The 144179-nt window shown below is 37.2% G+C and overlaps 1 long non-coding RNA gene across 1 annotated transcript; it reads right to left on the reverse strand.

The window, feature by feature from the left end:
• Nucleotides 1-12670: 12670 nt before the first annotated feature.
• Nucleotides 12671-97595, reverse strand: LOC105477315 (uncharacterized). The gene is made up of 5 exons (XR_984609.2): nt 97444-97595; nt 74050-74153; nt 48079-48286; nt 35800-35879; nt 12671-12764 (listed from the first exon to the last, which is right to left on the reverse strand). It is a non-coding gene; the product is annotated as an uncharacterized lncRNA (long non-coding RNA).
• Between the last annotated feature and the right edge of the window lie 46584 nt (nt 97596-144179).

The following is a 144179-nucleotide window of genomic DNA, read 5'->3' on the forward strand; positions in this document are numbered from 1 at the left end:
AGACAACCACTGGCCAGCAGGGGAAAGAAATCATATTCCATGGAGTAAGAATATAGAGAAGCAGTAATATGATAAAAGCCTTTTATAACAAGCATTTATGAGTTTCAGCATTTAATCCAATAACAAAAAAGTTAATGAACAGCAAACACAATGTTTCTCATTTATAAAAATTTGGTTCTTTTTTTGTCTACTTTTTTGGAAAATAAGAAATTTTATTTTTGTTTTTTACTGTGTAATGTCTATTTCATGTTAAGATGTGTTGAACTTTTCAGTGATCATAAAATTTGGATAATATGTTCGTGTAGTCTCTCCACTGCTCCTCAGCCTTTTCCAATCAAAGTATGCTAGAAGCAGGGAATAAATACAGTGATCTCTGGAAGCTTTCAGATACCCAGTAACAAGTTCTTTTCATGGTCAACAACAGTTACAAGTGTCATTACCAGACACAGAAATGTGATCTTACTGTAAGTGCAGAGGAGGAGCAAGGGTGGCAGCCACTTCTGAGTTAGCCTCAATTTCCATCTTAATGTGTGGTTATCACGGTTATGTAGGAAGTACCCAAAACATCATTTCCACCATGACATTGCCAGCAGCGGCTTGTTTATTGTGAAACCGATAAAACTTACCGTTCTGGGCCTCTCACTTGCACAATCTTACAGCCCTAATGGGCCTTATAAATGTTTTTTTTTATGATTATTACAAAATTGAAAAGTGTAAGATATTGTCTCTGCAATTGGTTAATTCTACTGACACTTTCCACTCCAGCTTTTCTTCTGTCACACTTACCTTTATGTTGGGTGGTGTTGGAAGAGCCACAAGCATTTTTGGAAATAGGCTAAGGAAGATTTGAAGACACTTTTAGTTTGTTCTGGTGAGATTTATTTATGGTCTGGCAGTCATTTCCATGCATAGTTTAGTTAATGGTAGCAAGGTTCTATATGGTAGCAAATGGCAAAGCTAGGATTCACATCTGGCTTTGCCTACTGTATAACGTTCTTTATATTATATGAGCCTGCTCTTCTTCGCTCTCTGACTCCAATATTTTTTTTTCTTTTTTGTCTCTCCTCTCTTACCTGCACCCTGTATCTTATCCAAATGGGACTCCTCACCTTTGCTGGAATATAGCGTTGTTCATTTTCTTCCTTTGGTCAATTATAGTTTACTGGTTCTTATATTGTTTTTATTTGACACAAAACATTGACATTGACAATGTCATAAAACTCATGTGTCACTACAACAAGGACAGCAATGACACATTAGTTAAAGAATATCATAAATTTGAATAGTATTTACAATTAATCACACACTCATACACACCCTTCAAATCTTACAGCTCATATGTAAAAAAAAGATGAGAGAGGTTTCCTCAAATTTGATAGCAATTCTTAAAATTTACATGACATTTCCAATAACAAGTTATGAAACTGAAGGAAAATTTTTCCTCAATAAGAATCACAAATTTTTATTGACCCTTCTAGAAGAAAGATTAAATTATCTTTCTATCTTTTGTATGGATGTAATTAAAAAATTGTCATCATATAAAAAGGCAGTATGAATTATTATTTTTCCTGATGTTGTAATGTTTGTGGCCATGTGTCAACTTCATACAATTTATAATTTGTTGTAATTTTGTATTCTAAATAAATATTCACTCTTGTGAAAATAATATTTTATATATTGTGTAAAATAATGTGCCCCCCCCTTTTTTTAAGAGGACACCCTAAGTAATATAATTCTCAGGCCCCACAAAACTCAGAACTACCCCTGATTGCCAATAAAGTATTTTACTAAAAAAAATGTGGTGTCAAGTTAAATGTGTGCCACTGAGGGTTTGTTCTCTTATTTCACAAGCCCAAAATATCAATTACATGCTTAGTTAATAAAAATTAGTATCTAGTAGAAAATTCTTCTGTGTTACCTATTGTTATTTCTAAAGCCATGTATCCATATCCACTTGCCATGTTTTCTCTCTTAAGCAAAAATACTATGCTGAATGTGCAGCCAGTAGATGAGGTGTACAGTTACTGCAGATGCACAGACATCATAGACATTTCAGGTAAAAGGTGGCAACCTGAGAAGTTGCAATCCACTTAAGTCATGATTAATACCCACATTTTAAAATGAGTAGTTCTCTAAACAAAAATTATATACATGCCATGAAAATATACTTCCATTCTTACTGAAACTGCCTTTGCAAAATTATAACTGAGGAGATAATGACAGTGAAAAAAATCAGACCTAACCAACTCTATATTGCTTCGAACTTTTAAGCTGTTCATTCTTGGGCATAGGCCAAACTAACTTCGGGAAGGAATCCAGTTCATGATTTGACTCTGAAGCAAAATTGATAACAGCCCTTTCCCAAAAAGACCCCTTCTTACCTGGTGGCCAGTCTGCCTTTGCAGGACTAACCAATTAGCTACAAGGTTAGAAATTACAGTTTAGGGGTTATGCAGCCTCCGGCTCCAATCTGAACCTCCCACATTGCTCCGGGGGATAACATCACTATTGTAAAACCTAGGATCAGTGCTTGAGATATTTTGCAGACCCTGCACTGGGTGGATCAGCTGACACCACCCAGACGGTTAATCTAGCTCAACCCGTTCTGCCATTTCACCACCCAGGAATGGAAGACAGCAAGAAAACCTCACTTCCACCCCCTGTGATTCCATCTCCAACCTAACCAATTAGCACTCCCCGCTTCCCAAGCCCCTACCCGCCAAATTATCTTTAAAAACTCTGATCCCCGAATGCTCGGGGAGACTGACTTGAGTAATAATAAAACCCTGGTCTCCTGCACAGCCGGCTCTGCGTGAATTACTCTTTCTCCGTTGCAGTTCCCCGTCTTGATAAATCGGTTCTGTCTAGGCAGAGGGCAAGGTGAACCCGTTGGGCGATTATATTACTACCCTCCCTAGACAACTGACTGAATCTTTGGATGGCTGTATTACTAATAGCGAACATTATAAGAAAAAGGAAAAATTCTTACTTAAAGAAACAAGAAAAGAATAGGACTAGGAAACAAATGAAAGTAAAGATGAATAATTAAATATTATATACATGGGAAAACAATCTTTAAAAAAGTAGGCTTTTATATAAATATATGTTGATATACATTTATTACAAACTTATTGATATAAAAGATGTTCAGCAAAGCATTTAGAAATAATAGTAAAATATATGACATCACCTAAAATTTTAAATAACCTTAATTGGTTAAATTAACTTAATTGGTTTAATTAAATTAAAATTCTCACAGAATGAGTGTTTTCTTTGATTTTTACCTAACTCTTGTTTCTGTAGCCAAATGTATGGCTGCAACTGATGAGCAAGTATAGTTTGGATATAAGCGAAGTTGTCATTTATGTATGAAATGAGGAAAGCATTTGTTAGAACTTTGGTTATTTGCCAATTATATAATAATTTGAAGACAAAGATTCATGGCCATCTTAAAAAAAATAGCCAATTAAACACTGAACTCCAGCAGATTCTGTGTTTGAGAATACTGTTCTTGATTATTAAAGGAAAATGTAAATTTGGGAAGTAAATGGATTTTATTTACTAGGAGCATGAAAATATACTACAAACCTTTTCCCCCTAGTTTCTATTCTCAACTTTATTTTCTGCATCGTGGAGGCCTTCCCAGTAGGTCAAATATGATACATCTCTAAATCAGGTTCTTGTGCCTCATCTTGAGCATTAAAAACAAGATTAGATTTAGAAAATAAAAATTTTAAGAACAAGTATCCAGGAAGGAAGAAAAGAAGGTATTGAGGGAGAACGGGAAGGAAGAAGGAAGGAAAAAGAAAAAGATGCCAAGTGTTAGATAAGAATTCTGCCACAAGAACAGACTGCTTTAAAAAAATAGTCAAGAATTGGTGACTATTTCAAAACTCTTAGGTAAACTCGGGAGTTGGAGTTGGTATCTATGACCTCAGTTCAGCGGGTCAGTTCTTACGCGTAGGAGCAGAGCTGATGTCCAGATGGACGCACCTAATTCGGTTGACAAGTTCAATCAGAGGTCCCAGGCAGTTGGCCTTATGCTTCATGTGGCCTTACAAATGCCTCACTCATAGTTGACACCTGTCAGGCAGGCCAAACTTATTTAAAACTTTTTTTAGACATGAGACATTCTCAAAGATGGGAACTAACTACTCATTTTAGCTGTCTTGATTAGACACTAATTAACCATTTTGGTTGGCAACCTTCAACTCAATTCTGCTGAACAGAGGGCTCTGAAGTAAACATTTTGTTAAAACATGTCAACAAGATAAGCCATGTCAGCACTGACATATGCTCTATTCTATTTTTCTCTCTCTCCAGGTTTTTTGTTTTTGGCTTTGTGGAGACACCAACTTGCTACTCTTGGTTCGGTGTCCTAAATGGCAACCTAGGATCTCAGTAACATTAATGCAACTTCAAAAAATAACTCACTCCTCCAAAATCTTTTAGACTTTCAGAAGATGGTTAAATATGACTTCTCTCTGTGTTGTGTAGTTGGTATATGATGTTGTCTATATGTTTAAGAATGTGTTTCAGCATCAAGGAATATTTTAAAAGAATAAAAATTATAGTAGTTACAGTGTTTCAGCTGAAAAATCATGAGTACTGAAGAATTAAAACTTATGACCCAAGGTGACCCACAAAATCAGCATGGCAGAGTAAGAACTAGAATCTGAATTGAGCTTACACCTAGCTTTGTTTTCAGAGTCTGAGGAGTCATCACATGGGATATATAATCTGTATTCCTTTAGGGAGCACATTATATGGCCAAGTTTTCACCCTAGACTTTCCAGTGATATTTTTAAAAGTCATTTTCACTTTCTCCTGGCTTTACAAAAAATCTTTATTATTATTCCAATTATTAAAAGTTGAGGTTGAGTGCAGTGGCTTATGCCTATGATCCTAGCACTTTGGGAGGCACGGCATGTGGATTGCCTGAGCTCAGGAGTTTGAGACCAGCCTGGGCAACATTGTGAAACTGTGTCTCTACTAAAAATACAATCAGCCCAGCGTAGTGGTGCATGCCTGTAATCCCAGCTACTCAGGAGGCTGAGGCAAGAGAATCACTTGAACCTGGGAGGCGGAGGTTGCAGTGAGCCAAGATCGTGCCACTGCACTCCAGCCTGGGTGACAGAGTGAGACTCTGTCTCAAAAGAATAAAATAAACAAATAAAAGTTGAGCACTTTATGTTTGTAATTTTGTGCATGAGATTTGGAAGTGCTAAATCAATGACCAGCAGTTTATTTCTCTAATGTTTAAAGACAGTAAGTGCCTAAACATTTTGCGGCCCTTGCATCTATTGGATTGTTTCCAAAAAAAAAAGACAAGGAAAAGAAAATGTAACCTGCTAAATCAACATGTGTCTGGAGGCCAGATGAGAGCTGTTATGAGATGCTGTCTGATGAAGCAGTTTAAGAGAATAGAGCAAAAGTTAGAAGGAGCCAGGATGCAACTTTCTCATAGTCCAAGCAGCCCGGAATGGAAGACTCCTTGTTAGCAAACCAGGCAACAGGAAATGCCAAATCATGCGGCTGATCAAGTCAATCCAAATATGACACCAAGTAAGAAGAGAACAACCCATTTGGTCTGTTAGAGGTTGGAAAAGACATGCTCCATATGGCTTGGGTGGTAGGAATGGAGTCACTGAATTTGTAGAAGAAAGACATATGTGAAAGGCTCTCCTATTCTTAGAACTACCAAAACTTATATTACACATCTAAATTTCATTTCTAGGTAGTCAGAGACTGTGGAACCGTGGAATCTCTGGATCTGGGTTCAGAACTGGAGAGTAATAATATCAAGGGAGCCTAACTGAGAATAAATGAAAGATTTTGAGTTTCTCATTTTTCCCCTTAACCCCTCTCTAGCCCTTCTTCATTCCTCTTCTTTTTTTTTTTTTTGATTCTAGTGCAAAGAAGAAACAAATCAAAGTGATAGATTGTTCAAACGACCTATCAATAATAAGGTAGTATGCTGTAAAAAGGTCTGCAGGTTACAAGCCAAAGGACTATAGAATATGAAACCAAAGGAAGAAATAAAGCTCAAATTCAAAAGTGGTTGGATGATGGAATCTGAAGCACACTGGGTAGTGGCCCCAGCTTTTATTTCATCCTATTTGACTATGGGTCCAGTCTTGCCTTAGTAGCTTAAGGCTAACATTCTTGAGCTGACTAGATAAGTGACTCCTTTATTAGCAAGGTACCTTTCCCATTTTTGCATTACAGACCTCTTGAGAATACCATGAACGCTTCTGATCCCCAGTTCACCACAATACATATATTCATTTATACACAAAATTGGGCATACATTCTCTGTAAAGTTCAAAGACCACTGCTTATAAAGCACTATAAACAATATTAGTGCAAAACAATTTTTAAAGCAAACATGAAATCAGGAAATAAGCAACTACAATGCAGTTGAAACAAGAGTCTCAAACTATTCATATCATAAAGAAAAAGCCATCAAGTAGTACCCTAGTTGCCCTCCTGGCTGCTGGAGAAAAGTGTTAGGCATAATTTGCATTTGTGAGCCTCTTGGCCCTCAAATAGATGGTTTGAATTGTATACCTATAATTTCCCACAACGTCTGATGATATAAAGATCAGAAAATTAATGAGAAGAAGGGCTTGTTGCTGTTTGATGATTAGAACCAACACAGTTCACTGTCAGCTAGCATAGGACAACTTTGTCCCTGCAGAGGAGCCCTAGTAACAGACAAAAATACAGTGCCAAATTAGGGGGCTAAATTCCAGACTGGAGAGTGCATGGCTCCTTCCAGAACTTCCTTTTGCCTTATTGGACATAGATAAAGGAAAGAAAGGAAAACTTCTGTCCCCTAGTTACTCTGTGGGGAAGCCTGAGATTCCCTTTACCTGAGAAGGAAAGTCAGTTGGCCAGATCACTCCCCTCTGGACAGAGTCCTCATGGCCTCACCCAACTTTTCCACTTACAGTCTTATTTTGGTTTATTTTGGAACACAAGACCAACAGTATTTTTGACCAATGATAAAATACAAGTGGGCAGTTTGGTTTTAAAATGTCAGTTCGCATGAAGATTTTACAGTTGTCCTTATAAGTGAAGTAGAATTTTCCCTCAAATGACATAGGAGTTTTAAAGTGGGCAGGAGAAATTGAAAAAGCATGCATGAGAGCTCTCATCATTCCTTGTCTTCTATTTTAGGACAAATATCAGAATAGATAATTCATATGAGCAGGTGAAGTTACTCGTAGGCTTGGCAAAGCATCTGTAATTTTGGTAGAAGTTTTTTTTTTTTTTTTTTTTCTCCTGAGAGAGTAATGCTTCCTTTAATACAGAAAAAAATAAAACATAATTTCTTCCTTCAATACAGAAAAAAAACTCTAGCTGAGCCAGAATCCTTCCCTAGTACCTCCTCGATAATGAACCACTTTGAAAGTCTGATATATTTTCTATTTGGGTGTCAGGCTTTTTTAGCTCAAAATTTGAATATAAGAGCAATTGTGCTAGGTCACACCCAGATGTAATCCAACTCTTATCCAGTAAAAATGGAAATTCCCTAGGTGTGCTAATAATTACAATATTTGAGGTAAATTAGCAGGAATTCTTGCATATATAGTACTAATTATCTTTTACTAGCAAATATCTTGACTGGTTTTCAAGTTTTATAATTGTATTTTCTATAGACATAGCACTATATTTTTTTCAAAGTGTTTTAGCACACATAATTCTCAGGGTAAGCTTATAAGCAGCCAAGGCACTTATTATCCTATTTTTCTGGTGAGTACATGGAAACCCAAGGAAGAGATATGACTTCACTTACTCAAGATTATTTAGAGACATGACAGCGACATTAGTTCTCCTGACTTACTGTTCAAGTGCAAAGCACACTTGCTCTCTCTCTCCTTCTTACTGTATTATGGCTGTACAGTTCTCCCGGACTTCAGACACAGAACCGAGAGAGTATTTGGTTTCTTCTCTCCACGCAGTGGCTTCTCTTTTTATACTTCAAAGCTCAGGAGAGATTTTTCCTAATTTCAAGCTGCATTTTCTGTTTTTCATGTGAACAAAAAATAGTTCTACTAGTTTTGACTGCTTGTACTGTAGGAAAATTCATTCTATTTGTGGAGCACAGCACATATTCTTAACACAGAACATATTAATGCCTTTGATTTCACTGACTGTCATACAATTACCAAAGTTCTAAGACAGAAATCAGAATTTACTGTTTATCTTTTTTTTTAATAAACAAGGGAGCATTTTGACCACTACCATCTTTCTCTTGAACTATTGCTTCTGAACTACCTGGCATCTCTCTTTTTTTCTATAGTTTATACTTCAACAAGGTGAAGACTTTTAATAATCTTTTAAAAACTTAATTCAACTTATCTCATTTCCCTACCCAAAACCATCTAATGACTTCATTATACTTCAGGGACATCTGACTTTGTAACAAGACCCTGGAGATCCTAAATGATCAGGTTCCTATATTGATTAACCATTGCCACAATAATGTTGCATTAAAAAAAGAAAACACAAACTCAAGGACTATAATCATTTATTCTCACAAATCTGTGAATTGGCTAAGTGGATTTGCTTTAGCCAGCCATTCTGGGGGCAGGACTGCTCAGGCTACGGCAGTTAGGAAGACTTTCTCTCCATGCTTCTCTCCTCCTCCTCCTGGGAATGGTGGACTAGCTGTGGTAGAGTGAAATTGTGCCACCCCTCTTAAAGCCCCCAGTCAGAACTGGCATCCTGTTGTCTCCGCCATCTACTTGGGATCAAGTGGATGATCCCAAAGTCAAGGAGCAAGAGATACATTTCATGATTGATGAAATAGTGACAGTGAAAAATTCAACTTCATCTTCTAATACTTATTCTACTTCAGTCTCCTCTACCCAGATGGATTTTCATTGCTGTTCAAGTATACAAGGCTTATCTCAACTCCAGAACACTCACCCTTAACTATTTACTCTTCCTAGGATTAGTTTCTCCCAGATATTCTGTGGTTCATTCTCTCACTGCATCTAGATACCTCCTATTGCCAGTCCTTCTGGGAGTTCTTCCCCAATTGGCTTATCTATCTGATGAAATAGTTCCCACAGGTACCACTCAAATACACAACCCATCATTCTTCATCCTGTTTTCCTGCTTTAATTTTCTTAGGGGAGTTATTCAAAGCATTTCCAAAAAAAAATTGTGTTATTGTCATGTGTCTCTGCCACACCCTTGAGGGATATATTTTGTCTTTATTATTCACCAGTATACCCCCACTGCCAAGGATGGTGCCTGGTACATAGAATCAGTTGAATGAGTAAATGGGAACCATTACTATTACAGTCAGAAATAGGCCACTCAAATGCAAGCTTATTCATCACAAGGTCTAGTCATCAAGCCTAGGGATAAGAAGTTCCCTTATAAGTGTGTCTCTCCAAGAAGATGCAGATGCCTCACAGGCCCTATGAAGAATTCTGTATCCCACGGAGCCTTATTATATATTTGGCCATAGCATGATCATAGCATTTCTAATTAAGAAACCACAAATGAGGATGCCACAGAGCAACATCAGAACATTCTGCTAAACAGACACCACATGCAGAAAAGCTGCCTCAGTCCTGCCAATAAAGGAGACCCATCATCTGGCTGCTAATTCTTCAGGCAGGCTAGCACTATCTTATATTTCCTCTTCACTGACAGAATCAAGAAAAAGAAATGAGATGTGAATTTTACCTGGACTCAGTAAAGGCCCCAAACAGCACACTTTGGGGCATGATGCCAGCTCAAGTGAGGCATTCTTGGACTCCAAGAAGCTATATGGGCCTTCAGCGTCTCCAGCTCACACTAATGGGCCTCGCAAGACCGTGTTTGGCTTAAAAGAAGCCATTAATGAACTTCATATTGAACCTGCACAGATTTAGTTTAAAAATGTTTCCTTAAAATTTTACAGGGAGCTTAGTTCTTGTGACATTTTCAGAAATGGGAGCCAGGCTTTTGTTTGAAAACATAGTGAGATGCCTGCAGTAATAACAATCATGGCCATAGCAATGAAGCAATTGGAAGGTAAAAGATATGAAACTACAGGCTCCACTAGGTTAATTTGGACATTTCTTTATAAAATTTAAGGACTGCTAAAACACAATTATGATCAACTCTCTTGGAATGTGCTGCGTATTCTCAGTGGGATTTTTTATTATTGTTATTTCTTGGTGATGGAAAGGAGAGGGAAGGCAGAATGATGCTGAAACTTTCCATCACTGTTTTCACCTTCTGATTCAGCACAGCTTTTTAAAAACTCAGTTCCAACGACAAAATAAAATACCCATGTCAGCATATTCTTCAAGGAAAAATAAGGTCCTGCTCTGTCTTCATGTTCACACTTGCATGTGGGAAAGATCCAGTAGAACACGTATGTGCCAAAGTCTTCATAGAAAAAAATGGTCCTTTCCTCCCTTTCCTTCCTCTAAACTTTTCTGAAACATACAACAGGAGAAACAGATATGGAATACAGTAATGAAAATATACCTTTGACATCAAACATTCTGAATTTTAGGTTTTCAACAGAACTTGAACTTTAAGGCTGCAGATATAATAGGATTTCCAGGTTTCAATAAGGTGGAGGAGGTGGTAGAGGCAGTGGGGGTTAGTACTGAAAAAGAGAGAATACCAGAAACTCATGAAAATTCTTGGACATTGAAACACTCTCATAAAATAATGTTGTGCTGAGTTACATGTAAATGAGCCAGAAACATGCAGATTAAATATCCATTAAAGACACTGGGATTTAAAAATCAAGAGAGGAAATGTTCTGAACTTTAGGAAATATTTTGGATAAAATGTTTTGGAAAAAATACTTTGGAGATTTGTTTACTAAATCTAATACCTGGCCATAGTGTTCTTGCTGTGTTATCAGAAAGGCAAAAAGTGAACTCTATTTTCCAGATTGTGGGTGGCCTGCAAAAAAAGTCAAAAGAGAAACACTAGCGTGGCCTAGAAATGACCTAAAGAATCCAAGAAATTGTCTCTTTATATCCAGAAAATAAAGCCGTTGAGATAAGTGGCTCATTCATATTTGTATTCCAGCATTTAGCACCTGCATGAAAAGAATGAATAAAATATTGAACAAATTAGTGAGCAAATGAATAAATCAGTGAATGAAGACTGAAGGAGACATTACTCAAAATAATTCTGTATAAAGCATGCATTCTGCTTCACAATTTTACATTATAATGTTCAGCTAGTAACATCTCTGAGTATGTGCAGAATTTTCATGCATAAAAGGAATGAAAAGCTTACCTTATCATTAGAGTTGAGATTTAGACCATGTGCAGTGAAAAAGACCTCAGACCAAGAACTCATTTCTTTTTTAAATTTTTTTAATTGACGGATAAAATTGTATGTGTTTACCGTGCATAAAATATTGCTTCGAAGCAGGCATATATTGTGGAATGATGAACTAGCTCATTAACTTATGTATCGCCTCACATAGTTATCATTTTTGTGATGAAAACACTTTACATCCACTCTGTCAGCATTTTTCAGGAATATAATATATTGTTTACTATAGTTACCATGTTGTACAATAGCTCTCTTAAACTTATTTCTCCTATCTAACTGAAATTTTGTATCCTTTGACCAACATCTCCCCAACACCAACCCCTCAAACATTTCAGTCCCTAGTAACCATCATTCTACTCTCTATTTCTATAAAATCAACTTTTTTAGACTCCACGCATGAGTGAGATCATGTGGTATTTGTCTTTCTGGGCCCCTTCCTTTGTTAGTCAAGGCCAAGTTTAATTATCAGCACCTTGATTTACTTATCTATACAGCAGAGCTACAAGAGATGAACTGCCACACAATGTATTAATTCTTCCTACATTTTAAAAATTATCATCATTACTACCACATGAGGTTTAAACTTTAAGGCTCTTGATTATTTGTTCCTACCACTCTTCAACATTTAACCTTTAGTACTAGCCAGTCAGCCTCATTAATAGTCCATACAATTGCTGTATTAGGGTAAAAACACTCAGAAAGATCAGTGAAATAGACTTGTCCACAAACTCTCTTCCTCCCACAAGTTCAAAATGTTTCTGTCATCCAGAGCTCACTCTAAGTACTCTGAACTCCCACAGCACTCTACACCTGGGGCATATGTCAGTGCTATGTCTTACTACTCGTTACTCATTATCATTTGCACTGGTCTTTTGTCATTTGCTAAAATCTAAGTTTATTCAGGGCAGGTCTTTGCCTCTTATAGTTGTCTTGTGCCCCCCCACAGCACGCAAGCACAAAGTAGGTGCTTGATGAATGCTTGATGATTTAGACACAAGCAGTTAAACCAAGAATGACCAAAAGATCAGAAAGGGGCTATCAGTGGATTACAGATTTCACAAAACTTTGGAAAACAAAAAGCTGATAGAAGAGTGGTAAATGATGCAGCACCTCAGAGGAGACCTTAGCTTAGAGCCATTGAAGAAAGACTTTGGAAAAAAAAGGAAGCAGCGTATCCTGCAGAACCCCAGATGGGAAGCTCATGTTGAGGCAATGGGCTGAAAGCATGGGATTAGTTGCAAGTCTGCATATAATCATCTCAAACCCATGTCCACAACATCATACCCCACTTCCGATGGAATGGTAATCAGAAATCTCATTCTTAGACGTGAAAATGAAGGTATTTTTATTCTAGAGAAAATGAGGAAGGCTAGAGGAACAAATGCTTGGTGTTCTTACATTCTGTGAGTCCTGTGGTTCTCTGTGTGATCACTAATAGGTAGGAATGCCAACTGAAAATAAAATCAAACACAGAGGTCACAGTCAGCTGTTAATGGACAATTAAACTGTCAATTAACATGTTTTAAAAAATAATATCACAATATGAAAGGCAAAATAAACAAACAAAAAAAATCCCCACAAGAGCAACTGAGGAGATAGGAGAATAATAATAGCAATAACAAGTAATAATATCTTCCAATTTATATCACCCAACAAATTAAATTTTATTAATCATGCTGCCATGAAAAATAAGCAATTGGAGAAAAGAAAGAGTTCTTGGAAATTAAATGTGTGAATGCCTAAAATATGCCAAAAAAATGAGAAAATAAATAAAGTTAAGGACATTTTTCAAAAAAGACAATTCTAGGAGGTCTAACATCTGACTGAATAGGAGTTACAGGAAAAAAAAGTCTAACCAAAGCAAAACAAAAATTTGCTGGAGGAGTTAAAGAACCATAAAGCTCCCCATTGAAAGGGCAAACTGAATCTCTAGCAAAATAATTTTCAAAAATACTGACAGAGAATCACGTTATGGAATTTTAGAATTCCAAAGTAAAATGAAGACTCTAAAAGCTCCCAGAGAGTAAAAGGAAGCAACTGGAAGGAAACAAGTTTCTGAATAGCTTCAGACTTCTCATCCACACAGTGGATGCTCGAAGGCAATGTAAAACTTCTACAAATTTCCTTGAAAAAAAATTATAGCTTGCTCTTTCCATCTAGAGCTTATGGTTCTTTAAGTACTATGTCTATATTTATTACTATATCTATCCATTTATCTATATATCTAGATGTACCCTTTTCTTTAAATAGCATCCTGCTCCCAATTCTCTTGGTTTCTTTCCTGGAACATCTATTAGTTAAATGTTAGATATCCTAGGTTTGTCTCTTTAATTTTGTTCTTATATTTTAGAGCTCTTTACCTATTTCTATATCCTAACAAACCATCAGTCATAAGTGTAGATTGAATAAAGATATTTTTAAATATGTGTAGTTGCATATGCTGCTTGCCTTCTGTGTTCCCTCTGGTACTTAAGGATGTGGTAATCCGTATACCCAGGAGTACACCAAGAAGGAAAAGACCTATGACCCAGGCCTTTTTGTTTTTTTTACAGCAAAATGTCTCTGATAAAACTCTGTTGGGAAATGTAATCATTTTATAAGAAAATCCTCTAATAAAAGGTAAAATAGCAACTGAGGGAGACAAAAGTTTTAACAGAAAAGAAATGGATCTAAGGTCACTACTTGGCACTGAGAAATCATGTATTTCTTCTTAATAATGCAAATAGTGTTCATTTTTTTACCTAAAATTAAAGCATGTGATTATTTTGTAAAGATTAGCAAGAAGCTTGAAGGTGGTCTAAGAGGGTAAATCCTCAATATCCTATCAGGAAGCAGAGAATGCAATATGTGTAGGTATATTATTTAGCAACATGAAGGGAACAAACAGAAAATAGTTGCTTGTACAGAATCTGCAGTAGGAATGGAAAGTAGTAAAAAAAAAAAAACAGTGATTTCCCTCATTTTAAGCCTTTTGTGCTCTATCTTACTTTTTAACATGTATATGTATCTGTTAATAAATATTTTAAATATATTTAAATAAACAGATTCAAAGCATGAGATGACAGATGTGTCGCAATTATAACCACCTTCAACTTGGTGATCAAACTAAATGAAGGCTAAGACATTCAACACTGAGAGAGAGCCTACTTCTTAGTCTTACTTGCCATACCTATAATTTTTCTTAGAGCAATTTACAACCAAAGAAGACAAAGGTACAGAGAGTTCATGTTTACTTTGAGAAAGCATTGGCCTTTCAACTCAATCTTCTGCCTAGAGTGGTATTCCAGAATAGCGCAAATGAAAGAAAACCAGTAACTAAAAATATTTTTAAATGTGATTATATATATATATATGAATATTATTCAGCTTTAAAAAAGAAGAAAATTCTTTCATTTGCAACAACATGAATGTACCTAGAAGACATCATGTTACGCGAAATAAGTCAGGTACAGAAAGATAAATACCTGATGATCTCATTTATTTATGCAATCCTAAAAAATCGAACTCATAAAAGCAGAGAGCAGAATGGTGGTTACCAGCAGCTGGGGGGTTGAAGGAGAATGAGAAGATGTTGTCAAAGGGTAAAAAGTTTCAGTAAGACTGGAGGAATTAATTATGGAGATCTATTGTATAACATGGTGACTATAGTTAATAACAATGTACTATGTACTTGAAAATGCTAAGAGAGTAGATTATAAATGTCCTCACTGCAAAAAAAAAAAATGTGAAGTGATGGGTATGTGAATTAACTTGATTTAATCATTCCACAATGTATACATATATCAAAATATTGCGTTGAACTCCATAATATTATACAGAAAAAAAAAAATAAGAAGAAGAACTCTTCAGAGTCACATTGCCAGTGTAACATTTCTAATTGCTACTAGTAAAATTTCCCTTTTGTATGAATCAGGAAATTGCTTGAATATGGGAGGGTCAAGGCTTGGTCTCTTTGAGGCTTGTGACCGTGGTGTGATGACTTCTAGGAGCTCAGAAAAAACCTGTATTGAATTGAGTTGAATGTGAGTAAGGTCCTGGCAATGTTTTATTTTAGAATATAAAGCAAGCAGTAGCAAGAATAGCAGAAAAATATCTCTTATTTTAAAATCTGCCTATTTTCCCTTCATTTCATCTTATTTCTTTGTGCCCTAAATATTCTTCACTTGACAGTCACATATCTATTGTAAATTTTAAACTCCTGTTCCTTAGAAAGAAGCAGAAGCATATTATTGGATTTTTGTATTTAATTTTGAAAATGTATTTTTTCTAAGGCAACAAATTTTAAAATTTTACCTTAAGAAATTCTCCATGTGTAGTTTCTATTAACTATGTATGTCCACAATGCAAAATTTAGTGAGTCAAATCTCAAAACGTGCTCATGAACATTGCCTAATATACTGCTTCCTTTTGTGATGGAGAACTCATTAAAGAATGTATTTAAATACCTCTAAAACATTTTATTTTACATGTAGTCCAAATTCATTATTAAAAGTTAAAAAATAATAAAAATACCAAAAAAGTTTTATGTAATCTTATTATCTATTCTACATAATATTCTTATTATCTATGATATTTATAACAATTATATTAATAAATTTATATTGATTCTAACATTCTGAGATTATTTATAATCATATTACATTAATAATATTATGTTTGGCTGCCAGATATTTTTCTGTGTAAAAAGTACGTAAAATGGCTGGGTGCAGTGGCTCACGCCTGTAATCCCAGCACTTTGGGAGGCTGAGGTGGGTGGATCACCTGAGGTCAGGAGTTTAAGCCTGGCCGACATGCTGAAAACTCATCTCTACTAAAAATACAAAAAATTAGCTGGGCATGGTGGTGGGCACCTGTAATCCCAGCTAGTTGGGAGGCTGAGGCAGGAGAATCTTGAACCCAGGGAGCAGAAGTTGCAGTGAGCCAAGATCATGCCACTGCACTCCAGCCTGGGCAACAAGAGCGAAACTTTGTCTCAAAAATAAAAAAATAAAATAAAACATATATAGATGGATCTGAATAAAATATATAAATAAATTATGCTTTTCACACCAACAGAAGCATATATTTCTGCAACCGTTTTCGTGTGCCAATGTATCATTAACACAATTCATTTTCTTGTCAATCAGTATAGATCTGCATCATTTTATCAGCAGCTGCATGGATTCTGATGTGTGGATATACATTATTCAGCCAATATCTTGATGTTGGACATATATATTTCCTACAATTTGTGACTAATACAAACTTATATAAACAAAAAATAAGCCACATACATATGCATACATATTTGAGCACATATATTCTTATTTCCTTAGAGTACATTGCCTATAAGTGAAATTGTTGGGTCAAAGGATCTGTACAATTCGAAGTCTTTTGATGCACATGCATCCGATTTTCCTGGGAAAACTGGTGCTAGTTTACATCCCAACCGCAATTAGGGAAATGCCTTTTCATTTACATATTTTACAATATCAGATATTATTATTATTTTTGTCACTGCCGCTCTGTTTGGTAAAAAATATTTAACTTGCATTTCTTCGCTTATTACTGAATTTCAACTTCTTTTTTCCTAGTGTTTATATTGTTTCTTTTGTGAATTGCCTGTTCATCCTCATTGTGTACTATTATTAGGGCGTGAAAAACTGTTAAGAAAGTTCCAACTTTTCTGTTATAAATAACATTTTATTTTCCAATAAATCTAGATTTTGAACTAGGTTTTGGCAAGTTATGAACATTCACATGCGGAAGACTCACTATTGTTTTGCATTTACAAGGCTTGCCAATGACAAACTGTTTTTTAGTCTCATGACAAACTGTTTCTTAGTCGTGTAATAGTACAAAACTATGCTGAAATGTTATATTTTGTTTGCCATAGAAACAAGGACAGAGAGACATATCTATTAAAGATTAGGATGATGAATTACATTTCTTTTCTTATGATAATGATGTTTTTAAGGGCTTATAATTTTAAAATAGATCATCTCAATGACCCTTAAAAGCTTTTTTTTCCAATATATTTATTCAAACATTTAACCACATTTCCCCAATTATCAGTGTTCACTTGTTTTAAATTCTTCTCAAATAGCAACATTTGCTGCACTTTGGTGTCAAATGTTGATACGCACATAGTGGTTTTTAATGTTTATTCTTCCTAAGGATAATGTTTTCCTCTCCTATTCTTTTATCCTTCTTTTCTCTCTTCTACCCTTCCCTTCTGTCATTGTATTTCTTCACTAGTTTACTTAAACGATATTGGACTACCATGATCACAGGAAAAGCACATTGACTTAAAAAAATACAAGATAGCCTTGCAGTGGATTGAAGGGTGGCTCCCCCCAAAAGATGTGTTCATGTCAACTCCCTGGAACTTTAAATGTCACCTTATTTGGGGGAGAAAAAAAAAAAAGTCTTTCCAGATGTAATTAAATTGACGATCTTGAGGTAAGCTAATCTTCCCGGATTATCTGGGCTCCAAATACAATGAGAAATGCCCTTATAAAAGACACAGAGAAGAACTGCACACGGACGGAGAGCAAAAAGCAGTGTGACCACAGAGGCAGAGACTGGAGTGATGCAGCCAAGAAATACCAAGGAATGCTGGCAGCCACCGCAAGCTGAAAAACATAAAGAACAGAATCTCCTCGAAAGCCTCTGGAGGAATTGTGGCCCTTGAGCTCAGACTTCTGACCTCCAAAACAACCATGAGAAAATAAATTTCTGTTGTTTTAAGTCATCCAATTTGCAGTAATTTGTTACAGCAGCCACAGGAAATTAATACAAGCACTAATATTGAAAATCTCACCCATTAAAATGGAATCTTCCTAATTCTGGAAACGTAATGAGGATTACTTTAATTAATTTGATTATTTCTCTCTGGGCGATGTGTGGTATCAATGCAGTGGTAAAAGAATACATGCTGGAGTATAAAACTACCTTAATTCAAGCTCCAACTCCAGCTCTTACTACCTGACTTACTTAGGACAATTGTATTAGCTTTTCTGAGACTCGGCTTCATCATCTAAAAAAAGGTGAAAATCATGGTACCTACTCATAAGGGTTGTTGTAAAGATTAAATGCGTTAATATATTTAGATTGCTTAGATCTTTCTAATAACCTGGCACATAGACATAACTGTTTGCTGTAATAAGCATTTTTACATTTATAAATAATTCCATATATACTGTATGGATTTTCTAGGGTCGTTGTAACAAAGTACCTCAAATGGAGTGGCTTAAAAACAGAAATGTATTGTGTCACAGTTCTGGAATGTAAAAATTTGAAATCAAGAAGTCAGCAATTTTGTTGCCATCGAGGGCTGTGAGGGCAAGATCTGTTCTAGGCTTCTCTCATTGGCTTATACATGGCCATCTTCTGTGTCTCTTCATTTCATCTTCCCTCTTCATGTGTCCATCTCTGTCTCTACATTTTCCCTTTTTGTAAAGACAACAGTTGCATTAGAACCCACCCTAGAGACTTCATTTTAACTTGATTACCTAGTAGAGGTCCTATCTCCAAATGAGGTCACATTCTGTGATACTGGGGACTGTGATTTCAATATGTCATTTTTGGGGCAATAAAATTCAATTGATAGCATAACTCCAGAATTCCACTCCAGTATATATCCCCCTCTTTGGCTTCCCTTTCCTTATATCCTTACCAAATGGATAATATTTAGAAATAAGGAAGCTTGAACTGAAAAAGTACTACATATGTGAGTGGGAGAAAGGTGAGGCAATCGTATGAAGGAGTTGGTAAATTGTGGGTTAATAAAAATGGAGTTTGCTATTCACCTTATTTGTATATGTTTACTTTTTCTTTAAAAAGTAGAATTCAAAGAGAAGCCTCCTATAATTATTTTTCTCTTTAGAATTTCTTCAAGAAATTTTTTGAAAATGTTTAGTATTACCCACAAGAAGCAGTTTTAGAAACATAGCTTTTTAAGTAAAACATTTTATAAGCAATAACAAGCAAAGTCTATATTTGATTTTTTTGTTTCTACCTTAGCACAAAAGGTTACATTTTAGACCAATAAAAATAAATTTCCAACTTCCATATATAATTCGTCAGGCATATAAAGAGAGATCTCTGGGAAAGACAGATACGGTAAAATGATGCTCTTCTGTAAAACCCAGGTTGAAAAGTACTCTTGCTCATTCCAAGAGAAGTTGGAAAATTATTCAAAGAAACATGTAGCAAAAAATAATTCACTTCTATTAAGAGGTAAATTATATACTTTAATAAGTGTTCAACGAGTACATTTTTGTCCTTTAACCTCACTCAACACCTTGACTCCCATGTATATAGCTAATATTTACAAAAGCTGTTGAGACAAAGAAATGTTTTAATCTCTATTAAGGCACTTCCCTCTATGAACAAATGTCTTACAGTAATTCCAGTTGAAACAGCCAAAACTCCACACCTTATGACGAAACATCAATAAGTACATTTTTAACAAATATTTATTTTTAAATTGTCTTTGAGCTCCTACTATGTGCAAGACCCCACATTATTAAAAGGGCACAAAGTTTTTCTTTTTCCAACACATGAATAAAAAGTTTGTTTTTTAAATGTTTGGTAGAGTATCCACCCTCAATGATCTATTCAGCAAGTTAGCATAGTACAGTAATTGGCATTCTTATTGACTGATCAAAAAAGCACAGGTGAAAAATTAAAATAATCTAAGGCTCATGAGACTGGGGCAGAAGACAGCTGCTTACCTAAAATTGTCATTCTCCGGAGACCTTATGTAGGACGTCTACACGGTGGAGTCCCTCTCACTAACAATCTTTCCTATTGAAAGCTATACTCAGTGGCCAGCACTATGAAAATTATTTGTTTAATTATAATGTGTTATAAAATCTCCAGGGTTTATTAAAATTCATGACTTATACAAGAAGCATTTACCACCAGGAACCAATAGGGGCTCGATGAAAATAGGCACTACTAAAATAAATTTACAATTTTTTTGGCATTGGTCATTATATTTGTAGATCAGGGAACTCAAAAATGTAATGCATCTCAATTTAAAAAAACATGTTGAACAAATGCCTTAATATGGGGGAAATTAAAAAATATGTATTGGATAATAGTATAGTTGGTTGAACTAGCTAAACAACTACGTATAGAAAGACAGTCAATTAGAGGAATGAGATTAGCTCTGATGTGGAAAAGGAGAAGTCTTTGATGACAGTCTACTGGATTCTCCACTAAACTTTGTTCTTGTTAAAATCAATGTCTTTTTTTGGGGAGGGTGGAAACGGAGTCTTGCTCTGTCACCCAGGCTGGAGTGCAGTGGTGCAATCTCAGCTCACTGCAACCTCCACCTCCTGGGTTCAAGCAATTCTCCTTCCTCAACCTCCCAAGTAGCTGGGACTACAGGCACATATCACCACGCCTGGATAATTTTTTGTATTTTAGTAGAGATGGGGTTTCGCCATGTTGCCCAGGCTGGTCTCGATCTCCTGAGCTCAGGCAATCTGCCCGCGTTGGCCTCCCAAAGTGTTAGGATTACAGGCCTGAGCCACCAAGCCCAGCCAAAAATCAGTGTCACTGACATTATAGGTAATGTGTAACTGAAATCTGAAGACAGTCAATAGTTTGAAAACATAGCCAATAACCTGGAAAACAGGATAAAGACTCAAATATTGGAGATTTATACCTAAATACGCTAAATAAGAGTAAAATATGTGTAGTTCCCTTTAAATTGTAAAGGCTATGACCAAGATTGTTATTTTTGCATGAACAAATAAATGAATGCCATATTAGACGGCATCAGAGTACCGGGTATCTTCAGAGATTTGTATTCATCTGGAATAGGTGTAGAGGATGAGTTTTTTCAGTGGTATATGGACTTGACACTATATCCTAAAAAACAGCTGAAGGGAGTTCTACCCTGGAGAAGTAAAGATAGTACCAATCTGCTTTATAAAGTTAAAGATTTTAAATAGATTGGGCAATTGACTTTTTCTTTGTGGACCCTGAGAAGAGAATTACAAGTAGACTTCAACTCGATATCAAGAAGATCTTTCTATGTGTCAAATCTATAATCTACATGGCAGTAGTATCTATCTGTGTCTTGTTCATCTCCGTATGCCCAGTGCCTAAAAAATGCCTGGCACATGAAAGTGCTCAGTAAATATTTATTGAGTGAGAATTTAGTAAGTTCCATATCTGTAGGATCTAAAGCATAGATTAGAAAATCCCCTAGCAGGACATTTGTGCATTCAGTTGATAAGGGATAGAGCAACTGTTATCCTATTTTTATTTTTTGTTTTCTTTTTAGCAGCTGACTCTTTTTTTATAAGAATTTTACATAAAAACTGGGTCTAGACCCAGTTCAACAAAGTTTCTCTGATTTTATCTGTTTTATATCTTGGGTTTTTATGTAAAGAAATTTTATCTGTTTTATATCTTGCATTTAACATCAGAATGTTACACAAACTTTTGTTGCTGAATTCCTTCATAAGTAAAATGAAATAACATTAGCTTATGGTTGATATTCCTTTTGAATCTAAAAACCTATAATGCAAATAAATATTTAAAATACAGTGTATGTGAGATGTCATATTAGAAGTAAAAATGTGGAAAGTGACAGATGGTCACTGAGTGCCTACGATATACCAGACTTCATATTAGGCTCTCTTTGTTTGATAATTTTAAGGTTTCAATTGAAGAAAGAATTACTTCTGATTAAGCTAAAAAGATGATCTCATGGAGGAGATGGAATTTGAGTTAAATCTAAAATGGTTTCAATAAGTAAAAAATGAAAGAGCATTATAGGCAATAAGCTTAATTTCTTTGTTTTTTTAAATAGAACTATAATAAAGTAACTTCGTGACGAAATTCCAAAAATCTACAAAGGCATTACATTTTAATCATTTAGAACAATTCTAAGTATCAAGAAAAAAACTAATATTGAAAACAAACCCCCCATCATTTGCAGTGGGAAAAATCAACAGCATGTACCTCCTGATGTAATTCACCAAGAAAAACATAACATCACTTTTGCACTTCCTGTCAGAAGCACACAACCTGAGTCTAATCATGAGAAAATATTGACAAACTCAAATTCTGGGCTATTTAAAAACATAAGGAATTTGCATTATTTCAAAGTGTCAATGTTGTGAAACACAAAGCGTTAGAAGCAGTTCCAGATTAAAAGAGACTAAAGAAGAGGTGGAGCAAGGTGGCCAAATAGAACCTTCCAGTGATCATCCCCTCTGCCTCTTCAGGAACACCAAAATGAACAACTGTCCACCCAAAAGAGCACCTTCATAGGAGACAAAAATCAGGACAGTGATCACAGTACCTGATTTTAACATCATAGCAAGGAAAAAGGCTCTGAAGAGGATGGGAAAGACAGTCTTGAATTGTTGACACCACCCCTCTCATATGCCCTGGCAGTGGCCATCAGGCACAGAGAGGATTCTGTGTGCTTGGAGGAGGGAGAGCACAGTGATTGTGGGACTTTGTGTTGGAACTCAGTTGTAGTCTTGTCACAACAGAAAGCAACACAGGGCAGAATTCAGCCAGCACCTGTGGAGGGAGCATTTAAACCAGTCCTAGCCAGAGGTGACTGTCCATCTCAATAGGAGCCAAAAATCAGGTGAGTGATCACAGTACCTGGTTTTAACATCATAGCAAGGAAAAAGGCTCTGAAGAGGATGAACTCTGATGAGTTCTGGCTAGCCTCAACACTGTGGGCTAAAGGGCTCTGGAGTCCCAAATAAATTGAAAGGCAGTCTAGACCACGAGGACTGCAAAACTGGGCAAATCCTGGTGCTGCGCTGGGTTTGGAACCAGTGGACTTGGGGTACATAAAACCTAGTGAGACATCAATTGGGGTGGCCAAGGGAGTGATTGCCTCACCCCTCCCTCAACTCCAGGCAATGCAGCTCACAACTTCAGGAGAAACTCCTTCTACATGAAGAAAAGAGAGGGAAATGTAAAAAGGACATTGTCTTGCAACTTGGATACCAGCTTGGCCGCAGTAAAATAAAGTACCAAACACAGTCCTGAAGTCCCCATTCCAGGCCCTAGCTCTCAGATAACATTTCTAGACACACCCTAGGCCAGAAGGGAACCCGCTGCCTGGAATGAAAGAACCCTGTCCTGGCAGGATTCACCAGTCGCTCACTAAAGAGCCCTTGGGCTTTGAATAAACATCAGTGGTAGCCAGGCAGTACTCATCATGGACCTTTGGCGAGACCCAATACTGTGCTGGCTTCAGATGTGACCCAGCACATTCCCAGCTGTGGTGGCCATGGGGAGAGATTCCTTCTGCTTGAGTAAAGAAGAGTAAAGAGTACAGGGAACTTTTGTCTTGCTAGTTGAGTAAAGAAGAGTAAAGAGTACAGGGGACTTTGTCTTGTTAGTTAAGCACAAGCTCCAGTCACAGTAAAATAAAGCACTCGTACATTCCTAAATTTCCTGACTCCAGGCCCTAGTTCTCAGACAGTGCTTTTAAACCCACCCCGGGCCAGAAGGGAACTCACTTCTCTGAAGGGAAAGACACAAGCCTGGTTGAATTCACCACTTGCTGAATAAAGAGCTCTTGGGCCATCAGTGGTAACCCGGCAATAGTCACCACAGACCTTGGGCAAAACCCAGTACTATGCTTGCCGCAGGTCTGACCCAGACACCTGGGACCAATCCTGGAGTAACAGAGATATGTGACCTTTCAGAGAATTCAAAACATCTGTTTTAAGGAAGTACAATGAAATTCAAGATAATGCAGAGAAGGAATTCAGAATCTTAACAGATAACTTTAACAAAGAAGTTAAAATAATTTTAAGAAACCAAGCAGAAATTCTGAGGCTGAAAAATTCAGTTGACATACTGAAGAATGCATCAGTCTTTTAACAGCAGAATTGATCAGGCAAAAGAAAGGGTTAGCGAGCTTCCAACAGACTATTTGAAAATACACAGTCAGAGGAGATGAAAGAAAAAAGAATAAAAAACAATGACACACAGCTACAAGACCTAGAAAAGAGCCTCAAAAGGTCAAATCTAAGAGTTATTGGCAATAAAGAGAAATTAGAGAGAGATATCAGGATAGACAATTTATTAAAAGGGATAATGGCAGAGCGCATCCCAAACTTACAACAAAAATATTAATATTCAAGTACAAGAAGGTTATAGAACACTAAACCAGCAGATTTAATCCAAGTAAGACTACCTCAAGACGTAATAATCAAACTTCCAAAGGTCAAGGATGAAGAAAGGATCCTAAAGGTAACAAAATAAAAGAAATAAATAACATACAAAGGAGTTCCAATATGTCTGGAGGCGGCTTTCTCAGTGGAAACATTACATGCTAGGAAAGAGTGGCAAGATATATTTAAAGTGATTAAGGAAAAAAAAAATGTTATCCTAGAACAGTGTATTCAGTGAAAATATCATTCAAACATGAAATGTTTCTCAGACAGACAAAAGCTAAGGGGATATCATCAATACCAGATCTGTCCTACTAAAGGGATTTCTTCAATCTGAAAGAAAAAGACATTAACAAGCAATAGGAAACGATGTGAAGATAAAAAACTCACTGATAAATAAGTACCACTAATAAGTATACAGAAAAGCACAGAGTATTATAACACCGTAATTGTGGAGTGTGAACTACTCATATCTTCAGTAGAAAAACTAGAAGATAAACCAATCAAAAATAATAACTATAACAACTTTTCAACACATAGACATTATATACATATGAGATAAAAATATAAAAAAAATTAAAAGTTAACAAGCAGGGGCAGGGGTGGAATGAAGTTAAGGTGTAGAGTTGTTGTTACTTTTTTCTTTGCTTATTTGTTAATTGTTTCTAAAATTAACACCAGTTAGTGTTAAGTTGTCATCAGTTTAAAGTAATGGGTTATTAGATGTTATTTGCAAGCCCCATGGTAACCTCAAATCAAAAAACCTACAACAGATACACAAAAAGTAAAGAGTAAGAAATTAAAACATAGCACCAGGGAAAATTACTTTCACAAAAAGGAAACCAGGAAGGTAAGAAGAAAGGAAAACAAGTCCACAAAACAAAAAGGAACCAAATAACAAAATGTTAATAGTAAGCCCTTATCAATAATAACACTGAATGTAAATGGACTAATTGCTCCAATCTAAAAACATAAAGAATGGTAAAAGATATTCCATGCAAATGGAAAGTAAATATAAGCAGGAGTCGCTATCCTTATATCACACAAAATAGGTTGCAAGACAAAGACCATAAAAAGAGACAAAGTCATTATAGAATGATAAAGGGGTCATCAGGACAATATGACAATTATAAATATATATGTGGCCGAGCGCAGTGGCTCACGCCTGTAACCCCAGCATTGGAAGGCTGAGGTGGGTGGATAACCTGAGGTCAGGAGTCTGAGACCAGCCTAGCCAACATGGCAAAACCCCATCTCTACCAAAAAAAAAAAAAGAAAAAGACAAAAATTAGCTGGGCATGGTGGCAGTTGCCTGTAATCCCAGCTACTCAAGAGGTTGACGCAGGAGAATCGCTTGAATCCAGGGGGTGGAGGTTGCAGTGAGCCAAGATCGTGCCACAGCACTCTAGCCTGGGCGGCATAAGACTCCGTCTCAAAAACTAAAACTAAAATAAATAAATATGCATCCAGCACTGGAGCACTCAGATATATAAAACAAACACTATTAGAACTAAAAAAAAATGGATAGATTCTAATATGAATATAACTTGAGACTTCAACACCCCACTTTCCACATTGAACAAATATTCCAGACAAAAAAATCGACAAAGAAACATTGAACTCAATTTGCACTATAGACAAAATGGATTTAATAGATTTTTACAGAACATTTCATCCAATGGCTACAGAATACATTTTTTTTCTTCACCACATGAAACAGTCTCAAGTATAGATCCTACGTTAGGCCACAAAAAAAGTCCAAAAATTAAAAAATACATATACCATATCAAGTATCTTCTCTGATCACAACGGAATAAAACTAGAAATCAATAAAAAGAGAAACATTGAAAATCATAAAAACACATGGAAATTAAACAGCATACACCTAAATAATCAGTGGGTCAACTGAGAAATTAAGAAGGAAATTGAAAACTTTCTTGAAACAAATGAAAATGGAAACATATGATACCAAAACTTCAGTGCAGAAAAAGCAGTACTATGATAAAAGGTTACAGCAATAAGTGCCTACATCAAATAAGTCAAAAAACTTCAAATAAACGACCTAGCAATGAATCTTAAAGAACTAAAAAAGCAAGTGCAAATCAAACTGAAGATTAGTAAAAGAAATGATCAGAGCAGAAATAAATGACACTGAAATGAAGAAAACAATACAAAAGATCTATGAAAAAACGTGGGTTTTTTTTTTTTTTGAAAAGATAAAGTCAACAATGCTGTAGCCAGACTAACTTAGAAAAAGAATACCTAAATTAAAAAAAAAAACAAAAAACAAAAAAAAACTTAGAGATGAAAAAGGAGACGTTATAACAGATACTGCAGAAATTCAAAGGATTATTAGAGACTACCATGAGCGACTACCATGAGCAACTACATGCCAACAAATTGGAAAACCTAGAAGAAATGGAGAAATTCCTATATGCATACAATCTACAAAGATTGAACCATGAAGAAATCTAAAACCTGAACAGGCAAATAAGAAGTATGAGATTGAAGCCATAATAAAATGTCTCCAAGCACGGAAAGCCTGGGACCCAATACCTTTCCTGCTGAATTTTACCAAACATTTAAAGAAGAATGAATATCATTCCTGCTCAAACTATTAAAGAAAATACAAGAGAAGAGAGTATTTCCAAACTCATTCTACAAACCCAATATTACCCGGATACCACAACTAGACAAAGGCACATCAAAAAAGAAAGGTACAGGACGGGCGCGGTGGCTCAAGCCTGTAATCCCAGCACTTTGGGAGGCCGAGACGGGTGGATCATGAGGTCAGGAGATCGAGACCATCCTGGCTAACACAGTGAAACCCCATCTCTACTAAAAAATACAAAAAACTAGCCGGGCGAGGTGGCGGGCACCTGTAGTCCCAGCTACTTGGGAGGCTGAGGCAGGAGAATGGCGCAAACCCGGGAGGCGGAGCTTGCAGTGAGCTGAGATCCGGCCACTGCACTCCAGCCTGGGCAACAGTGCGAGACTCCATCTCAAAAAAAAAAAAAAAGAAGAAAGGTACAGGCTAATATTCCTTATGAATATTGATGTAAAAATCCTCAAGAAAACAGTAACAAACTGAATTCAACAACATATTAAAAAGATCATTCATCATGACCAAGTGAAATTTATCCCAGGGATACAAGCATGATTCAATGTATGTAAACTAATCAAAGTCACACATTGTATTTACAGAATTAAGGACAAAAATCATATGATTATTTCAATTGATGCTGTAAAACCACTTGATAAATTCCAACATTCCTTTATAATAAAAACTATTAAAAATGGCTATAGAAGGAATACACCTCAAAGAAAAGCCGCATATGTCAAACCCACAGCTAGTGTCATACTAAATGGGGAAAAAACTGAAAGCATTTCTTCTAAAATGTGGAACAAGACAAGGATGCCCACTTTTAATGCTGTTATTCAACCTAATGGTGGAAGTACTAACTAGAGCAATCAGACAAGAGAAAGAAATAAAGGGCATTCAATTTAAAAAGAAAGAAGTCACATTATCTTTGTTTGCAGATGATATAATTTTATATTTGAACAAAACTAAACTACACACACACACACAAAACTATTAGAACTGATAAGCAAATTCACTTAATTGCAGGATACAAAACCAGCATACAAAAATCAGTAGCATTTCTATATGTCAGCAGTAAATACCTGAAAATGAAGTCAAGAAAGAAATCCCATTTACAATAGCTGTAAGTAAAATACCTAAGAATTTACTTCACCAGGGAAGTGAAATATCTCTGCAATGAAAACCGTAAAACATTTACCCAAGAAATTGAAGAGGAGAAAGCCAAGATGGCAAGCCATGAAGAGCTTTTCCCACCAACAGAGACCAGACCATTGAGTAGATTGGCACACTCACTCAGAATATCTTCAGAAACAAGGCCTTGAGAGTGGACAGAGGGAGGACACAGATCCCAGGCTAAAAGGGGAGGAAGCTGGGAACCCTGCACAGAGCTGCCAAGGACCAAGACTTGCTCCTGACCCCAAGCAGCTCCTAGGGAAGTAGTGAGTGAAATAGACATGGCCCACTCTAACCATGGACCTTTGGGATCCTAGCTGTGGGAAACCCCATGACTCCCACAAACATTTGAGCTGGCAAGAACTTCCCAGAGGGTTGGCAGAGACAGAATTCCAATCTGTACAGAGCCCACAGTGTTTGGCACAGGAACAGCTGCAATGAAGCATGGTCATGGGCACCCAGCCCCAGAGCCCTGTGTAGCTGCTGGACCTGGACAGAGCTGTGCTGTCTTGCCCATGAAACTGGACCAGTCTGATTTGAGTAACCCTCTGTCTACCTACCTCTCCCAGGATCCCTGTCTGGCCATATCCACTTACAGCACAGCCTCAGCTGCCCAGCCAAAGTGCTTGCCAGTGGCCATCACCCCAGTTCTCTCAGTGGCAGACCATGCTTACCTGTTGTAGAACTTCTGCAGACAGAATTCTGCCAGTGTTCAGTACCATTATAAGAAAAAATTAAACCGAACTTCTGGAAATGAAAAATTCACTACAGGAATTTCAGAATGCAACTGGAAGCAGTAAACAGAAGAGATCACACTAAGGAAAGAATCTCAGAGCTTGAAAACTACTCCTTTGGATAAATACAAGTAGACAAACATAAAGAAAAAGGAATTTTTTAAATGAACAAAACTTCTGAGACATATGAGATTATGTAAAGAGACCAAATTTATGACTAATAGGTTTTTAAAAACTTTATGACCACATTTATGACTATTCCTGAATGTGATAGAGAGAAAGCAAGCAACTTGGAAAACATATTTAAGGTTATTGTCCACTAAAATTTCCCCAGCCTCGCTAGAGACAATGACATGCAAATTCAGGAAATTCTAAAACTCATATGAGATGCTATATAAGACAACGATCCCCAAGACACAGTCATCAGATTCTCCAAAGTCAATGGAAAGAAAAAGATTTTAAAGGCAATCAAAGAGAAGAGGCAGGTCACATACAAAGGGAACCCTTTTGGGCTAACTGTTGGCCTTTCAGCAGAAACCTTACAAACCAGAAGAGAGTGGGGACCTACATTTAGCATGCTTAAAAAATTATTTATAGACCTCTTGGGTGTCAAAGGTGTAACTTCCTATAAGAAAATTTGGAAGAAAATGCTATGCTAGAAACAGAACTGAATTATTCTGCATAATGAAGCAAACAAATTTTAGTTTCCTCAAACAAACTGAGGATAGGACTCAAGAATAAATAGAAGAAATGTAAGTAAGCAATAGGGAAGGAAAAAATCAAGAAGTTGTAAATTTGAGCTTAAGGTAATAGCCAGCAGTAAATCTCTTGAAAGGAGACACAGTCAATACAATTTTGGTATGGCAATGTTTAATATTAAACTTCGAGTTATTTTTAAATACCATGTGGGACTGTAATTGTCCTCATTACCCCAAATAGTTAATAAAAATTGACTATATACGACAATCTTTTGTTTGAAATACTTGAATTAAAATAATACTGGGGATAATAGCCTATGTATAACAAAGCAGTCTGAGAATTGGGCAGCAACTACAGGAAAATAAATCCAGAGATGGAGAAGTCAATAAAATTGTAAATTTACAGAAAAAGGTGATCAAAACAGTAAAATCTGTAAAATCTTTGGGTTGTTGGGTGGAGAAGAATCCTGAGTTTCTCACAATATCCCTGTATAGATAGGAAATTCAACCATTCATTTTAAATAAAAGGGCAAGATAAACCAAGAGGGAGGAACTGGAGGACATAAGATTGCACATTTTGTTTACATATGAATAAATATATATTAAACAATATGATCATTAAAATTTTTTCTTCTAAAATCACTTGTTAATATGACCCCATAATGGAATTTTTAAGAATTCATCTGCAGTCGCCAGCCTCCAAGATTGCCCCCAATGATTCTCATGTCCTCAAGTTCATGTCCATCGTTGACTGGACCCCTCCCATATTGAATAAGGTGTAACCAATATGTTACTGAAAAAATTACGGAGCGTGACTTTTAAGGTTAGCCTATGTCATAAAAGACTGGAGCATCTGCCTTGCTTTCTGTGTGGTTACTTGCCCTGTGTAAGCCACACTTCGTGTTTTGAGGACACTTAAATAGCCATGGAGAATCCAGTAGGTAAGGGATTAAGGCCTTCCTTCTGTCAGTGAAAGTGAGCCACATTGGAAGCAGATCCTCCAGCCCAATTCAAGCCTTCAGATGACTGCAGCTCTAGCTGACATCTTGACTGTAATTCTCAAGACACCTTGAACCAGAACCGCCTACCCAGCTAAGCTCCTCCCAAATTTCTGACCCACAAAAACAAACAAACAAACAAACAAAAACATGCGATAAATGTTCATGACTATTTTAATACATTAAACGTTGGGGTAATTTGTGCAGAAAAAGATAACTCACATACTCTTCTGAAGTAGTAATCAGAGAAGTTCTCAATAGTCATATGCAAGTATATTCCACACAGCATCATTTATAGTAGCAAAAATTACAACCACCTAAGTATCCAAATAGGAAGTATCTTAAAAATAAATATTTATAGAAATATTATAATTAAAGTTAAAATTTACTGGATCATTTCTGTCTTTGGGGAATAGTGCTAGAAGAAAACATTTTAGCCATTAAAAATAATATTTGTGAAGAACATTTAACTAAACAGAAATATGGTCATAATATAATAATGAGTGAAATAAAGCAACAAGCTGTGACATATATACAGTATATATGTTTTATAAATATATATTTATCCATCCACAAAATATATTTATAATTACACATGTTTATATATTTATAAAATAGAGATTTAAAACACATGTGCATATGCAAAATAAACACACTGGTAACCAATATAACAAACATTGACAGTAATTATCCTGGTTGGTGTAAGGGTGATATTTAGTATTTAAATTATATTCTTTTATTTTTCTATAATTTTCTGAAATTCCAAAAAAGGGTGTTACTTTTATCCTCTCAGTTATTAAAATAGTAACTTCAAATGTGCTAGAGTACAAATGTGTAAACAAAAAGTGGAATGAGATTGTGTCCACTCATAGAATCGGGTTTCTGAAAAAATCTACTTCAACACTCTCATTTTGCAGATGAGAGAATTGTGACACAATTAGGGTTGAGTGATTCCCCTGAAATTCATCTAGATTGATAATGACAGAACCTGAAGGAAAACTGGTTTCCTGGTTCTTGTTTTAATATTCCCTTTATCATTCTATATTACTGCCAGGAAAACAATGACAAAGGTACCATATTCCTCAAAAAGGAATAGGGTAAACGTAAAAAAAATCTGCCACAATAAAAATAATGGCTGATCAATTCCATCGACTTATGCTGCCATGTAGAGCATTACACTTGTAGCCAAATACAACATAGATACTTATAATTTCTTTGAAAGGGTATAAATGGAGAAGGAAAGAGCCTCTCATATGAAGGAAAAAAACGCAACAGCTGACAGTTTTCTTACAGCAGAGGCTTAATAGGTTAGTAATTTGGAATTTATTTGTGTTTGGGGGGAAATGGAGAGTTTGGAAAAAGTCTTATAAAAACCATAAAAACTATCTCCAAACATTTAGGTGATTCTACATCTGTATGTACTCCTGCTCGAGTAAAGTTATCCAGGAACAAGCACACAACAACAAACAAAAAGTAAACAGAAGAAATCCACATTTACTTCCATGTATTTGTCATCTCTTGTATAACAATATGTTTAATTATCAGAAATAACAGAATTTCTGCCTGAAAACTTTTCAGAGCACTGATATATCATAAAACTTCCATGTAATTAAAGAGTTTCCATGGAGATTGTCAATCTTTGCACTATGATTAAGTATGGGATACATGGTACTTTTAAGGAAATACAAAGCAACATGTAATAACCTGAGAAACCTCAAACGGACCCATTTGATCATCAGAAAGAAGGAAAACTGTTGCTCGGCTACTTAATTCTAAACATCAAACAAGATTATGGCATTGCATCGATGTTGAGCAAAACAAAATGAATCTACTGGTAAGAAGGGTATTTCCTCACCCAGGAGCCATAAATGAGGAGACTATTGATTCAAATGATGATTGAGATGATTCCAGAGACTGTTGAATGAAGTTTATGAGCATTCCTTTTTCCAAAGGGAAAAGAGAAACTTGGTTGGCATATCACCTGCTTGGAAAGCGCCTGGTTAGAAAAAGAAACTGAGAAAATTCTCTTACCATTAGGCAAGGATTTCACGGGTGGCATGACGCCCCTGGATCTCACCATTTCTAGCCCCCAAATTAATCCAGAAAAGGGAAATGACTTTATAGGTCTGAGCACATGCCCATCTAGCAAATAAAATGGGCCCTCTTTCTGGTGAATCTGTGTGTGTGTGCAGTTTTTGTGGATAGGTAGGTGTATTTACATTATTAAAAGTCATTAAAAAACGTATTTGACTTCTATTAACATTTTTCTACAAGTGCAAATATATATGTGTTTAAAGAAATAAACATTTTCAAAGTATGTTTACACTGCCTGACATTCTCTGATCAGTTGCGGAATTAAACAACTGCACATTTGCCTCACAGGTCTAAAATACCTCACAAGTGGGTGGAAGAGCCCTTGACTAGGAAAAAGAGGGCCTCAGATACCTGAGGCTGTCCTTTTAAACATGCAAAAGACTCAGTTGTGCCTGTAAGAACCAGCGATAAGGCCCAGCCTGCCCTGCTCTGGAGCTTCCACTAGGACTCTCCTAGTTTGACAGAGTGTCCAGCATTAACCACAATCTGAGCTGGTTTCTGAGCCCCTACTTGGCTGAGCTCAGTCAGAACAGACAGCCTCCAAATTATTCTGATTCATCTTGGCCCAACAAAGACTTGAAATATATAAGGTTTAGAAATCTCCTTTTAATGTCTTCTTGGAGAAGATTTTTACCTGTATAAAATGGTTGAGGTGTGGTCTTGCTCTGAGATAGAAGTGAAATCTCCCATATCATCAACCTTTAAGGTTTGGAACATTGCCAAGTCAGTTTTCTCTTTGAATGGTTCTAATTGTTTCATTCATGTTTTCTGAACTGTGGGAAATAAATTTGCCACCCAGTTTCGAAAATGCTGTTTGGAGATTGTTTGTTTTTTGTTGTTTTTTAATTTTTATTTATTTATTTATTTTTGAGATGGAGTCTCGCTTTTGTTGCCCAGGCTGGAGAGCAATGGCACAATCTTGGCCCACCGCAACCTCCACCTCCCGGGTTCAAGGGATTCTCCTGCCTCAGCCTCCTGAGTAGCTGGGATTACAGGCGCCTGCCACAAAGCCCAGCTAATTTTTTATATTTTTAATAGAGATGGGGTTTTACTATGTTGGCCAGGCTGGTCTTGAACTCCTGACCTCAGGTGGTCCACCTCCCTTGGCCTTCCAAAGTGCTTTGATTTCGGGCATGAGCTACCACACCTGGCCCAGGATTGTCTTTTTCATTTACCATTACCTAGCCTCAGTATGTAAATACTTTTTATGTAAACCTACATTATCTCTTCCTCTGTCAATCATTTCTCTGGGATTTGACACTGAATCGCCATCACTTCAATGCTGAGTTTAAACTAGTTTCCATTGTTTTCATTATCTTACATCAGATTACTATGAGTTGCCTAATTTAATTTCCTGAACTTCTACTTGCTTAGGAAAGAATATCTAATATTACTTGTCCCTTTCCATTTTATTTGGAGAATGATGATACCAGTTCTTCCAAACTTCTAAGATCTTCAGGAGAGTCAAATAAGAATATGTATAATTAATTAGATTGTAAAACTATAAATCATTATGGAAAGCTGAGATGTTATATTGTCAGCCCGGCATAATGGCTCACACCTGACATCCTAGCATTATGAGAGGCCAAAGCAGGAGGACCCAAAAGTTCAAGACCAGCCTGGGTAACACAGTGAGACCCTGTCTCTACAAAGAACAGACCAAATTATCTGGGCATGGGGATGCACACCTGTAGTTCTAGCAACTCAGGAGGCTGAGGCTGGAGGATCACTTGAGCCCAGGAGGTCAAGGCTGCAGTGATCCATGATTGCACAACACTATAGCCTCGGCGACCAAGTGAGACACTGCCTCAAAAAAAAAAAAAAGCTGAGATATTATTCTATTCTCTATATTCTGTCTGTACTGGCTAGGAAAAGTCAGCTTCCCATGTGGTCGGAACTCCGTTCCTTTTCTTCTCACTGTTTCCACTAATTGGAATTTCCTCCTTTTCTAAATGTTCTGATTATCTTCCAGGCATCCTGGCTCCACAAAGCCTTCCTTGTTCCAACACTTAATACTTACATGGCTTTGCCAACTGACTTGCGCAAGAAATATTTTCTGAGGGTATCTTAGAATAGGTATGTGGTTTAGAGAGAGAAACTGACTTGCACGGGATAAGACAGTAAATAGCAGAACCACAGCAGAACTCACCTCTTCTGTCTTAGAGACCAGCCACCATCTGTTGCCCTATCCTGCTTCTCCAGGGTTACACCAAAGAATTCAAAGAATATTGCCAACCTCAACACAGGCCTACTCTGTTTGTTAGTTTATATGTAAAATGTGTTTAGAGTTTTCTATTAGAATTTTTGAGGGGATACTACAATATTTTCCACCAATGAAAAAAAAGCCTCAGACATGAGAGTCTATGAATAGGAAGCAAGCATTTTTTGTATTTTAATAATCTACACTAAATATTAAAATGTTATTGTAATTCTGCTTACAATTTTAAACTTTTTATATATTTAATATCTTTTCTGATTATAAAATTAATGTCTTCCTTCTTCACACGATTTCATGCTTGCATTTTAGATTATTATGATGAATAATTTATATACTACCTGATACTTCCATGAATGGGAATACTTGTTTCACCACATGCTTAACAGAAGGAAACACTACCATTTTCATCAATTCTTTACCTATTTTATTTTCATCTTTCTCACCCCCACTTCTGTATAAAGAAACAGTTCTTATATTTTTTAGATCAATTGCCCAATGCTCTATCTGGATAAGATAATTTCATTTGGAGAATTAACTTTTTATCCAGTTCAGAAAAGCTTTATTCTATTTTATTTTTTTTAATTTACTTGAAGTTCTGGGATACATATGCTGAAGGTTCAGGTTTGTTACATGGGTATACATGTGCCATGGCAGTTTGCTGCACCTCTCAACCTGTCATCTCGGTTTTAAGCCCCAGTGTATTAGGTATTTGTCCCAATGCTCTCCCTCCCCTTTCCCCAGACACACAACAGGCCCCAGTGTGTGATATTTCCCTCCCTGTGTCCAGGTGTTCTCATTGTTCAACTTGTACTTACGAGTGAGAACATGCAGTGTTTAGTTTTCTGTTCCTGTGTTAGTTTGCTGAGAATGATGTTTTCCAGCTTCATCCGTGAACCTGCAAATGACATAAACTCATTCTTTTTTATGTCTGCATAGTATTCCATGGTGTATATGTGCCATATCTTCTTTATCCAGTCTATCACTGATGGGCATTTGGGTTGGTTGCAAGTCTTTGCTATTGTGAATAGTGCTGCAGTAAACATACGTGTGTATGTGTCTTTATAGTAGAATGGTTTATAATCCTTTGGGTATATACCCAGTAATGGGATGTCTGGATCAAATGGTATTTCTGGTTCTAGATCCTCGAGGGATCACCACACTGTCTTCCACAATGGTTGAACTAATTTACACTCCCATCAACAGTGTAAAAGCATTCCTATTTCTCCACATCCTCTCCAACATCCGTTGTTTCCTGACTTTTTAATGATCGCCATTCTAACTGGTGTGAGATGGTATCTCATTGTGGCTTGGATTTGCATTTTTCTAATGACCAGTGATGATGAGATTTTTTTCATATGTTTGTTGGCTGCATAAATGTCTTCTTTTGAGAAGTGTTTGTTCAGATCCTTTGCCCACTTTTTGGTGGGGTTGTTTTTTTCTTGCAAATTTGTGGACCTTTGTCAGACGGGTAGATTGCAAAATTTTTCTGCCATTCTGTAGGTTGCCTGTTAACTCTGATGGTAGTTTCTTTTGCTGTGCAGAAGCTCTTTAGTTTAATTTGATCCCATTTACCAATTTTGGCTTTTGTTGCCATTGCTTTTGGAGCTTTAGTCATGACATCTTTCTCCATGCCTATGTCTGGGAGTGGTATTGTCTAGGTTTTCTTCTAGGGTTTTTATGGTTTTAGGTTTTAGGTTTAAGTTTTTAATCCATCTTGAGTTCATTTTTGTATAAGCTGTAAGGAAGGGGTCCAGTTTCTGTTTTCTGCATATGGCTAGCCAGTTTTCCCAGCACCATTTATTAAATAGGGAATCCTTTCCCCATTGCTTCTTTTTGTCAGGTTTGTTGAAAAAAACCTGTCTGTTCTGTTGCATTGGTCTATATATCTGTTTTGGTACCAGTATCATGCTGTTTTGGTTACTGTAGCCTTGTAGTATAGGAATATATCTCTAAATAATAAGAGCTATTTATGACAAACCCATAGCCAATATCATACTGAATGGGCAAAAGCTGGAAGCATTCCCTTTGAAAACCGGCACAAGACAAGGATGCCTCTCTCACCACTCTTATTCAACATAGTGTTGGAAGTTCTGGCTCGGCAATCAGACAAGAGAAAGAAATAAAGAGTATTCAAATAGGAAAAGAGGAAGTCAAATTGTCTCTGTTTGCAGATGACATGATTGTATGTTTAGAAAACCCCCATCATCTCAGCCCAAAATCTCCTTAAGCTGATAAGCAACTTCAGCAAAGTCTCAGTATACAAAATCAATGTGCAAAAATCATAAGCATTCCTATACACTGACAACAGAGAAGCAGAGAACCAAATCATGAGTGAACTCCCATTCACAATTGCTACAAAGAAAATAAAATACCTAGGAATACAACTTACAAGGGACATGAAGGACCTCTTCAAGGAGAACTACAAACCACTGCTGGAGGAAATAAGAGAGGACACAAACAAATGGAAGAACATATCATGCTCATGGATAGGAAGAATCAATATCATGAAAATGGTCATGCTGCCCATAATAATTTGTAGATTAAATGCTATTCCCATCAAGCACCATTGACTTTCTTCATAGAACTAAAAAACTACTTTAAATTTCATATGGAACCAAGAAAGAGCTCGTAAAACCAAGACAATCAATCCTAAGCAAAAAAAAAAAAAAAAAAAAAAGCTGGAGGCATCATGCTACCTGACTTCAACCTTCAACTATACTATTCTATTTTATTTTTATGTTTTTTAATGTTCCATTTGTTCTGCTTTTTTCCCTTTAAACACCTGTCATCTGTTAGTTGGACCTTCATTCATTCTCTTTCAGATCTAAGTATTGTCAGGTCTTTGTATTTAGCACAGTGTAATGGTAAACAGACATGCTTTGGTGTCTGACAAATTTGAGTTTCGGTTCTGCTCTGTCCCTGACTGGCTGTTTGCCTGGGCATGCTTGGTGATCTTGCCAAGTCTGTTTCTTCCTTTGTAATGTGTTTAGTGTTCAGTAAGGACTTATTAACCATAGCCATTGTTGCTCTGTTTTCTCAGCATTCTGCAAAGGTACTTCAAGTTAGTTCTCTATCTCAGTGATTCTGTTTTCTGCAATGTGAACGTGGTTCTTTAGATGTTCTTTTGATATTTTAATTCCATGATTATTTAGTGGATTCACTGGTTTCTTACCCCTCTTAATCTACTTCCCAACTTACTGATTTTCAAGGAATATTTTGCATTCAAAAAGACAGTGTTTTCTTGATTTTTTTAATTGAAAACACAAAACAGAAAGTTCTGCAAGTTTCTTCTCTTCACTGTGGCAAATCTTTTCAAAAGTGTGTTTTTTCTCAACTCTGTGAAGGCACTGTAGGTGTTTTACATGGCAGAATATTTTCTTGTGTCCTCTGTTGTTTGTTTCTCATCCGTTGATGAAAACTTGGGCAGGTCTTATTACTTTTCAGCTGACTCTTAGAGAATAGACAGTGATGCAGTCACTTTAAATAAAAAACATAGCCTTAACTCAGAAATTAAAAATGTTCTGCCAGGAAGTTAATCAGAACTAGGTTTCTAATACACTTCATGTTAGAAACTTGCAGTAGAAAAGGAGAGAAATGATGGTTTCTCTACTCTTCTGTACTCAATCTCCATCTTGCCTAGCTTGCTAACCATTCCTGGAAACTTTCAGAGTAAAATAGGGAAAAGAAGTTTTAAGAAATAAATAAAGGTTTTTTTGAACAGATATTCTGATATGCTGTCTTCAGGCTCCCTAGGACTGGCAGATATGTAAAGCTCTTTTTTTAGTGGAGATTTGGCAGCTTCCATCACTCAGGTTCCCTCTCCTGCAGTTCTCTTGACCTGGGTAGATGTATGTCTATTTTGGGTGATCCCTTGAAATGCATTCTTCAGCCCCTAGGAATTCAGGGCTCACCTGGAACTTCTCACAACTAGGGACCTACTCTTTGCCAGGTAGCCCCATTGGACAGGACCTAAGATGATATCATACTTGCTATCTTTTCTGTCTGACATACATCTGCTCCACAGCAGAGTCTACTCATTTCTTTGTACTGACAAAGAGGACACAGAGAAATTCTGGGAGGGTGGGTCTCTGGCAGGAATCCCACCCTCAAGCTGAAAAGTCTAATAACATGGCCCAAATCAAGCACTGACATCCCTGTTTTTGTGCTCGAATGCTTTCTTTTCCAAAACCACCCATGGCCACCCCACCCCTCATCCTGCGCCCATAAAAACCCCAGGCTCAGCTGGCAGAGAAGAAGAGAAAATGAGAAGCAACTGGACGTTGGAGACTATGGTGACACAAGCTTTCCCCTTGCACCTGTCTTCTGCCTCCGAACCAAAACTTAGTGCTTTCCCTGTGGCTCTGCATGGCATGGCATGCTCCTCTCTCTCAGGAAATATAATAAAAATCTTCTTCAACAGCACTGTCCTCTCTGTATCATCACTCAGTAATACCTCGAAAAATTAAATCCTGGGTACAATTTCAATATAATTGTAGTGTCACATATGGAGATCTGTTCATAGTCACTTTGATGTCTGACATGTATCACTTTTTTCTGGGTTGAAACTTCAATTTTATCTTCTTATTAATTCACACTTGAGATTTTGATAGAATGTGGAGTAAGTCTAAAGTTCTACATATGCCCCCAAACTATCCCAATGTGTGTTTATTCATTCAGAAGCCATTCAATTGACATTATTCATGTCAGTCAGTATAGTGGATGATGGCCATATGAAAATTCCTGCCACATGAAAGTTTAATGTCTGCTCAAACCAGATGCAGCTGATCACATAGAATCAGTGCCCTGGAGTATATCATCACTTTAATCTAGAGTCAGGAACCTGCCATATGACTGTCAACCCTATATTTGTTAGTTAACCAGCAAAAGAACACGTATTCAATTGGTATCTAAAGTTGTAAGGAAACCAAAGCCATCATTAGTGTCCTGGACTTGTGGCATTTTCATGGAGGTATTTACAAAAACACCACCTCAAAGGGATATTAACCAAGACCCAGCACAACAGTCTGAAATCAAGCTGTCATCTCACAGGGGGAGCTAGGAAAGAGGGGGAACTAAGGTGACATTTAAAGCACAGGCAGATCAGAGATGGCTAATGAGAAAGAGATTTGCAGGAGGTGATGGAGAGCTAGAAGGATGTTCTGAGTGGAAATGTAGGTGAACATAGCTAACTGGCCTAACAGTTTTGTTTCTCTGAGAGTTCAGTGATTCATGAATGTTCAATCTCCCTCTTCATATAAGTGAAGCCTAAAAGTTGATTTGAGTCTAGATAGCAAGCTTCCCAGGTAGTTGGTGAAGATTTGCAAGGACAGAGCCCATTGCCAGCAATGGGGGTAAGTGAAGCCAAATGAAATTATTAAATTCGACATAAAATTTAAAGGGAATCCAAGTCAGAACAAAGGTTTATAATCCAAAATCTTATCTTACATAGACCTATTGTGACCAAATAGGTCTATATAAGAGAAGAGAAGTCATGATAAAAAGCCAAATGGTGCAGGGAGTTGACCAAGATAGCTGAATAGAAGCAGCTGTGGTCTACAGCACTCACAGAAAGGAATAAAAGGTGTGGGTGAATACAGCACCTTCAACTGAAATATCTAGATTCTCACATTGGGACTGATTAGGCCAACAACTTGACCCATGGAGTATTAAGAAAAGCAGAGGGAGACAATGGCCCATCTGGTAGCAACATGGAGCCAAGGGAACCCTCACCCCCAGCCAAGGGAAGCAGTGAGTGACCCCATCCAGGAAACCGTGCTTGTCCCATGGATCTTTGAAACTCATGGATGAGGAGATCCCCTTGTAAACACATGCCACTGGTGCCTTAGGTGTGACACACAAAGCTGTGTGGAGTCTTGGCAGAGCAGCTGCTCAGGCACACACAGAGACCCAGGAGCTTCACATACCCTGGCTCTGGGATTCCCAACAAACGTATCTGCAACTCAGACAAGGTGAGAGGTCTGCACATACTCCTAGGAAGGGGGCTGAATCCAGGTAGCCAAGCGGCATCATTCTATGGGCCCCACTTCCATGGCATCTCACAAGGTAAGACCCACTGGTCTGGAATTCCAACCAGTCAACGGCAACAGAGTAGAGTCTGCCTGAGATGGGATGGAACTCCTAGGGGGAGGTTTGGCCACCATCTCTGCCATCCAGTCAACTCAGCTGTTCCAGCCTGCTGGCTCTGAAGAGTCCAAATGATCCAGATGAAGAAGGGTCCCCCCCAATACAAGACAGTTGTTTTGTCAGATCATGACCAGACTGCTTCTTGAAATGGGAACACAATCCATTCCTCCTTACTGGGCAGGACCTCCTTGCTGGAGTTTCAGTCACCCCAGTGAGTTTTCTACAGATGGAGCTCTGATCTCTCCCTGGTATGGATACCCTAGGAGTAGGGGCAGGTTGTCATCTCTGCTGTTTGGTTGGCTCAGCTGTTACAGTTTGACAGCTTTGGAGAGTCCAAAGAGTTCAGACAAAAAAAGCATTACCCCAGTATAGCACAGCTGCTTTGCCAGACTGTGGCCAGGTTTCTTTAAGCAGGACCTCAGTCCACTTCTTACAGGTAAGATCTCCCAGCTGGAGCCTTGAGCTACCTCTGCCCGTGTTCTACGTCCAACAGAGTTCTAATTTCCCCCTGGGATGGAGAGCTGGGGGCAGGGGGCGGGGGCAGGGGCAAAAATTGGGCAGGCCAACACCTTGGCTGTTTGGGTTTCTCAGTTAGTCTAGCCTGTGAGCCCTGGAGAGCCAGCACAGCACACCTGCTCTACCAAAAAGCAGCCAAACTGCTTATTTAAGTGGGACACTGATCCTGTTCCTCCTGAGGGGTGAGACCTCCCAATAAGGATCTTCAGCCACCTCCTACAGGTGTGTTTGGGCTGGCAAGAGGTCAATACCCCCCTGAGACAGAGGTTCTAGAGGAAGGAGCAGGCTACCATTTTTGCTGTTTCACAGGCTTCACTGGTGATACCTCCAGGTATGGGAAAAACTGAGACAACTAGGATCTGGAGTGGACCTGCAGAAAACCACAATGGCTCTACAGAGGAATGCTCTGACTATTAAAAGAAAAACAAACAAAGAGAAAACAACAACAACAACAAAAGAGACCCCACAAAAACCTCATTTGAAAGTCAGCAGCCTTAAAGGTCAAAGGTAGATAAGCCCAAACAATGAGAAAGAATCAACACAAAAACACTGACAACTCAAAAAGGCACAGTTTCCCTTCTCTTCCTAGTGGCCATAACACCTCTCCAGCAAGGGCTCAGAGCTGGGCTGAGGCTGAGATAGCTGAAATGACAGCAGAAGGCTTCAAAAGATGCATAATTACAAACTTAACTGAGCTGAAGGAGCATGTTGTAACTCAATGCAAAGAAACTAAGAATCGTGATAAAACAATACAGGAGCTGACAGCCAAAATGGCCAGTTAAGAGAGGAACATAACTGACCTGAGCTGAGAAACACACTACAGAAACTTGACAATGCAATCACAAGTATTAATCGCAGAATAGACCAAGCAGAGGAAAGAATCTCAGAGCTTGAAAACTATCTTTCTGAAATCAGACAGTCAGATAAGAATAGAGAAAAAAGAATGAAATGGAATGAAGAAAACCTCTAAGAAATATGGGATTATGTAAAGAGATCAAACCTATGATGGACTGGGGTACCTGAAAGAGATGAGGAGAACAGAGCCAAGTTGAAAAACATACTTTAAGACCTCATCCAGAAGAACTTCCCCAACCTAGCAAGACATGCCAACATTCAAATTCAGGAAATGCAGAGAACCCCAGTAAGATACTCCATAAGAAGATCAACCCCATGACACATAATCATCAGATTTCCCAAGGTCAAAATGAATGAAAATGTGTTAAGGGCAGCCAGAGAGAAAATCCAGATCACCTACAAAGGGAAGCCCACCAAACTAATGGCAGACCTCTCAGCAGAAACCCTACAAGCCAGAAGACACTGGAGGCCAATATTCAACATTCTTAAAGAAAAGAATTTCTAAACTGGATTTCATATCCAGCCAAATTAAGCTTCATAAGTGAAGGAGAAATAAGATCTTTTTCAGAAAAGTAAGTGCTGAGGGAATTCATCACCACCAGACCTGCCTTGTAACAGCTCCTGAAGGAAGCATTAAATATGGAAGGAAAAACTGTTACCAGCCACTATAAAAACACACTGAAGTACACAGACCAGTGATACTATGAAGCAACCACATAAACAAGTCTGCAAAATAACCAGCTAGCATAATGGTGACAGGATTAAATTCACACATAACAATACTGACCTTAAATATAAATGGGCTAAATAGCCCAATTAAAAGACATAGAATGGCAAGCTGGATAAAGAACCAAGACCCATCAGTATGCTATCTTCAAGAGACTCAACTCACATGCAAAGACACACATAGACTCAAAATAAGGGATGGAGGAGAATTTACCAAGCAGAAGAAAAAAAGAAAAAAACATGGGTTGAAGCTCTAGTTTCTGACAAAACGGCCTTTAAACCAACAGAGATGAAAAAAGATAAAGACATGCATTACGGTAAAAGATTCAATTCAACAAGAAGAACTAATTATTTTAAATATATATGCACCCAATACAGGAGCACCCAGATTTATAAAGCAAGTTCTTAGAGAATTTGAAGAGACTTAGACTTCGACACAATAATAATGGGAGACTGTAACACCCCACTGACAGTATTAGACAGATCATTGAGACAGAAAATTAACAAAGATATTGAGTAGAACTGAGCTCTGGATCAAATGGGGACCTGAAAGATATACACAAAACTCTCCATCCCAAAAAAAACAGAATATACATTCTTCTCATCACCCAACAGCACTTACTCTACAATTGATCACATAATCAGAAGTAAAACACTCCTCAGTAAATGCAAAAGAACTGAAATAATACGAAACAGTCTCTCAGACCACAGGACAATTCAACAATCTGCTCCTGAATGACTCTTGGGTAAATAATGAAATTAAGACAAAAATCAAGAAGTTCTTTGGAACTAATGAGAACAAGGATACAATGTACCAGAATCTTTTGAATGCAGCTAAAGCAGTTTTAAGAGGGAAACCTATAGCACTAAATGCCCACATCAAAAAGCTAGAAAGATCTCTGATCAACAACTTGTATCACAACTAAAAGAACTAGAGAACCAAGAGCAAACAAACCCCAAAGGTAGCAGAAGACAAGAAATAACCAAGATTAGAGTGGAACTGAAAGAGAGAGAGACACAAAAAAAACCTTCAAAAAATTAACGAACCCAGGAGCTGCTTTTTTGGGGAAAATTAATAAAAATAGATAGCTAAATTAATAAATGAAGAAAAGAGAGAAGAATCAAATAAACACAATCAGAAATGATAAGTGGAATATCACCACTGACCTCACAGAAATACAAACAACCACCAGAGAATACTATGAACACCTCTGTGCACATATAGAAAATCTAGAAGAAATGAATATATGCCTGGAAACAACACCCTCCTAAGACTGAACCAGGAGTAAATTGAATCCCTGAATAAACCAATAATGAGTTCTGAAATTGAGAATTGAGGCAGTAACAAATAGCCTACCAACCAAAAAAAAAAAAAAAAAAAAAAAAGCCCAGGACCAGATGGATTCACAGCTGAATTCTACCAGAGGAACAAAGAAGAGCTGGTACCACTTTTACTGAAACTATTCCAGAAAATCGAAAAAAAGGGACTCCTTCCTAACTCATTCTATGAGCACAGCATCATCTGCATACCAAAACCTGGCAGAGACACAAGAAGACAGGAAAACTTCAGGCCAATATCCTCAATGAACAGCAATGCAAAAATCCTCAATCAAATATTGGCAAACCAAATCCAGCAACACATCAAAAAGCTTATCCCTCATGATCAGGTAGGTTTCATCTCTGTGATGCACAATTGGCTCAACATATGCAAATCAATAAATGTGATTCATCACATAAAGATAACTAAAGACAAAAACCACATGATTATCTCAGTAGATGCAGAACAGGGCTTCAACATCAACATCTCTTCATGTTAAAAACTCAATAAACTAGGTATTGAAGGAACATACCTCAAAAGAATAAGGCTCATATATGACAAACAGAGCCAATATCACACTGAATGAGCAAAAACAGGAAGCACTCCCCTTGAAAAGAGGCAGAAGACAAGGATGCCCTCTCTTACCATTCCAGTTCAACATAATATTGGAAGTTCTGGCCAAGGCAATAAGGCAAGAAAAGAAATAAAGGGTATTCAAATAGGGAGACAGGAAGTCAAACTATCTTTGTTTGCAGATGACAAAATCTTATATCTAGAAAACCACATTATTTCAGCCCAAAAGCTTCTTAACCTGATAAACAACTTTGCAAAGTCTTAGGATACAAAATCAATGTGCAAAAATTGCTAGCATTCCTATACACCAACAAAAGCCAAGCCGAGAGCCAAATCATGAATGAACTCTTATTCACAGTTATCACAAAAAAGAATAAAATACCGAGGAGTACAGATAACAAGGGAAGCAAAGGACCTCTTCAAGGATAACTACAAACCACTGCTCAAAGAAATCAGAGATGACACAAACTAATGGAATAACACTCCATGCTCATGGATAGGAAGAATCAATATTATGAAAATGGCCATACTGCCCACAGCAATTTATAGACTCAATGCTATTCCCATTAAACTACCATTGAAATCCTTCACAGAAGTAGAAAAAATTATCTTAAAATTCATATGGAACCAACAAACAGCACAAATAACCAAGACAATCCCAAGCGAAAAGAACAAAGCTAGAGGAATCATGCTACCTGATGTCAAATCCTACAGTAACCTACTACAGGTCTACAGTAACCAAAACAGCATGGTGCTGGTACAAGAACAATAAGAGAGAATAGAGAACCCAGAGAAGACCACACACCTATGACCATCTGATCTTTAACAAACCTGACAAAAACAAGCAATGGGGAAAGGATTCCCTATTTAAGAATAGTCAGTTCTGAGAGAACTGACTAGCCATATGCAGAAATTGAAACTGGACCCCTTCCTTACACTGTATACAAAAATCAACTCAAGATGGATTAAAGACTTAAATGTAAAACCAAAAACTATAAAAACCCTAGAAGAAAACCTAGAGAATACCATTTAGGACATAGGCCCAGGCAAAGATTTCACGATGAAGATGCTGAAACCAATTGCAACAAATGCAAAAATTGACAAATGGGATCTAATTAAGCTAAAGAGCTTCTACACAGCAAAATAAACTTTTATCAGAGTGAACAGACAACCTACAGAATGTGAGAAAATTTTTTCAATATATCCATCTGACAAAGTTCTAACTTCCAGCATCTACAAGGAACTTAAATTTACAAGAAAGAAAAAAAAAACATTAAAAAGTACGTAAAGGACATGAACAGATAATTCTCAAAAGAAAACATACATGCAGCCAACAAACATGAAAAATAGCTCAACATCACTGATCATTAGAGAAATGCAAATCAAAACCACAATGAGATGCCTTCTCACAACAATCAGAATGGCTATTATTAAAAAGTTAAAAAAAAAAAAAACAGATGCTGGTGAGGTTGTGGAGAAAAATGAACACATATACACTATCGGTAGGAGTGTAAATTTGTTCTACTATGGTGGAAGACATTGTGGTGATTCCTCAAAGTTCTAAAGACAGAAATAGCTTTTGACCCAGCAATCCCATTTCTCGGTATATATCCAAGAGAATATAAATCATTCTATTATAAGGATACATGCAGGTGTATGTTCACTGCAGCACTATTCACAATAGATAAGTCATGGAACCAACTTAAATGTACTTCAGTAACAGGCTAGATAAAGAAAATGTGGTACATATACACTGTGGAATACTATGCAGCCATAAAAAGGAATGAGATCATAGCATTTGTAGGGACATGGATAGAGCTGGAAGCCATTATCCTCACCATACTAACACAGGAACAGAAAACCAAATACCACATGTTCTGACTTATAAGCAGAATCTGAATGATAAGAACACATGAACATATGGTGGGGAACAACACACACTGGGGCCTATCAGAGGGTGGGGATTGTGAGAAGGAAGTACAGGTGATGGGATGATCTGTGCAGCAAACCACCATGGCACACATTTACCTATATAACAAACCTGCACAACCTGCACATGTACTCTTGAACTTAAAATAAAAGTTGGGGAAAAGAAGCCAAATGTTTCACAGAGCAAGAGGAGGTTGAATCAGACAAACCTGAAGGAAATCTTCACCTGGGAATGAAGATAGCCAAGGCAAATCCTCATGGAAAAATAAAAACTAGGGTTGCAAGTGATGAAGGGGTTAGAAGGAAGCAGATTCTTCCTTTCCGTAATTAAGGGAAGGAAATGAAATGACTTCTCCCCTTTTTCAACTTTCACCCTCCTGTAGGCTAACTTTTCCTAATTTTTCCCCTTTAATTTTATCTTTGCTTCTTTTGTTTTTTAAACCTAGATTTACCTATATGAAATTTATTCATAGAAAATGAATATACACTGTCACATAAGCCAGGAGAGTGTCTCAGATCTTATAATCTACTGAAGGCAGTTCACAGACAATCCCTTGAAACAAAGGAAGTATAGTCAAGAAATACTGAAGGACTGCTTTCACTATTTACAACATTCCAATTCTCATAGCAATAAAAATGGATGAAGAAAGTTCTACGCCTCCACTACAGTATGAAAGTTACACCTCTTTGGTCAAAAGATGGCTATGCAGTATTCACATTTAGAATAAATTTTGTATTCCAGACACAGGGCTGGAGTGGTTTCTAATTTAAAATTAGATATTGAAGAAAATAAATCTGGACGTTATAAAAAAATTATACCTGTATCAGGCTAAAAAGGACTTTTTAAACAATTGTCAAGCCAATATCTCATATTGCCAAACACATAAACTGCTTCAAGAAACAGATGGAATTTATATCACAGACTCTCAAACCTCATGGAGAGGGATCTTTGAGTCCAATTAACCCCTTGGCAATAGTAGTTAATCTGGAGCGATATGCTCAAAGCATCCAAAAATATTTTGTCTAGACTTACCCACTGCAGAATTTTCTATAGTACATTCTCTGGGCAGGACAGCATGGATTCAAGCAGTGGGCAGGGACTGGTGATATCTTCTCAGAATGTAGGCTTTCTTTTCTCATATTCTCAACGATATATCCATAACAACTTTACAAGACAGGTATTCCACCTCAGTTGGATCTGCCATTCAGGCTTGCTAAGATTCCTAATGCAACTGCCAAACCTCAAATTAAAAGAAAATACAAAAACATGTCAGTATGTGCTGAGCTACTACTGACAATATCCAAAGATGGCAAAAACTGAAGAATTAGAGTGTTTCATATAAAATGTTGCCTGCAGTTTTTGTAGAGATTTCCAACTAACTTCAGAAGGAACTGAGATTTTAAAAATAATCCAACTTATCAGTTTATTAGATTTTGAATATTATCTTCTCTAAAGTGTTTAAGCCAGGTCAGTCAAAAAGCAATGCATTTAATCGGGTTGATTCTTGTGGTTATAGTTTGCATGCCAGTGTACTGTTGGAGACAAGAGTCTCAGTCTTCTTCCCTGTAGACCACAATAACAAATACCCATTCTTCTGTAGCTGAAATTGCTTGGGTATGGTACTGTGAGGAGGTAGAGAACAGGAATGGATAGGCATCTCTCAATGGTCCACTAGAAGCTTCCAGTCCCTGACCCCAAGACCTTGTTTGTCTACAAATAGAAGCACTTCACATATCAATGACATTGGGAAGAGAAGACAAGATAAGAAAAGAGAGAAATTAATAAGCAAGTAAAAAAGTTTGGTTTTTTTTTTTTTAAAAAGATAAATGAGGTAAAAGGGTAAGTAACAAGTGAGGAGTGTTGCAAGAAGTTGATTTAGCAAAGTGTGTTGATCGTAGACTAGAAAGGAACAAAATGACAAGTTGGAAAAAAAAGGCTTGATTGAAAAAAGTCTCAAAGGAAATACATGAAAATCTTATTTATGCTGTTGGGGGTGTGTGTGTGTGTGTGTGTGTGTGTGTGTGTGTGTGTGTGTGTGTGTGTTTCAGTGTTTCTATCACCATTACTAAAGTATTCTTCAATAGTTCCTGACAATGTTTTATGTTCATCGCGTTGACAAACCTCTTTGATCTCCTCCTTTGCCTATGAAAGAATTACCTTGAAAGATTGTCAGTCAAGGTTGGACACGCTGATTTATTATTGCTGTTATTAAAAGTAATCACTGACATTTGTAAGTAGTTATACATGTTCCTAAGTATCCTTCACAGGTATATCTTCTAGTAATCATGACAACCCTGTACTTCAAATTATCAACACCATTAACCCACTTTATAAATGAGAAAAATGCCATTAAAAGGGGCTAAGGGATTTACGTACCATCATTTACTCCAATTCACTTGCACTGACTTGGCACTCATGCTCTTTCTCCGGCACTATATTACTGCTTAGTAGACAAAGCAAGTTTTTGTAAATAGGTGATATATGACGTAGGGGGGCAGTTGCTTTACTCAATTAAAATGTCTTTCTTCCAAAGATGCTGCTATGGTTTGATGCTATGGTTTTAACCTCCAATGCAACAGTGCTGAGAGGTGGGACCTTCAAGAGGTGATTACGTCATGAGGACTTTGCCCTCATGAAGCGATTAATGCTATTATCAAAGAGAGTGGGTTTCTGATAAAAGGATGAGTTTGACCCCCTCTCTCTCCCTTTCTCACCTTCTCTCAACTTCTCTCACACATGCATGCTCCTTTGCCTTTCCGCTTGCTCCCATGAGATGATGCAGCTAGAACGCCCTTGTCAGATGCAAACCCATCAGCCTTGGGCTCCCCAGCCTCCAGAACTATATGAACTAAATCTCTGCTCTTTATAAATTAGCCAGTCTCAGGCATTCTGTTATAGCAACACAAAATGGACTAAGAAAAATAATTACCGTAAGTCTGTAAATAGTGTGGGAGGAAACTTGTTACAAGATTAAGTAAGTAAACAAAATTAAGACAAATAAACATACTCTGATCTCAACTTTGTTTTTTAAAAACTTGATTGAAAGCAGTCTGGAAAGAATTTCATGTAAGTGTTAACAGTGGTGAGTGAGTGTTGATGGTAGAGCATAGCAGCTAAAAGTTAGACTCTGAAATTACACTGCCTATATTTGAATCTTAGGCTTGCCACCTATTAGCCAAGTGGCTGTAGGCAAATATTTTAACTGTGCTTCTGGTTCCTTATCTCTCTAATTAAGGCCATGATGGGATCTATCTCAATTCTCATGGTGATTTATCATACTGAAATCATCATGAGAGTTAAAGGACTTAATATGAGTAAAGCCTTAGAACAGTGCTTATTGTAATACACGGTAAGCACCATGTAAGTGTTAGTTATTGATTATTTCTGGGAATTATGTGTGATTTTAATTTTTTATATGTTTTGAAATTTCAAATGTTTAGCATATGTATGTTGATATCCCCAAAAAAACCTATGAAAATAATAAAAAGTGGCCAGTAACAATTTCCATAGCTGACTTAACTGAAAGTTCTGTCCCTTTATTTTAATTCAGCATTATTGTATTGGTTTTTAACCTCATGGGTTTCATTTGCCTTGAATCTTTTTACACTCAGCTCTTTAAAAATACTGTATTTAAAAATGAAAAAAAAAAAAAGATTCAGAGCTTCTTTATAACAGTCTCCATTTTTTAGTTCCTTGGAAATTTGTCTTACTGACAGGTAGGTGCCTTGTCTGTTGAAGGAAAGCTAAGTGACTTATAGCTATCCCAAAGTCTCCCTGATGAAACCAAAGTAGATGTTTGAGCAAGTATTCAAGGTATCAAAGACTCCTTAAAGGGGCAAGGTTCATCTTGAAATCATCAAGCAAAAGAAACAAACAGCAATTTCCAGGTAACCTTGTGCAAATTAGATGACAGGTAAATTAATCAAGTTTTCCTGACCCTGAGTCTTTCATTTACACAACGCTTAAGAACTTGCTTTGGGCTATTAGTCTCACCGTAAATATGTGCCACAGCAAATGCAAAAGCATTTACTCTGAAAGTTAACAAAACTAGGTTCACGAGCAACATGGCACACACCAGACAACTGGGAACAAATACAGAAAGCAGGACTTCTTCCAACCAGATGCTTCTCAAAATATGTGGCAAATGTTTTAAAGAGTCCTGTAAGAATTTCAAGAACCATTCTTCTAGATTAAGAAAAGCACAGAAGGAATACAGACAAAGAGCAGATGGTGTGCACAGGCTGTCTAAGATTTTGAAAGGAGAGATATTACAATTTGATAAAGCAGTGGCAGTTTATGTACATTTGCGGCAGCACCAGCCATATGTATTATATTTCTATAGACCGTCCCCCTCCCACCACACCCTGGAGACTTTATTACTTAAAGCAAAATTTCTGATTGTGGTGAGCTAGAGACACTGAATGTAATCTTATTACAAAAGTTCTTAAATCATCAATAACTAGGACTTGTGTAATTTTTTTTTGTAATTAGCAATATGTATTAAGCTCAAATTCTATTTGGCTTCTTTATAGGCCTTTTAAACTGTTTTTTACTACAGTTGAAAATACAGCAGCGTTCTTTCTGTTCATATGCAGAACCAGGCTTCATGACTGTGCACCACCCAGTTGTCACTCTGCCAGACAGCATAGGAACACAAAGAAGTTGGTACTCACCTTGAAATGACAACATGAAGCCTTATGGAAGCCAAAATCTTAGCGTTCTGGAGCCATTTACCTCTACCACCATATCTGGTAATTAAACACAAGGAGGGTGCCAGCATTTAAAGCATAGCCTTTGTGGTTGTGTCAGGAAACAGTTTTCCTGAAGAACTCCACAATGAGACAAGAATTTCAGGTGTAATTAGAAATCGTTTGCCATGAAATACAGTTTCAATTGGAATGTCATTTAAAGGTTTGAGAAAAAATTCTAGCTCTTGTATGTTGTTTCGAATGTTCTCCCTGTTGATTACTTTCTGCTTATTTTGAAAATATAATAAGTATTATTAGAGTGAAAGGGAAAGAAAAATCACTGATTATTTCTGTACCCATGAGCAACCTATAGGGAGATTAAAAGAATGTCATTGTACTATACCTAAATCCACAGTCTAAATGAACATCCTTAAACTTGTTCTGCTGTGGTGCTAAAAGTAAGAATAGGCCAACACTGAAAAAAATTTCAGTATACATTCTCCAAACTTATCATGATTTCCATCGATTAGGTTCTTGTAGATTGTTTGGGTCTCTTTTCGCTCCTGCAGCAGTTACAGATCTACAGCCAACCTCTCTATAGAAGAGACATATTAAAGTCTTGACCATTTGATGAGGACTATTCGTCGCTAAGATTAACCTGATTGACAAATTACAGTATCTCTCCTGCCAGAATGATGTTTTCCTAATACAAATGCAACTTTGTGACCGACTATGTTTCATTTTCTCCCTTGCTTCAAATCCTGCTACCTACCAGGGGAGAGTTTCCCCTTCTGACTGACAGCAAATATAAATCTCTGCATGAAGACAGGTACGAAAATACAGTTTTCACATCAGAGGGCTCAGATTTTCTATTTCATATTCAAGAACCGATACCTCTTTGAGGTGTTTGGTTGTATTCTGAAAGCCGACTACTGCACACCAACTTTGATTCTCTTTCACTATTTCATAAAAAAATTGTCTCCATTGAGCTAAAACCAATTTCAGTCCCAGTTGTCTTATGTACCAGAGACTTCACATGATCAGTGATACCACCTTATCGAGTGGACTCTGCTGCCCATTCTATGAGCTTAGCTCTGCTTCCTTTTACTTGCTGCCTCTGTTTCCTGCCTACCTGCCCCCTTTCATCTCTTGCATTTGGTTTCACTCTACTTAAAGTACTCTTTTGATGTTGACAACAACCATTCTCTTGGCAAAAAATATTGATGTTTTCATGTCTTCACAGCCTCGAAATCTGTTGCACTCAGAGCTGTCTTGGTCTCTTCCTCTTTCTCTGAGAGTTCTGTTTGTCTCTTCCTAGATACACTGACTAATCATTCAGCCCCTTCTTGTTTCTCAAGGTTCTGTCCTCTGCCTTTCACACTTTTCTTTTTTTTCTGTCTTTCTTTCTTTTTTTCTGAGACAGAGTTTCATTCTTGTTGCCCAAGCTGGAGTGCAATGGTGCCATCTCAGCTCACTGCAACCTCCGTCTTCCAGGTTCAAATGATTCTCCTGCCTCAGTCTCCCGAGTAGCTGGGATTACAGGCACGTGCCACCACGCCAGGCTAATTTTTTGTATTTTTAGTAGAAATGGGGTTTCACCATGTTAGCTGGTCTCAAACTCCTGACCTCAGGTGATCTGCTGGCCTTGGCCTCCCAAAGTGCTGGGATTATAAGTGTGAGCCATCATGCACAGTCCATACTTTTCACTCATACTGTTTCAGTCACTGAGTTTACAAACTCCGTTGCTTCAACTCTCTCCTCTGAGAAGGTAATTTCCAAGCCTCCATCTCCAATTCTTATTTTCCATGTGCTCCTCCCCTGTCTACAAATGGCCACAGGCATTTCCATTTGAATGACCAGCCACAATGTCAAATTCTATATTTAACCTATTGGAAATTGACATCCTCATCTTTTCTCCAGATTAGCTCTCCTTTCTCAGTAATCCAGCTCTATCCTTGATTTCACTGTTAGCTCAGTTTGCCAAATCACAACACTTAGTATCATTTTTTATCTTCTTATTAGTCACAGAATATAAACTTCAACAGAGTGTAGACTTTGTTTTGTTAGCTGATGAAGGTCCAGATCCTAGAAGAGAGCCTAGCAAAGTAGGTTCTTAATAAAGACTAAGTGAAGGAACAAACTGTGAGTATTCAATGATATAATACACATCAAGTGTTTGCTATTATATTAGCTGAAGTCCTCAATAAATGTTACCTATTATGCATTATTATTATTTCTATGATTCCTATTTTCAGTAGTAATTGCAGCATTAAAAAGATGACTATAAGCACCTTATTTTCTTGCATTTATTTATAATTTTTGGACATTTTATTTTTCTCCTTAATTTTAGGAGTGCAGAGACTTTGGTTTGTTGTAGTCCTTTGGCCACAAGGCCTCCAGCATTTAGAGCCATGCAAAGGAAGATCTCTAAACAACAGTCTTCCCTGGTTTTGCAGAGGGGGAGGCAAAGCATAAGAGAGACAGAAATCTGGGAGTAAAAGGATCACTCATCTTGTTTATATGTGGTTTTGTAGGCACTAAGTTTGAAGTACAAAGTTTTTGTAGTCCTTTGAACAATAAAAAATGACAAATGATCTGAAGAAAATATTAAAACATTTTCAATTTGAATCTTCAAAAAAGTAGATAGAAGGTGTTCTCGTTGAATTTTGACCAGAGGTGACACAAAAAACAAATAATTCAAAATGTTAAATTATTTTATCTCTTTGTAAGATTATTATAATTTGAAAAGCAGTCTTATTTAACATTATCAGAAGAACAAAAACATAACAGCAAACAAATATAATTTAATTATTTTGCTCCTGGTTTGTTTTGCCATGTTAAAGTGAGCTTTGGGGGTTTTGGTTTGAGAATCTGCCTCTATTTGTTTCCTTTCACTATTCTGTTATTTTATGTTGTTCCATTAATATAATTTATATTCTTGCTTGTTTTCCATATTTTATTAATTTTTATGTATATGTAATTATTCATTTTTAGAAACTCTTATTTTGGCAAAGCTAGAACGTATTCATGCATTGGAGTACGATGTTAATATATCTCTGGTTTGTTAGGTAGACTCTTGCTTTTAACTCTTTAACTCTCATCAGTCTCCAAATTATACCAAAAAACACAGAATCTTGACCTAGAATGTGAAAATACCAGTTTGAGTTCTAGCTCTGGTTCTTTCTAGCTATCTGAAGTTGGCATGGCTCCTTATAGTATCAATGAGCCTTAGGGTGGTGTTAAGAAAGCCCACACCCAAGCCAGACATCCTGAATTTAAGCACTGCCCCAGTGTCTTCACTCATAAAATGGGGATGATACCAATGCCCACCACATGGGTTAGGGGCATGAAGTGACTAATATGTATAAAGCATTTAGAATACTCTCTGAGCATGTAGTAAGCAATGTTATGAGAATTAAAGGGAATTGAGGGAAGTACTCTTTGAAAATTCACTATGTGCCTGACCATCTTTTACTTATAAGAACTCATGTAATCATCACAACAGTCTTATGAGGAAGGTTCCTATTTTACAAGTGAGAAAAATGAAGTCCAGAGAATTGAAGTAACTTGAATAAAGTCACAGAACCATTAAGTGGTTGAGCCTGTTTTCAAAACTATAAGACATAATGAAGACGGACCTAGCACATGAGGTCTTCATAAGTGTTTTATACCTTACCTTGCTAAGCTCCAACATTTGTAGGAAAAATACATTATGTTGCAGTCATGCTTGAGATTGTCTTGCAAAGTTCTATGCTGGGGGTATTTTTTTCTGTCTCATTAGGTCCTTAGAAATGTATCAATGACTCAATAATCACCTTCAAATGTTGGTCTATACGACTAATGGATTTAAGGGTAAGGTAACTTTTTTGCCTTCTTTTTTGCACCTAAATCATGAGTGAAATACAGATAGCATAATATCAATAGTTAATGGCTTTGAACCTGGCTCTGCCGTTTTCCATCTGTGCGACCTTGGGCAAGTTGCTTCAATAACTTTCTCATCCTCAATTTCTTCATTTGGAAAATGGAGATGTTAATTGTGTTGCCCTCATAAACTTGTTATAAGCATTAAATGATTATGATGCATTCAAATCCCTTAGCATAGTCATGCAGATTGTCATGAAATACATACGAAAAGGGAAAAAGGGTCATTTATTTCTATGATAGTTTTCTAACTCATTTTCCCATAGGAACAGTCGCAGTTCTAAAATCACTAGACTAATTTCCCAGCAGTTGAGTCATCATTCTACTATGGGTCTGGAAGCAAATATGCATTAACACTGATCATCTGGTGAACTAACCTCTGAAGTTAAACATCGTATATTAGCTTTCTATATTTTATAGGGAGCTCCATGGTTCATATAACTATCATTCACCATTCTCCATAGGATCCATTTTCCTCCTTGGTGATTTTCCTTAAGCAAGCATGGATTTACTCCATCCATGTCTTTCTCATCCCTGTCATGCTTCAGAGTTACATTCTAACATCTCCTACCTAATTCTCCTCATTTAAATACAAAGGCATCTGACCTAACACTCCCAGGCCATCTCAAGAGAATGACTCATACAGAGAAATTCTTACTATTTCAGCATCTCACCCCTGTTGGATGACCGAACTAACCTTATGGCAAATTCAGCTTTAGCGAATGGTATTTCTTAGGGTTGTTTTGTCCACAAAGACTCCTACTGCCAGAAATATGAAAATGGAAAATATGAGCTTTGCCTCGTAGTCCATCACCATCAGTTTCACAACAGTGACAAAACATTCTTTCCTCAGAAAACATCAGCCGCTTCCTCCGAGGATTACCTGGTGTACTCTCCCCCCATGCTTATCCAGCCTTCACTGACTAACTCCAGGGCACAAACGATAGGCTGGTATGAATCCGCCCACCCTCCTCCATGCTCACCGACAGCTGAACAAGCCCCACACTTCTCCCTCCAAATAACTGGCAATGCCGGCAGAGACTTGGAACAGCAGGCAGACAAAGAAAAACAATTTAATTTCTCTCTGACTGGCTGCGTCTTTCCAAATGTGACAGCTTTTCTAACCAAATGGCTCGTATTCTAGTCAGTTAGACTGAGGAAGAAACAGGGTGAACAGTGACACCAAATGGTTAGGTATACTGAGAAAGAGTGTTTATGTCCTGTGTCACATCAGAAATGACTGAGGTGGCTTACATGGATAAATAATAGGCAATAAAATAACAAATTCGCAGTAGATAGTAAATTAGGAAGCAAAATACTTTAAGACCTAAAAATGTCTACAGAATAGTAGATTTAAAAAAAAAAAGCTAATTTGAGCCACTAATTCACTAATTGGACTTCAGTCTTTCTAGCAGTGCAGAGGAAAAAAAGGAAATCTGTTCAGTTTCAAAGGAGAAGAACAATTCTTCCTCCAGCTACAATGACAGAAATTTCTAATAAGAGACTTTTAAGAATCTATTAAAAACTAGAGACCTTGGAAATGTACTTCATCCTTGCTTTTTTTCTTCATATGTATTTTCATTTATGTTATATTATCTTTTCCAAATCTAATTTTCTAACCTTTTAGTTTAGATTTGTATTTGGTACCACTGGATCATACTTAATTACAGTCTTTATTCAGTCTCTGCTCAATTAAAAGCAGCCAAGTAGAACAGCTGCTTCTAAGAATATATATATATTTTAAGTATCAATGGAAAGTCCAGTGAGCAAGAAGAAAGACAATGCCGACATTTCTGTTTGACAGGATTAGTTGTTCATGATGATGTTCAAAACATCTCTAGTCCAACCGATTTATAAAACTGTATTAAGTTGCACTTAAAGCTTATAGCACTTTGGGAGGCTGAGGTGGGCGGATCACCTGAGATCAGGAATTCGAGAGCAGCCTGGCCAACATGGTGAAACCCTGTCTCTATTAAAAATACAAAAATTAGCTGGTGTAGGGGTGGGCATCTGTAGAGCCAACTACTCAGGAGGCTGAGGCAGGAGAATCGCTTGAGCCCAGGAGGCGGAGGTTGCAGTGAGCTGAGACTGTACCATTCTACTCCAGCCTGGGCAACAAGAGCAAAACTCTGTCTCAAAGAAAGAAAAAATGTATATAATTTGTTTGATAATGTTTTATATGAATTTACTGAGAAAATGGTAGGCTACAGACCATGTTACAGAGAACAGAATTAAGTGATATGAACAGTGAACAAGCTACAAAAATAAAGAAAAATGGTATCTAAGGAATATATAGAAGCTCAAATTGAAGAATAAGAAATAAGAATGATAAGCATGCATGAGGGGAAAAGAAGAAATGATCTAAATCATAAGAAGCAAAATGTATGGCAAAAACAGATTATTGGTGACTTAGGTGAAGGGAATGGAGAACAAGATAAAAGTGACAGGAGATGTGAAGAAAATAAAACTTCGAGTCAGAAAGAGAGGAAATCTAAGAATGATTTTAAAATAACAGCTGGCAATTTTAGCTTACTCAAAGGTTAAAGTGCCAGAAAGTAAAGAAATGTGGAAAGAAACAAGTAGTTGGCTCATAATGGGCTTTTAAGAAACACATGTTAGATTTTGGTTGCTGCTAAGACAGAAAGAGATAGCGGAATGAAAATAAGAAGAGAATTTGTAGATGAAAGAGAATGGATCAGTGCATTTCTTTTCTGTTTCATATTCTTCCCATCACAAGATATAAAGGGATAGTCAGAGAATTACCGGGATGATTGACAGGTCAGAAAATAAGACCTCTGAGAAAAGATTAAATAAAAGCCAATCTTTCCCCCACAAAAGAATAAGTGAATGGTAATAATGTGTTCCACAAGTTGAGCTGCTAACCATTCCTGCTGCATCCAATTGAACTCATCGTTAAACTGTCTATACACCTTTTGATCATAAGGAAAAACTGAGAATCCTGAAAGCTCCTTATTCCTCCCCTTTGTTCTTATCTCTATCATATTGGATATTAATTTGTACTGACTTCTTTGACATGTGTATTTCCCCCACTAGACTGTTAACTCTCCAGGACCAGGGACCAGAGTCATTTTGTATAGTCGTGCCTAATATCCAAGATCTTTCTGTATATTTATAGTCTACCATTTTTCCAGGAAAGGTTTAATGTGTTACCTGATTTTTGTTGAGAGAACATGCTCTCCCAGTCTTCAGTATTTCCATTTCTAGTAGTCATTTATTCAATTTCTTGATTCAAAAATGTAGACGTTATCCTTAATTCTTCTCCTTCTCTGCTTTTCCCTAATTCAGTCCATCTCCAAATCCCATCAGTCTTCTTTTCAGTATGAATCTTGCATCATCACCTCTCATCACTTCACCATTACTTCCCATCCTAGGCTATGGAACCAGCTTTCCAAGTAGTCTCCCTGCATTGCCTTTTGCCCTTCTGTGTTTATTCTTTGCAGATCAGCCAAATAAATCTTTCAAACTCTAACTCCAATCATATCATTTGCCTAAGTAAAAACTGATGTCTTCCCATTGCTCAGAACATTCCCCACAACCTGGCTTCCTTTCCTGCCATCTCTCCCTTGCTCAATAGATTCAATCTGCAGTGGCCTTCTTGTTGTGCCTTGAAAAAGTCAAATTTGTTCCTGTCACTTACCCTTGCTCTACTGCCTGGGATGCTCTTCACCCAGATCCTTGAATAACTAACACTTTCTAATCATTCTCTTCTTAAATGTTACTTGCCTAAGATGCATTTCCAGACCATCTTTTCTAAATGAGCATACATAGATTACCTCACTCTGTTTTATTTTCTTCACAACACTTGTTACTCTCTGAAATTTTATGCTTATGTATTTTCTATTTCCTATGCAGAAATATAAACTCTCACAAATGTAAATATTTTGTTTATTCACCACTGTAGCTCTACATCTCCAGGATCCTAAACACACAGAAGATGCTTAATAAATAAATGCCAAATGGACAAATAGATATGTTTGGACAATCAGGTCTTAGGTTCAGGGATAAACACTTTCCGTTCTTTATCTAACACATATGTTAGTTGTATGTCTTCGCTTCTTATTAAATAAAATTATTATAATTTTTATAAAAATGATATTAAAATAAATTTAGGCCAGGTATGGTGGCTCACACTCATGATCCCAGCACCTTGGGAGGCCAAGGTGGGTGGATCACCTGAAGTCAGGAGTTCGAGACCAGCCTGGCCAACATGTGAAACTCCGTCTCTACTAAAAATACAAAATCAGCTGGGCGTGGTGGCACATGCCTGTAATCCCAGCTGCTTGGGAGGCTCAGGCAAGAGAATTGCTTGAACTTGGGAGGTGGAGGTTGCAGTGAGCTGAGATCATGCCATTGTACTCCAGCCTGGGTGACAAGAGAGAAACGCCATCTCAAAAAATAATAATAATAAATAAAATAAATTTAAAAATTTTAAGGACTATTATTTTTCAGGAAATGGTTCTATGCCAATGAAAAGAATCAAAAGTGTTTGGAGATGAAAATAATTCTAATACATCATCCAGTCAAATCTCATGCCTATTTTTCAGTTTCCTCTATACTCAGACCCTGTTTAACTCTTCAGAGCAAGGGCTCCCACTGCCTCACAAGGCACCATATCTTGCTGTTAGAAAGCTAGTGTTATCACACTGAACTAAAATATGCTAAGATGCCTACAGAAACCAGGCGAATAAGAGTTCCATGAAGTCGGCCATTAGTAGTGGGGACTGTGGCAAATAAACAAGCTCTTGCCTGGTCTAAAAGAACAACTGCTATTCCACAACTGATGGCTGTCATTTCATGTCAGGAAGCAGGTCCCATGCTGCCCAAGTGTTCTCAGTATTTGAGAGAAGATTGAAAAAATGGATTTTTATGTGAAATGTCTCCATGTTTAAAACCCTATCTGGCTACCTTAAAACCTGAAGACTGTTGGTTGATTAATTTCTAGTCTCAAGCAATACAGAAGAAAACTTCTCCATCTTCTACAAGAAAGTCCAGGATTTAAAAATATTTAGGATATCGCACTAATTCTTTATTCTTAATCTAAATGTCCTTGGCTGTTTTCAACATTTTTTTATCATGCCATGATTATAGTATAAAATCAAATAAGCAGATGACTTTAAGTATCTACCGGATTAACCCAAATGTTCAGGGTATAGCTGAGTTAAAAACAAACAAACAAAAAACACAAAACCAAAAGATATAGGAACAATTATAAGTCAAACAACACTGTGGTAAAATCTTTTCTTCTGGTGTTTCATCTTGTGGCATCTTGTCCAGACCACATTTCAATCCTACCATTTTATGTACCATTAAGATTACTAGTTTCAAAACCTTCACACAGCACATCATGTACTTGAAGGAATGACCCTCAGTGAACCACGTGTGGCATGACAAGTTTTAGTGTAGCAAAATTCAGACCACTGGTTTAACACAAATATTGTAGCTCACCTATGTACTCAGAGCAGCATCCCTGTATGACCCCAAAATTACACTTACACTGTATTTATTCTAAGACATAAAATAGTCTGCTTCAACCCAAATCTTTTTCTTATTTCGGTTCTACCTCATTTAACTCTTTCAGAACATTATTTTTGTGTAGGAATTAATAACATGATTTAAATTAGGGAAGACAACAATTAATAGAAAATAACTTTCACAAAGTAAAATATTTGGAATTATAAAACTTTCAAAAATGTTTTCAACCATAAACCATAAATTTATAGCTTTTTCTAAAGCATGATTTGCAATCATTTCTTAAAATTCTTATATATTGTCATGGAACCAAATTACTTTATGACTGCACTATATTGATTTGTTTCTGTTCCTACTTTTGTCATATATACTACTGATTCTTTTTTTGTGGTCCTGACTCTAATTATTTTTGGTATCTCAGAACCATGACCTGGTCTTGACCCTCTTATCATATCTTGTAAAAGAACCTCCCTTCTTTAAGTTAATCATCTTCTTGTCTTCCTAACCTTCAAAATGGGAATTATACTTCTCAGCTATAATTAGAATTATGATGTGTTTGTAAGCGTTGTCATTCAAAGGTTTGTTCTTAAAAATAGAACTCATTATTATACTATTAAAATTGATCAATAAATCTGCCCATTCACGGAGCTGTCTTCTTTATGGTACTGCTCAAAGGATCCTCCTAGTTACATCACAGGATTGAGTTCTCTCATATTAGAGCAACTGAGAACAGTACACTTCTTAAGATGGTTCAGTGAGGCCTGGGCATCACTTGCATTTTCAGAACATATACTCAGCTTTTCTCACTCCCAGATGTAGGGAGTTCTATGTGTCAATGGAGTTTCAGTAGAATTTTATAAACTCAGTAATAAAACTGACATTTTTATAGGTCAGAAAGTGATTGAATATTAGCAATTTCATATGGCTTAACACATTAATTCAATATATAATACTAGGTTTTAGTTCTTTATAGATGCTGGATATTACACCTTTGTCAGATACACCGTTTACAAATATTTTCTCTCATTCTATAGGTTGTCTGTTTACTCTGTTGATAGTTTCTTTTGATGTGCAGAAGTTATTAAGTCAAATTAGATCCCACTTGTCAATTTTTGCTTTTGTTGCAATTGCTTTGTCACAAAATCTTTGCCTACTTCCGTGTCCAGGACAGTGCTGCCTACGTTGTCTTCTGGGATTTTTATAAGTTGGGGTTTTACATTTAAGTCTTTAATCCATCTCAAGCTGATTTTTGTATATGGTATAAGGTAGGGGTCCAGCTTCGGTCTTTTGCATATGGCTAGCTAGTTATCCCAACACAATTTATTATATACGGAGTCTTTTCCCCATTGCTTGCTTCTGTCAGCTTTGTCAAAGATCAGATGGTCATAGATGTGCGGTCTTGTTTCTGGACTCTCTATTCTGTCTCATTGGTCTTTGTGTCTGTTTTTGTACCAGTACCATGGCCGTTTTGGTTACTGTAGCCATGTAGTATAATTTGAAGTTAGGTAGTGTAATGCCTCTAGCTTTGTTCTTTTTCCTTAGGATTGCCTTGACTATTTGGGCTCTTAATTCCATATGAATTTTAAAACGGTTTTTTCTAGTTCTGTGAGGAAAGAATTCATTGGTAGTTTTGGAGCAGCCGCTGCAAAGACACTGGGTGCAACGGAGGAGCTGTGGCCGGGGCTATGTACTCGACAGAGCCAAGGAGAGTAGGAATACATGAGAACCCACCTCCTACTGAGTTGGTGGGGCAAGAGCCCCACACTCCCAGGCACAGCTGCATCCATCCAACCACAGCTCTGGACCTGGGCATCCCTGTGCTTTCAGAATTCCAGGAGTCCCCCCTTCCCCCTACAGTCTCGGAATTGCCTGTTTCTACTCCCAGGCCTCTCCCTGCTCCCAGTGCCCACTCTGATTTCAAAGCAAAGTTGAAGCCGAGCCCAGGTACTGTTGTGACCTGGTCAGGTGTGCATGCATTCAGGATGGCACTGACATGCCAGCTCCCTTGCCACCTCGGACCCCTCTGAAACTTTGGGCACTGACAAGCTCAGGGAGGGAGGCTAGGGAGGTGGCTGAGGGTGGCTCAGCACAGGCCTGCAGATGCCCCTAGGCATGAACAGCCTGGGCACCGTGGATGGTGTGTTGATGACAGCAGGAGGCAGACAGACTCTTAGGCAGAAAGGGACAGGTTCCTGGTGAAAACCCACCTTCAAGTCAGGGACCGCTTAAAGCTTGACAGCTGGGTTACCAGTTCCAGATGGAGTTCATGGCCCAGAGTGAGAATTTATGGTGCTTTTTCTGGGCCCACCCATGGCCATCCATGGCTGCCCATGGACCAATCAGAACATACTTTCTCCCTTCTGAGTCCATAAAATCCTGGACTTAGCCAGACTCAGACATCAGTACTACCAGCTATGGAAAGCAGCTACCCACGTCGGGTCTCCTCAATTCTTCAGGCAACCTGCCTGTGAAAAAGAGCTACCCACTATGGGTCTCCTCTCCTACCCACTACAGGTCTCCTGTCCACTGAGATCTGGACACTTATTGGGACAACCTGCCTACAGAAAGAAGCTACTCACTGCAAGTCTTCTCTTCACTGACAGCTGGACACTCATCAGCATGGCCTGCCTGCAGAAAGGAACTACTCACTTTGGGTCTCCTGAGAGCTGTTCTCTTGCTCAGTGAAGCTCCTTTTGCTCAGTGAAGCTCTGGTTGTCCTTGTACCTCATTCTTCCTAGATACAGGAGAAAAACTTGGGACCTGCTGAATGACAGGACTAAAGATGTGCTGCTAGATCCTGTTTGCAAGTATTTTGTTGATGATTTTTGTATTAATGTTCATCAAGGACATTGGCCTGAAGTTTTCTTTTTCTGTTGTGTCTCTGTCAGGTTTTGGTATCAGGAGTATGCTGGCCTCATAGAATGAATTGGGGAGCAGTTCCTCCTTCTCAATTTTTTGTAATAGTTTCTGTAGAAATGGTACCAGCTCTTCTTTGTACATTGGGTAGAATTCAGCTGTGAATCCAACAACTCAGTTAAAAAGTCAGTAAAGGACATGAACAGACACTTTTCAAAAGAAGACATACATGTAGTCAATAAGCATATGAAAAAAAGCTCAGTATCACTGATTATTAGAGAAATGCAAATCAAAACTCCAATGTGATATTATTTCACACCAATGGGAATAGCTATTATTAAAAAGTCAAAAAATAACAGCTGTTGGTGAGGTTGCAGGAAAAGGGAACACTTATACACTGTTGGTGGGAGTGTAAATTAGTTCAACCATTGTGGAAAGCAGTATAACAATTCCTCAAAGAACTAAAAGCAGAACTACCATTTGACCCAGCAATCTCATTACTGAGTATGTATCCAGATGAATATAAATCATTCTACCATAAAGGCATATGCATGCAAATGTTCACTGCAGCAAACTACTCACAATAGCAAAGACATGGGATCAATCTAAATGTTCATCAATGACATACTGGATAAAGAAAATGTGATGCATATACACCGGGGAATACTATGCAGCCATAAAAAAAGAGCAAGATTATGTCTTTTGCAGGAACATGGATGGTGCTAGAAGATGTAATCCTTAGCAAACCCAGGAACAGAAAACCAAATACTACATGTTCTCACTTATAAATGTGACCTAAATGATGAGAACTTATGAACACAAAGAAGGAAACAACAGATGATGGGGACTAATGGAGAGTGGAGGGTGGGAGGAGAGAGGTGAGCAGAAAAAAAGGAAAAATAATAATTTTGAGAATAAAGGATGAGATTACTTGTGTATTATTAGTAGAGTGAAATTTCTGAAACTTGATTATCTATTTCTACACTTTTCACTAAATTATTTCCTAAATAAGATATAAAATCAGAGAATTAGGTGTGATAATATTGTGTTATTTTCTATTAATGGAAAATGAAATTATTCACATATTGAAAGATTATAAACAAACCTCAAAATATTATTACAGAACTGACAACAGAAAGAGAGACAGAGAGAGAGAGAGTGGGAGGAAGCGAGGGAGAAAAAGTAAGGGTGGGAGGGAAGAAAGGGAGGATAGAAAAGAAATTATAGTTTCATAAACAAATAAAATGTGAATACAAAATAGTTCTAATATATGAATTAAGTTTAAATGTCACAAAAACATAGGCAACATAACACATTTTTTAAATGTCATGAATGTTTTTATTGAGTGTGATACAAATAAATCTGTAACTAAGAAATATATACATTTAAAGCTGACTACATATCTGCAGTTTTGACATCATTTCTTGAATAGAGGTAGTATATATAACCACCGAAAGATAACATCTTATCTTTCACTATCTTTCATAGTGATTGGAAAAACCGATCACTGTGAGTCATAGCTAACGTTCACATATTGTATTGTTCAGAGTTCTTCAGAGAAACAGAATCAATAAGGTGTATAGAAAGAAAAAAAAGAGAGAGAGAGAGAGAGAGAGAGCTAGAGAGACTTGTTTTAAAGAAATGGCTCAAGCTTAAAATCTGCAGGACATGCGAACTGCCTGCAGACCCAGGGAGGAGTTGACGTTGCAGTCTTGATCATGAAGACAGTCTGGAGGCAGAATTTCTTCTTCTCAGGAAATCTCAGTCTTTCTTCTCCTAAGGACTTCAACTGATAAGATGAGACCTTTCCGTATTGTGGAGAGTAATCTGCTTTACTCAAAGTCTACTGATTTAAATAGTAATCACAGCAACAACATTCCTTTACAATAACAGCTAATCTAGTGTTTGACCAAACAACAGGATACCGTAGCTTAGCTAAGTTGACATATAAAATTAACCTCATACACATTATACTTGAAATGAGACCAAGGTTTACATTATTGCTCTTCCACAAAATTGGCTCACCATTTATGATTGGTTATAAACACCTAGCAACAACTTCTGTAATCGTTGGCAATGTGGCACCTAAATAACTAAATGAAGAATGTAATTCCAAGCTAATACCAGCATTTGTAATTGGAGCTTACTCTTGCCTTCCTCTACAAGTTTGGCATCAAGTAACAGCCAGTATTTGTGACCTCCAAAAATTTAAGAACTGTAGTAAGGAAGATTTTAATACTCCCCCAATTCCTATTCTTTCTAGGTTATATTAACCCTCCAAGAGTGGAGAAATTTGTTTCCTCTTCTCCTCCAAACCTTAAATGTATGTATTAAAAATATTCCTCAATCATAAAGTCATTCCAGTTGAAGCATCTTGATTCAGGTGCTTCAGTGACTATTAGCAACTTACTCTCTTTGAATTGCCCACCTGACTGTGCTTTGTGCACCTAGTTCATCATCACAATGTGTATTTACGTATAGCTTCTAATTTTCTGTCTACTTGTATTTCTAAGCATGTTAACCCTGGGTATGAGTTTTACTCTATTTAAAGTTATATATTATATCCTCTACATTCTTTTTGAACTCCCACATTTCCTAAAGAATATTTAAAATTATAATTTTTTATCTTTAAAACAATATGAGGCAGAATATTATTTATGAAATTACAGGTGAATTCTAGGATAATCCTAGAACTATTCTAATACAGCATTTAATGACTGTTTTCTTAAATGGTGGCTGAGAAAAGTTATGAAAAAAAGTCCCAACAATTCCAGTGGTACGTTGTACTTCATTGCTTTCATATGTTAACTAGATGAGCACTTTTGCCTCCTTTAAAATGAAAATGAGTAATTAGGACTTAAACCCTTGAATTAAAAATGGATTTGAATGTTCACAATTGCTCATCAACCTGCAGATGTCTCAACTACTTCCATAACCACATAAAAATTGGAAAAATAACCCCTGAAACATGAATCATCCAACTAAATTGTGTTTGGTATATCTTAGCATAAAACTACCCAAAGATAACCTTCATTTTATTTTATTTTGATTATGGAAAAATCCTTTATGCTTTACATCTCAAGAAAATGGTATGCAAAACAGTGTTTAAGTTTTGGTGCTCACCATAAATTATCCCCAGAATGAGAAGCAACAAATCAGCATTTAAGTTCTAACACAAAGATATAAAGGTCTAACACCATCAAAGAACACCTGCAAAAATTCTAAGAGGTAGATGCCTTTTATTTTTTGATAACCTTCGTTTTAAATGTCATCTGCAGCCCATCTGGGTCTCTAACATATGGAATATCCAAGACCTCAATGGAATGTCTCCTTCCCTATGGCAACTAGGACCATATGCAAAATCCTCCACTGGCAGGCTAAGAAATATAAAAAGAAAAAAAAAAGGTTTTGATGCCTTTCCATCTGCAAACAAAACACTATAAAAAAAGAAAAGACACTGCAAAAGTTATTATAGCTTTCAGATATAAACAATAAAAAAATCCTAACCACTGAACATACAGTGTAAATTATTACAGCCTATGACTAATCACCACAGAATAATTCCACTGGTGCCTGATGGGGGAATATCCTTAATTACAGAAGATATATGTTGCAAGCTTATCAGCACTTTAAACCACTAAATTTGATTAACATCAGCAATGTTAGCATATGAAGGATTGTTTCACAAGATGAAAAGAAGTTTGTCCTTTGTTTATTTGGTGGTTTATATTCGATTGTGAAATAAAGGAAGCAAAGCATAAAATACAGGGCATGAGACCTAGACCTTTGTTATGCAGAGTTTCCAGTGAAGATATGCATGCATAGTACTACTGGTAAAGAGAAATCATGGATGTGGGATCATCTAAAGAACTTCCAAAGCAGTGGAATGAATGTTTTCTACCCATCACTGCTCACCCAGTGTGGTCAAAACCACAAGCTATTGAACAGGTGCATAGAGGAGAAAGTATACTCGTATGATTTGGATCTGTGTCCCCACCAAAATCTCATGTTCAATTATAATCCCCCGTGTTGGAGGTGGGGTCTGGTGGGAGGTAATTTGATCATGGGGGGTGGATCCTTCATGAATGGTTTAGCATCACCTCCTTGGTGCTATTCTCATGACAGAGCTATCATGAGATCTGGTTATTTAAAAGTGTGTAGCCCCTCCCCACTCTCTCTCTTGCTCCTATTCCAGTCATAGGTATGTGTGCTCCGCTTTCACCTTCCACCATAATTGTATGTTTCCTGAGGCCTCCCCAGAAGCAGGAGTCACTATGCTTCCTGTGTAGTCTGCAGAACCATGAGCCAATTAAACCATTTTTTTAAAATAAATTGCCCAGTCTCAGATATTTCTTTATAGCAGCACAAGAACGAACTAAAACAGATACCCAATGGAGAAGAGCAAGAGACAGTGCCATTCCCAAGAGGTTGTTGCATAAAGGAAATCGCAGATCGCTTTCTAGTACTGGTTCTGCCACTTACCACCTTTGTGATTTTTGAGCAAGTCATTTTACTTCTCCTGTCCTCAATTTCTTCATATCTAAAATTAAGGAAGTGGAATTAAGGACGCCTCAAAGAATCTATGAGTCTCTAGCATCCTGCAGAAGCTGAGAATGAAGGGGAAATCTTAACACAGTCTTGGCAATTCTGTGGGAGCTGAGATAACACCACCTGGCTGACATGACCTGAACCAGCACCAATTCTCAGGTAACTTGGAGACAAAGCTAGATACCAAATAGAAGAGAGAGTTAACATGTTAATTAGGAATTAGGCTGCCTCTAAAAAGAGCTTCTGGTAGGAATCAGATTGTATAATTAATTTGTGGCTGAATTAAGTTGCTATTCTAAATTGCTGATTTAAAAAAATTTCACATGCTTTATTTAGATTGTAAGCAGGGGCTTCTCAGAGGTCTAGAGGGGTTCAAACCATTTTTGATTTTTGAGGTTTTTCAAGTTTAAAAATAAATACCAAAACAAGGTTCAAAAACTCTGACATAATAAGTGTTCATGGTAAACAAAATAACATCTTTCACACTGAAAAACACAATGCAATATAATTGTATTACTTACAAAATAATGATAAGTTTCAAGAGAAAATTTTACTATCACCTTGGACAATGTTGTCTAGCAAAAGGGCATAAGTGTAAGACTGGTACACACCTTCTTTATTCATTTTCATTTAAATTATATGCATTTAAATGCACATCTTATTTAACGATAACAGCAAACGTTGAAACCTGAGGTCCTCTTTGCATGCCCTTTGCTAGGCCCCTGTAACTTGAGGCTTTGTTCACATAGGCTATACACGAGCCTGTCCTCTGGTGCTCATACAGGTAGAACCGATTTAACCCTAACCTCCCATACGACCACTGCTCAGAAATGAACTCTTGGAGTAGAGTGAGCAGTAGACAAGAACTTGGTTGAAATCTACTGAACGGGCTGATTTTTCTCCTAGAATATAAAGACTTCTGCTATTGAACAACTACATGATCCAAAATGACCTGGGTAGTGCCCCTTAGGAAACTTACAAGTTTAAGTGCAGCTTTATCCTTTATAACTTAATTAATTTCAAAATGCACTCCAAAATAGTTCAGTAAATTGCTCTTGTGGTTTGAAGACTTTAGAATAATCACTTCGCACATTTGTACATCTGCCATCCTTGTTTCTCTACAGCGGATGAGAAACTGTTCTTTTTGAGAGCAAGTAGTTTGTGATATTTGTTTGTAGTTGAAAACAATTCAATGACATTGCAGATATAGAGAACCACCTTGTAAGTTTTAGCTGTAAAACAAACACCCTCATTTATCTGATAATTGTATCAAGTGATATAAACTTTGGGGGAAAAAGAAGGGGAAAATATTGTTTCAAACTACTCAGGATTAAAATTTCACCTATTACAAGATTTGTCCACTTTCTAAAAAATACTGTTTTAAAGTAGTGCTAGTACCTCTTTGTCAGAGAAGTAGATTGCAAAAATTTTCTCTCATTCTGTAGGTTGCCTGCTCACTCTGATGGTAGTTTCTTTTGCTGTGCAGAGCTCTTTAGTTTAATTAGATCCCATTTGTCAATTTTGGTTTTTGTTGCCATTGCTTTTGGTGTTTTAGACATGAAGTCCTTGCCCACGCCTGTGTCCTGAATGGTATTGCCTAGGTTTTCTTCTAGGGTTTTCATGGTTTTAGGTCTAACATTTAAGTCTCTAATCCATCTTGAATTAATTTTTGTATAAGGTGTAAGGAAGGGATCCAGTTTCAGCTTTCTACATATGGCTAGCCGGTTTTCCCAGCACTGTTTATTAAATAGGGAATCCTTGCCTCATTTCTTGTTTTTGTCAAGTTTGTCAAAGATGAGATGGTTGTAGATGTGTGGTATTGTTTCTGAGGGCTCTGTTCTGTTCCATTGGTCTATATCTCTGTTTTGGTACCACTACCATGCTGTTTTCATTACTGTAGCCTTGTAGTATATTTTCAAGTCAGGTAACGTGATGTCTCCAGTTTTGTTCTTTTTGCTCAGGACTGTCTTGGCAAGGCGGGGTCTTTTTTGGTTTCATATGAACTTTAAAGAAGTTTTTTCCAATTCTGTGAAGAAAGTCATTGGTAGCTTAATGGGAATGACACTGAATCTATAAATTACCTTGGGCACTATGGCCATTTTCACAATATTGATTCTTCCTATCCATGAGCATGGAATGTTATTCTATTTGTTTGTGTCCTCTTTTATTTCATTGAGCAGTGGTTTGTAGTTCTCCTTGAAAAGGTCCTTCACACCCCTTGTAAGTTGGATTCCTAGGTATTTTATTCTCTTTGAAGCAATTGTGAATGGTAGTTCTCTCATGATTTGGCTCTCTGTTTGTCTGTTATTGGTGTATAAGAATGCTTGTGATTTTTGCACATTGATTTTGTATCCTGAGACTTTGCTGAAGTTGCTTATCAGCTTAAAGAGATTTTGGGCTGAGATAATGGGGTTTTCTAAATATACAATCATGTCATCTGCAAACAGGGACACATTGACTTCCTCTTTTCCTAATCGAATACCCTTTATTCCTTTCTCCTTCCTGATTGCCCTGGCCAGAACTTCCAACACTATGTCTAGAACCTACAAAGAACTCAAACAAATTTACAAAAAAAAAACAAACAACCCCATCAAAAAGTGGGCAAAGGATATGTACAGACACTTCTTAAAAGAAGACATTTATGCAGCCAACAGATATATGAAAAAATGCTCATCATCACTAGCCATCAGAGAAACGCAAATCAAAACCACAATGAGATACCATCTCACACCAGTTAGAATGCTTATCATTAAAAAGTCAGGAAACAACAGGTGCTGGAGAGGATGTGGAGAAATAGGAACACTTTTGCACTGTTGGTGGGACTGTAAACTAGCTCAACCATTGTGGAAGACAGTGTGGCGATTCCTCAAGGATCTAGAACTAGAAATACCATTTGACCCAGCCATCCCATTACTGGATATATATCCAAAGGATTATAAATCATGCTGCTATAAAGACACATGCACACATATGTTTATTGCAGCACTATTCACAATAGCAAAGACTTGGAACCAACCCAAATGTCCATCAATGACCGACTGGATTAAGAAAATGTGGCACATATATACCATGGAATACCACTCACAGGTGGGAATTGAACAATGAAAACACTTGGACACAGGAAGGGGAACATCACACACCGTGGCCTGTCATGAGGTGAGGGGAGGGGGAAGGGATAGCATTAGGAGATACACCTAATGTAAATGAGGAGTTAACGGGTGCAGCACACCAACATGGCACATGTATACATATGTAACAAACCTGCATGTTGTGCACATGTACCCTAGAACATAAAGTATAATAAAAAAATAAAAAATAAAGTAGTGCTAATATCCACAATATTTCAGAAATATAGTCAACTTGTATCTTACCCAAGTGTAGATATGAAAAGTACCTTGCAAGATGAAACTTGATTATGGAGAAATTTACCCTTGGAAATTCCTTAGGTCAACTGTGAAGTCTGAGAATCCATGGATTTATGTATACAATTCTACATAATATTTTTTAAACATTAACATTTAAGATAATGAAACTGAACTAACAAGAAACAGTCTGTATGCCAATGTGTGAATATCGAAACCATTATGCCTTTAAGGAGAAATAGATGGAGGATTCTAAAAGCCTTTCATGCTTGCCTTCAAGGCTTACTCCATTATATTTAATATTAAGCTTCTCTAGTTGTAACACACATTAGTAAATTTGGTTGTTGTAAAAAATTCATAAGACATCCTTTTTATTTCTTTCATTTTACAAAGTATGGAAGGCCCACTCTCTGCTACCACCTAACCCATGGCCTGGTACATAGTAGTTGTATTAGTCAGTTTTCATGCTGCTGATAAAGACATACCCGAGACTGGGCAATTTACAAAAGAAAAAGGTTTAATTGGACTTACAGTTCCACGTGGCTGAGGAAGCCTCACAATCATGGTGGAAGGCAAGGGGGAGTAAGTTACATCTTACGTGGATGGTGGCAGGCAAAGAGAGGTTGTGCAGGAAAACTCTGTCTTATAAAGCCATCAAATCTCGTGAGAATTATTCACTATCATGAGAACAGCATGGGAAAAACCTGCCCCCATGATTCATTTATCTCCCATCGGATCCCTTCCACAACATGTGGGAATTATGGGAGTACAATTCAACATGAGATTTGAGTGGGGACACAAAGCCAAACAGTATCAATAGTGTTATTGGAAAAGGGGTCTTGATCCAGACCTCAGGAGAGGTTTCTTAGATCTCACACAGGAAGAAATTCAAGCCAAGTTGCAAAGTGCAGTGAAAGAGACAGTTTATTGAAAGCTACTTTGTTACATTGTAGGGCACCCTCAGAAAAGCAAGAGAAGGAATGTAACATCTTTAAGATTTTCTTAAATAGTGGTATTGTCTATGTAAAGGCTAAATCAAGCGCTTGCCTTCAGGGTTTACTCCATTAAAGTAACAGGATGACAAAATGTATTATTCTATTGTCTTAAATAAAACTATCCTTGGCATTTTAGTCATTTTAGTGTGTGAGTACATCAAAGCATAACTGTTGCTATCTTGAAAGCATATATTGTTATTGGTATTGGGACATCTGGATTCTCTGTTGTAGTGGGAGGGTGTCTTTTCTGGTAGGTATCTTTAGGCTGTTTCCTCAACTATAAACATCTTATGACCATTGGTTGTGACTGGCAAGGGAAGTGCCTTGTTAGTCTCAAGATGGAGCTGAACTTAAAATGGTGTTACTACGGCTCTCCTAAGCTCCTGCTTTCCTAACAGTAGGTACTCAGTAAATGCCAACTGTTCATTGAGAAGTTGCAGAGAACGTGGTCCCCAGTTCCTTATCTTCACAAGCTGGAATGTCTCACCATGGCACTACTGAGCAGCTATCACTCTTATGCCCACAGGTGCAATAGACAATGAAACTGACAATAGATTGATGGGTGCTTTGAAGCAGGAGTCCCACAGCAAATGCAGAGCACAGACAGGTAGCATAACTGAGGCAAGTGGTTCAGGTGGGGACTTATGTAAACTAAAGAGGCCACATTTGCCTGAGAGGAGCAAGTGCTGTGCAATGAGCTCCAGCAGAAGATTGTCTCATGAAGAGCTGTTTCCTTTCTGTCCCACTTCCATCCCAAAGAGCAAATCCTTCTTTTTACATAGAATGTCCCTATGTAGTTTTGTCTGAACTAAATAACAAAAACAATGTCCCCAGCCTTGCTTCTCATAATCATAGTCACCACTGAGACTTTATTGCAGGGTCTCAGACAGAGCACACAGTCAAGAGTTGTTCTCGGAAACCTTGTATGTGGAGGCCAGGAGACTGAGAGAATGGTGGTACCAGATAGACTGTCATAAACCAGAGTGACAATTAATGCAGCAGTAGGAAAACATGTGTATTATATGCAGATCCCAAGGGAGTCCATCAGTTGGTTCCCTGTGGGGAGATTTTACTGATGTCTGAAAAGATTCAAAGCCAAGACACATCTACTAAAATGAAAATTGAACTGACAAGAATACATACCTGGAGGATGAAATTACAAGAGCTGCTGATCTTGTGTTTCCGGGCACTGGCAAACCAGTGGCTGAGACTGATGGAACACTCTCTCTTCGTCTCATTATTTCTCACTGAAAAATTTTATGGAAATATGTTAGGTACAAAAAGAGACGAATAAGAGCGTAGAAATTTTTCCCTTCCCCAAAAACATCCAGACTCACATCTACTCTTGAAACTAGCATGTTTGACCAAAAGGTGTTTGCTTTGTTATTGGGATGTTCTTGTAGCCCCAAATTGACAAGCTATGTTTCACAACTTCCTCTTTACAGTATATAGTACTTGTTGTATTTGTTGATATAGACAGGAAATATCCTAAAGAAGAGCTCATGGTACCATCTAAAAAGGCCTCCCCTTCTTTTCTCTTCCTCTTTTTATTAGTTTTTATACTTGCTCCTCATTCCAACTAGGCTCGTCTCAGCTTGCAAACTTTGCAGACTACGAATGCTTTTGGAAAGCCTAACTTGGAATGTTTCCTTGACTCAGGTGGGGTATACAGAGTTTGGCCAGCTCTCATCCAGAGGAAGGGCTGCCCAAACGAACCCCCGAGGAATGCCTCTCAGCACGCTGTCTGCAGTGGCGCGCCCAGCAGAAACACTATCCTGAGTGTTAACCCTTGAGGCACAGCCTTTTATTCTCTCAGTGGAACTTTTTCCACTGAAATTGTTCCTTGTGAGTTTTACGGAGGACCATGTTTTGGATATAAAAATCAGTAAATTTTACAGTGAGTAAGGGATTTTTCTTTCTTTGTATCAGGTATGCTTAATTATTTTATCTTTTAAATAGAATCATTTCTCCCACAAAAATGGAATATATGTACCAGTCATCAAATTATCAGTTTATGTAGCTCATAATGACATGACACTACAGAGGTTTATAAGAAATTAGTCAGGCAATGTGAAGCTACTGAGTTTAAAGTATTTTTTAAAACCCTAAATTGTCTGTCTTTGCGACATTGATCAGAAAAAAAAAATGGCAGTTATTCATAATAAGTTACCCTACCAATGCTTTAAGGGGTATCTTCTAATTAATATTTAAATAAATTCAGTTACATTTTCCTGTCATTATTTACTCCATGTAAATAAACTAGAGCAGCACTGTCCGTAAGACTCTAAGATGATGAAAATGATCAATGCTTTTTCTGTTTAATATGATAGCCACCAGCATCAAGTAGTTTTGAGTACTCACAATGTGGCTAATATGACTGATAAACTGGATATTTAATTTAAGTTTAATGACTTTAAAGTTAAATTATTTAGCCATATGTAGTTAGTGGCTATCATTTTGGGCAATGCAGGGCTACAGACTTGCTACTCAAAATGCAGCCACCTACAGGAAGCATCATCTTCACTTGGAAACTTGTTAGAAGTGCAACTTTCTGGTCCCACCTCAGGACTACTAAATCACAATCTGTATTTTAATAAGACCCTCCAACAATGTATGTGTGCATTAAAATTTGAGATCTAGAAGGGTAGTATCTCAACACTGGCTACACTGGTAATATTCAGTTACTCTTGAAAGTACCTAAGAGCCTTTCAGGGGGTTAATGTGCTCAAAATATTTTCAAAATAAAATTAAAAGCCACTGCCTTTTTTGTTGTTCCAGCATTTGCATTGATAGTACAAAAGCAATGGAGGATAAAACCTTGAGCACTTTAGCATGAATCAAGGCACTGGCACAAACTATAGAAGTAGTCATTAATTTATTTACTGCCACACACTTGCAGGAAAAAAGAGGGCGGTGCGGTTACACTTTAAAATGTCCTTGATGATACAGCCAAATGCACTTATTTTCTTAAGCCTTGACCACTGAAAACAAGTTTTTAATATTCTGTGGTTTAAAAATAAATAAATATGTATAAAGTGTTACCACTGCAAATGGAATTAAGATTTTAGAAATACAGTGTTTGCCTCTAGAATCTTGGCATCTTCCTACTGCTGCAAGACTTTTCTTTGAGATTGATGGTGGTATTAACAACTGCATTTAAAAGGTCTGCATAATTCTGGAAATCAATATTTTTTAAGTGACTAATGTATGAACAAAAGATCCACTCAAAAAGCAGGATCAGATAATAAATTTTAATGTAACAGAGTGCATGTTTATTGATATGCTTTCAGATTTCTGCATTGCATATAACCTTTAAGAAACTGCCACTTGTTAAGATTTGATGTAGTAGCAAAAAAAGAAAACCACAATTGTCTGAAAATCTTAAAATACTCCTATTTTCCAACTATGAGCCTGAATTTTCTTTGCATGGGTCAACCTAAACAATATAGCAGAATACAGAAGCAGGGCATCTTCTATCAAGCTGTACAGTAAAGAAATGTGCAAAAAAAGAAAACCAATGCTATTCTTTAATTTTTTTGTCTTGGAAATCATAGTTACTTTTCTTTAAAATATTATGTATATTAATACATAATGCACTCATTGTTATTTTAAAGGAAATTCTATTTTTTACAAAACTTTCAATTTCGAGTATGATAAAAGTTGATTGATACACTCCCATAGACAAAAGCTGTAAGGAATTCTAAGACAACAAGTTTGAGTACTGCTGACTTACAGGATGCCTTAATAAGATAGAAAAGAATCAAAGCTGAGAATCACTATTCCCTCCACCCAAAAGCTGGGTATTGGCTGCTCCCAATGACTCAGAAGTAAAAAAAAAAAAAAAAAAAAAAAAAAAAAAAAAAAAAAAAAAACACTAGACATTCTTAGAAGAGAAAATGTGGTGTATCCTCAGACGGAATTGTCCTGAGGGATATTTCTCAGACAGAAGGAGCAAAGAGATAATAGGAAATAGAAGCGTTCATGGAGCCAGGAGATGTTGAAAAGGAAGGCAGTAGTTTGCTTGTAAATTCTTTCTGTATCTGCCAGATCATCAGAGAATTCCTCTAAAACTCAAAAAATGCTTGTCAGGAGTGGGTTTCTTATGGAAATTGGTCATCTAGAATGAAGCAAACAGAAATGTGCACCGGTGGAGGGTGGTAGGGGAAATCCTAGCTGATATTTGAGGAACATATGAAGATCCATTTCTAAAAAATACTAGATACATAACGAATATTGTATAGTTACCAATGGAGCATGTCCTCCAAATCGCTGACTCTCACACTCCATCATATATATTTATATTCTAAAGAACAGTGGAAATACAACTCATATTTTGTAGTTACCAGTGGAACATGCCAATTGCTCACTCATTCTCCATCGTGTGTATTTATTTTCAGGGTTGTGTTTAGTAATTTAGGGAATAGATTAGTCTGCAGTAATTTTCTGTGGTTAGATTTTTAGTTGTCAGTAAAGATGTGTGATTAAAGTTTGTCTGAAGAAGCACCCACAGAGGAGACTTGCTGGGTAGTCTCACCTCATCCCACAGGGAGTTAGAGGGGAAGTTACCTTGTGAAGATCAAGGATTCACAACCCTTCTTGTCACTTACCAGCTATTACACCCTTAATAGTCTGTGTGGTTCCTGCCCCCGAGTTAGACTAATTAAAAATTATTAACAGGTGGACAAATTATTTGACTGCAATGTGAAGGTATCTCAGAGTGCAAACATTGAAAAATTGGTAATTTACAGGTACACAATATTATTCCAAGTGCCTTGGTGAAGATTAAAATCACTGAGTTTTTGTCATTCTTTTGCTCTAAAATCTTCCTACTCTTCTCACCTGCCCCTTCCCCCACCCTTAGTGTTGAATTTTCATTGGTTAGAAAGTTAAGCAGCAAAAAAATGGGCGGGCCTTTAAAAAGCTTCAAAAAATCACTTGAAGAATACAGGTAACATCAGATGCTGAAAAGAAACAACCCTAGCAAAGATTTGAAACTCTGAAGAAAAAGCAAAGTTAATTTCTAAAAAAATTGGAAGAGAACTTGCATAGTATTTTGAAAATCCACATTTCCATAGGGAAGAAAAGAATTACAGTTCTGAGCTCAGTTACCTATTTGCCTCTCAGACTAGCATGTTTACTATTATGCCAAATTATGTAGCATAAAAAGTGACAGGTTTTGTTAGTCTTACAGCCCAGAACTTCTAGTCTTGTCAGAAAAGATAGATAGATAGATAGATAGATAGATAGATAGATAGATAGATAGACAGACAGACAGATAGATAGATAGATAATTAGATGATAGAGAGATAGATGTGCTCTTGTCCCCTCCCACCTCCAGGATCCTTGCTGCTAGTCTAGCCCTAACGTGTACCACAATTCTGACAAGGATTCTTGAGAAAATATCTGAATTTATTGGTGTACTACAGGATGGAGTGTGCTGTAATGTTACATCAGAAGCCAGAACAATCTGAAGTTGAACTTTTGAGCAACTAGTTGTACAACTGGAAAACCTATTTTTTTCTACTGTGATCTGATTGTTTTCAGTTTGTTTATTCATCTGATTGCAAGCAGCTGAGTTTCACACCTTCCCATGAAGCAAAAAGCAAGTATTTTCCTGCCCCTCAAATACTTAGGATTTCTTTTAAAAAGAAAAAAAAAATCTAATTTGAAGAAAATAAATGTGTTAGATTTTCCTCATCACCTAAGAAGAATGACAGTGCTGGAATTCGCGTTGCTAGATTATTCTAATATATTTTAAAAAAGAGTAATTTGTCATCATATCTGTTTCATGAGTGTTTATTTTCATATTAATAATTAAGTATGCCATAGGGTCAAAGGAGAGCAAGTAGTATGTCCACCACCACTCCCCATACAATATGATGACCCTGGACTCACCCAATAGTCCAACAAAGTCATCCTATTTCCCAGAGAGAATTAAAAATTCAGAGACAAATGATAGATTGGGAAAACTAGTTGTGCACAATATTTCAAGAGATTAATTTTGCAACATGATAAAAATCTACAAATAAAAAGGGCAAGTAACTTAATATAAGAAAATAAGCAAATCTTATGAATTAAGAATGTACAAAATAATATATAAAGAAGGCAAATAAGCAAATGAAAATATGCTCCAGTCCCCTGGAACAAAAAGAATTCAAATTAAAATAACAATGTGATATAATTTGCCACCCATCAGATTGGTAACAATGAAAAAGAGCGATGGTATTCTAGTCTACTAAGAACACACAGCATTATCATCATTTGCCACAACATTTTTGCAAAAATCTAATGATGATTAAAATGTACACACATTTGACTCATTTAGCCCACTTTTGGCACCTGCCATGACAACCCATAGAAAAATTCCACATATATGCATATTTATTATAGTACTTGATAGCACAACACACACACACACACACACACACACACACACACACACACACCCTGAGAACAATCTGAAAGTCCATCAAGAGTGGAAAGGTTGATTACAGTACAGCACATTGTATTGAGGAATAATATGTAGCTATGAAAAAGATTGGATTAAATCTTTATGATTCTAAAACTGGAGTGTTGTCTATGATGTATTATTAAATAAAAATGCAAGTTGCAAAGTAATAGGTGAGGTACTATTATCTCTTTTAAAAACAAGGAAACAGCTTTTCTGTGAATATAGCTTTATCTGTTTTTGTCTTAGAGAAAGATGTACAAAAAAATTCACACTAATTTATTAACAATGGTTACCGTAGTAGAAGGTAGGAGTGGACAAGAGGTTAATTGTGTTATTTGATTTTCTATATACCTATTATTTTTAAAGCTTATAATATTTTGAGCTTCCTATTTATTCAACTGAGTCTTCTTCTATACTAAGGGGTCCTTGCTTGTTCTTCTTTGTAAGTCCACACATGGTATATGTTAAGAAATGTGAAGGAAGATACCTTTGGCTCTCTTTGACCCTTCTGAGGGAAAAGGAAAGAAAAACTTGTAAACAGAGAAGCAACAATATTTCAATTGTGGCATATGATTCAGAACATGAAGTGGTAACCAAAACATTCAGTTTTCTCCCAAATTCGAGAAAAGTTGATTGCAGCATCAATGTTCCAAAAGCAATTAGCAGATTTGTACTGGTAATCAATGTTTTTTCTGATTTTGTGGTAGTCAGTTCCAGCTTCAATCAACAAAAAGATATTGGAAATTTCCCATTCTCCTTTTTGTTGCCAACCTCTTCAGCATCATCTAAATATAGCGACCTTCTGGTACTCTATCCTCCAACAACTAAATTCCTTTGTAGCTCTTGAAACATGCCTTGATTGTCCCAGTTCTGGATTTTCATGCATGTGTTCCCCATATTTGAAACTCTCCTCTCCTTCCCTTTCCCATATCACTCATTCCTCGTTCCGGCCTCAGAATAGAAAATCACCTTCTCTAGAAAGCTCTCTTAGGCAAAATACTAAATTATGAGCCTCTGCTCATGCTCTCCTAATACCCTACTCTGACCTTCTCATGCCATAGTATTCACCATAAACGCTATTTTAATTATTAGTTGCCTAGCTACCAAATTCAGTTCCCTGAGGGCAAGAACCAAGTCTGTATAGTTCTTTGTTGTAGCCCCAGTATCTGGAACGTGTGAGGCACACTGTAGTAATAATAATACTGGTTTAGTGCTTACGTTATGTCGGTCTCTGGGCTAAAGACTTCATACACATTGTCTCATTTAATCTAGTGATAACACCTAACCCTATACTATTCTGTCTCTTTATGAACATGTGTATTTGTCAGATGCTATCTATAATAATAATCTCTGGTGTCTGTTTTTCCTCTAAAATATCCTGCGCTCTGACCCCATCAAAACCCAGTCTTTTTTTCTGAGATACAGTTCCTTGCGCTAACATAACAAATAAACAAACAAAAAATTATGTAAAATCCATGCCATGGGACATGTATTTTCATGGGGCATACAATAAGAAACAATGCCTTAAGCCCAAATGGTGGAAATGTGTGTATTCCAGCTGGACTAATAAGATTTCCCAGGTGCTGGGGATGGAGAGTTCTTCTCTTTGACACTCAAGCCTTCAGGGGTCCCTTTGATATCAGACCATCAAAAATGCTGAGTCACACGTGAGCATGTGGAAACAGTTTTATGGGATTGGCTCCCTATGTGGCAGGAATGGCAGCCAAGCCCCCCAGACAGAGATACTTGGCTTTCCTCCTGAGTAGTCAAGGCTAGTAAGCCAACAAAGTAGCTGAAGAATGAGGACAGGCAATTCCAAATATGTGGCCAAAAATTCTTCCTTTGACAACTTAAAAGAAGAGCTTCACAGTGCTGGTCTGGAGGTCTTGGGAGAAAAGGAAGTAAAACCTGAATGGTGGATGGATTAATGAAAGTGGGAAAGAAATAGAGGGCATATAGGGGAAAATGGCAGAGGGAAGGCAGGACTAACTTGCAGCTCCCACTCCAATGGAAAGGGCAGCATATAGAGAGGCACATCATCAACTTTTGCTCCAGGAACAACCACAGGAACATGTCAAGGAAGCTGAGAGAATCCACAGACCCTTTGAAGGAGGTAGGTTGCTGCTGCAGGCTCCATGGGACAGCCAAGGAACTGTGAGTCTGTTTGCTTTCTTAGCTAGGAGGCTTGTAACCTGGGACAAGTTCTCAGCCCTGCTCACTGGCTACCTGGAAATAAACTCAGTGTCATTGTGGGGAGCACTGTGGAAGTGAAACCAGCCTTTTGGACTGTGGGCTGCATAGGAGCTAGGTGAGGCCTGTGGCTGCCAGATTTCCCCTACTTCTCTGGTAACCTATGTGACACAGCAGATGCAGCCATAATCACCCTGGGAACATAACTCCATTGAGTTGGGAACCACACCACCATCCCCAACAGACACAGTAACTGCAGCAAGCCCTGCCCAAGGAGAGTCTGAGCTCAGACACACCTAACCCTGCTCCCACCTGATGGTCTTTCTCTACTTGCCCTGGTAGCTAAAGACAAAGGACATAATCTCTTGGGAGCTCTATGGCCATGCCCACTGCCTGGCCCTCCCCATACCCCTCCCCATACTACCACAACTGATGCACTCTTCAAAGTGCCACCTCCTGGCTGGAGGCCAACAAACAGAAAACCAGCGCACTTAACAAAAATACAATCAAGGACCCTTACAAAGCCCATTTCATTCCCCTGCTACCTCCACCGGAGCAGGTGCTGATATCAACAGCTGAGAGACCTGAAGACAGATCACACCCCAGGACTCTTTGCAGACACTCTCCAGTACCAACCTGAAGCCTGGTAACTCCAAATTCCAAACAATTCGTCTCTCAGGAAGCTCCATCATTAGAGGAAAGGGCAGAGCACCACATTAAGGGAGCACCCTGTGGGATAAAAGAATCTGAAGAGCAGCCCTTGAGTCCCAGAACTTCTCTCAGACATATTCTACTCAAATGAGAAGGAACCAGAAAAACAACTCTGGTAATAACATAACAGGGATCTTCAACACCCCAAAAAGTCACACTAGCTCACCAGCAATGGATTCAAACCAAGATGCAATCTTCGAATTGCCAGAAAAAGAATTCAGAAGGTTGACAATTAAGCCAATCAAGGTGGCAACAGAAAAAGGTAAAGTTCAACTCAAAGAAATTTTAAAAAAAGGGATACAGAATATGAATGGAAAAAATCTCCAGTGAAATAGATAGCATAAATAAAAAAACAATCACAGCTTCTGAAAATGAAGGACACACTTAGAGAATTGCAAAATGCACTGGAAAGGCTCAGCAACAGAATCAAACAAGTAGAAGAAAAAACTTCAGAGCTTGAAAACAAGGCTTTCAAATTAACTCAATCTGACAAAGACAAGAAAAAAAAAAAGAATTTAAAAAATTAACAAAGCCTCCAAGAAGCTTGGCACTATGTTAAACATCCAAACATAAGAATGATTGGTGTTCCTGAGGAAGAAGAGAAATGTAAAAGTTTGGACAACATATTTGAGGGAATAATCAAGGAAAACTTCCCTGGCCTTGCTAGAGATCTAGACATCCAAATACAAGAAGCTCAAAGAACACCTGGGAAATTCAATATAAAAAGATCATCACCTAGGCAAATAGTCATCAGGTTTTCTAAAGTCAAGATGAAGGAAAAAATATTAAGAGCTCAGAGGCCAGAGCATCAGGTAACCTATAAAGGGAAATCTATCAGGTTAACAGCGGATTTCTCAGCAGAAATCCTACAAGCTAGAAGGAATTGGGGTCCTATCGTTAGCTTCCTTAAAGCAATTATCAGCTAACAATTTTGTATCCGGCAAAACTAAGCTTCATAAATGAAGAAGAGGTGCAGTCTTTTTCAGACAAATGAATGCTGAGAGAATTCACCACTACCAACCTAGCACTACAAGAACTGCGAAAAGGAGCTCTAAATCTTGAAAAAAAAAAATACTCAAAATACACCAAAATAGAATCTCCTTAAAACGTAAATCTCCCAGGACCTATAAAACAACAACACAATGAAAAACAAAACAAAACAAAAAACAAACAAACAAACAAAAACAAGGCATTCAGGCAACAAACAGCATGATGAATAAAATAATACCTCACATCTCAAGACAAACGTTGAATGCAAATGGCCTACATGCTTCACTTAAAAGATACAGAATGGCAGAATGGATAAGAATTCACCAACTAAGTAGCTTCTGTCTTCAAGAGACTCACCTGACACATAAGGTGAGTCTCACATAAATTTAAGGTAAAGTGGTGGAAAAAGATATTCCATGCAAAAGGACACCAAAAGTGAGCAGGAATAGCTATTTTAATATCAGACAAAACAACCTTTAAAGGAAGAGCTATTAAAAAAGACAAAGAGGGACGTTATATATTGATTTAAAAAGCTAGCCCAACAGGAAAATATCACAATACTAAATATGTATGCACCTAACACTGGAACTCCCAAATTTATAAAACAATTACTACTAGACCTAAGAAATGAGATAGACAGTAACACAATGATAGTGGCAGATTTTAATACTCCACTGAGAGCACTAGCTAGGTCTTCAAGACAGAAAGCCAACAAAGAAACAATGGGTTTAAACTATTGCCTAGAAAAAATGGACTAAACAGATATTTACAGAACATTCTACCCAATAACTGAAGAGTATACTTTTTCTTCATCAGCACATAGAATATTCTCCAAGATAGGCCATATGGTAGGCCACAAAACAAGTCTCAACAAATTTAAGAGAATCAAAATTATAGCAAGTACTCTCTTAGGCCACAGTAGAATAAAATTCAAAATCAATGCCACAAGGAACACTCAAAACCATGCAAATATATGGAAATTAGTAAACTGCTCCTGAATAATCATTGGGTCAACAATGAAATCAAGATGAAAATTTAAAAATTATATCAACTAAATGATAATAGTGACACAACCTATCAAAACCTATGAGAAAGCAAAGATAGTGCTAAGAGGAATGTTGATAACATTGAATACCTACGTCAAAATGTTTGAAAGAGCACAAATAGACACTCTAAGGTTACATCTCAAGCAGCTAGAGAAACAAGAACGAACCAAACCCAAACACAGAAGAAAAGAAATAACTAAGATCAGAGCAGAACTAAACAAAATTGAAACAAACAAACAAAAACAAGACAAAAGATAAATTAAACATAAAGGTAGTTCTTTGAAAAGATAAATAAAATTGACAGACCATTAGTGAGATTAACCAAGAAAAGAAGACAGAAGATCCAAATAAGCTCAATTAGAAACAAAAAGGGAGATATTATGATCAATACCATAGAAATACAAAAGATAATGCAAGGCTACTATGAACACCTTTAAATGCACAAACTAGGACTCCTACAGCAGATGGATAGATTCCTGGAAATATGCAACCTTCCTAGATTAAACCAGGAAGATATAGAATCTCTGAACAGACCAATAATAAGCAGCAAGATTGAAATAGTAATTAAAAGGTTACCCCCCAAAATATCCAGGACCAGATGAATTCAAAGCTGAATTTTATTAAACATTCAAAGAAAAATTGATATCATTCCCATTGACAATATTCCAAAAGACAGAGAAACAGGGAATCCTCCCTAAATCATTCTGTGAAGCCAGTATTACCCTAATACCAAAACCAGGAAAAAAATAAAAGCAGAAAACTTCAGGCCAATATCTCTGATGCACATAGATGCAAAAATCCTCAACAAAATAGTAGTTAACTGAATCCAACAGCTTATCAAAGAGATAATCCACAATGACCAAGTGGATTTCATACCGTGGATGCAGAGAGGGTTTAACATCTGCAAGTCAATAAATGCGATATACAACATAAACAGAATTAAAAACAAAAATCACGTGATAATCACAATAAATGCAGAAAAATCACTTGGCAAAACCCAGCATCCCTTTATGATTAAAATCCTCAGCAGAATCAGTATAGAAGGTACATACCTTAAGGTAATAAAAGCCATCTATGACAAACTCACATCCAACACTATACTGAATGGGGAAAAGTTGAAAACATTCTCCCTGAGAACTGGAACAAGACAAGAATGCCCACTTTCACCACCTCTATTCCACATAATACTAGAAGTCCTAGCCAGAGCAGACAAAAGAGAGAAATAAAAGGCATCCAAATCGGTGAAGAGGAAGTCAAACTGTCACTGTTTGCTGATGACAGGACTGTATACCTAGAAAACCCTAACGACTCATCCAAAAAGCTCCAAGAACTGATAAATAAATTCAGCAAAGTTTCAGGATACAAAATTAATGTACACAAATCAGTAGCCCCGCTATACACCAACAACAATGAAGCTGAGAATCAAATTAAGAACTCAAATTTAAGAGAATTTACTGCAGAAGAAATAAAATACTCAGGAAATATATAACCAAGGAGGGAAAAGAGCTCTATGAGGAAAGCTACATACACTGCTGGAAGAAATCATAGACAATGTAAAGAAAATGGAAACACATCCTAGGTTATGGATGAGTAAAATCAATACTATGAAAATGGCCACACTTCAAAAAGCAATCTACAAAATTCCATGCAATTCCCATCAAAATACCACCATCATTCTTCACAGAACTAGAAAAAAGTTGTATGAAACCAATAAAGAGCCCACATAGCCAAAGCGAGACTAAACAAAAAGAACAAATCTGATAGCATCACATTACCCATCTTCAAACTATACTATAAGACCATAGTCACCAAAACAACATGGTACTTGTATGAAAATATGCACATAGACCAATAAAACAGAATAGAGAACCCAGAAATAAAGCCAAATACTTACATTAAATGGATCTTTGACAAAGCAAACAAAAATATAAAGTGGGGGAAAGGACATCCTCTGCAACAAATGGTGCTGGGATAATTGGCAAGCCACATGTAGAAAAATGAAACTGGATCCTCATCTCTCACCTTATACAAAAATCAACTGAAGATGGATCAAAGACTTAAATCTAAGACCTGAAACCATAAAAATTCTAGAAGATAACATTGGAAAAACCTTTCTAGACATTGGCTTAGGCAAAAACTTCATGACCAAGTACTCAAAAGTAAATGCAACAGAAATGAAGATAAATAGATAGAACTTAATTAAACTAAAAAGCTTCTGCATAGCAAAGGAAATAATCAGCAGAGTAAACAGACAACTCACCAAGTGAGAGAAAATCTTCACAAACTATACATCCAACAGAGGACTAATATCCAGAATCTACAAGGAACTCAAACAAATTAGCAAGATAAAAACAAACAATCCCATCAAAAAGTAGGCCAAGGCAATGAAGAGATGGTTCTCAGAAGAAGATATAAAAATGGCCAACAAATGAAAAAAATGCTCACCATCACTAATTACCAGGGAAATGCAAAGCAAAACCACAATGCAATACCACCTTATTCCTGTAAGAATGGCCATAATCAAAACTTCAAAAAATATTAGATGTTGGCAAAAATGTGGTCGAAAAGGAACACTTTTACACTATTGGCGGTAATGTAAACTAGCAAAACCACTATGGAAAACAGTGTGCAGATTCCTTAAAGAACTGAAAGTAGACCTACCATTTGATACAGTAATCCCATTACTGAGTATCTACTCAGAGGAAAAGAAGTCATTATACAAAAAAGATACTTGCATACCCATGTTTCTAGCAACACAATTTGCAATTACAAAAATATGCAACCACCCCAAATGCCCATCAATCAATGAGTAGATAAAGGAAATGTAATATATATATATATATATATATATATATATATATATATATATATATATATATATATACACACATATATATGTCATGGAATACTACTCAATAAAAAGGAAAAAAGTAATGGCTTTTGGAGCAACCTGGATGAAACTGGAGAGCATCATTCTAAGTGAAGTAACCCAGGAAGGATCCAAACATCATATATCCTCACTCATAAGTGGGAGCTAAACTGTGTGGTTGCAAAGGCATAAGAATGATACAACGGACTCTGGGGAAAGGATGGGAATTGGGTGAGGGATAGAAGACTATACATTGGGTACAGAGTACATTGCTCAGGGGATGGGTGCACCAAAATCTCAGAAATCGACACTAAAGGACTTATTCATGTAACCAAACACTACCCGTTTCCCAAAACTCTATTAAAATAAAATAAATAAATAAATAAATACTTAAAAAAAAAAAAGAGGGAGAGAAATAGATACTGTCAAATGAGCATGGAATAGCTAAGTAAGGTGGGCAAACTTGATACCTCCATCCTGCCATCTAGTGGTAAGAGGTCTCTCTGGCACAGGACTCCCTTGTACTGGTTGATGGTTTGGGGATTGGGGACCCCCGCACTACAGGTTCTATGGCCTGTTAGGAACCTGGCCAGACAGCAGGAAGTGAGCAGCAGACCAGCAAGCATTACCGCCTGAGCTCTGCCTCCTGTCAGATCAGTGGCAACATTAGATTCTCATAGAAGCATGAACCCTATTGTGAACTGCACATGAGAGAGATCTAGGTTGTACAGTCGTTATGAGATTCTAATGCCTCCTGATGATCTAAAGTGGAACAGTTTCATCCCCAAACCATCCCACTCCAGCCCACTCTCTGTCTGTGGAAGAATTGTCTTCCGAGAAACTGATCCCTGGTGCCAAAAGATTGTGGAGAGCATTGCTATAGCAAGTTATTCAGCTGCTCTACATCTGACTTCTGTTCATTTCACAGAAGGCTTTCTCACTCATTACCTCATTTACTTCTTGAGGGAGAGCTGTGAGAAAAGTAGCTTTCTCTCTGTTTTACAGATGAGGAAACGGAGGCCCAAACAGATTAAATGATTTGCACATAGTCAAATGGCTCTGACAGGAGAGAGCAAGGATATATTCTATATTCCATGTGGTGGTATATGCATACTGTATTGAGAAATTCAGGGTGGTGATTGGCTCTTCCACTCACCCCAGGACAGATAAACTAAATATAGAGAAATCTTCACATGGCAACTAAAGGATGCACTCACCCATATCCTTCATATGAAAAACAAATTTAAATAACAACAATAAATAAAAATAAAACAACAATGGTAAAAAACCTGGAAACAGACAGTACAGTCATCACCTCAGTGATATTATGACAGCCCACAGCAAGGAAAACATAAAGTTTAGTAACTAAAAATAACCTTAGGTAACTACTAACTGAACTACCTTCACTTTATAGTTGAAGGAAATATGGGCAAAAAATCCAAGTGGCTTTGCCTGGTTCCAAAGTGAGATAGAGTGAGTTAGTGTGAGAACCAAAGTGTCTGTCTCCTCTGCTTGTTCTTGTTTGAGCAGTTTTGTTTTTTGTTTTGTTTCATTTTTTTCTTTTTAGACAGGGTCTTGCTCTGTCAGCCAGGCTGGGGTGTAGTTGTGCAATCTTGACTCACTGTAGCCTCAGCTCCAGCAATTCTCCTGCCTCAGCCTCCTGAGTAGCTGGTACCACAGGTTTGCACCACCACATCTAGTTATTTTATCATCATTATTATTATTATTTGTAGAGACAAGGTCTCATTATGTTGCTCATCGGGGTCTTGAAGTCTTGAGCCCAAGTAATCCTCCTGCCTTGGTCTTCTAAAATGCTGAGATTAGAGGTGTGAGCCACCGAGGCTGGTAGAACTTCTTGACATCAGAAATCAATTATTTGTTTTTAAATATTTCTGGAGGGAGGAGCAAGGGAGAACAAAAGAGGGAAGTAAGAGAGGAAGGAACTAAAACCAATTTCTCACAATTTTTATTCTTGTATCTTTTTTTATGACATAATAAATAAGATTGTGTATTAGCCTGTTTTCACTTTGCTATAAAGAACAGCCTGACACTGGGTGATCTATAAAGGACAGGGGTCCAATTGGCTCACAGTTCAGCATGGCTGTAAGACCCCAAGAAACTTACAATCATGGCAGAAGGTGAAGGGGAAGCAACACACCATCTTCGCATGGCGACAGGAATGAGAATGAACACAGGAAGAACTTCCCAAACTTATAAAACCATGGTATTTCATGAGAACTCACTCATATCATGAGAACAGCATGAGGGAACTACCCCCATGATTCAACCACCTCCATCTGGTCTCTCCCTTGACATGTAGGGATTATGGGAATTATGGGGATTACAATTCAAGATGATATTTGGGTGGGGACACAAAGCCTAACCATATCATTCTACCCCTCGTCCCTCCCAAATCCCATGTCCCTTTCACATATCAAGACAAATCATGCCTTCAGTTCCCCAAAGTCTGAATTTTTTCTAGCATTAACCCAAAGCCCAAGTCCAAAGTCTCATCTGAAACAAGGCAAGTCCCTTCTGCCTATAGGCCTATAAAATCAAAAGCAAATTAGTTACTTCCTAGATACAGTGGGGCTGCAAGCATTGGGTAAATATATGCATTCCAAATGGGAGAAATTGGGCTACAGGCCCCATGCAAGTCTGATATCCAGCAAGACAGTCATTAAATCTTAAAACTCTGAAATGCTCTCCTTTGATTCCATGTCTTGCATCCAGGTTACACTGATGACAGAGGTAGGTTCCCATGGCCTTGGGCAGCTCCACCCCTGTGGCTTTGCAGGGTACAAACCCCCTTAGCTGCTTTCATGGGCTGGCATTGACTCTTTGTGGCTTTTCCAGGTGCACAATGCAAGCTGTCAGTGAATACACCATTCTGTGGTCTAGAGGGTGATGGCCCTCCTCCCACAGCACCACTAGGCAGTTTCCCAGTGGGGGCTCTATATGGGGGATTCCAGCCCACATTTTTTTTTTTCTGGACTTCCCTAGCAGAGGTTCTCCATGAAGGCTACACCCTTGCAGCAAACTTCTGCCTGGACATCCAGGCCTTTTCATACATCCTCTGATATCTAGGCAGAGGTTCTCAAACCTCAGTTCTTGACTTTTGAGACCCAACACCACTTGGAAGCTACAAAGGCTTCTGGCTTGCACCTTCTGAAGCAACAGCCTGAGCTGTAGGTTGGCCCCTCCAAGCCATGGCTGGGATGCAGGGCACCACGTCCTGAGACTACACAAAGCAGCAAAGTCCTGAACCTGGCCCAGGAAACCATTTCTTTTTCCTAGGCCTCCAGTCCTGTGATGGGAGGGTCTACCATGAAGACCCCTGATATGTCCTGATATGTCCTGGAAACATGTTCCTCATTTCCTCGGTGATTAACATTTGATTCCTTGTTACTTATGCAAATTTCTGCAGCTGGCTTGAAATTTCCCTCAGAAAACGGACTTCTCATTTCTATCACATTGTCAAGCTGCAAATTTTCTAAAGTTTTAGTATCTGCCTCTCTTTTAAACATAAGATACAATTCCAGATAATCCTTTTGTGAATGCATGAAACTGAATGCTTTTTTTGGTTGGTAGGCTATTATTGCCTCAATTTCAGAGTCTGTTATTGGTCTATTCAGGGATTCAACTACTTCCTGGTTTGGTCTTGGGAGGGTGTATGTGTCCAGGAATTTATTCATTTCTTCTAGATTTTCTAGTTTATTTGCATAGAGGTATTTATGGTATTCTCTGATGGTAGTTTGTAATTCTGTGGGATCAGTGGTGATATCCCCTTTATCATTTTTTATTGCGTCTATTTGATTCTTCTCTTTTCTTCTTTACTAGTCTTGCTAGTGATCTATCTATTTTGTTGATCATTTCAAAAAACCAGCTGCTGGATTCACTGATCTTTTGAAGGGTTTTTTCTGTCTCTATCTCCTTCAGTTCTGCTCTCATCTTAGTTATTTCTTGCCTGCTGCTAGTTTTTGAATTTGTTTGCTCTTGCTTCTCTAGTTCTTTTAATTGTGGTGTTGGGATGTAGATGTAAGATCTTTCCTGCTTTCTCTTGTGGGCTTTTAGTGCTATAAATTTCCCTCCCCACACTGCTTTAAATGTGTTCCAGAGATTCTGGTATGTCGCATCTTTGTTATCATTGGTTTCAAAGAACATCTTTATTTATGCCTTCATTTCATTATTTACCCAGTAGTCATTCAGGAGCAGGTTGTACAGTTTCCATGTAGTTGTGTGGTTTTGAGTCAGTTTCTTAATCCTGAGTTCTAGTTTGATTGCACTGTTGTCTGAGAGACAGTTTGTTATAATTTTTGTTCTTTTACGTTTGCTGAGGAGTGCTTTACTTCCAACTATGTGGTCAATTTTGGAATGAGTGCGATGTGGTGCTGAGAAGAATATATATTCTGTTGATTTGGGGTGGAGAGTTCTGCAGATATCTATTAGGTCCACTTGGTGCAGAGCTGAGTTCAAGTCCTGAATATCCTTGTTAATTTTCTGTCTTGTTGATCTTTCTAATGTTGACAGTGGGATGTTAAGGTCTCCCATTATTATTACGTGGGAGTCTAAGTCTCTTTGTAGGTCTCTAACGACTTGCTTTATGAATCTGGGTGCTCCTGTATTGGGTGCATATATATTTAGGATAGTTCACTCTTCTTGTTGAATTAATCCCTTTACCATTATGTAATAGCCTTCTTTGTCTCTTTTGATCTTTAATAGTTTAAAGTCTGTTTTATCAGAGATTAGGATTGAAACCCTTGCTTTTTTCGTTTTCCATTTGCTTGGTAGATTTTCTTCCATCCCGTTATTTTGAGCATATGTGTGTCTCTAAGTCAAGGACCAGACAGATTCACTGCCAAATTCTACCAGAGGTACAAAGAGGAGCTGGTACCATTCCTTCTGAAACTATTCCAATCAATAGAAAAAGAGGGAATCCTCCCTAACTCATTTTATGAGGCTGGCATCATCCTGATACCAAAGCCTGGCAAAGACACAACAAAAAAAGAGATTTTTAGACCACTATCCCTGTTGAATATGGATGCAAATATCCTCAGTAAAATACTGGCTAACTGAATTCAGCTGCACATCAAAAAGCTTATCCACCACGATCAAGTGGGCTTCATCCCTGGGATGCAAGACTGGTTCAACATATGCAAATCAATAAATGTAATCCCTCATATAAACAGAACCAAAAGAAAAAACCACATGATTATCTCAATAGATGCAGAAAGACCTTCAACAAAATTCAACAACCCTTCATGCTAAAAACTCACAATAAACTAGGTATTGATGGGACGTATCTCAAAATAATAAGAGCTATTTGTGACAAACCCACAGCCCGTATCATACTGAATAGGCAAAAACTGGAAGCATTCCCTTTGAAAATTAGCACAAGACAGGGATGCCCTCTCTCACCACTCCTATTCAACAAAGCGTTGAAAGTTCTGGCCAGGGCATTCAGGCAGGAGAAAGAAATAAAGGGTATTTGATTAGGAAAAGAGGAAGTCAAATTGTTCCTCTTTGCAGATGACATGATTGTATATTTAGAAAACCCCATTATCTTTCCTTAAGCTGATAAGCAACTTCAGCAAAGTCTCAGGATACAATATCAATGTGCAAAAATCACATGCATTCTTATACACCAACAACAGCCAAACAGAGAGCCAAATCATGAGTGAATTCCCATTCACAATTACTTCAAAGAGAATAAAATACCTAGGAATTCAACTTATAAGAGATGTGAAGGACCTCTTCAAGCAGAACTACAAACCACTGCTCAATGAAATAAAAGAGGACACAAACAAATGGAAAAACATTCCATGCTCATGGATAGGAAGAATCAATATTGTGAAAATGGCCATACTGCCCAAGGTAATTTATAGATTCAATGCCATCCCCATCAAGCTACCAATGGCTTTCTTCACAGAATTGGAAAAAACTACTTTAAAGTTCATATGGAACCAAAACAGAGCTCACATTGCCAAGACAATCCTTAGCAAAAAGAACAAAACTGGAGGCATCACACTACCTGACTTCAAATTATATTACAAGGCTGCAGTAACCAAAACAGCATGATACTGGTACCAAAACAGAGATATAGATCAATGGAACAGAACAGAGCCCTCAGAAATGATACCACACATCTACAAACATCAGATCTTTGACAAACCTGACAAAAACATGCAACGGGGAAAGGATTCCCTAGTTAATGAGTGGTGCTGGGAAAACTGGCTAGCCATAAGTAGAAGCTGAAACTGGACCCTTCCTTACACCTTATACAAAAATTAATTCAAGATGGATTAAAGACTTAAATGTTAGACCTAAAACAATAAAAACCCTAGAAGAAAACCTGGGCAATACCATTCAGGACATAGGCATAGGCAAGGATTTCATGTCTAAAACACCTAAAGCAATGGCAACAAAAGCCAAAACAGACAAATGGGATCTAGTTAAACTAAAGTGCTTTTGCACAGCAAAACAAACTACCATCAGAGTGAACAAGTAACCTACAGAATGGGAGAAAATTTTTGCAATCTATCCATCTGACAAAGGGCTAATATCCAGAATCTACAAAGAACTCAAACAAATTTACAAGAAAAAACAAACAACCCCAACAAAAAGTGGGCAAAGGATGTGAACAGACACTTCTCAAAAGAAGACATTTATGCAGCCAACAGACACATGAAAAAATGCTCATCATCACTGGACATCAGAGAAATTCAAATCAAAACCACAATGAGATATCATCTCACACCAGTTAGAATGGCAACCATTAAAAAGTCAGGAAAAAACAGGTACTGGAGAGGATGTGGAGAAATAGGAACACTTTTACACTGTTGGTGGGACTGTAAACTAGTTCAACCATTGTGGAAGACAGTGTAGCAATTCCTCAAGGATCTAGAACTGAAATACTGTTTGACCCAGTGACCCCATTACTGGGTATATACTCAAAAGATTGTAGATCATGCTACTACAAAGACACATGCACATGTATGTTTATTGCCGCACTATTCACAATAGGAAAGACTTGGAACCAACCTGAATGTCCATCAGTGATAGACTGGATTAAGAAAATGTGGCACATATACAACATGGAATACCATGGAGTCATAAAAAAGGATGAATTTGTGTCCTTTGTAGGGACATGGATGAAGCTGGAAACCATCGTTCTGAGCAAACTATCGCAAGGACAGAAAACCAAGCACCGCATGTTCTCACTAATAGGTGGGAATTGAACAATGAGAACACTTGGACACAGGGTGGGGAACACCACACACCAGGGCCTGTCGTGGGGTTGGTGGGGGTGGAGGGATAGCATTAGGAGAAATACCTAATGTAAATGATGAGTTAATGTGTGCAGCACACCAACATGGCACATGTATACCTATGTAACAAACCCGCATGTTGTGCACATGTACCCTAGAACTTAAAGTATAATGAAAAAGAAAAAATAAACTAAATGCTTTTAAGAGCCCTCACATGCCTTCTTGAATGCTTTGCTTCTTAGAAATTTCTTCCACTTGTACCCTAAATAATCTTTCTCAAGTTCAAAGTTCCGCAGAGCTTTAGGGCAGGAACAAAATGCCTCCAGTCTCTTTACTAAAGCATAGCAAGAGTCACCTTTATTCCAGTTCTCAACAAGTTCCTCATCTCCATCTGAGACCACCTCAACCTGGATTTCATTGCTCCTATCACTATCAGCATTTTGGTCAAAGTCATTCAACAAGTCCCTAGAAAGTTCCAAACTTTCCCATATCTTCCTATCTTCTTCTGAGCCCTCCAAAGTGTTCCAGCCTTGGCCTGTTACCCAGTTCAAAAGTCACTTCCACATTTTCAGGTATCCTTATAGCAGTACCCCACTCTCTACGGTACCAATTTACTGAATTAGTTCATTTTCCCACTGCTATAAAGAACTGCCTGAGACTGGATAATTTACAAAGGAATGAGGTTTAATTGACTCAGTCTCACATGGCTGGGGAGGCCCCAGGAAACTTCAATTATGGCGGAAGGCAAAGGGGAAGCAAGGCACCTTCTTCATAAGGTGGGAGGAAGAAGAATGAACATGCAGGAGGAACTGCCAAACACTTACAAAACCATCAGCTCTTATAAAACTCACTCACTGTCATGAGAACAACATGGGGGAAACCGCCCCGATGATTCAACCACCTCCACCTGGTCTCTCCCTTGACATGTGGGGATTATAGGGATTATGGGATTATAATTCAAGATGATATTTGGGTGGGCACACAAAGCCTAACCATATCATACCATAATCAGAGTGAACTGAAACACTTTTGCAAAGATAGGATTTCAATTTTAAGATGTATTATCCAAGTTGTGGCCAAGCTTTCTTCTTTCTAACTCTTAAACTTGAGAATATTTACAACCATGTTTATTACAATGTAATTACAATGGGAAAAATTTGAAAACAATTCATTTACCCAAAAATAAGGAATCAGCTCTATGAATTATAATAAATCTCTTTCATGAAAAAATATACAATTATTTAAATCATGTTCTATAAAAATAGAGACAAAGGTAGTTGTCTACAATACAGCATTAATGAAAGATGGAATATAAAAATTCCCTACATAGAATGTAATTCCAATTTTGTATTTAAAAGTAGAGATGAAGAGAATAAGCCAAAATAGTAATGGTGGTAATAACTCGTAACAGTGAGTTATTACGACTGGCAAGAGATACTACAAGTGTTTTAAATTTTCTTCTTTATACTACTCTGTATTTTCTAGGTTTTTCTAAAATGTACATTTATTGATTCTATTTATAATCTCACAAAGAATAAATCATAAATTTAAGCTATTGTATGATACTAACCAGTGTTATCAAGAACATGTAGAAATGGACATATGCTCTGTTAAGAGCACATAGTACTACTAAAATTGCATTTTAGAAGTACAATTTCACATTATGACCCAAAATTTGGCTATCACTCTCCTAGAAAGTTATCCTAAGAATATTTAAGAGAAGTATGCAAGAATTCAGAACATTTGGATCTAAGAAAATAATAAGATGCATAGATTACATATTTCATAACAAATCCCAGCAGTCTGTTCAGTAACCCATAATTAAATATCTTAATATTTCTCTAACAAATATATAAAGTGTAAAACTGAGCAGGATAAATAAAGACTATAAATAGCCTTCTGTGAGTTCTAGACAGGTGGTGACACAAAATGAATTTTCACCAAACACTGGAAAATATATGTGGTTTACATAGTTTTTTAATTGCCAGAATTATAGAAAAGAGAATGCAGAGCTTTGCATCAAGAGATGTTCATCAGAGCATTATTTATTATGCAATTAAGTGTATATTAATAATGAATTAGCTAGGAGTAGTGGCTCATGCCTATAAACCTAGCACTTTGGGAGAAGATTGAGTCCAGGAGTTTGAGACAAGCCTGGGCATCATGGCAAAACCTTGTCTCCACAGAAAAATACAAAAATTAGCTGAGTATGGTGGCACACACTTGTAGTCCCAGCTACGTGAGAGGCTGAGGTGGGAGGATCACTTGAGCCTGGGAGGCGGAGGTTGCAGTGAGCCAAGATTGTACCACTGCACTCCAGCCTGGGTGGCAGAGTGAGACTCTGTTTCTAAAAAGAATAATAATAATGGATTAGTTTAAAAGAAACTATGGTAATAGTAATACAATTGAATAATATTCATCCATTGAAAGGATGATATCAATTAGTATTCATTTAAATAGAATGAACTTCATTAACATATTGAGTGAAAAAGTAAGCTGCAAAATGAAGTTAGCAAGAATTTCTGTTTCTTGAATAATAAAGTAGACATAGTTTCCCCTGTTCCTTTTACAAAGTACAACTAAGAACCTTGTACATTATAAATGAAAGGAATGTAAGAACTCTGAAAGGTGGGAAGAAGTCAGACTGGTTGGGGACTTCAGGACCCCAAAAATGATACAGTGGTGAACTTGCTGGATTTGCTTTTTGCTTCATCCCAGAAAATTATATTCTGTAAAAAGATAACTGCTTTCCTCCAGGAAAACACCACAGAAAACCTCTGGCCTTACTCCTGTTCAGGCCAGCACAGTTTGAGTGAGGAGCCTCGGCTTCTAGCCTTAATAGGCTGTAATGAAACATTCCAGCACTCCACTAGATAGCAGAGAAAGCCAAGTAGGAAGCTGGTACTTTCATCTTCACTGGCTGGTAATGAGGCCCACTTAATATGATGACAGTAAGTACCATGTGGGGAACCTACTTCCATTCCCATCCAGCAGTCATAAGGCACTCATTACCCTCTCTCCATGATGGTGTAAAAGGGTGCCTAGTGAGAGTCCGGACTTTGACAATTGATCATTCAGCAGTAAAGCTTCCACCCCAATCAAGGAGTCACCAGAGACCACCGGATATCTACAACTCCTACTCCTGTTCATGAGGCAGAAGAAGACTACCATCTGTTGGGTATCAACAGAGGCCAAGTGGGGAACCTGAAGTTCTATTTCCATATGTGTGAAGTCATAATGAGGTGGCAGCACCCTTCTCCTGCCAGAGTACTATCCAAAAATGTCAATTAAAACAGAAGGTTACAGCTAGATACCATGCCTCACAACATAATATGGGCATATCTAGGTTTCAGTAGAAAATCGCTCATCATATGAAGAACCAGAAAATCTCAACCTGAATGAAAGGACAATAGATGCCAACACCAGGATGGCAAGGAAGTTACAAATGTCTGACAAAGTTCCAAATGGAGAGAAGAAAAAAGGTAGGGCTGAAATAGTACTTGAAGAAATAATGACTGGAAATTCCCAAAGTTAGCCAGAAGTGTAAACCTAGAGATTCAAGAAGCTGAGTGAATCTCAAACAGGACAAACTCAAGAAAATCCACACACCAAGGCACATCTGAAAAATAAACACAAAGAAAAAAAATCTTCAAAACAGTGAGAAAGAAATGACTGCTTATTAGAGGAAAAAAAAAACAAACACACACAGAAAGACAGCAGATTTCCCATCAGACACCATGAAGAACAGAAGGAAGCAGCACAATACTTCTCACAAGCTGAGAGAAAAGAACTGGCAAACGAATCACACCCAGCAAAAATATGCATCAGAAATGAAGAGGAAATCAATACATCATCAAATGAAGGGAAAGCAAGAGCAGACCTACCAGACCTATCCTAAAAGAATGGCTAAAGGAAGTGCTCTAAACATAAAGGCATGCTAAAAGAAGAAACCTTGGAACCTCAGGAAAGAAGAACACAGTAAACAAAAATATGAACAAATACAACAAGCTTTGCTTCTTCTTGACTGAAGCAAAAATTATAACACCAGTTGATACGTTTCTAAACATGTGTAGAGGAAATATTTAATACAATTATATTATAAATGAAAGAAGAGAAAGGCACATAAATGGACATAACAAATGGACATTTACTATACTTTATTGAAGCTCATAAAATAAAAACACCAGTAGGCTGTGCTTTAATATATGATATAATACTTAGAGCAGACAGTAAAAAGCTATACAAAGAGAAACACTCAAAAACACTATGGATAAATCAAAGTAGAATCGAATAAAACCTTTCAGTATCACACAGAAGACGGAGAGAATAAATGAAAACAAAACAAAACAAAACAAAAAAACAGAAAGAACACACAGAAAACAAAAAATGGCAGAATTAAGGCCTGATAGATTAATAATTACATTAATATCAATGGTCTAAATATATCAACTAAAAGGCATTGATTGGATTAAATGTTCTTTATAAGAAACTCACTTCAAATATAGTGATATAGGCAGGTTTAAAGTGAAATGATAGAAAAAGATATTTTATGCAAACATCAATCAAAGTAAAGCAAGAATGGCTACATCAATACTAAATAAAGTAGACTTTAGAGAAAAAAGATTCCCAGAGCCAGAAAGGGGCATTATATAATAATAAAAGGGTAAATCCACCAAGATGACATAACAATCTTAAGTGTCGATGTACCAAATAGCACAGTTGCAAAGTATGTGAAGCAAAAGCTGATAGAAAAAGGAAGCATAGATAAATCCACAATTACAGTTGGAAATCTCAACATTCTACTATCAACAATTGGTAGAACAACTATACAAAAAGGCCAGGCGTGGTGGCTCTGCCTGTAATTCCAGCAGTTTGGGAAGCCGAGGCGGGAGGATCACTTGAACTCAGGAATTTGAGACCAGTCTGAACAACAAGGCGAAACACCATCTGTACAAAAAATACAAAAATTAGCCAGGTGTAGTGGCTCAGGCCTGTAATCCCAGCTACTCAGGAGGCTCTGGTGGGAGGATTGCTGAAGCCCTGGGGGTTGAGGCTGCAGGGAGCCATGGTCACGACACCATATTTCAGCCTTGGTGACAGAGCAAGACCCTGTCTCAAAAACAGACAAACAAACAGAACTATAGAGAAAATCAGCAAGGATATAGAAGAACTCAACAACGCCATAAAACCATCAAAATATAATTGGCATTAAAAAATCAGAATATATATTATTTACAAAAGCCCATGCATGAGCATATACCAAAACAAACTATAACCTGAGAGATAAAACAAACCCCCAACAATTTAAAAGAATTGAAATAATACATAATGTATTTTCTGACCACAAGGGAAACAAACTACAAATCAATAAAAGAAAGATAGTAGTAAAACCTTCAAATACTTGAAAACTAACATATGTCTAAATAAACCATGGAAATACATTCATTAGTTTGCTCCTTTCTGCCTGTGGATGCTGCCAAGGGAGAGTCACTAAAGTCTCTCTTCCCACTGCCATCATGTCTAAGTCAGCATCTCCCAAAGAGCCTGAACAGGTGCAGACAGCTTTCAAACAACCGATGAGAGTCTGAGGAGGCATTCAGAACAAGGGGGAATTCTCATGGACTGTGTGGTAATGAGAGACCAAAACACCAAGTGCTCCAGGGGTTTTGGGTTTGTCACGTGGAGGAGGTGGATGTAGCCATGGATGCAAGGCTACATAAAGTGGATGGAAGAATTGTAAAACCAAAGAGAGCTGTCTCAAGAGAAGATTCTCAAAGACCAGGTGCCCACTTAACTGTGAAAAAGAAATTTGTTGATGGCATTAAAGAAGACACTAAAGAACATCACCTATGGGATTATTTTGAACAGTATGGGAAAATTGAAGTGATTGAAATCATGACTGACCGAGACAGTGGCAAGTAAAGGGGCTTTGCCTTTGTAACATTTGACAACCATGACTCCATGGATAAGATTGTCATTCGGAAATAACACACTGTAAATGGCCACAACTGTGAAACTAGGAAAGCCCTGTCAAAGCAAGAGATGGCTAGTGCTTCCTCCAGCAAGAAGTCGAAGTGGATCTGGAAACTTTGGTGGTAGTTGTGGGGTGGTGTCGATGGGAATGACAACTTTGGTTGTGGAGGAAACTTTAGTGGTCATGGTGGCTTTGGTGGCAGCCATGGTGGTCATGGATATGGTAGCAGTGGGGATGGCTATAATTGATTTGGTAATAATGGAAGCAATTTTGGAGGTGGTGGAAGCAACAATGATTTTGGCAGTTACAACAATGAGTCTTCAAATTTTGGACCCATGAAGGGAGGAAACTTTGGAGGCAGAAGCTCTGGCCCCTAACGTGGTGGAGGCCAATACTTTGCCAAACCATGAAACCAAGATGGCTATGGTAGTTCCAGTAGCAGCAGTAGCTATAGCCGTGGCACATTTCAATTCCTGCCAGGAAAGAAAACTTAGCAGGAGAGGAGATCCAGAGAAGTGATGGGGAAGCTACAGGTCACAGCAGATTTGTGAACTCAACCAAGCACAGTGGTGGCAGAGCCTAGCTGCTACAAAGAAGACATGTTTTAGACAATACTCATGAGTCTGGGGAAAACTTGAGGATTGCATTTATGACTAATGGTACAACAGATTATTTTAGTTTCTGTTCTGTGGAAAGTATAAAGCATTCCAACAGAGGGTTTTAATGTACATATATATGTTTTTGCACCCATGCCATTGATTGCTAAATGTGATAGTCTCATAATGATGCTTAATAAATATGTCTTTTTAAAAAATAAATAAATAATATTTATAATAGCATTTAAAGAATTAACACGAATTGGGGAAAAGCAAAACTAAACCCTCTCCCAGCAACAGAAAAGGAGGAACCACTTTCCAATTCATTTTATGAAACTAGTATTGCCTTGATACCAAAATAAGAAAAAGACGGTTTTTAAAAACAAAAAGAAAGAAAACTACAGACCAATATTTCTCATCAGTATAGATGCAAAAATCCTTATCAAAATGTTAGCAAATATAAGTAAGCAATATGTAAAATGATTAAACAACATATTCAAATGAAGTTTATTTCAGAAATGCAAGGTTGGTTAAGTGGTTGAGAATCAATCAATATAATCCACCATATTAGCAGACTGAAGAAGAAAATCACATCAATTAATTCAGAAGATGAATTTAACAAAGTTTAACACCAATTTATAATTTTTAACTCTTGTAAAAACAGGTCTACAGGGTAATTTCCTAAACTTGATTTTTTTTAATCTACAAAACTCTGTATCTAACATGATACTTAATGGTGAAAAACTGAATTATTTACCTCTAGACCAAGAACAAGATAAGGATTTCTGCTCTCAGCACTCCTATTCAATATAGTGCTGGAAGTTCTAGTCAGTGCACTAAAACAAGAAAAATAAATAAACGGCATGGAAATTGGAAGAGAGACATAATGTAAAATAGTACAGTCATTCTGGAAAACGATTTGACAGTTTTTTAAAAAAAAAACTAAACATGCAATTACCACAAGACCTAACGACTGCACTCCTTGGTATTTACCCCAGAGAAATTAAGAATTATGCTTATAAAAACACCTATATACAAAGGTTTGCGGCAAAATTGTTAGCATTAGCCAAAAACTGGAAACAACTCAGTGACTCATTGTAGAAACTGTGGTATATCCATGTCACTGAATATTAATGAACAATAAAAATGAATGAGCAATTGATACATGTAAGAACAAGCTGGATAATCTCTAGAGAATTATTCCCAGTGAAAAAGTCAACCCTAAAAGTTACACTATCTTTTCATTCATATAACACTCTTGAAATGACAAAAGTATAGAAATGGCAAACATATTAGAGTTATCAGGAGGGGAGTGAGGTGGGAGGGAAGCGGGTCCGTAAAAGAGCAGCATGAGGGATGTTTGTGGAGACGGAAATGTTCTATAGCTTGACTATCAATGTCAGTATCATAGTTGTGATTTTACAAGATTTTGCCATTGAGACAAACAAGGGAAGGTGTATATCCAGTCTCTCTGTAGTATTTTTCCCAATTACATATGTATCTACAATTATATCTAAAAAAAATTTAATTAAAAATGATTTTTCAATGCAGTCATATACTTTTATTTATGGAAAATTAAATACATCTGCATACCCATATGTATAACCAAGTGGTCCAGATATATGCTCACCAAGCTGTTGACAGTAATTTTCCTTGGATGTGGTATTTCAGGAGATTTTGCTATTTGCTTTTCTAAATTTTTAAATGTTATATGAGTAATGCGCATAATACATAAATATATTCTTATCGTAAAATAACATAAGTAGAAATTAAAAGCAAAATACTCTGCCAGATAAAATCTCCTCCCAAGGATAATAATTATTAGCATTTTGACTTATATCCTTCCAGACCCAATTCTGTAATTGCATACAATTATGTATTATGTATATGTGAATAAATAAACCTTTTCAGAATCATTTATAATAAATAGAATTATAGCCACCCTTCATAACTTCTTTTTTTCAAAAATATGACTTGATAATATTTCTATGTCTGCAAATACTTGTAACTACTTAATTTTTTAACCAGAGCATGGTTGTTCATAATTAATCTAATTCATTCCTATAGGTTTAGATTATTTAATATTTTTGACTGTTATAAATAATGCCACATACGCATGCTTGCAAATTGTTTTGCAGATAGAGAAATTTTCTGTAGAATCGATTCTTAGAGATGAAATTTCTAGGGCAAAGGGCTTATTCATTTCAAAACTCGAAAGAAGCTACCAAATTACCCACTAAAAAGGTAGACAAAAATATACACCTTCCAACTGTGTATGAGAATATTTGTTTCAAAACATACTAACACATAACATTATCAATCCAATTTTTATTTTAATTTTAAAATTTTTAATCAAGAAAATTCAAAGATAAACTACATTAAGATATTGTTTCATACCCAACAAGACAAAAAAATTATTGGCTTCATTTTACTTCTCTCCCACGCTACTCAAAACATCCTGCCCTCGGCCAGCATCCATGTTAAAATCACGGGTAGTTTTAACTTTCAGATTATTAATATTTTTAATATATTCATCAATTATTTAGACTTAACAATTAGTTTTGCCAGCATCTTTGCTCTGTGGTTTTATTTGTGTCCTTTGCCATTTGTTTTATTTTACTTCCTTTTGCTTTTACTAGGATTCTCTCAAATAGGGAGCGGCAGTGAGTGGAATTGTCTTTGACACACCCAAAACTATCTTTAGCCTTCACTCTTGAATTCTACTTTGGCCAGGAATAGAATTCTAAGTTTATAATAATTTCATCTCAGAATTCTAAAGACATTATTCCATTGTTTACTGTACTCAGTATTGCTTTAAAAAGCTTAATGACAATCTGATTTTCATTTACTTGCATGTAAACTGTTGTTTATCTCTGAAACCTTTTGGACATTTCTCTTTATCCTCGGAGAACAGAAATTTCACTGATGTCTAGCTGTGGCTCTCTTTTTATACCTCCTATGTAATACTACATGGTCTTTGAAACCTGGAGATTTACTGATTTCTTGAGCTCTAGTAAATGCTCTTTTCTCATTTAATTGATCATTTTCTCCTATTTGTTGTCTCCTTACTTTCCCAGGGCATTACTATTTTATAGCTATGGGTATTCAGGATCTGCATTTTATTTGTTTTAACTTTTTTTTCTCATACTCTCTGTAGTAGGCAGAATAAAGCCCAGCCCTTGCCCCCCAGGATAGTCACATACCACTATCCAGAGACTGTAAATATGTTAACTTTTCACAACAAAAGGTATTTTGCAGGCATCACTAAGTTAAGGATTTGAAATGGGAAGATTATCCAGGATTATCTGGGTAGATCTAATGTAATCAAAAGGATTCTTATGAGAAGGCAGTAGGATATCAGGGTCAAAGGAGATGTGACCACAGAAGCAGAGAGTAGAGAGAAAAGAGAGAAAAAGACTGGAAGATGCTTCCTTGCTGGATTCGAATATAGAGGAAAGGGCCACAAGCCAAGGAATGCAGCTGGCCTCCAGAAGCTGGAAAAGGCGAGAAAACAGATTCTCTTCTAGAGTCTCCAGAAGGAACAGAGCCCTGCGAACACCTCGACATTAAGATTCTGATCTCTAAAACTGTAAGATAATAAATTTGGGTTGTTTTAAGCCAGTACATTTGTGGTAATTTGTTACAGCAGCAATACGAAACTAATATAATTTTGAATTAACCCTTTATAATTTTGCATTGCTTCCTGTAACGACTCACTTCATCTTTCAGTATACTGATTCGATTTCCAGCTCTGTCCTTTCAGCTATTCAACCTATCAGTTGAAATGTCTTGTATTGGTTACGATGGTTACTTGCAACTCCAACTACATTTTCCTCCCTTTAAAGGACTGTTCTTTTTGTTTTTGTTTTTGTTTTTGTTTTGAGACAGGGTTTCTCATTCTATGGGCTAGGCTGGAGTACAGTGGCATGATATCACAGCTCACTGCACCCTCAATCTCCCTGGCTCAAGCAATCCTCCCACCTCAGTCTCCTGAGTAGCTGGGACTGCAGGCACATGCCACCACGCCTGGCTAATTTTTTTTTTCTTTTTCTTTTTTTTTTTAGAGATAGGGTCTCACTATATTCAGGCTGATTGTTTGTCTTTTAGGAATGCACTATCCATTCAAATCTGAGAATATCAGTTATCTGTATCATAATTTTTTTTTTCATTATCTTCGCTTCCTTGATGTTAGCCCTTCTGTTTCTTAGCTCAGCAGCTCTTTCCTTAAATACATGGTGATTCTTGATTGTTGACTTAGTTGTATTTGAGAATCTTATGCATTTGAGTGATAGTTCTGGTAACTCTAGCCTGTTTCTGGTTATTGTAGGAGAAAATCAATAAAAACAAAATTTGCAGAATGGCTGCAGCTTACCATTCAAGTCTAGAAAATCCTTTCTACAGATCATGAGGTGCTAACAAAAAAGACCAGTGCAGCATGAGTACCGACAATCAAACAGATGCTAGCCAATATGCCATTGTTGCTGAGAAATCATGAGTTGCCTGACTCCTTCCTTTTCAGGAAGTTATACTTACACATATAACTTTGGGTGAATGCTAGAATGAATATTTCCTTTTTTATTAGTCTTTTAGTGGTGTGTGTGTGTGTGTGTGTGTGTGTGTGTGTCTGCTTGTGTCTTTGGGTCTTCCTCTCCTGTTTTTGTAGGCATCTGGAGGTATTTTAGCATTTGCTTCTGTTGGGTGTCCTATTCTAAACCTATAGGCGTAAGTAAAGATACCTAAATTCAAGCTCTTACCTTATGAAATTTTATTTGCTGCATGCTGTCCAAAAGAGTCTATGTAAATATTTCATTGTATTAAAAAACATTTATATAACACAGAAGCTTGTGTTTTCATTAAAAAACATTTATGTAACACAGAAGCTTGTACTGAAGATTTACCATTGTTCCCAATTTCAAAAGAGAATCCCTAGCAGCTCAAGAAGTACTTCCCTGGCCCAACAGATTCAAGGAGAAACAGAAGAGTGAAAGAGGCCCTTGACAAAACACATGTGAGAGAAATATATTCAGACGTATTCCACAGAGTCACTTTTAAAAACAATCTGATGCCAAGTTTAAATGTAAAGACGTCACTAATAAGTTCTAAAATTAAAAAAAAAAAAAACTTTTGTTCTAAAATAACAGAGAAGGAATGTATCACTAATATGTATCATTAAATCACAGCATCTGATTTGAGACAAGTCTCGAAAGTCCAGAATCAAAGAACTGGAAGGAACATTAAAGTCAACCAATTTGAGACTCTCCTTTTACAAATGAAGAAACTAAGTCCATTAAGTTTAAATGATTTTCCAAAGTTGCAAAGTCTTTCTCTACAGAACCAGAATGGATACTCCTAAACCACTGTGCTTCTCTATGACAAACTGTTTAGTTATCTTTAGTCTTCTATCACTTAGATATTTGGTGACACCGACAAAGCAATATTTTCACTTATAGTGAATTATCTAATTAGCTACTGTATTCTAAAAAAACACAGAAGTCACTGGTTTGTTACACATTCCATCTTCCAAAATTAATGACCAGACTTTCTAATCTATTTTAGTAAGTTATAAAAAGGAAACATTATTTTATAGTAAATACAGTATAATTACAACTTCTTTCAAAACTGGTTCTCTTCAAAATAAAATCTTAAAACAATAAGAAGAAAATGAACTTTCCCATGTGGGTTGCAGTATTTTACAGCTAGAAAGAACTTCAGTCTTCATGCAGCAGGGAAGAAAAATGAGGCCTGCAGAGGCTGCAGTCCAATCCTTTTGTGCTAATGAGCTGGGTGACCTCGAGGGAGCCATGGAGTTGCACTAGGTTTGCCTTCTCTGAAATTCGTTGTCAGATTTCATTTGTATTATTACCTAATTTCTTCCATGATTAAGAACATTTCTTTTAGATTACAGACGCATGATATTTTCAGTTCAACTAGATACACTTATAAAATTAGGAGGATATTATTATCTTTTAAGCAAGAAAACAAACAAAAGATTGTATGATGAGATGTATAAAATTAGTTTACAGACTCATGCTACCATCATTCTCAATCCCAGAGCCAATGGAATGTCCTCAAATAATCACCTGACATCAGTGTGGGCTTACATGACTTCAGAATCTTAGGATGCACAGCCAGTACATGTTGAAGAGACACAGCTTTACAACTGGTATTTTTCCAAATGGGGATTAAAATTTTCACTAACAATTGCTGCACACACCACCCAGGATGTTACCAGATTTTCCTGAATTACCAAATGGAAATGATCCGAATTTAGTACTTAAGTATCATTTCAACTTTATAGCAAATACTTTAGAATTTTTATTTCACATTGCTTGCTAGCTATATTTGCATAGACTATTAGAAATAATTTATTCTACATAACATGTCATTTTTCCATTTGACAAACATTTCTCTCCTTTCTTTTATTTCCAATTGATGTGAAATTTGCATGACTGATGTTGCTTTGAACTTAAACAGCTCATACATAACTATTGCTATTACCTGGGGTACAATTACAAGTGTCAAATCTGCAGCTGGCTTCCTCCTCTTCCTTTCATTTTTGGAAAAAAAATCACTGAGCAATCCAGTGGCTTCTGCCAAGACCTATGGAACAAGAATTATGTGTTACATGCAAATTCAAGCATGCCTTACAATTTTGTAAAATGAAAACTTAGAACACTACTAGTTAGTTACATTTATTCCACTATCTATATATATAAAATGATGCTTTGATTAGAATATATAATGATTTAATCAGTAATCATTCATACCTACTGGTACAAGACTTCAAAAGGAAGCCTTTTCAGTAAGCCTATGTGGAAACTTAAAGATGTGATGTCAATTATTTTAAAACACTATATAGTGGCAAGTTTCTATTATTAGGCATGTTTAAACATTCAACCTTTAATAAGTCATACATGCTAGTGCTAATCTTTATAATATCTTATATATTTAGAAACTTAAAGATTTAAAGTGTTCCAAGTTATTTACATGTGTTATCTTGCTTGAGCCACAAAACAACCCAAATGAGATAAGTAGTGCTGATGTCTACACAGATGTTACATACAAGATAATATATGACCATTGTCTAGAGCACAGCATTGTCAATAAATGCTGGCCCAGAATGGGGGTTCAATAAACAGTGTTTCCTGTCCTCTAAAGTGCTGGCAAGTGACAGAATTGGGCCTGGAAATCAAATCTTCTGGTTCCCAATCTAATATTTTCCATGCTGCATGACACTAACTCTACAGGTAAAAGTTAAACTGAGATAATGAAGCATCAGCTAGCCATAGTCTCCTACCTGCAAGGGCAAGAGAAGGTTGCAGTTAGCTCTCAGAAGGACCACTCTGTCATGTCCTAGAGCTTCACATGGAGAAGGAAGCAAATTCTATTCTCTTCCTATGAATGAGTTGCACAGGCAGCTTCCAGCCTGGTATAGTAGTTAATAGCACAAAATGAACTCCCTCATAACAAACACCCAGGTACCTGTGGCTCCTTTTTTTCCATTATGGAAATTTTCAAATATCAAAAAAAGCAGAGATGGATAATATAAATAGCCTTCGTGGACCATCACCCAGCTTCAACAATTGCCAACATTTTACCTATCCATTTGTTTTTTCAGACATGCAGCTTTATGATGTCTCAAGACTGTTGGCTGCATAGTTTCCATGAGGTCAAAAAACAGTGCTGCCCTGGGAAAGCTGGAGAGGGAGAAATTGCAGCTCTCACACCTCTTATTTCCTGCCCCACCTCCAAATCAGAGGATAAATTTACCACAGGTCCCAAGAAGCCAAGAACCAAAGAACACATAGAATTTGAACGGTGACCTCTACTAATTCTGATTTGGGTTATTGATGTGCTGATCCCAAATATGATATAAGTTGAAAGTGTCTTCCTCTTAAATATGAATAATTGGCTTGTGAATTCTGCCATTTCTGAATTCCTATACCAGTCTCCTTATACACGGTTCATGTTACTTCTAGTATTCTGCCTTAAATTACATTGATTTCTAAATGTGTCCTTACCTTCCCATAGTTTAATGGAAATTTTATATTCCTTTTCACAACTGGAAAGTAAACTTTTACTAATTAAGTGCTTATGGAATAGTTATTGAATTTATTATAGTTGAATTCCAAAGCTTAACTCTATATATTCTGAAAGTTTTAAACATTTTTCTTGAATTGAGGCAAAATATAATTTGATACAACAGAGAAAAAAAGTAACTTGAGTAATCAAACAACAACAAAAAGGTAACTCCACAATTATTGACTCAGGCAAAAATAAATGTCTGCCTCAAATTCCTAATATATGAATAAACTCAGCACTGAAACTACATGTGTTTTCTTAACGCTGCTAAACTTTATATTCTTATCACAAAATGATGCTACATAAATGGCAAATACTGAAATATAAAGTGAAAGTGGCTTTTGGCATACAATCTATGGTCATGTTATTATGGCCATGCTCAGTGCTTAGGGGAGACTTCCGTCCAGCACGTGGAATCCCTTTCAGCAACACTTTCACTGGTTCTTAAAATACTTCTGGGAAAGGAAAGGCACATTGCCTCTGCTTTTAGAAACCAGAAAAGTGAGTCATTGAGGTGAAGTCCCTGCCTGGTTTATAGTGGAAATCAGTGGACACTTGAGGGTTTGAACCGTCAACTTCTGGATCATTCGTACAGTAAGTTAACAAATTTTATTAAATACACACTATCTTCTAGACCCAGCACTGGGCCTTAGGAATAAAAAGATGAATAACCCAGTTTACCCTCAAGGAACTTGCAATGCAGTAAAAGGAAACAAACTTGTAGAGTCAGCACAAAGAAGTGTTAGTATAAAGGTATAAATGTTTCTGGATGCCATTAATGTAAAAACTGCAATTACTTTTGTGCCAACCTGATATTATAGACATTATAATAAAAAGATGTACTGATTTTACAGGGAACTCAAAAGTAAGATTAAGCTATTCTCCTGAGGTACAGGAGAGAAAGTGCCTAACCAATTGACTCTTGAAAAATGACAGGAATATTGGCCACGGAATCAAGGACAAGTAATTTCAGCCCCAGTAGTTGTCAATGTCCCCCTTTCAGCCCCAGTAGCACTGGGAAGTCAGGCCTCCCGCTTCTGCTGCTGCTTTCTGTCTCCTCCATCTGCTTTCAGAGTTGGAAGCTGTGACTTGGGTAAGGAGCACAATTGTAGACTGCCATCAAGGCAGTCAGCACACACCAGCCCATTTGCTAAATGTCTGTATCTCTTTCTTGTTTCTCTAGGCCCTTCAGCTCTGAAAGGAACATCAGCCAACTTTTAAGTTCTCATTCAAGGCAAGACTGTCACTGATACCAGTATAGACAGAAGTCCTTGGAAGTAGAGGCTGCTGCTGCCAGAGAGAGAAGTGGAGACCTTGGGGGTGATAGATCACACACGTTGCTCGAAAGCAGTCATCTTACCAAGATCACAAGGAACTGAGGTTTGCCTCTCAAAGGACAGAGATCATTGAGGTAGTTACCAAAATAATTACAAAAAATAATAGCTACTCATTTGTTGTCCCTGCTAAGTGCTAGTTGCTTTATATGTGTTGTCTCTAAGCTCACAACAGCCCTGTAAGGTATTTGGTATTTCTTGAATTTTATAAGTGATGTTCAGGAAAGTAAAGTCACTCACAGATCCAATCAGTGGAAGAATGAGAACTGAGTTCATGTCTTTCTGACTCTAAAACTCAGTCTCTTTCCATGACACCATTCCAGTAAGAGAAACAAAGAAGAGTGTAATATAATGATACAGAATTTCACATAGCACATAGAACTTCATCTCATTAAATGTGATATATTTTACATGTACTTTGAACTTTTCAACTCCATTCAACAATTTTAAGCAGCTACGGTGAGGGAATTTTAAGTATTTCGGGAAACAAAACTGAATAAAACAATTTCCACTCTCAGGAAACTAGATTAAAATCCAGTGGAAAGGATAAGGCAAGGATACAAATAACTCAAAAATAAATCAAAATACTACTTTGATACAAAAATAAACACTACTAGAAAGGTATAAATGTTTCTAGATGTTCAAGTGCAGAAATTTCACAGATCAGAGTATAATAATAATGTGTATCAAGTATTTACTATATTCCACCTCCTGACTTAAGTACATTGTATTTTGTAGCTCATTTAATTCTACCTGGTCTGAATTACTATTCTTATAATCTTTGTTTCAAAGATGAGGAAAACAAGACCTAGAGAACTAAAATATCTGCTCCAAGGATACTCATCAGCTAAGAAGCTAAATTGGAATATGACCCTATGGTAGTATGCTCTCAAAGCCTATGTGCCTACCTGCCCTGCCATGCTGCCCTGATTGGAAGAACCTCCCAGAGTTGGGATGTCTATTCAAAACCTGTGTCAAAGAAGGGATGAATTTCTGCCTTTCTGAGAGGTGGCAAAGACGGGAACTCTTTGCTATGGTTTCATTTCTTTATCACAATAACACTATACCAAAATTGGAATGTGGGTCTATTTTCTTGCTTTGCAGAGGCACTGGAAGATTGAGTGGCTCACTAAAGATCACGCATTAGTTAATGCCACACAAAGAAATCAATCGCCTCCCAATTTTATGCTCACTGTCCTCTGTATCTGATGGCCCCCTATGTCTCCAGCAGTCCCTGCCCAGTCAACAACTCATTAAACACTGCTTGCCCTGAAAGGATTAAGGATTTTCTATTTCAAAATATACTTAATTATAAACTAGAAATTTTCCTCTTAGCCAATCCATAATGTAAGTGGGAGAAAAATCAGTGCTTTGCATCCCTAAAACATAATTCTTTCACTAGCATCAAGACTGTTATCCTGCCCTTTTCAGTCTTTTCTTCACCAGATTAAATGATTGCAATTCTTTTATGCTTTTCTCCCCAACTCTGGTTCCGGAGATCTTAATTCTTTTGACTGCTTTCTTCTGAAGTCTTCCCAAGGTCCCCACATCTTACTAACATTATAGGCCCCTAAAGATAATTATAATAAACGTCTGAATAATGTTGATTCTAGAAGTATTAACAAGCTTTTTTCCAAACTATTTTCTTGGTGAAAAAATTTGGTAACTTGCCTTAATATATAAATATATATATATATATATAAATGTATATATTGTTGATTCATGTTGAGTATATCATCATTTACAAGCTTTTTTCTTCCATTTTTTAGTGCAGCCTATGTTTGCTAATCAACTAATTATATGTAATTTTTATTTTTATTTTTGTCATCCAGACTATAGTACAGTTTCTCATTCATAGCTCACTGCAGCCTCAAACTCCTGTGTTCAGGCAATCCTCCTACCTCAGCCTGTCTAGCAGCTAGGACTACAATTGTGCACCAACACACCTGGCTAATTTTTCTAATGTTTTATAGAGGTAAGGTATCACCATGTTGCTCAGGCTGGTCTTGAACTCCTGGGCTCAAACAATCGTCCCATATTTGCCTCACAAAATGCTGGGATTACAGGCATGAGCCACTGCTTCCAGCCTGTTTCTTCTTTTTAACACCATTGTCCAAGGACCGGGTGGCCCATGCTGTCAGTGCATTTAGCACATGTGCGTAGCATATACTCAGCCATCAATCAAATGACTGACGAGCTATTAAATGTGTCTGCCCATCAATCACATTGACGTAACTACTCACATAAGTCTAACACATTGTGCGTGTCTACAGATGTGTGGGCTTCTGTCAAATGCACAAATAGTGTTGAGAAGATATAAAACAATAAATAATAGTTCTAACAAGTAGTGGTTAAGGAAGTAAATGTCATCAAGACTGGATAGAAATTATCTTTGTTAATAAATGTGAACGCATCTGAAAAGCTCTGCAAAGCTTCCTATTAAATATGATGGATAAATTCATGCTCACTCATGAAACTCCACTAAAGTGATAGTAAAGCATTACAACAAAAATACAAAAATGCACAAGGACCAAAAGAATGGAAGAGGAATCTACAGCAAAATCCAGAAAAAGATAAACAAGTGGCGAATGCCTTAATAGACCCAAGAAAGTAGATAGATCCAAGAAGGAAAACATGGCCTCCAGAAGGCTCAGGACTTTGTGGCATCCAGATACCTCTGGATGAGAAGGTAGAGGTATAACTAAAAGCAGACGTATTTGTTGAAAATATAAGAAACAATTAAATCACTAGATCCTCTTCACAACTCTCTTCCACGTAAGACTGAGGGGTTTTCCTCTGAAAAGTTTTATAGGCTGAGGCACACCAGGCAGAGGGCATGCTAGTTGTTGGCAGTGAGAATTACACTATCCAGATAAGAGTCCAGTTTCTCTGAGGAAATTGCCTGCCCATAAGAAAAAGTCTAAAAATACTTGCATTGGAGGTTCTCCATTGAAGTGTTCCCACTAGGTCACCTGACAATGGAACCCAGATCAACAAGCCCTATCCACTTACAAAAAGCTTTCAGTCAGCACTTTAATACTTCACACAACAGCCAACAGACTTGACCAAGAGCCAAAATTCATGAGACATTTGAGGAAGGTCTCTAATGTGAAAGACTTAGAAGCCAAACAAATAGGAATAAGTGATAGATGAAATACAGACGCTGAACTAATCAAATATCATTAATGTCCTCAGAGAGCTAAAAGAATTGACATTCATGAAATGTCATGATGATTCTTTTAATTCAGAAAATAGAAAGGAATCCTTCGAAATCAAAAATATGATAACAAATGAAAAACTCAAGAGAGGAGTTGAAGAGTAAATCAGGAAAGTTTTCAGAAAGTAAATCAAAAAGACAAAGAAAAGAAAATACCAAAAAAAAAAAAAAAAAAAAAAAAACAATGACAAGTAGAAAAGATTCAATATTCAAATAAGAGACAAAGAAAGAGAAGAATAAAAATAACAGGCCCGGCATGGTGGCTCATGCCTGTAATCCCAGCAATTTGAGAGGCCGAGGCGGGCAGATCACCTGAGGTCAGCAGTTCGAGACCAGCCTGATCAATGTGGAGAAACCCTGTCTCTACTAAAAATACAAAATTAGCCAGGTGTTGTGGCACATGCCTGTAATCTCAGCTACTTGGGAGGCTGAGGCAGGAGAATAGCTTGAACCCAGGAGGCAGAGGTTGCGGTGAGCACTCCATCCTGGGCAACAAGAGCAAAACTCTGTCTCAAAAAAAAAAAAAAAGAAGAAGAAGAAAATTATTAGTGAAATAATTCAAGAAAAAATCCCAGAAAGATGCTAAACTGAACCTAATAAGTTCTTAGTGTAATGGGCTAAAAGAAACCCATATCATTACATATATTTATAAAAGTATCAGACAGGAGAGACTTAGAATTCTAACAAGTCAAAACCGCCCAAAATACTTAGATAACTCTTTTTAAATTAATAAATTATTAACTATGTTAAATGAATTTCTATTTCAATACTTTAGAAAACATTCACATACTTAAAGCTTAAAATCACAAAGTTATCAGATTCTCTTAAACACAGCAAACACTTTAACTGACAAACACAGATTATCCTGAACTTAATGCAATAGTACTAATATTATAGGTTTATTTCATCTTGTGTATTTTTAATCCAAAGTTATTGTAGAGTCAAATCACCTAATCAATTTAGGGAGAGAGTATAAATTTCTGACACAAGCTGAAAGATTATAGACCTTGATATTCTATGAAACGGAGAAATAATGATTCCGGGATGACTATATGCAAGATCATCTATGTTCCTAATTTCTTCCAGTGTTGATTGGATTCAATTAACCTCGTTATTCTCTAATTGGATTCTGGATTATTTCATTGCTTTGTCCAAGTTTGATATCTTATCAAATCAGATTCAACATTCATTATCAGTTTATACATTCATCTAGATATTATTATCATACTAAGAAACATTCTGTAGTCATTCTTATGGGAGAAAAAAAATAGTACTAATTCATTTTAGTTTATGAACAAGATTCAAGTCCTGGCTCTGTCAGTTTCTAGCTCTATGACATGGACAATTTACTCAATCTCTTTAAATCTCAGTTTGTTCTCCAATAAAATGGGAAAGAAATGACGTAACTAAATGCACTTCACAGAATTTCATTAGCACTTCAGAAGCTATTTTTTAAAAGGTAGAAATAGTTCATATCCCACACGAAAAGCAGAAAGAAAATAAAAGTAAGTTTTCTTCTCGTGTGTCTTTATTTATGGAAAGGACACGTGGAAAAAAAAGTCATTGTATTATGAGCAAAATAAGATAGAAACTGTAAAATAATGATGATTATTTTTAAAACACATTCCAGAATATCTAAACCCAAATTCTTATCATAGTCTTTTAAGTATCTTTGTAATATTATTATTTTCAAAACATTTTGGCTCACTCATTTCAGACTCTGTAATACAGTCTTGTCACTATCCACAGTGCTGAGGGTAAATATGATTTTAAAAATAGTCATGTCATATAAATACAAAGTTATTGATTATTAGCTGTCCATTAATTGGAGACTGGTTTAAACACTGGGATGATAAGCTGTGGGAAAAAAAGGACATGGAAACTATATATTGACATGAAATTATTTCCATGAGTTTTCTTATTAAAAGAAAGTTGAGAAATTGTGCACGAACTTCTTATTAGTGTTGAAAAATACAAGAGAGGTAAACGCACACATGTATTTGCTTGTATTTACTTAAAATATTCCTGAAAGGTTACCTAAGAAAGGGAAGTTTTGTTGCTCCTGGGTCAGAGAATCATGTGAATGTACCACTATTACAAAAAATTAAACAAATGAAAATTTTTACAAGTCAAGTGAAGTGTGAAGAGTAAAGTGAAAAATCAAACTAGATAAAATTTATAAATTAGACTGTAAAATAAATAAATGAGAGTGATGTATTCTAAAACAAAAACAAATTAATTTTTCATGGAGCAATTACAAATTCTTTTTTTTTTTTTTTTTTTTTTGGAGATGGAGGATTCTTGCTCTGTTGCCCAGGCTGGAGTACAGTGGTGCAATCTCTGCTCAATGCAAACTCCATCTCCCAGGTTCAAGTGATTCTCTTGCCTCAGTCTCCCAAATAGCTGGAATTACAGGTGCCTGCCACCATGCCTGGCTAATTTTTGTATTTTAGTAAAGATGGGGTTTCACCATTTTGGTGAAGCTGGTCACAAACTCCTGACGTCAACGATCTGCCTGCCTTGGCCTCCCAAAGTGCTGAGATTACAGGCTATGAGTCACCGCACCCGGTCTAAAAATTCTTATTCAGAAAAGACTTGACTTCTTTCTTTGATAAACAACATTTATTTTTAAGTACACATTCTATGATTTTTTAAATATTATTATACTTTAAGTTCTGGAATACATATGTAGAATGTGCAGGTTTGTTACATAGGTATACACGTGCCATGGTAGTTTGCTGCACCCATCAACCCATCATCTACATTAGATATTTCTCCTAACGCTATCCCTCCCCTAGACTCTACCCTTCAACAGGACCTGGTGTGTGATGCTCCCCTCCTTGTGTCCACATGTTCTTGTTGTTCAACTCCCACTTATGAGTGAGAACATACAGTGTTTGGTTTTCTGTTCCTGTGTTAGTTTGCTGAGAATGATGGTTTCCAGCTTCATCCATGTCTTTGCAAAGGACATGAATTAATCCTTTTTTATGGCTGCATAGTATTCCATGTTGTGTATGTGCCACATTTTCTTAATCCAGTCTGTCATTGAAAGGCATTTCGATTGGTTCCAAGTCTTTCCTTTTGTGAACAGTGCTGCAGTAAACATACTTGTGCATGTATCTTTACAGTTGAATGATTTATAATCCTTTGAGTATATACACAGTAATGGGATTGCTGGATCAAATGGTATTTCTGGTTCTAGATCCTTGAGGAATCACCACACTGTCTTCCACAATGCTTGAACTAATTTATACTCCCACAAACAGTGTAAAAGCATTCCTATTTCTCCACATCCTCTCCAGCATCTGTTGTTTCCTGACTTTTTAATGATTGCCATTCTAACTGGCATGAGATGGCACGTCATTGTGGTTTTGATCTGCATTTCTCTAATGACTAGTGATGATGAGCCTTTTTGAATATGTTTATTGGCCACATAAATGTCTTCTTTTGAGAAGTGTCTGTTCATAGCCTTTGCCCACTTCTTGATGGGGTTGTTTTTTTTCTTGTAAGTTTGTTTAAGTTCTGTGTAGATTCTGGATATTAGCCCATTGTCAGATAGATAGATTGCAAAAATGTTCTCCCATTCTGTAGTCTGCCTATTCACTCTGATGATAGTTTCTTTTGCTGTGCAGAAGTTCTTTAGTTTAATTAGATCCCATTTCTCAATTTTGGCTTTTGTTGCCATTGCCTTTGATGTTTTAGTCATGAAGTCTGCTCATTCCTGAATAGTATTGCCTAGGTTTTTTTCTAGGGTTTTTATGGTGTAAGAAACCCACTCAAAACCAGACAACTACATGGAAACTGCACAATCTGCTCCTGAGTGACTACTGAGTACATAACAAAATTAAGGCTGAAATATATAAATTATTTGAAACCAGTGGAAACAAAGACACAACATACCAAAATCTCTGGGACACAGCTAAAGCAATGTGTAGAGGGAAATTTATAACACTAAATGGCCACAAGAGAAAGCAGGAAACATCTAAAATAGACACTCTAACATCACAATTAAAAGAACTAGAGGAGCAAGAGCAAACAAATTCAAAAGTTAGCAGAACACAAGAAATAACTAAGTTCAGAGCAGAACTGAGGGAGAGAGACACAAAAAACCCTTCAAAAAATCAATTAATCCAGGAGCTGGTTTTGAAAAAATTAACAAGATAGATAGCCCACTAGGCAGACTAATAAAGAAGAAAAGAAAGACGAATCAAAGAGACACAATAAAAAATTATACAGGGGATATCGCCACTGATCCCACATATACAAACTACCATCAGAGAATACTATAAACACTTCTATGCAAATAAACTAGAAAATCTAGAAGAAATGGGCAAATTCCTGGACACATACACCCTCCCAAGACTAAACCAGGAAGAAGCTGAATCCCTGAATAGACCAATAACAAGTTCTGAAATTGAGGCTGTAATTAATAGCCTATGAACCAAAAAAAAAAAAAAAAAAAAAGCCCAGGACCAGACGGATTCACAGTCAAAGTCTACCAGAGGTACAAAGATGAGCTGATACTATTCCTTCTGAAATTATTTCAAACAACAGAAAAAGAAGGACTCTTCCCTAACTCATTTTATGAGGCCAGCATCATCCTGATACCAAAACCTGGCAGAGACACAACAAATAAAGAAAATTTTAAGCTGATATCCCTGATAAACATCGATACGAAAATCCTCAATAAAATACTGTGTAACCTAATCCATCAGCACATCAAAAACCTTATCCACCACAATCAAGTCAGCTTCATCCCTGGGATGCAAGACTGGTTCAGCATACACAAATCAATAAATGTAACCCATCATATAAACAGAACCAATGACAAAAAACTACATGATTATCTCAATAGATGCAGAAAAGATCCTCAATAAAATTCAACATCCTTCATGCTAAAAACTCAATAAACTAGGTATTGATGGAACATAGCTCAAAATAATAAGAGCTATTTATAACAAACCCACAGCCAATATCATACTGAATAGACAAAATCTGGAAGCATTCCCTTTGAAAACCAGCACAAGACAAGGATGTCCTCTCTCACCACTCCTATTCAACATAGTATTAGAAGTTCTGGCCAGGGCAATCAGGCAAGAGAAAGAAATAAAGTGTATTCAAATAGGAAGAGAGCAAGTCAAACTGTCTCTGTTTGCAGATGATATGATTGTGTATTTAGAAAACCTCATTGTCTCAGCTCAAAATCTCCTTAAGCTGATAAGCAACTTCCGCAAATCTCAGGATACAAAATCAATGTGCAAAAATCACAAGCATTCCTATACACCAATAACAGAAAAACAGAGAGCCAAATCATGAGTGAACTCCCATTCACAATTGCTACAAAGAGAATAAAATACCTAGGAGTACAAACCACTGGTCAAGGAAATAAGAGAGGACACAAACAAATGGAAAAACATTCCATGCTCATGGATAGAAATAATCAATATCATGAAAGTGGCCATACTGCCCAAAGTAATTTATAGATCCAATACTATCCCCATCAAGCTACCATTGAGTTTCTCAGCAGAGTTAGAAAAACTGACTTTTAATTTCATATGGAACCAAAAAAGAGCTCATATAGCCAAGACAATCCTAAGCAAAAAGAACAAAGCTGGAGGCATCTTGCTACCTGACTTCAGACTATACTACAAGGCTACAGTGACCAAAATGCATGGTACTGGTACCAAAACAGATATATAGAACAATGGAACATAACAGAGGCCTCAGACATAATGTCACACATCTGCAACCATCTGATCTTTGACAAACTTGACAAAACCAAGCAATGGGGAAAGAATTTCCTTTTTAATAAATGGTGTCAGGAAAACTGCCTAGCCATATGCAGAACACTGAAACTGGACCCCTTCCTTACACCTTATACAAAAATTAACTCAAGATAAAGATTTAAACATAAAATCTTAGATTTTTTAATGCAATATTCTCATTACCTTAGTCATACTTTACATGTACTAATGTATAAAAATACATCGAATAAAAAAGCATTTTACCTTCTTATAATATTGTAAATTTCATTACAAATGCATAGAAACATATATTCTCAAAGTTAAAAGTATAGTATTTTTTAAAATCAGAATTAATTTGCTTTTAAAATTCAATCTATCTTATTAATTATGAATAATGAATAATATTTTTGGTAAATAAATTAGAATTCCTTCAAAATTATTGCTGCACTTAGCATTATAGAACACCTTTATCACCTTAGTCTTGTGTGTGTATGTTTCAAAATCTGTGTAGTGATTATCAGAGCTTTCTGTTCCTCTTCACCTATAGTCATCTGTGTTTTTGATGTATGTGTCTAACATTTAGAGGTATATATATTCTCAAACATGCAAGCACGCACACCAATACTGAAAGTATTGTTATTGAGATCAAGAAAATAAAGTGTGTTATTAGTCTTGTTTAATACTAGAATCTATTCTTGTCTTTGAAACAAAAATACACAATGCATTAGTAAAAACAAAAGTTCAAGAATGGTAAATCACTCTTACTTTCAGGACTGAATGCCCTTTCAAATAGTTAACTGCAAAATGCATAAAACTATGAAACATAAAAATGGTATGTAACAAATAGTAAACCATAATGGAAGTTTAACTGTTAAAAGAATAAAATCTGCTAAATGAATAATAGCAGTAGCCAAGCCGGCTATGATTTCATGCTTTTCCATTGTAAAATGTAGGAATCCATTCACATATAATAATTCCAGAGGGAAAGTTCCACAATTTTAAGATATTTGTGGAGTAACAAGTGAACTTCACTAGGATCCTCTCCATTTCAAATACAAACAAAACCTGCTGATTCTGCACATTCCTGAGAAGAGTAAAGATTAAACCTCTCAAGAATTAGAAATGCTTAGTTATTTGCTTTCCAGAATGAACTGCTCTATGCCCATACAAAAGATGCCCATGTAAGAAAGCACAAAATAAGCGTTGATTATTATGAAATGGCACATATTGTATAGTAAGAATCAGTCTGCTAACTTGCAGGATGACTGGTGAGCTGCATCACATGCTTCTCTAGTTTTCCATATTGCACGCACTCTCTCAACAAGACAGAATTGGTGTATTTTGCAAAAGTTTGTTCCTTTCTTTTCCAGTCTAACAAAAATAAAACTCAACTTACAACTCAACTGTGGAAACTCACTTAACTTCCCCTTCCTCTCTTAACTTCTATTCCCCATAATATATTGATTATGCCATTAGCCTTAATTCTTCACATTCCCTATTATGTGATTTTGCAGTTCCTCACAGTTAAGCAGAGTATATTTCCATGCCCAGTGTGACTTACTTTGGCCAAGAGAATGAGATAGAAGTTATGGTAAACCTAGACCTCAAGAAGCCATGCATATTTCCAATTTCTCTCTTGTATCTCTTCTATCATCATGAGAACATGCTAGGCCCAGCCACTGGACACGACAGGAGGATAATAAGAGATACATGGAGCACAGCCACCTCTAGCCAAATGCAGTCATAAAAATGACCTGAGCCAAGAGCAACAAAACTGTCTGGCTGAGCTCAGCCTAGATAAGTTGACTTGAAGATTCATGGAAAATAATAACATTTAAACTACTGAGTTTTAGCATAGCTCATTATACAGCAATATGTAACTAATATATTCTGCCAATATTTTGCCATTTTGCCCTTCTATTTGAATGTCCCTCCTCATAATTTTGCAAGTTCATAAGCCATGGGAGACTGTCAACAATTGAAGTATTTATTCAAACCAGGAGCTCCATGTTTACTTCAGGTTTTAAGACCTCTTGTACTCTCTAAAGAACTCTTGGAACAGCATATGACATGTAATCCAATTTCATCTTACCCAACTCTCTCTTTAATCAAGCAAATTCATCTCAGTAACATCAAGTTATTCAAGGGGAAATGACCACATATTATGTATTAAATGTTTTGTATATTCTCAGTTCATAAGGCTATATCCTCAGTCTTTGCTAAAATCTTCTACAGTTCAATTTGTAGGTAGATGGACTACCTTGAGAAAAGTCAAGTAAATATACTTTACAATGGACTTACAGTGGTAATGCACCCAGAAAGACTGGCCAATCACTGAGAATGGGATTGCCAAAAAGTGAAAAGATGAAAAGTGAAGGAAAAAAGTGAAAAATATATGAAAGGCAGGAAAAAAAAGAAAACTAAAAACTTATACTGACCAAGAAAAACAAACAGAAGACTGAAATTACTAAGATCAGAAATGAAATAGGGGACATCATTGTTAATTTTATAGAAACAAAGACTGTAATGAAATGGTCTAAAATTATATGCCAATAAATTGGATAACAGAGGAAATGAATAAATTCCTAGAAGGATACAAGCTACTAAAAACCATAAGGAAGAAAGAGTAAGACCTAAATAGGCCTACAACAAATAAAGACATTTAATTACTAATTTTTTTAAAAAACTTCTCACAAAGAGAAACTTAACCCTGATTACTTTACTGATGAATTTTATCAGACATTGAAAGAAGAATTAACATTAATTTTTCATTAAGTCATCTAAAAATTAGAAAAGGAGGAAGTAATTCTCAACTCATTCTATAAGGCCAATAGTAACTGAGACAAATTCAGATGAAGACATCAAAAGAAAACAAAACTACATATTAATACATGTCATTAATATAGATGCAGAAATTTTCAACAAATTACCAACAAACTGAATCTTGCAACATATTTACCATGACCAAGTAAAATTTATCTCAGGAATGCAAGGGTTTTTTTTTTTACATCCAGAAATCAATCAATACAACATAATATATATAAGTAAAAACCAAAGACTGCATGATCATCTCCCTAAATGCAAAATAAGCATTTGACAAAGTCTAATAGTGTTTAATGATTAAAAATAAATAAAACTCAATTAAGAAATAAAAGAGAACTTTCTCAGCCTGAGAAAAAGGATCTATAAAAAACCCAGTATGAACACAGCCAAAGCAGTATTAAGGGGAATTTTCATAGCACTAAACGCCCACTCAGAAAGGTTAGAAAGATGTCAAATTAAAAATCTAAGATCACGAATGAAAGAATTAGAGAGGCAAGAACAAATCAACCCCAAAGCTAGCAGAAGACAAGAAATAACCAAAATCAGAGATGAATTGAACGGCATTGAGACATGAAAAACTATTCAAAAGATCAATGAATTCAGGCATTGGGTTTTTGAAAAAAATAATAAGATTAAAAAAAAAAAAACTTCAAAAACTCAATGAATCCAGGAGCTGGATTTTTGAAAAGATCAACAAAATAGATAGAACACTAGCCAGACTAATGAATTAAAAAAGAGAGAAGAATCAAATAGACGCAACAAAAAATGATAAAGGGGATATCACCACCGATCCCACAGAAATACAAACTATGATCAGAAAATACTATAAACACCTCTATGCAAATAAACTAGAAAATCTAGAAGAAATGGGTAAATTCCTGGACACATACAACCTCCAAAGGCTAAACCAGAAAGAAGTTGAATCCCTGAATAGACCAGTAACAAGTTCTGAAATTGAGGCAGTAGCTAATAGTCTACCAAGCAAAAAAAGGCCAGGACCAGACAGATTCACAACTGAATTCTACCAGAAGTACAAAGAGGAGTTGGTACCATTTTTTCTGAAACTATTTCAAACAACAGAAAAAGAGGGAATCCTCCCTGACTCATTTTATGAGGTCAATGTCATCCTGATACCAAAACCTGGCAGAGACACAACAAAAACGGAAAATTTCAGGCCAATATCCCTGATGAACATCATTGCAAAAATCCTTAATAAAATACTGGCAAACCTAATCCAGTAGCACATCAAAAAGCTTATGCATCATGATCAAGTCAGCTTCATTCCTGGGATGCAAGCTGGTTCAACACATGCAAATCAATAAACGTAATCCAAATAGAATCAATGACAAAACCCACATAAGTATCAATGGATGCAGAAAAGGACTTTGACAAAATTCAACAACCCTTCATTCTAAAAATTCTCAAGAAGCTAGGTGTTGATGGAACGTATCTCAAAAAAATAAGAGCTATTTATGACAAACCCACAGCCAATGTAATAAGGAATGGGCAAAAACTGGAAGTATTCCCTTTGAAAACCAGTACAAGACAAGGATATTCAATTAGGAAAAAAGGAAGTCAAATTGTCCCTGTTTGCAGACGACATGATTGTCTATTTATAAAACTCCATCATCTCAGCCCAAAATCTCCTCAAGGTGATAAGCAACTTCAACAAATCTCAGGATACAAAATCAATGTGCAAAAATCACAAGCATTCACACACACCAATAACAGACAAACAGAGAGCCAAATCAGGAGTGAACGCCCATTCACAATTCCTACAAAGAGAGTAAAATTCCTAGGAATCCAACTTACAAGGGATGTGAAGGACCTCTTCAAGGATAACTACAAACCATTGCTCAAATAAATAAGAGAGGACACAAATAAATGGAAAAACATTCCATTTCATGGATAGGAAGGATCAATATCATGAAAATGGTCATACTGCCCAAAATAATTTATAGACTCAATGCTAATTCTCATCAACCTACCATTGACTCTCTTCACAGAATTGGAAAAAAACTACTTTAAATTTCATATGGAATCAAAAAGGAGCCCACATAGTCAAGACAATCCTAAGCAAAAAGACCAAAGCTGGAGGCATCATGCTATCTGACTCCAAACAATACTACAATGCTGCAGTAACCAAAACAGCATGGTACTGATACCAAAACAGATATATAGACCAATGGAACAATGAAACAGAGCAGAGGCTCCACAAATAACAGCACATATCTACAACCATCTGATTTTTGACAAACCTGACAAAAGCAAGCAATGGGGAAAGGATTCCCTATTTAATAAATTGTGTTGGGAAAACGAGTTAACCATATGCAGAACACTGAAACTGGATCCCTTCCTTACACCTTATACAAAAATTAACTCAAGATGGATTAAAGACTTGAGCATAAGACCTAAAACCATAAAAACCCTAGAAACAAAACCTAGGCAATACCATTCAGGACATAGGCATGGGCAAAGACTTCATGACTAAAACACCAAAAGCAATGGCAACAAAAGCTAAAATAGAGAAACAGGATCTAATTAAACTAAAGAGCTTCTGCACAGCAAAAGAAACTACCATCAGAGTGAACAGGCAACCTACAGAATAGGATAAAATGTTTGCAATCTACTCATCTGACAAAGGGCTAATATCCAGAATCTACAAAGAACTCAAACAAATTTACAAGAAAAAGACAAACAATCCCATCAAAAAGTGGGCAAAGAATATGAACAGAAACTTCTCAAAAGAAGACATTTATGCATCAACAAACATATGAAAAAAAGCTAATCGTCACTGGTCATTACAGAAATCCAGATCAAAACCACAATGACATACCATCTCATGCCAGTTAGAATGGCGATCATTAAAAAGTCAGGAAACAACAGATGCTGGAGAGGATGTGGAAAAATAGGAATGCTTTTGCCCTGTTGGTAGGAGTGTAAATTAGTGCAAGCACTGTGGAAGTCAGTGTGGCAATTCCTCAAGGATCTAGAACCAGAAATACCATTTGACCCAGTAATCCCATTACTGGGTATATACCCAAAGGATTATGAATTATTCTACTATAAAGACAGATGCACATGTATGTTTATTGGGGCACTGTTTGCAAGAGCAAAGACTTGGAACCAACTCAAATGCCCATCAATGATAGACTGGATAAAGAAAATGTGGCACATATACACCATGGAATACTATGCAGCCATAAAAAAGGATGAATTCTTCATCCAGAGACATGGATGAAGGTGGAAACCATCATTCTCAGCAAACTAACACAGGAACAGAAAACCAAACACCTCACATTCTCACTCATAAGTGGAAGATGAACAGTGAGAACACATGGACTCTGGGAGGGGAACATCACACCCCAGGTCCTGTTTGGGGGTAGGGTATTTGTCATGAAATCTTTGCCCACTCCTATGTCTACAATGATATCGCTTAGGTTTGTCTTCTGAGTTTTTATAATTTTGAGTTTTACATTTAAGTCTTTAATTCATCTTGAGTTTATGTTTTATATGGTATAGGAAAGGGGTATAGCTTTAAGCTTCTGCATATAGCTAACCAGTTATCCCAGCACCATTTATCTCATAGGGAATCTTTTCCCCATTTCTTATTTTTCTCAGTGTTATTGAGGACTAGATAGTTATAGATGTGCAGCCTTATTTCTGGGCTCTCTATTCTGTTCCATTGGCCTATGTGCCTGTTTTTGTACCAGTACCATACTGTTTTGGTTACTGTAGCCTTGTAGTACAGTTTGAAGTTGGGTAACATCATGCCTCCAATTGTGTTCATTTTGCTTAGGATTGCATTGGCTCTTCAGGCTCCTTTCTGATTCCATATGAATTTTAAAATAGTTTTTTCCTAGTTCTTTGAATAATGTCATTGGTAGCTTGTTAAGAATAGCAGTGAATCTTTAAATTGCTTTGGGCAGTATAGCCATTTTAATAATATTGATTACTCCTGTTCATGAGCGTGGGAAGTTTTATCATTTGTTTATGTCTTTTCTAATTTCTTTGAGCAGTGTTTTGTAATTCTAATTGTAAAGATCTTTCATCTCCCTCGTTAGCTGTATTCCTATATTCCCAGGTATTCTATTCTTCTTCTGGCAATTGTGAATGAGATTACCTTTCTGATTTGTCTCTTGGTTTGACTGTTGTTGGTGTATGAAAATGCTAGTGATTTTTGCACATAGATTTTGTATTCTACAACTTTGCTGAAGCAAAAGTTGACAAGTAGGATCCAATTAAGAGTTTCTGCATGGCAAAAGAAACTATCAGCAGAGTAAACAGACAAACTACAGAATGGGAGAAAATATTTCCAAACTATGCATCTGACAAAGGTCTAATATCCAGCATCTATAAGGAACTTAAACAGATTGACAAGAGAAAAACAACCCCATTAAAAAGTGGGCAAAGTACATGAACAGACACTTCTCAGAAGAAGACATACATGTGGCCAACACAAATATGAAAAAGATCTCAATATTATTGATCATTAGAGAAATGCAAATCAGAACCACAATGAGATATCATCTCACACAAGTCAGAATGGCTATTATTAAAAAGTCAAAAAATAACAGATGCTGGTGAGGTTACAGAGAAAACGGAACACTTATACAATGTTGGTAGGAGTGTAAATTAGTTCAACCATTGTGGAAAGCAGTATGGCAATTCCTCAAAGAGCTAAAAGCAGAACTACCACTCAACTCAGTAATCTCTTTAGTGGGTACATACCTAGAGAAATACAAACCATTCTACCATTAAGACTTATCCGTGCAAATGTTCATTGCAGCACTATTCACAATAGCAAAGACATGGAATCAACCTAATTACCCGTCAATGACAGATTGGATAAAGAAAATGTGGTACATATAAACCATGGAATACTATGCAGCCATACAAAAGAACAAGATCATGTCTTTTGAGGGAACATGGGTGGAACTGGAGGGTATTATCCCTAGCAAACTAATACAGAAACAGAAAACCAAATACCACATGTTCTCACTTATAAGTGTGAGCTAAATGATGAGAACTTATTAATGCAAAGAAGGAAACAATAGACACTCGGGCCTGCTTGAGGGTGGAGGTTGGGAAGAGGGAGAGAAGCAAAACAGATAACTATTGGCTATTAGGCTTAATATCTGAGTGATGAAATAATCTGTACAACAAACCCCTGTGACATGAGTTACCTCTACGTAACAAACCTTTGTATGTACCCCAGAACCTAAAATAAAAGTTAAAAAAGTATAAAAACAAAACCCAGAGCTAACATCATACTAAATGGTAAAAGACAATGTTTTCACCCTATGTTCAGCAACAAGACAAGGACATCTGTTCTTACCATTTCTTGTCAGCATTCCACAAAAGGTTCTAACCAGGGCAATTAAGCAAGACAAATAAATAAAATACATCCAGATTTGAAATGAAGAAGTAGCATAGCTTGTATACATCATATACAATGAAGATATGATCTTATAAATGAATCCTAATGAATTTATCAAACAGCAATTAGAACTAATTAACAAATTCAGCAAGGTTGTAGGGTACAGGATTAATACACAGAAATCAACTGGATTTCTAAACAGTAGCAATGAACAATCCAAAAGTGAAATTAAGAAAATAATTCAATTTATAATGGCATCATAGGAACAAAAATCTAAGAAATATGTTTAACAAGATAAGTGTAAAACTTACGCTCTGAAAACTATAAAATACTGCTGATAGATATTAAAGGAAACCTAAATAAATAGAAAGACAGTCCATGTGCATGTATTAGAAGACTTAACATTGTTAAAAGGTCAATATTCACCAAACTGATCTACAGATTCAATGTAGTTTCTGCTAAATTTCTACTTGGCTTTTTTCGCAGAAATTGACAAGCTGATCCTAAAATGTATATGGAAATTTAAGGTATCCAGAATAGCTGAAAAAAAAAAAACCTTGGATTTATTTGGAGGGCACATACTTAATGTCAAAACTTACTACAAAGCTATAATAATAAACAGATATAGTCCAAAATAAGGTTAGACATATAGGCAGATATAGTGCTAAAATAAGGTTAGACCAAGGGAATACACTGAGAGTCCAAAAATAAGACATCACATTTATAGTCCGTTGATTTTCAACAAGGGTACCAAGACAACTCAATGAGGAAAAATATTTTCTTCAACAAATGATGCTAGAGAAATATATATCCACATGCAAAAAAAAAAAGTTGAACCTCTTCCTAACACCATATATAAAAATTCACTCAAAATTTTCAAAGACCTAAATGTAAGAGCTAAAACTATAAAACTCTTAGAAGACAATTTACAAGTAAATTTTCATAAGTCTGCATTACTACAGACAGTGGGTTGGCTTCCTGGGCTGTTTGCTGCAGGTTGTGAGTCAGAGTTCTATTTTTATACATAGTCTGGCATTGTCATTTGTATTTCAGGCTCTCAGAATCAAACACTAGCTATGGAATTTCCAGGAATTTACTCAATCTTTCTTAGCTCCATTACCTTCATGTGTAAAATTTGGTTAGTAGAAGCCTCTGCTACATAGGATAATAATTTATAGCCCATAAAAATATTTTCTGAAATGACCTGGAAAAAATAAATCCAGTAGTGCTAATGTATCAACTATGTATGAGAAAGATAATATACTTCTATGCCAAGTACATATAGAAAGAGAAGATAAAGGTGCTTACTTAGCACAGAACCTGGCACAAAAGAGGCAGACAATTATTAGGTGTTTGTCTCTTTCCTCAGTTTTTCTTTCTTGGATTCTTCTTGTCACTCCATTTTGATAGTGTGGTGCTAAGTGATAGTACACCATTATCCATGGTAAGAAGCATTATAATTCCTTATGACTGCAAGGAGACACTTTTTCCCTAATGGTACATATAGATTTACTAAAAAAATAAAGAAACACCTAGATAATATTCCTGCTAGCTCCCTGAGTGCAAGCAACTGAATCAGTTTCCCCATTCACCCAATCACATCCTTTAGGCTTCCATCCGTTTTGTAGAAGACTATTGGAAATAAGGTCCAGGCACTATGATTCACACCCATAATCCCAGCTCCTTGAGAGACCAAGGCAGGAGGGTAACTTGAGCTCAGGATTTGGGAGGTTGCAGTGAGCTAGGATCAAGCCACTGCATCCCAGCCTAAATGACAGGAGATCCTGTCTCAAAAAAAAAAAAAAAAAAGAAGAAGAAGAAGGAGGAAGAAAAGAAGGAAGAAAAAAAAATAAAGCTATTTTTATAGTGTTACATATGCAATTAAATAGTTTAGCATTGAGGAAGAAGTCGTTTTTCTGTTCTGTCTACTAAAGAATGCACAAAAACAATTGGATTGGAAGGATGCGTTCTCCATTACAAATCCCATTTGGTACAACTTAGCCATCAACCCTCTTTTTAAGGACAGTGTTGTTTACGGAGCATGAGCTGAGGTGTTGTGAATGATTTCTTGGTTTCTCTCCTCCAAATTAGCACATGAACCCCACACCCATAAGATGGCAACAGTTAAAATATGAACAAACACAACAATAGTAAGGCCTGGAAAGAAGTCTTCATGCCACCCCAGGAGAGCATGTGGTGTACATTCCAAGTCTATGACATCTTGCAAGGGACCAGCCCACTCTTACCCCCAAGATATGGCTCAGTTTTGCACAGAAACCACTTTACTTTTGTATCCCAGATGCTTTCCTATAATCTGGCCAGCAGCTATAAATCTACCAGTTATATAAAAGTAATTCTGGGACATTCAGGGAAATAGGAGTTGTACCCCTAGCCTGTGTATCAGGGTGGCTTCCTAATACAAGAGAAAAAAAATCAATGAACTAAGGCCCAAAGATTGTAATAAGTTACATGTGGTTAGCATTCCGGTAAAAGTCAGAGAAGTACAATAAAAAAAAGAATTCTATAAAAGTTTATTATTTTTAATACTTTCTATTAGTAGTATGAATTTTCAGGAGACTGGCTAGCCTTTACAGAATACACTTGTGGCATACAAAACCTTTTTATTTTTTATTCATTTATTTATTCATTTAGTAACCATTTGTAAATGTTAATAGGTAAAATATGCAGCATTTAAAACGGCCTCTGAAGTTTTACAGTGGACTGATTACCAATGCACAAAATATGGAACATTGCAGTCTTTTCTAGGACTGTCATTTCGAATCCACTTTTCATTAAGGGCTTTTGCAGACAAACAAGCTTGTTACATTTCATATTACTAGCGCAACTGGAAGTATATTTTTCTGGGAAAGTTCAGAGAAGGTTTGAAAGGCCTAGAAATTGTTATAGTTATCTAAGCCAAAATATCTTTGAGTTGAAAATGTCTGTGTGTGTAGCAGTATATAGACTAAAATCATTAAAGTTGGAGGTGACTGGAGCTAGCCTAGCCTTGGACAAGCGTTTTACATAAGAAAAACTGTGTTTTCCCAAAGTCATTTTATTTTCCCACTAGGCATATACTAACTTCATTTTTTTCTTGTCTTGTTATAAATTCACCTGCTCATAGAATTTCATGTGAAGAGATATACCTTTTTAATTACATCATGAGATAACCATCATGGTAATTCACTTTGTAAACACATATATACAATATCAACTATCACCTCAGCGTAACTGGTTGAGTATTGATAACTGGTGTAAACAAATTACTCATTAACAAGTTGCTAATGGTTGAATTCACTCATGGCCCAATTAAGACAAAGAGCAATGCATAATACACATTCTCAAGAATACAGTCATAATAACTAACATTTACTCAAGGCTTGCACTACGTGCCAGGCGTTTCGAATGTGGTTTCTATACAGTGTATAATTTAATCCTCACAATAACTATATGATATTGGTGCAGTTCTTAATCCTTGTATTACATGAAGAAACTAAGGCACAGATAGGTTAAAGGACTTGCAATATCACACTAGCGTCAGAGTGTTTGAACTTAAGTATCCAATCGTAGCACCCTTTATTATTTACCATTTAATACTCTCGTTCTATGGGAGTCATGATAGCCACTCTTATTGTTTTATTTTGCATCACTTCTAATTTATAGGAGGACACTGTTGATGTGCAAAACCTGAATGTCTAAATTCCCGAGTTTAGCCAGGGGCTTGTTTACTGTGGTCAGTACCAGGTACACTGTATAACCAAGTGTTCGTTCCTTAGCTCACCATAGAGTACAACCACCTGATTGAATATCTTTGAAACTAACTATAGTAGCTATAAGCATAGTTAACTCAGCCTCCTTATAAAATCAAAAGAATTAAAACAAAAATATATTTCATAAGGTAATTTTTTTCCCACTTCAACCAATCAAGGAAAAAGGTTTTTTCCCCACTAAAATAAAAAATGACTTGTAGCATGATGGTTGAGAGTCTGGAGTGTCTGAGCTCAAGCCTCGGCAACTCCACTGGGTAATGGGCAAGGTACACAAAAATCGCTGCAATTCGGTTTCCTCATCTGGAAATTAGGAGTTACACACTGGGGGTTAAAGTAGTTGTAAGAATTGAGTTAATAACATAGAGATCTTCCTAGAATGTCTTATCTGATCCTGATTCCTGAAGCATGTTATATCACAGGTCTTGCAAAGTGCTTTGATTCCATTTTTCTTTTCTTTTTTAGGTGTTCATCACAGGTATAGAAACAATGGCTGCTTTAATAGAGAGAAAAGCAATAATTACCAGAATGTATCATTTGTTAAATAAAGAGTGCCATGAATTACTGAGAGTGAATTTCAACTGTAGCTTACAGAAACAGGGGGATTATGGAGTCTCCTGACAACCATTCAAGGTCAAGAAAAATGTTCTTAGAGATACAGAGGATGGAAAGGCTAAAAAATATTTTCATAGTTGCTGGCAAGATGGCCAAATAGGGACAGCTCTGGTCTGCAGCTCCCAGCCAGATTGATGCAGAAGGTGGGTGATTTATGTGTTTCCAACTGAGGTACCTGGTTCATCTCGCTAGGACTTGTTGGACAGTGAGTGAAGCCCACGGAGGGTGAGCCGAAGCAGGGTAGGGCATTGCCTCACCAGGGAAGTGCAAGGGGTCAGGGAATTTTCTCCCCTACCCAAGGGAAGCCGTGAGGGACTGTGTACACTCCAGCCCAGATACTGCACTTGTCCCATGGTCTTCGCAACCGGAAACCAGGAGATTCCCTCTGGTACATACCCCACCAGGGCCCTGGATTTCAAACACAAAACTGGGTGGCTGTTTGGGCAGACACTGAACTAGCTACAGGAGTTTTTGTTTTTTTTGTTTTGGTTTTTTTTGTCAATACCCCAGTGGCACTTGGAACACCAGCGAGACAGAACCATTCACTCTCCTGGAAAGGGGTGCTGAAGCCAGTGAGCCAAGTGGTCTGCCCTGGCAGGTCCCACCTCCATGGAGCCCAGCAAACTAAGATACACTGGCTTGAAATTCTCGCTGCCAGGAGTCTGAGATCAACCTGGGATGCTTGAGCTTGGTGGGGGTGGGGCGTCACCATTGCTGAGGTTTCAGTAGGTGGTTTTAGGCTCACAGTGTAAACAAAGCAATCAGGAAGTTTGAACTGGGCGGAGCCCACTGCAGCTCAGCAAGGCTGCTGTGACCAGACTACCAGATTTCTCCTCTGTAGGCAGGACATCTCTGAAAAAAAGGCAGCAGCCCCAGTCAGGGACTTGTAGATAAAACCTCCATATCTCTGGGACAGAGCCCCTGGGGGAAGGGGTGGCTGTGGGCACAGCTTCAGCAGACTTAAATGTACCTGCCTGACAGCTCTGAAGACAGCAGTAGACCTCCCAGCATAGCGTTCAAGCTCTGCTATGGGTCCCTGATCCCCAAGTATCCTGAATGAGAGACACATCCCAGTAGGCGCCGACAGACACCTCATACAGGAGAGCTCTGGCCGGCATCTGGTGGGTGCCACTCTAGGACTAAGCTTCCAGAGGAAAGAAGTGACAGCAATCTTTGCTGTTCTGCAGCATCTGCTGGTGATACCCAGACAAACAGGGTCAGGAGTGGACCTCCAGCAAACTTTAGCAGACCTGCAGCAGAGGGGCCGGACTGTTAGAAGGAAAATTAACAAATGGAACGGAATAGCACATCCACTAAAAGACACCATCAGAAGGTCACAAACATCAAAGACCAAAGGTAGACAAATCCATGAAGACAAGGAAAAACCAGTGCAAAAATGCAGAAAATTCCAAAAACCACAAGGCCTCTTCTCCTCCAAAGGATCACAGTTCCTCGCCAGTAAGGTAACAAAACTGGATGGAGAATGAGCTTGACGAATTGACAGCAGTAAGCTTCAAAAGATGGGTAATAACAAACTCCTCCAAGCTAAAGGAGCATGTTCCAAAGCAATGGAAGGAAGCTAAGAACCTTGAAAAAAAGGGTAGATGAATTGTTAACTAAAATAACCAGTATAGAGAAGAACATAAATGACCTGATGGAGCAGAAAAACACAGTACGAGAACTTTGTGAGGAATACACAAGTATCAATAGCTGAATTGATCAAGGAGAAGAAAGAATATCAGTAACTGAAGAACAACTTAATGAAATGAAACTCAAAGACAAGATTAGAGAAAAAAGAATAAAAAGGAACAAACAAAGCATCCAAGAAATATGGGGCTATGTGAAAAGACCAAACTTGTGTTTGATGTACCTGAAAGTGACAGGGAGAATGGAACCAAGTTGGAAAACACTCTGCAGGATACTGTCCAGGAGAACTTCCCCCACCTAACAAGACAGGCCAACATTCAAATTCAGGAAATACAGAGAATACCACAAAGACATTCCTCGAGAAGAGCAACCCCAAGACACATAATCATCAGATTCACCAAGGTTGAAATGAAGGAAAAAAGTTAAAGGCAGCCAGAGAGAAAGGCTGGGTTACCCAGAAAAGGAAGCCCATCAGACTAAGAGCGGATCCCTGTGCAGAAACTCTACAAACCAGAAGAGAGTCGGGGGCCAATATTAAACATTCTTAAAGAAAAGAATTTTCAACCCAGAATTTCATATTTAGCCAAACTAAGCTTCATAAGGGAAGAAGAAATAAAATCCTTTACAGACAAGCAAATGCTGAGAGATTTTGTAATCACCAGGCCTGCCTTACAAGAGCTCCTGAGGATGCACTAAACATGGAAAGGAACAACTGGTACCAGCCACTGCAAAAACATATCAAATTGTAAAGACCATTGACACTATGAAGAAACTGCATCCACTAACAGACAAAACAACCAGCTAACATCTTAACGACAGGTTCATATTCACACATAACAATATTAACCTTAAATGTAAACAGGCTAACTACCACAATTAAAGACACAGTCTGGCAAACCAGATAAAGATTCAACACCTATCAGTGTCCTGTATTCAGGAGACCCATCTCATGGGCAAAGACACACATAGGCTCAAAATAAAGGGATGGAGGAAGATTTACCAAGCAAATGGAAAGCAAAAAACAGCAAAAAAAAAGCAGAAGTTGCAATCCTGATCTCTGATAAAACAGACTTTAAACCAACAAGATCAAAACAGACAAGGGCATTACATAATGGTAAAGGGAACAAAGCAGCAAGAGGAGCTAACTATCCTAAATATATATGCACCCAATACAGGAGCACCAAGGTTCATGAAGCAAGTCCTTAGAGACCTACAAAGAGACTTAGACTCTTACAAAATAATAATGGGAGATTTTAACACCCTACTGTCAATATTAGACAGATCAACGAGACAGAAGGTTAACAAGGATGTCCAGGACCTGAACTCAGCTCTGCAACAAACAGACCTAATAGACATCTACAGAACTCTCCACCCCAAATCAACAGAATATACATTCTTCTCAGCAACACACCACACTTATGCTAAAATCTATCACATAATTGGAAGTAGAGCACTCCTCGGCAAATGTAAAAGAACAGAAATCACAACAAATTGTCTCTCAGACCACAGTGCAATCAAATTAGAACTCCGGATTAAGAAGCTCACTCAAAACCACACAACCACATGGAAACTGAACAACCTGCTCTGGAATGGCTACAGGGTAAATAAAAAAATGAAGGCAGAAATACAGATGTTTTTTGAAACCAAGGAGAATGAAGACACAACATACCAGAATCTCTGGGATACATTAACAGCAGTGTGTAGAGAGAAATTTATTTATTGATTTATTTTTGTTATACTTTATGTTCTAGGGTACATGTGCAAAATGTGCAGGTTTGTTACATATGTATACATGTGCCATGTTGGTGTGCTGCACCCATTAACTAGTCATTTACAGTAGGTATATCTCCTAATGCTATCCCTCCCCTCTCCCCACACCCCACAGCAGGCCCCAGTGTGTGATGTTCACCTTCCCATGTCCAAGTGATCTCATTGTTCAATTCCCACCTATGAGTGAGAACATGTGGTGGTTGGTTTTCTGTTCTTGCAATAGTTTGCTGAGAATGATGGTTTCCAGCTGCATCCATGTCCCTATAAAGAACATGAACTCATCCTTTTTTATGGCTGCATAGCATTCCATGGTGTATATGTGTCACATTTTGTTAATCCAGTCTGTCATTCATGGACATTTGGGTTAGTTCCAAGTCTTTGCTATTGTGAATAGTGCCACAATAAACATACGTGTGCAAGTGTCTTTATAGCAGCATGATTTATAATCCTTTGGGTATACCCAGTAATGGGATTGCTGGGTCAAATGGTATTTCTAGTTCTAGATCCTTGAGGAATTTCCACACTGTCTTCCACAATGGTTGAAATAGTTTACAGTTCCACCAACAGTGTAAAAGTGTTCCTATTTCTCCACATCCTCTCCAGCACATGTTGCTTCCTGACTTTTTAATGATTGCCATTCTAACTGATGTGAGATGGTATCTCATTGTGGTTTTGATTTGCATTTCTCTGATGGCGAGTGATGATGATCATTTTTTCACTTGTCTGTTGGCTGCATAAATGTCTTCTTTTGAGAAGGGTCTGTTCATATCTTTCACCCACCTTTTGATGGGGTTATTTGTTTTATTCTTGCAAATTTGTTTGAGTTCTTTGTAGGTTCTGGATATTAGCCCTTTGTCAGATGAGTAGATTGCAAGAAAGTTCTCGCATTTTGTAGGTTGCCTGTTCACTCTGATGGTAGTTTCTTTTGCTGTGCAGAAGCTCTTTAGTTTGATTAGATCCCATGTGTCAATTTTGGCTTTTGTTGCCAATGCTTTTGGTGTTTTAGATATGAAGTCCTTGCCCATGCCTATGTCCTGAAGGGAATTGCCTAGGTTTTCTTCTAGGGGTTTTATGGTTTTAGGTCTAACATTTAAGTCTTTAATCCATCTTGAATTAATTTTTGTACAAGGTGTAAGGAAGGGATCCAGTTTCAGCTTTCTATATATGGCTAGCCAGTTTTCCCAGCACCATTTATTAAATAGGGAATCCTTTTCCCATTTCTTGTTTTTGTCAGGTTTGTCAAAGATCAGATGGTTGTAGATGTGTGATATTAGTTCTGAGGGCTCTGTTCTGTTCCATTGGTCTATATCTCTGTTTTGGTACCAGTACCATGATGTTTTGGTTACTGTAGCCTTGTAGTGTAGTTTGAAGTCAGGTAGCGTGATGCCTCCAGCTTTGCTCTTTTGGCTTAGGATTGTCTTGGCAATGTGGGCTCTTTCTTGGTTCCATATGAACTTTAGTTTTTTCCAATTCTGTGAAGAAAGTCATTAGTAGCTTAATGAGGATGGCATTGTATCTATAAATTACCTTGGGCAGTATGGCCATTTTCATGATATCGATTCTTCCTATCCATGATCATGGAATGTTCTTCCATTTGTTTGTGTCCTCTTTTATTTCATTGAGCTGTGGTTTGTAGTTCTTCTTGAAGAGGTCCTTCACATCCCTTGTAAGTTGGATTCCTAGGTATTTTATTCTCTTTGAAGCAATTGTGAATGGTAGTTCTCTCATGATTTGGCTCGCTGTTTGTCTGTTATTGGTGTATAAGAATGCTTGTGATTTTTGCACATTGATTTTGTATCCTGAGACTTTGCTGAAGTTGCTTATTACCTTGATGAGATTTTGGGCTGAGATGATGGGCTTTTATAAATAGACAATCAGGTCGTCTGCAAACAGGGACAATTAGACTTCTTCTTTTCCTAATTGAATGCCCTTTATTTCTTCCTCCTGCCCTATTGCCCTGGCCAGAACTTCCAACACTATGTTGAATAGGAGTGGTGAGAGAGGACATCCCTGTCTTGTGCTAGATTTTAAGGGGAATGCTTCCAATTTTTGCCCATTCAGTATGATATTGGCTGTGGGTTTGTCATAAATAGCTCTATTATTTTGAGTTATGTTCCGTCAATACCGAATTTATTGAGAGTTTTTAGCATGAAGGGCTGCTGAATTTTGTCAAAGGCCTTTTCTGCATCTATTGAGATAGTCATGTGGTTTTTGTCTTTGGTTCTGTTTAAATGCTGGATTACATTTACTGATTTGAGTATGTTGAACCAGCCTTGCATACCAGGGATGAAGCCCACTTGATCATGGTGGATAAGCTTTTTGATGTGCTGCTGGATTCGGTTTGCCAGTATTTTATTGAGGACTTTTGCATCGACGTTCATCAGGGTTATTGGTCTAAAATTCTCTTTTTTTGTTGTGTCTCTGCCAGGCTTGGTATCAGGATGATGTTGGCCTCATAAAATGAGTTAAGGTGGATTCCCTCTTTTTCTATTGATTGGAATAGTTTCAGAAGGAAAGGTACCACCTCCTCCTTATACCTCTGGTAGAATTCAGCTGTGAATACATCTGGTCCTGGACTTCTTTTGGTTGGTAGGCTATTAATTATTGCCTCAATTTCAGAGCCTACTATTGATCTCTTCAGGGATTCAATTTCTTCCTGGTTTATTCTTGGGAGAGTATATGTGTCCAGGAATTTATCCATTTCTTCTAGGTTTTCTAGTTTATTTGTGTAGAGGTGTTTATAGTAAACCCTGACAGTAGTTTATATTTCTGTGGGGTTGGTGGTGATATCCCCTTTATCATTTTTTATTGCATCTATTTGATTCTTCTCTGTTTTCTTCTTTATTAGTCTTGCCAGTGGTCTATCAATTTTGCTGATCTTTTCAAAAAAACCAGCTCCTGGATTCATTGATTTTTTGAAGGGATTTTTGTGTCTCTATCTCCTTCAGTTCTGCATTGATCTTAGTTATTTCTTGCCTTCTGCTAGCTTTTGAATGTGTTTGTTCTTGCTTCTCTAGTTCTTTTAATTGTGATGTTAGGGTGCCAATTTTAGATCTTTCCTGCTTTCTCTTGTGGGCATTTAGTGCTATAAATTTCCCTCTGCACGCTGCTTTAAATGTGTCCCAGAGGTTCTGGTATGTTGTATCTTTGTTCTCATTGGTTTCGAAGAGCATCTTTATTTCTGCCTTCATTTCATTGTGTACCCAGAAGTCATGCAGGAGCAGGTAATTCAGTTTCCATGTAGTTGAGTGGTTTTGATTGAGTTTCTTAGTCCTGAGTTCTAGTTTGTTTGCACTGTGGTCTGGGAGACAGCTTGTTATAATTTCTGTTCTTGTACATTTGCTGAGGACTGCTTTACTTCCAACTATGTGGTCAATTTTGGATAAAGTGTGATGTGGTGCTGAGAAGAATGTATATTCTGTTGATTTGGGGTGGAGAGTTCTGTAGATGTCTATTAGGTCGCTTGGTGCAGAGTTGAGTTCAATTCCTGGATATCCTTGTTAATTTTCTGTCTCGTTGATCTGTCTAATGTTGACAGTGGGGTATTGAAGTCTCCCATTATTATTGTGTGGGAGTCTAAGTCTCTTTTTAAGTCTCTAAGGACTTGCTTTATCAATCTGGGTGCTCCTGTATTGGGTGCATATATATTTAGGATAGTTAGCTCTTCTTGTTGAATTGATCTCTTTACCATTATGTAATGGCCTTCTTTGTCTCTTTTGATTTTTCTTGGTTTAAAGTCTGTTTTATCAACCCCTGCTTTTTTTTTTTTGTTTTCCATATGCTTGGTAGATCTTCCTCCATCCCTTTATTTTGAGCCTATGTGTGTCTCTGCATGTGAGATGGGTCTCCTGAATACAGCACACTGATGGGTCTTGACTCTTTATCCAATTTGCCAGTGTGTGTCTTTTAATTGGACCATTTAGCCCATTTACATTTAAGGTTAACATTGTTATGTGTGAACTTGATCTTGTCATGATGATGTTAGCTGGTTATTTTGCTCGTTAGTTGATGTAGCTTCTTCCTAGCATCGATGGTCTTTACATTTTGGCATGTTTTTGCAATGGCTGGTACCAGTTGTTCCTTTCCATGTTTAGTGCTTCCTTCAGGAGCTCTTGTAGGGCAGGCCTGGTGGTGACAAAATCTCTCAGCATTTGCTTGTCTGTAAAGAATTTTATTTCTCTTTTACTTATGAAACTTAGTTGGACTGGATATGAAATTCTGAGTTGAAAATTCTTTTCTTTAAGAATGTTGAATATTGGCCCATCACTCTCCTCTGGCTTGTAGAGTTTCTGCTGAGAGATCTGCTGTTAGTCTGATGGGCTTCCCTTTGTGGGTAACCCGACTGTTCACTCTGACTGCCCTTAACATTTTTTCCTTAATTTCAACTTTGGTTAATCTGACAATTATGTGTCTTGGAGTTGCTCTTCTTGAGGAGTATCTTTGTGGTGTTCTCCGTATTTCCTGAATTTGAATGTTGGCCTACCTTGTTAGGCTGGGGAAGTTCTCCTGGATAATATCCTGCAGAGTGTTTTCCCACTTGTTTCCTTTCTCCCCATCACTTTCAGGTACACCAATCAGACGTAGATTTGGTCTTTTCACATAATCCCATATTTCTTGGAGGCTTTGTTCATTTCCTTTTACTCTTTTTTCTCTAAACTTCTCTTCTCACTTCATTTCATTCATTTGATCTTCAATCTCTGATACTCTTTCTTCCAGTTGATCAAGTTGGTTACAGAAGCTTGTGCATTTGTCACGTAGTTCTCGTGTCATGGTTTTCATCTCTGTTAGGTCATTTATGGGCTTCTCTGCATTGGTTATTCTAGTTATCCATTCATCAAATCTTTTTTCAAGGTTTTTAGTTTCTTTTCACTGGCTTTGAAGTTCCTCCTTTAGCTCTGAGAAGTTTGATTGGGTGAAGCCTCCTTCTCTCAACTCATCAAAGTCATTCTCCATCCAGCTTTGTTCCATTGCTGGCGAGGAGCTACGTTCCTTTGGAGAGGGAGAGGTGCTCTGATTTTTTGAATTTTGAACTTTTCTGCACTGCTTTTTCCCCATCTTTGTGATTTTATCTACCTTTGGTCTTTGATGCTGGTGACGTACAGATAGGGTTTTAGTGTGGATATCCTTTCTGTTTGTTGGTTTTCCTTCTAACAGTCAGGACCCTCAGCTACAGGTCTGTTGGAGTTTGCTTGAGATCCACTCCAGTTAGGCCAGTCACAGTTAGGCTCTCCCAGTGAGGCTACTCAGGGGTCAAGAACCCACTTGAGCAGGCAGCCTGTCCGTTCTCAGATCTCAACCTCCGTGCTGGGAGAATCACTACTCTCTTCAAAGCTGTCAGACAGGGACATTTACATCTGCAGAGGTTTCTGCTGCTTTTTTTTTTTTTTTTTTAGTTGTGTCATGTCCCTAGAGGTGGAGTCTGAAGAGGCAGGCAGGCCTCCTTGAGCTGCAGTGGGTTCCACCCAGTTTGAACTTCCTAGCCATTTTGTTTACCTACTTAAGCCTCAGCAATGGCAGGCACCCCTCCCCCAGCCTCACTGCTGCCTTGCAGTTAGATCTGACTGTTGTGCTAGCAATGAGGGGGGCTCCGTGGGCATGAGACCCTCCGAGCCAGGCACAGGATATAATCTCTTGGTGTGCCATTTGCTAAGACCCTTGGAAAAGCACAGTATTAGGGTGGGAGTGACCCAATTTTCCAGGTGTTGCATGTCAGAGTTTCCCTTGACTAGGAAAATGAATTCCCTTCCCCCTTGTGCTTCCTGGGTGAGGCGATTCCTCACCCTCCTTCAGCTCTCGCTCCTTGGGCTGTACCCACTGTCCTGCACTGACTTTCTGACATGCCCCATTGAGATTAACCTGGTACCTCAGTTGGAGATGCAGAAATCAACCATCTTCTGTGTTGCTCATGTCGGAGCTGGAGGCTGCAGCTGTTCCTATTCAGCCATCTTTGAGAGAAATTTATAGCACTACATGCCCACAAGTGAAAGCAGGAAAGATCTGAAATTGACACCCTAACATCACAATTACAAGAACTAGAGAAGCAACAGCAAACAAATTCAAAAGATAACAGAAGACAAGAAATAAGTAAGATCAGAGCAGAACTGAAGGAGATAGACACACAAAAATACCCTTCAAAAAATCGACTAATCCAGGAGCTCGTTTTTTGAAAAGATCAACAAAACGTATAGTACACTATCCAGACTAATAAAGAAAAAAAGAGAGAAGAATCAAATAGATGCAACAAAAAATGATAAAGGGGATATCACCACCGATCCCACAGAAATTCAAACTATGATCAGAAAATACTATAAACACCTCTATGCAAATAAACTAGAAAATCTAGAAGAAATTGATAAATTCCTGGACACCTACAACCTCCAAATTCCTGGACACCTACAACCACCTACAACACCTTCCTCCTTCCTCTAAAGTAGGAAGAAGTTGAATCCCTGAATAGACCAATAACAAGTTCTGAAATTGAGGCAATAATTAATAGCCTACCAACCAAAAAAAGTCCAGGACCAGACGGATTCACAGCCAAATTCTACCAGAGGTACAAAAAGGAGCTGGTACCATTTCTTCTGAAGCTATTCCAAACAATAGAAAAATAGGGAATCCTCCCTAACTCATTTTTTGAGACCAGCATCATTCTGATAGCAAAACCTGGCAGAGACACAACAAAAAAGGAAAATTTCAGGCCAACATCCCTGATAAACATCGATGCAAAAATCCTCAATAAAATACTTGCAAACTGAATCCAGCAGCACATCAAAAAGCTTATGCACCATCATTAAGTTGGCTTCCTTCCACGGATGCAAGACTGGACCAACATATGCAAAACAATAAACATAATCCATCACATAAACACAACCAATGACAAAAACTACATGATTGTCTCAATAGATGCAGAAAAGGCCTTTGACAAAATTCCACACCCCTTCATGCTAAAAACTCGCAATAAACAAGGTATTGATGGAACATATCTCAAAATAATAAGAGCTATATATGACAAATCCACAGCCAATATCATACTAAATGGGCAAAAACTGGAAGCATTCACTTTGAAAACTGGTACAAGACAAGGATGCCCTCTCTCACCACTCCTGTTCAACATAGTATTGGAAGTTCTGGCCAGGGCAATCAGGAAATAAAAAGAAATAAAGGGTATTCAAATAGGAAGAGAGGAAGTCAGATCGTCCCTATATGCAGATGACATGATTGTATATTTAGAAAACCCTATCGTCTCAGTCCAAATCTCCTTATGCTGATAAGCCACTTCAGCAAATCTCAGGATGCAAAATCAATGTGCAAAAATCACAAGCATTCCTATACACCAATAACAGAAAAACAGAGAACCAAATCAGGAGTGAACTCCCATTCACAATTGCTTCAAAGAGAATAAAATACCTAGGAATCCAACTTACAAGGGATGTGAAGGACCTCTTCAAGGAGAACTACAAACCACTGCTCAAGGAAATAAGACAGGACAGAAATAAATGGAGAAAACATTCCATGCTCATGAATAGGAAGAATCAATCTCGTGAAAATGACCATACTGCCCAAAGTAATTTGTCAATTCAATGCTATCCCCATCAAGCTACCACAACTTTCTTCACAGAATTGGAAGAGACTACTTTAAAGTTCATATGGAACCAAGAAAGAGCCCACATTGCCAAGACAATCCTAAGCAAAAAGAACAAAGCCGGAGGCATCTTGCTACCTGACTTTAAACTATACTACAAGGCTACAGTAATCAAAACAGCATGGTACTGGTACCAAAACAGGTATATAGACCAGTGGAACAAAAGAGGGGTCTCAGAAATAACACCACACATCTACAACCATCTGATCTTTGACAAATCTGACAAAAACAAACAATGAGGAAAGGATTTCTTATTTAACAAATGGTGTTGGGAAAACTGGCTAGCCATATGCAGAAAACTGAAACTGGATCCTTTCCTTACACCTTATGCAAAAATCACCTCAAGATAGATTAAAGACTTAAACTTACAACCTAAAACCATAAAAATCCTAGAAGAAAACCTGGGCAATACCATTCAGGACATAAGCATGGGCAAAGACTTTATGTCTAAAACACCAAAAGCAATGGCAACCAAACCCAAGACTGACAAATGGGATCTAATTAAACTAAGGAGCTTCTGTAGAGTAAAAGAAACTATCATCAGAGTGAATAGGCAACCTACAGAATAGGAGAAAAATTTTGCTCTCTATCCATCTGATAAAGGGCTAATATCCAGAATCAAAAAAGAACCTAAACAAATTTACAAGAAAAATACAACCCCATCAAAAATTGGGAAAATGATATGAACAGACACTTTTCAAAAGAAGACATTTATGTGGCCAACAAACATACGAAAAAAAGCTCATCATCACTGGTTATTAGAGAACTGCAAATCAAAATCACAATGAGATACCATCTCACATCAGTTAGAATGACAGTCATTAAAGAGTCAGGAAATAACTGATACTAGCAAGAATGTGGAGAAATAGGAATGCTTTTACACTTTGGTGGGAGTGTAAATTTGTTTAATTATTGTAGAAGACAGTGTGGCAATTCCTCAAGGATCTAGAACTAGAAATACCATTTGACCCAGCAATCCCATTACTGGGTATAAACCCAAACAATTGTAAATCATTCTACTATAAAGACACATGCACACATATTTTATTGCAGCACTATTCACAATAGCAAAGAGTTGGAACCAATCCAAATGCCCATCAATGATAGACTGGATAAAGAAAATGTGGCACATATACACCATGGAATACTATGCGGCC

This window comes from Macaca nemestrina, chromosome 3 (genome assembly GCF_043159975.1).
Source record: "Macaca nemestrina isolate mMacNem1 chromosome 3, mMacNem.hap1, whole genome shotgun sequence".
Taxonomy (NCBI): Eukaryota; Metazoa; Chordata; class Mammalia; order Primates; family Cercopithecidae; genus Macaca; species Macaca nemestrina.